The sequence below is a fragment of the Desmodus rotundus genome, chromosome 11 (genome assembly GCF_022682495.2).
Source record: "Desmodus rotundus isolate HL8 chromosome 11, HLdesRot8A.1, whole genome shotgun sequence".
NCBI lineage: Eukaryota > Metazoa > Chordata > Mammalia > Chiroptera > Phyllostomidae > Desmodus > Desmodus rotundus.
Genome location: NC_071397.1, coordinates 98,190,771 through 98,327,521, shown reverse-complemented (window position 1 = coordinate 98,327,521; position 136,751 = coordinate 98,190,771). Strand labels below are relative to the sequence as shown.

Below are 136,751 nucleotides of genomic sequence, written 5' to 3'. Positions count from 1 at the left end.
ACATTGCACACTACGAATCTCCTTCCTTCCTCTCATATCTGTTCCTCCTGAACCTCGGTTTTTATTGCCCCGTTTTCCAAGTGCTCGCCATTAACCTCCCCCACTCTCCGACAGCACAGTCGGTCTCCTCTCAGTGCACCCCACACGTCCCAGGTGGGTTCCCACTCCTCCTTCCCGAGAGCCTCCACACCTGGGGCCCGCAGCCCCCCTGCGCCCGCGTGGCCCGCTGCCCTCTGGACCTGCTGCCCACCTGCCACCCTTGACGCTCCCTTTTCTCTCTTACCGAACATCCCCAGTGCCTCTTCCCTGTGCTGAATCCCGCCTCCTAAATCCTGAGTCCTCCTCGGTCTTGGTTTCCACCCTCACTGTGAAGAAGCAAGGCTTCCAGTGTCATCCTGAGAAAGGGCACACCTTTGTCCTTCTAGAATCTCTACTGTAACATCAGGAGCTGGAACCTGCCAACTACCTGTCCCTGGCCCTGTGCCACCTGGCTTCCTGAAGTCTCTGCCAGGGGGCAGCAGCGGCCAGAGAGAAAGGCAGGCGCAGAGGGAGCCCCTCCTTCCCTACAATCTGAAGAAGTCTGGCCATGAACCACAGGGTCAGAGGCTCCTGGTCCCCCGCTCAGTGGCACGGGCACAGTTCCAAGAGTGGCAGTGACAGCAGAGGTGCCTTGTCCCCTTCTTGGCAGGAGCAGTGGCCTCTTCCGGCTCCAGGTAAGCACCTCCTCCCATTCTAGCGTGCCTTTCTGCCTTTGCCACAATGGTTTTGTAAACAAGTGTCTGTATCCCGTTGCCTCTGCTTGAAATACTTACAGTGGCTTCTGTTTTGCTGATAAAACACAGATAAATATTGTACTTGAAACCATGAGAAGACCCCACCCAGGAAATAAATGCCCAAATACGGGAATAGATGGTCTATTAAGCGATGTGACCAGGGTCAACACATTGATGGCGTTCTCGGCAGAGAGAAGTGAGGCGCTGTGACAGTGTCTGTCCATCGCCTGTCACGGCAAAACAGTTCCTAAAACTGCACTACAGGTACCCAACGTAAGTGCCTCTCGAGAGCCAGACTTTGGGAGGCCAAGGGACTGTTGAATTTGATCACTGCAGCGGAAATTAGGACCTCAGCAGCTTTGGGCTAGGCTGGTAGCTTCTGCCGCAGCTGGAGAAATTATAAAACAAAATTTGGGCTTTCAATACTAAGTTGAGTCACTGCCAGAGGAGTTGAGAGCCCCCTATAAAGGTCCTACAAGACATTCTGAGGTTTGTGGAGGCCAGACTGAAGGAAAAGCAGACTCCAAATCGGACCCTCTGGGTTGTGGGATTACATCATAGGTTGATGTCACAGCTCAGCCATATCTCTTCATGAAAGTCACACAGTGGGGGAGGAGCGGACCATGGGAACTGGAACAGAGACAGTGGTGGATGCCAATGCACCTGACAACCCTGAACCTCTCAGATGCACAGAGACAACAGACAGGCTGACTTGGGGTAAAAACTGACCTTGTCCGGGCAGCTGCAGGCCTAGGACGCAGCTGCTCGTCGGGACTGACAGTCAGTGAGGAACTTTGCTGTTCCGATCGTCCTGCGTGGCTACTTTCAGGCTCTGAGTGAGCGTGTGGGGCCACCACGGAGCGTGCCCGGTTTAGCGTGTGACCTTTTCCTGGTCCGCACTCATGGAAGCATGTGGCGATGCACTGTTTATGTTGCTGTTGTGTTTGTGTGTTCTGTAGAGCCAAGGCCCAAAAGATTTAGGAACAATCTGAATCCCAAAACCCCAGGTTTTTACAGGACATTTTGTTTTTATATTTGATGTGCCCATGTTTAGACATTTCAGTGACTCACTTATTGAATATTAAGAAAACACTGAATTTGCAATAATTAAATCGCAATATAAATGTAATTCATTTCATCATGTTACATAATGTCCGCAGGTTCGGTAATCACAATACCAGCCAAGTTCAATGAGAGCAAACAGGGCTGGGAACAAAGCAAGCTGACTCCTGGGCAGCCCATCCTGCAGGCCAGTGGGGATGGGTGGGCCTGCTGGAGTGTGACTGCCCAGCTGGCTCATCGGCTGCGTGTATGTCCCAGGGGGACGAGGCTTCCTGGAGCAGCAGGACCAACGGGAGACAAGTACACGGAAAAGGACATTTAGGCTCACATGATTGTGGAGGTTGAGAAGTCCCACCATCCCACCATCTCCTGTCCGCCAGCTTGAGACCCACGAAAGCCAGTGGCGTCATTCCATCCGAGTCGGAAGGCCCAAGAACCAAGGGAGCCAATGGGGTAGCGCTTGTCCAACGGCAGGAGAAGACAGATGTCCCAGCTCAACAGGCAGGCAGGACAGGAGGAGGGCAGGCCAGGAATAACCCTCCCTTCCTCTGCTTTCTGTCCTCTTCGGCCCTCAGCGGACAGGAGAATGCCCACCCGCACATGGAGAGCACTCGACCTCCCTGAGACCACTCACCTCCCTCGGAAACACCCTCACAGACACGCCCAGAACTAGTGTTACTAGGGGCACCCCAGGGCCCGGGCAAACTGACACCAGAAGTGACCCCCAAAGAGGGGGAGTCCCTGAGTCAGCTGGGTAGAAGCCAGTGCCCTGAGCTCCCCCTAAGCCCAATGCCAACATTTGAAACAAAACATCAAATTTTCTTCATTTCTCTCCCGTAAGCCCCCATGACCAAGACGATGTGTATAAAACGCCGGCCTGGCCTGGCGCCAAGACTCAAACCGGCCTGCAGGCATTCCAGATCTGCGCTCAAGGCCATGAGCACCGAGGACTCGGGCACGGGGCGCCCCAGGGACCCTGCTGAAGCTCTGGGATCGAAAGCGCCTTGGCAAAGACATCCTTTCCAAAGTGGTCTGACTCCGTGTCATCAGACAGATGGGGCACGGGCTGTGACTGGCCCTGCACCGTGGGTGCCGCCCCTCTGACATCTGAGTGCTGCCCGGGGCCAGGTGTGGGCGGGGCCTTCTCTGGTCAGCGTGACTGGCTGGTCATGGCAGCTTCACCCAGGCCTCGGGATGGATCTGGGCTTGGTTGTCACGGAGGGGAGAGGACGGAACCAGGTACTGACAGTGCAGAGTGGACAGTGAGCCTGGACTCACGAAGGCACAGCTGAGTCCTGCTGGCTGAGTGGGGACAAGTCTCCCCGGAAGCTGACACTTAGCTACCATTTGAGGAATTGGCAGGATTTTCCGCCAGGTGGGCGGATAGCGGAGAGTGTGCTGCGTGCAGGGCTGGGCCCCACCCCACGTGGTTGAGGAGGTGGGGGTGCAGGAGCTGGGAAGGCAGGGACAGCCGCCAGGGCACATGGCCTGGACTGTGGGGAGAGACCCACGGGCAGCAGGAGGCGTGGAGCCGCCGCATGCTGGGGGCCATGAGAGGAGAGGGGGACATGAGAGAGCGACGGAGAGAGAGAAAGATGGCTGATTAGACATGGGGCCTGAGGTTAAAGAAGGAATTTAAGAAAAGTGGAGCGATGAGAATTACCCCAGAACAATCTTACAGAAAACCAACCAACCAGAAATTAAGCCCGAATGCCCAGCAGCCTGGAGACTTCTCACACGGGGACACGGGCCCAGCGGGGGGCTGTGGTTCCTGGGGCCTGGAGCACGCACACTGACGTTTGTCCACAAGTAACCAGGAGTCATGAAAACAGGCGTGAGTACATTAGAAGTACTCTTTCAGAAAACAACGAGAAAAGACATTTTAGAAATGGTTTCATCGAAATTGGCTAAAAGAGCAATAGAGTTAACATTGAGACTGGGGGCAAGTTCTAGTTTTCTCCTTCATCATTTTGGCATTTCCCCAATTTTCTGTAATGTGTGTTTTTAAGTACATATATAATACATATATTTGTTACGCATATTTGATACATACAAGAGTACATATGTGATACACAGGTCATGGGTAACCCATCCCTGGTCCACCCCATCACGCCTAAAGCGACAGCTATTCCAGATTTCGTCTATCCTACGTCCTTGTTTTTAACTTCTCTCTCCCCGCCCCGCCCGTCTCTCTCTTTCTCTCTCTCACAGATGTATATGCATCTCTACTTTTTTCATCTCTGTTTTATATTTCCTTTTCTGTCCTCTTTCTTTTCCTTTTTTTTTTTTTTTTGCTTTTACTTTGGGTTTATTCTGTGGCTGTTTTTCTAGTTCTCCCTCCCAAGCAGCCAGAAGTAGAAATCCTCCAGTGTATCATTTACTGATTTTCAGAAACAAATAATGCACTTAAAAGATTTGGTTTTCATTTAATATTTCTATTATTTGCAAACCTTATTGTCCCATTATAATTCACCACTTGGGGTTTTAACTCTCTGAAACATTATTTTTCAGGTTATTCACTTTGTCACTTATATGTAGTTGCATTTACACATAATTCTATTTTTAACCATATTTGATCCATCACTATAGCAAGTAACAAAATGTACTTTCCTGACCCAGATAAAATAACACGTAGTCACTAATCAAGGCAGTTTGCAGCCGAGGAAAGACTGTACAAGTTCCTAGTTGTGAAACCAAATGAACCATAGTAACTTAGCACATATTTATCGGAAAAAAAACAAGGAGTGTGCACTTCGGGGCTCTTTGGTGAATGAAGAGCCGTGTTCTTCTGACGTGTTAGAAACAATGTGGGTCCATTCAACCTAATAATCCCCAAGAATCAGAACGTAATCAGATTAACTGCGCTACTTGTATTTATTCATTCAAACCAGATGATGATAATAAAAACCTGGTAACAATTACTTGAAAATGGGGCTTAGAATAACATTTCTTTCTTCTTTTCTTCCTCCTCCTCCTCCTCCTCCCCCCTCCTCCTCCTCCCCCTCCTCCTCCTCCTCTTCTTCTTCTTCTTCTTCTCCTCCTTCTCCTTCTTCCTTCTTCCTTCTTCTTCCTTCTTCTTCCTTCTTCTTCTCCTTTCTTCTTTCTTCTTTCTTCTTCTTCTCCTCCTTCTTCTTCCTTTTTTTTTTTTTTGGCATACTTTTAAAAAACAACGTTCTAGTAGTTGGAACAGGAAGGGACTCTCACTCAGCTCTGTTGTAACCCAACCCTGCCAGTGAGGCCGGACAGGACAAGAGCGTTCCTCACTAACATGAGAAATTACACAAAGTAAGCCCTGGCCAACAAAGGTTTAAGTGGCCAGCGTTGACTAAGCAATCTGGTAAACATTCTGACACTGAATCTGGGGGTAAAGCCCCAGCGAGGTCCCGCAGGGCAGCCCACGGCTGCGAGAGTGAGCCGCGGTCAGCACAGGATCGGAGCGCGCAGCTACCCGATCAAAGGAAGAGAAATGCACAGGAAGAAATAGAAATTCCGCTTGACCTTCAGACCTTCGGTGAACCCCGACTCCGTGGAGCCCTTTGGGGACCAACCAAAGTCAATACAACCTACCTGTGGCTCTCACACCATCCAAGGTTTGAGCTTTTGCTCTTCTTGGAGAAGGATATTGCAAACGAAACATCTGGAATAAATAGGTCATTTCCTATTTACTCAGATCCTGGGCCAGCTAGAGGGGACAGAGCAGGGCCAGGGCTTCAAATCGTAGAACCGACTAGAGATGCTCGTTGGAGACTCTGGCGGGACCCAGCCCGGAGTGGCTACGCGGGATTCGCCGTACACAAGTCATGGAGCCTCTGCTTTAGAACTCCCACACTCACCGCTGCCTGTCGGTCTTGCTTTTGAAAGGCCTTCGCCCATCGCACAGCACAAGACAAAACAGTATCGACTTCTGCTATCGTAGCAGAAGAGAAAACACTGAACAAGTGTCACAGTTCCCTTAAAATAATGACGCAGACACTCTCCTCCAACTCAGCGCCTGACACAGAGAACGCGCTTAGCAAACCCTAGCCCAGAAGGAGGAGTGTCACAGGGGTCTGGTCTAGCCTGGGGGCCGAGCAGGATGGCCGCAGAGACCTGCGGAGTAACCACGCGGGAGTCAGACGTGTGAGGCCCGCCTGGCTCTGCCTGCCCCTGGCGGCTGTCCTGCCGTGTGCGCAGAATCCCCCTCTGAGCACTGAGTGCCGTGGTGATTGACAGAACATATTTGTCTTCATTGTGACGAAATACACGTAATGTGTCCTGCCTTCACCACCCGCACACTCAGTGGTGTTCAGTATTTATTACAGTCACACTGTTACTACACGGCCACCACACCCTCTGTCTCCAGAATGGCTCACCTTCCCACACGGACACTCGGGCCCCATTAAACACAGCCTCCCCGTTGCCCTCCCCTAGCCCCGGACACCCGCAGTCTCGTCCACACACCCTGAGTGGTGCTCCAGCTTCGAACAGCAGCAACCGTGTCAGGAGCAGCAGGCCCACGGGGACCACAGTGGGAAAGGCAACATCTTCCAGAACGTCCAGGAGGGCGGCTCTTCAGTTGTCCTTCCCAGACCCCAGGACAGTAGTTCTCCATGCCCTTGGTTTGGTCATAACTTCTTCACCTTCTCCTGCCCCTCCGATGCCAGCCGCAGCTGGCCGTGGTCGGCAGTGGTCGGCAGTGGTCGCGGGGGTTGGAGGGGAGTGGGGAACCCCGTGCCTGTAGAATTGCAGACTGCTTCAGGTTCTGCATTGGGATTTACATTGCCATTTGAAGGTCTGACCATAATTTTGTAAAGAATGTGATAAAGTAGGAAGAAAACTGTCTCATCATTTCTAATTTTTCAGTATGCTTTAAGAAGCTGTGTTATTTTGGACATAACCATTTTTATTTGTTTAACCTTCCAAGGGCATAAACAATTCTGTGACTATTTCTGCCCAAGGCACAGCTTCGTGGCTTGTGGGGTGGCCAGGCTGTGGCAGCAGTGGCAGCAGCCACAGGCTAGTGTGGAGTCACAGCCACGGCAATGCTACCAGCCTCTCGCCCCCTCTGTCTGCAGCTCCCCCCGCAACAGGCCAACTTTTCCCACGTGGACTCAGCAAATCGACATTCTCTCTTCCTGCCCCTCCCCCTGGGATTGAGCCGGAGGGATTGGGTTTCTGGAATCACTTGGATTCTGGAGGGTCTGCGTGGTTTACTTTAAAGTGACCCAGCCACAGCCGCAGCGTCCTTCAGGCACGAGTTAGTCCCCCACATCTGTCTCTTGTCTGCGACTGTTAACCTTGGTGCTAATCTAACCTTGACCCGAGAACTCACATCAGTCGTGTCGAACAGCTTGTAAACTTTATTGGAAACTCATGGGCACTTTGCCCTTGGCCCGGCTGCTTGTGTTTGTTCCTTTTGAGTGCGTCACGGACTGTTACAGCCTCCCCTTCCTCCAGCGGACTAGAATGGCTGTTTTTAGGCGCTGAAGTCACCCCCACGGGCCATCTCCAACGCTCCACTTGTAGGCATCTCTGTCTTACCCGCCCCCCCCCACCCCCCGGACATGCCTGGCAGCCCTTGCTCTCTGGCTGAAGCACTTCCCCACACTTCCTGGGTTTTGAACTTGTCTTGTTCCCAGGCCCCTAGCCACAGCAACTTCTTGAAATCTTAATTTTTTTTTCCAGCCAGTTGTGTACAAGAGACTCAAATCCAGGTGCCTGGGGTTTGTGTGGGTCGGTCCCACGGGCTCTGGTGGCAGAGAGGCCAGGGGCCGCCTCAGCCACTGAAATCATCAACATTTTGAAGACACTTGGCCAACAATTCCAATTTGGACTGAGTTTTCAAAGATCAGGCCACAAAAGACCAAGGGATTTAAGAGCCCTTTTCACGGGAACAACTCGAGACAGTATAAAGAACATTAACAACCAGGCCTGGGACACCGGAACAGATACAAACCATGCCTGGCACAGCTATAGAGAGCTCTGCACCTTCCGGCGGCACGGTGGGTGGCCTGCGAGCACCCCATTTGGTGGTGCCCCTGCCCCCAGCCACGGCAGCACAACCCGCATCAGGCTGCACCCTCCACACGGGAAAGCCATTGGCTCTCCCCACGCTCACCGCACAAGGAATCTCTGGAGCTGCCCCGGGGTCATCTGCTCAGGAAACACTCAGCGATTTAGAGTCCACCCCCCAGGCCACGGGGGGTGGGGTGGGGAAGGGGGGGTGGCCCTCCTATGGACATCACAGCCACAAGGGCAACAAGCCAGGTCCTCTCACTCCCAGGCACTCAGATTTGTTCTGGAGGGTCAACCGTCCCACTAGGCAGAACACAGGCAGCTGGCTGACCCCTAGTACCCATCCTCACCTGCATCCTCAGTCACGGAACCCCCATTTCCTCTTCTCCCTAGGTGCACTGGCCCGTGAGACACAGCTCCCCCGCGCAGCTTCCAGGAAGTGTCTGTCCCTAAGGCAGCGGTTTTTAGCCAGGGCACCGCAAGAATCTTTAAAACACGCCACGCCTGACTATCGAGTCCTTAGACTGTCAAATTAAAAAATGACAGCAGCCAACACAACAATAGCCATCAGGTGTGAGTGAGTCAAAATTATACCCATTTTGTTTGTCAGATTGGCAAAAGACAATGTATTTTTTTGGTGTGCTGCAGAATTTTAGTAATTAGTTCATGTGTGCTGTGGAGTGAAAAAGATTGAGAATCACTGGTATTATTACTTATTTATTAATTGCACTATTTCCCACACAAACAGCTGTAAACCCACATTTGCCCCAGCCTGCATTTACTGCGGTAATTCCTAGCTGGCACAGGAGTTCACCTTCCAGAATCACCAACAAGAACCAAAACCAAGAGTGAACCAGGATGAAATGTCCCTGGAACACAGAGGGCAGACCCTTCTTCCCTAGAAAGGTCAGAACCCCCCGGCCTCCCAATGGGACTCGTGTTTTATTCCACCACTTACTTACCTGTAAACGTGGTTGGGGCACAGTTCTGCCGGGAGTCTCCGTGTTTCAAAACCAAGCCCCCTCCAGGTTTACATGGAAATCCTTTTGCCAGCCTGGATACCTGCAGACACAAAGGCATTGCCTTCCCGAGAGGGCATAAAACGGCTACTCTAGGGAACCTGTTCAGGGGCCTCTTTGACAGCTGTATGTAAGATCTACCGGATCTTTAAAACACCCCCCTAACTGCTACCCACCAGCAGCTCCCACCAGACAGGGTGCGTGGATGGAAGTCAGCCAGGGCTTCTGGAGACTTAACGGAGAGAACACAAAATAAAACAAGGCTCATCTACCATTCTTTAGGGTTGGTGCTGACTTGGGGGTGGGCACGTGTGAGGACAAGGATGACGAGGATGACGGGGAAGGGCCTCATCCCAGAATGTGACAGAGGTGACCGGCCAAGTCACTCACTCGAGGGGAACTTCAGAGACTTCCGTGTGGGACTCTTGGAAAGACTGCCCGTATGTTGCCGTGTATGCTGCACACCCGTGTTTCTGGCCCACACTTTCAGGGGAAAAAATCTTTCACTTTAATTTTTTAACGCAATTTTTAATTTATGTATATAAAACTGATGATCATATTCCCGGCTATCATTTTGCATACGGATTGTGTCATTGCTTTCTAGAGTTACACTTTTAAGGCATAAGCATAAATAAAAGAATTTAAAACATTTATATAGACCCAGAATTAGTACTACCCCTGTGTAATGTGCATCCTTATATTTTCCCTCAAAATTTTGGGCAAAAAAGTGCGCATTACACACAGCAACATATGGTAGATAATTTTGGAGGCTGGAAACACTTTATAAGGATATTGGTGTCTGCACCGAGAAGAGATTTTGGTTGCTAAGAAATGACTGTCTGCTCCCAGCAGGCAGATGGCCCATCAGCTGCAAAGCCGAGCTCACAGCCTGGATTTTGCAGGGATACACCACCACCCCCCCCCCGCCCCGCCCCCAGCTGTAGAACTGTGCCCAGAGAAGCATTGGGTTGCTTTGGGCTCCAGACCCAAGTTATTCGCCACTGGACAAAAGTGACAGGAAAGAAGGAGGAAGGTGCTCGCTGTGACTCAGTGAGTCTAGACAAGCCGGGGCGCCCCCCTCCTCCAGGCCCTTGAGCCAGTGAAACAGGAACAGTCTCCTGTTCTCAACAGAGATTAATTTGGGAGAAAAGGATGCGCAGTCTAGCATCCAAGAAAAACGTTCCCAAGTGTGCAGGCTGCCACCTTCTGGCAGAACCCATGAGTTGCACACTGCCATCACAGCGGGTGGTGTTGAGTGTTCCCTGTATCTAAGCCCCTTTGTCACACATATTGCCTCACTAATTCTCCCAGAACGCCTGTGAGACAGGTCCTATTGTAACCCCATTGGCCAATGGGGAAACTGAGTCACAGAGCAGTTACAAAGCTTCCTGGAAGCCCCATGGCCGGGAAGTGGTGGGCATGCCACCCGAGTCGCTCTGATGGAAGAGGCAGGCGAAGGGGAGAAGGCCCGGTGGGCCCTGCATTCAGAGAGAGTGGGTCCACCTAGGGCCACCCACAGACAAGATTTGCCCTCAGCAAACCGTGAGGGAATGTGCCTGGATGAGCGTTTCCCTCCACCTCTCTGCCCACGGCGAGAAGAGCTCCTCTGCCTCCTGGCTTTTCCCTTCGTTCCCTGCCAGGTGCTCGCAGCTCACGAGATCGACACCTCCCTGGGGCTGGGCTGCTTTCATAGCAGTAACGTAGCAGTAACGAGTGCACATTTGCTCATCCCTTCACCCAAGGGCTGGGCGGGGTTTTGTCTGGACTGCGGCCTCACACCCCTTTATCCAGGGGGGTGCAAATTTAAACAGTTTCTGTTCAGGGGCTGGCCTGTCATATTAGAACACCCCGACTGGCATTCGTGGTGGTCCTCAGGGGTGCCAGGGGTGGCCCTGTGCCTGTGCGTGGCCACTGCAGCCTTGTGGGGGCCCACCCGTGTGGCGGCCGAGGTTGGAGCCCAGTCCCCGGTGAACAGAGCTGGGGGAAGGGGGGACGGGCAAGCTACCACTCAGGTCACTCGCATCCCTACCCCGCTGCTGTTTGTTCCATTTAACACTCAGCGGGAAGCACTCCTCCCTCCCTAGGTGCTTCTCCTGCCTGCCAGGGACAGACCACCTCAGCCAGGCGTTATCTGCCCATCCCAGGTCCCTATCTCCACCTGCCCGCCTGCCTCTTTGCAGCCACCACCCACAGTGCCCAGACGGTGTTCTGTGTGCACCAGATGCCACTCAGCCACGGGGCACTGGGTTTGTCTTCTGTCCTAACCTTTGCGGTCAGCTCTGTCAGATGTCCCTGCTGCCCTTCCTGAGGTGCCCTGGGCCCGTCTTGCCCCCACAGATTCCAGGGCACTCAGCACTGGAGAAAGGGGCCTCTGGCCTTACCTGCCAACACGCCTCCAGGCTCCTCTGAGGACCTGTGTCTGGAGTCACCTGCAGGGCTTACACACCCGCCACACCCCTGCCCTCCCAAACTCACGCCCAACCACTGCCCAGGACACACCGGGGCATGGGTGGAAACGGCTCCACATGTGTGGCTTCCTGCCTCCCGTGTCTGTCTCTCAGGGATCCGAAGGCCAGAACCTCATGGAGAAGGAGCAGTGGGCAGCTGTGTTGACTCAACAAATATTCGCCGAGTCCCTGCTCCTTTCAAGCAGTGCTAGGCTCCGGGACACAGAGGTGGGCAGTCCCTAACTCCAAACAGCTACAGTCATAGGGGACAGCCTCACAAAGGGACAGCAGCAGGCAGGGGCCCTGGGGCCCCCCACACTGGCCCTCAGCCTGGCATGCTCCTTACACCGGGCAAGTTGACAGGGTGCAGGGGGCCGACAGGAAGTGAGGAGAGGCAAGAGTGGGGAGGCCAATGGTAAGGGGGCCCCGATGCCCCCGCCTCCTAGTGTGCCCTGAGCACACACAGGGGGCAGGGGCAGCCTGTGGCGGCCGGGCCATCTTGCTGTCTTTGGGGAAATCAAGAGCACGAGGTCTGTGGGCCACAGGGCACAGCCAGGAGGCAGCCATCAGGTCCTCCACTCTCTGCCACCGAAACACAGGCAGGGTCCCTGCTCCTGCGTGTCACTGTGAGGTGCCCCAGGCTGAGCGTGGCGAGGGCACATGCCCAGCAGAAGCAAGCAGGGGCCTGGGCGGTGACTGCTGCCACTCCGCGGCAGTCAGCAGCAGCACCGGCGAACGCAGGGCAGCCTCTGGTGTTGCCGTTAACCAGTCCCCTGGCTTGAGGTGCCTGAGACTGACCAGGTCCCAGAGCCACTCTCCCCAGACAGGCCCCTCCCCTCCATCCTCGCCCACCTAGGATGCCTGGGTTTTCTAGGACCCACCCAGGGACCTCGCTGGCGTCACTGCCTCCCTGGGCAGGCTCACTGCTGCTGTGAAACCACCTGATTCCTGGGAAACGATCCCGTGGGCCCAGGCCACAGTGGCTGATAGGAGACAAGGAAGTGCCACCAGGCAGAAAACACCCTGCCCACCCCCCTGTGTCAGCCCTAGGAGGACTGCTGACAGCAAGGGCGGGTCCCTCCATGCACACACAGGAGGGACAGATAAACAGATGCACAGGGCACAAGGGGCCCTTTTGTTTCTGGGACCCTCATCTCTGGGCACAGAGAGCTGGCCTCCAGCCCTGCGGTTTGGTACCAAGCCTGCCCCGCTCTCTGGGAGGCTGCTCCCCCAAGACCCTGCTGGGCCAGAGGGTGAGCACTGGCAGTGAGTGTGGGTGGGGGGGAGGGGACAGAGACAACCTCCCCACAGGGACCCTCAGCGCACTCAGTGCCACCCTGGGAGGTAACAGAACAGCGTTTCAGTGTCCACCTCTGGTTCCTGAGACAGAACTCCCAACACCTGTGGGTGACAGGGGTGCCTTTTGTTGTAATGGGGTGACTCTGGTGGGCTTCTCCATGGCTCCTGGTAAGACCACGGGAAAGACCAAGTCATGATTGGAAAGTTGGAATTTCCCACCCCACGCCCCTCCTCTTGAGAAGTGGGAGGGGCTGGGAGCAGAGTTGGTCACCAACCAGGCCCATGTCGGGAGCCTCCAGGAGACTCCCAAGGGTCCAGGGCTCAGGGGAACTCCCAGGTCAGTGTGAGCATCCATGCCAGGAGGGTGACGCACCCCAACGCCACAGGGAAAGAGGCTCCCGTGCATGGGATGCTGCAGACCTCGCCCCAGGCACCCCTCCAACTGGCCTGTTGGCCACCTGCATCCTTTGTCGTGTCCTCTAACAAACTGGTCCACAGAGGCCTTACCTGAGGCCTGGGAGCTGCTCTAGCAAATGACCGAATACAAGGCGGGGGGGGGGGGGGGGGGGGTCATGGGAACCCTGACGTGCAGCCAAACCGGGCAGAATTGTGGGAACCTGGAGACCACCTATCACTTGTGATTGGCATCTGGCGAGGGGGGGGGGGGGGCAGCCTCCTGGGACGGAGGCCTTGGGATGGATGCTCTCCCAGGTAGACAGCGGCAGAACCAAGTTACAGCACAGGAGAGAACCGCTTGCTTGCGGGGGAGGGGGGGACCCACACACCTGTCAACCACAAGTGTCAGAAGGGTTGTGTGAGTGGAAAAGGAGACACATGGGACAGGACACGGGGTTTTTCTGACACTACGAGCCCCAGATGTGCCACCTCCCTAGCAGGAGTCCTCTGCCTGGGAGGCAGCCCTGGGTGGGGTGGTCCTGCTTTTAACACATCGTGGGGGGAAAAGCTGGGACCCTCCCCTTCCCCACCTCCCCAGTGGCCAGGCCAGGCCAGGCCAGACTCACGCCCCACTGCTCCCTTTTTTCTGTGGAGAAAGCAACAGCCCCAGTTCTGGCAGGAGCTGCCTGCCCTCCGCCCCCCAACATCGGAACACCGTCCTTGCCCTGCATCGCTCCCTTTCCCTTCTCTCGTCCCTGCCTCAGGTGCATGTGGAGGCAGCCGGAACACCCTAGGCAGCCATTGCAAAAGGGAGAAGCAACCAAGGACTGTGGTCAAGGCCAGCTAGGAAAGGGCTGGTGCCACCATCCTGAGCTTCCAGGATGACGGCCAGGTGCCTCGCCGAGCATGCTGCTCATTACCCAGGGTGACCCCTGCCAGACCTGCGAGCTACCCTCTATCTACTGTTAGACGAGATAAACCAAAGCTCAAGAGGCCAGTCCCACGCCAGCTATCACACCCGAGGCCCTGGGGCTAAGCGGCCCTGGAGGAGACGCGAATGCACGAGGGTGGGGCTTCCACTAACGTTTTATTCGGGGACACGGAGATTTTAATCTCACCTGATTTTCATGTGTCATGTAACTTTTTTTTCCCCAGCCCTTTGAAAATGTAAAGCCTGTTCTGAGCTTGCAGACCGGACCAGAGGTGATGGGGGACCCCAGGACAGGTGACAGTCTATTTTCCTTAAGCAATTTTTTATAAGATTTTATTTATTTTAAGACAGAGGGCAAGGGAGGGAGAAGAGAGAGAAACATCAATGTGTGGTTGCTTATTGTGTGCCCCCTACTGGGGACCTGGCCCGAAACCCAAGCATGTGTCCTGACTGGGAATCGAACCAGTGACCCTTTGGTTCAGAGGCCAGTGCTCAATCCACTGAGCTACACAAGCCAGGGCCAGATGATGGTCTTGAAGCTCAGGCATGAGTTTAAAGCCAGCCCACACCCACGGGCACCACAACAGGGGGAAGGGCGCTCAGTGACTTCTGTCCTCCTGGCGGCCCTTCAGTTCCCCATCTTGGACTGACAGCATTCCCCAGACTGGGAAGCAGTTAAGGGGAGAGACGGGGGACCATGGGCCTTAGAAACAGCCCCCCGCCCCCGCCCGTGCCATGACTGATGGCCTGAAACAGGCCTTCAGGACCACCTCCTTGCACGGATGAACGAACGAGAGAGCGAGTGGACTTTCTGCACTGTGTTTTCTATGAACCCAGGAGCAGATGGGACGGGCCCCTCAGCCAGACACAGCCATGGTCCCTTTCCCTGTGCCTCAATGCCGCCTGGCCCCTCCAGGAAGCCGGGACTGGACTTTCACCGCTGGTTCACTTCCCAGAGCTGCCGTGACCAAGCACCATGGACTGGGGGGCTGACACAGCAGAGCTTTCCTGCCTCGCTGCTCTGCAGGCCAGAGGTCCGAGACCTGTCCCAGCTGCCAGCGGGGACGGCGCGGTCCAGACGCAAGCAACCGCAACCTCACAGAGCAGCTGGGCGGCCAGACCGGCCACCACTCGGCGACTCTGCACTCCCAAGTGGAAAGAGCAGGCACACCCAGGTAATAATTTATCTTTTATTGAAATCGTTGAATACTTTATATTACAGTAAATTTGATTGAAAAAAATGAGGAAAGAAATCAATTTTAAAAAATACTCATGTTGAAATCAAATAAGCCAGCCAAACTGAGTACAAACCAATGAATTCTGTCAGGTGGTTTGCTTTTCAGTATGTGACTACCACTGAGTCTATGTACAATTCTAGAATAAGAGAAAAGTCATCCATTAAACACTTCAAGAAAGGAGCCAACGGGGGTGGGGAGACACCACGGTGCTGCCCCGACCTCGGCCGCCCCACAGCTGGGGTCCAAGGGCCACCCCAGGGGCGCGATTCCAGCCCATCAGCGTTCATGCAATTTCCGTAAGTCACGCACTGTGCAAATTAAGGCTTTGTATAGGTCAGATGGTTGATAAACACTTTTTTCTTAAAAAAATAAGCACAGTCACGGTGGTATTGTGAGAACCTGAAGAGGTGAGATCTATAAAGTCATCTGCTCCGACGTCTCAACTCCCCTCTCTCACACACACACAGTCGGTCTTTGGGTGGGTTGTCTGAACTCAGCAGCCGGCGAGAGACATGCTGAGCGCGGAGCTCTGTGCACCTAGGACCCTAGATGTCATGCAAAAAGCTGCAGCCGTCACTGGAGGCAGGGAGCGGGCGAACCCTCTGAAGCCCAGGCACTCGGGGACCCCCATACGGGCGTGTGTGTGCACGCATGTGTGTGCCCGCAGGAAACAGAAAGCCAAGAGGAAGAGAGACAAGATGGAGTATTCTAACTGAAAGGCTACATCATTGACCAGTTCGGAGTCGCGTATGAGACCACCCCGCCCTGACAGCTCCCGTGGACAGCGGTCGAACCGGCGCGGCCGCGGCTGGCAGAGGGAAACTGTTGGGTGGTGGTGTTCTGTTTTTTTTTTTTTTTTTCCTTTTTCACAAACCTGAGTAATTGTCAAAGTCAATAAATAGGAGGAGAGAAGTAAATGCTAAAATATAATGGCCAAATACCCTATAGGGCCTAAAGCAGCAAGGGTTTTTCTCAAATAGAGCCCTCTGTCCCCAGATGCGCCCGGCCCGGCGCGGGTTATGAAGCGCAAGGCAGCCACGCTTTCACAAGAGGACTTGGGGCAAAACCCGGGCCCAGCACCGCCCTTTGGCAACGGGAGTGATGCCTCATTCCATGATGTGGCCCCCCACGGGTGAGCGGTGCCGGACCTCCTCACCCTCTCCCCCATCACAGAAATCCTTCCCTTTCCAAACAGTTTTCGTTAAAGGCAAAAATGACAGAAGCATCATCAAGGTGAAGTCTTATTTGGTTGGAGGTGCCTGGTGGGGCCGCCACCCCACGGCCCCTGGAGGCACCGGGAGCTCAGATGTTCAAGAGATCCTCATCGCTGTCATCGTGGAAGGAAGCCAGGCTGCCGGCATTCCCCGGCGGTGCCGAGGCCCTGGGTGGAGCCCTCCTCCCCTGCTCACCGCCCACCAGCCCCACCCTGTTGTCCCGGAGCACCTTCCTCTGCGGGGCTCTTGCTGGGTGGGCACTTTCCGCCCCGGCCCCTCTGCCCGAGTGAACGCGCACCTCTGGGATGGTCAGGACCTCATCCTCACTGTCCTGGTCGTCCCCGTGCAGGGAGGTGAGGGCCTCAGCTTTCACGGACTTGGTGGTGATGTGGCCGTTCTCCTGCCCTTCCTTCCCGGGTCTGGGGGCGGGTGCCTGGACCTCTTCCATCAGCCACTCAGTTTCATTCTCATCCACCTCCTCCTCCTTGTTGACCTGCAGGGACAAAGCAGAGCTCATGGAGCCCACCTGAGACCCCGCTCTGCTCCTCTGCTCCCCTCCTTCCACCACCCGCCCGAGTCGGGACCCTCCTTTCCCTGCCCATGCAGCCACCATGGTCCCAGTGCCCCACCAGGGAGAGGAAGGCGAGGGCTGGAGCTACCAGCTCCTGCTAAGGCCCAACCAGGCGGACAGTGTCCCAGGGGCAGGGAGCGAGCCAGCAAGTCCGGGCTCCTCCCACAAGAGCCAGGTGCCCGGGGTGGGGGCGTTGGTCAGGAAGGGGAGCCACAGGGACAGGTCTAACTGGGAAGGTTTCTAGAAAGCAGTCTTGCAGTGCACGTGGGAGCCCTGAGTGTGTTTACTCTCTCTGGCCCAAATAATGCCTCTTCCCTGGAAATTTACCTGAAGGAAATCGTCCAAATGCCAAAGGCACAACAACTGACATCACATATACTTTTTGAGAATAGCCAAAAAAGTAGGAGCAACCTAACTAGGAAACGCTCTAAGGAAATCAGCTGTACCCCCGATGAGAGAAACTTGAAGGGGAAAAAAAAAAAAAGACAAACGTGTTTAGGTTAAAAGCAACTGGTGATGTTTTCTCCCTTTTCTAGTTCAAAGTGCCAGTGGTGACGTTTTATCCACAGCTTGATGGGGGGGGAGGGAGGCAGGAAGTTACCTTCGAGTATTTGTAGGACACGTTTGCACTCCGTCTACAGCAGTTGGTTAGTTTACTCATCACCACCTCCCTGTAAGAGACCAGTTACTCCAGGCGGAGCCAGCAGGGCAGGCGCCCCCCAGGCCAGCTGCTCCCAGCTCTAGCGAGGAGCCTGCAACCCCCCACCCCCCAGCACACCCCGCTACAGATGGGTGCACTAAACCCAGGACGGCAGGGTGAGAAGCCAGTTCAGTGGCAAGAACACTCTGGAATCAGACAGAAGTGGATTCAAATCCTGCCCCACCTCTTAGAGGTTTTGCAAAGCCTAGAACAAGTTACGGGATAGTGAGTAGTGCTTTGGCTTTTTCACGTATGAATGTGACGAGACCGCAGCTTCCTGAACCCCGAGACCACAGGAGCCAGGTGATGAAGCCCAGGCTGGCTCACACCCAGACCCCCTGCTCTCCTCTGGCTCATGTGGCAGATAAGAGAGGGCAGGGAGCCCGGAGCTGGCCTACTCCTCTGCCCCGGGCCAGGATGACCACGCACGGGGCTCTGAGCACCACGCCTCAGTCACGTGTGACATGAAAATTCACTGGAAAGTCACACGCCATGAGTGAGGAGCCCCTGCACCCAGTGGAGGGGAGCCAAGAGGATGGTGCCATACCTGGCACACAGTAGGTGCCTAATAAGTGATCACTTTATTGAAGAAGGGAAAGGGAAGGAAAGAGTAGATCGGAAGGAAGTCTGCTTATGGTGAGTGTTTAGCTTTCTGTCCATCTTTGGACATTCAGAGACAGCTGTCCTGAAAACAGGCCAGCCAGGCAAGAGCCAGTGTCACCGTGTGGTATGAGCGGCGGAACCTGATTTGAACACCTGAGACAGGTTCCACGCTCTGGTCCAAAGGGACACCTCGTCTCAGAGATGCAGACGTTCACACAACACAACGGGACACCACTTCCACAGCTGTAACCTCGGGCTCGGGTTGCTGCTGGGCCCCCCATAAAACTGAACCCAAGATGGGATTTTGAACCCCCGCCTTGCGGCCCACCCCCATCCCTCTCCTCACCGTCTTTCCTTCTTGTAGAGCAGCAGGGTCAGCAGACAGCCCGTGAGGGCCACCAGCAGCAGGCTGAGCACGGCCCCGACGGCCTGGCTCCGCTCCGAGAGCCCCTTGTGCGCCTGTGTGTCCTCACCAGCGTCGCTGTCGAAGCCCGCCCTGGAAGGAAGGAAGCCAGGTCACTCGGGCTTTGCTGCCACTGTGAAGTCCCCAGCCATCCCCAACTCGGGGCGTGGCTCTGACTATGCAAATGCCACACCATGACCGAGACCCACCAGACGCAGAGGCCAGTGGGGGGCCGCTCTGATAGGAGGGCGGGCAGCAGTGTCAGCAACCTGGCTGGAAGACCCTGCCTCGAGCTCGCGGACCATTACCAAGGAAATGAGAAAGCCAGCTGAGGGACACAGATACAAAGACATGCTGGCCACACGTGTTTCCCGGACCCCAGCCCTCTGTGCTGGGAATGGAGAGGGATCACAACCCCCTTAAGGCCTCCCCCTCCCAACACGCCCCACTGGGACACAGCTTCCACGTCTCCCAGCCTGGGGAGCGTCCGCAGGACACTGCCGCTCGGCCTGCTAAGCTGCCACGGTCCCCACCGCTCACGTGTGAGAAGAGCAATGCGATTCCCTGGCATTGAACAGTTAGGAAAATGACTGATGGAGAACAAGAAACGGTCCCTTGAGTTAAGTGATGTTTCCCACATAATAAATTGTACTGGGACACAAATAAAAGATTTGCTGGGAGCAAAGCCCTGCCCCCACCCTGGGGCCACCGAAGGGACACACTTGACGGGAGGAAGACAGGAGAAAAGAAAGAGGCACTCCAAGCCGGGAGTGGCAGGGGTGGTGGTACGCGTGGACCAAGGACACGCTGTGGACGATGACTGACACTGGGTGCTCGCTGTGCGGGGTTTACCTCCATCTCTGCTCTGGGTTTTGCTCGTGTCTGAGTGTGTTCCACAGTAAAACACTGGGCAGCAGACACACACAGAGAGGAGGTGGGGGTACGGTTGGTAAGTGTCCATCCAAAGAGGAAAGTGACCGACAGCGAGCCCCGCCAACGCCGGGACACGGCACTCACCCCAGAGGACACACAGCAGAGGTGTACCAGGAGAAAAGGTACTGGCAGTCGGCAGTCTCGTGGCTGAACTCGGGGATCCCGTCCTCCACCAAAGGGTCACAGTGGAAGAAGATGGTGGAAGAGACGGTTTTGGTCTTGTCTTTTCCACACTTGGAGGACGAGGTGAAGACCACGTCCAGGTCACCATCTGCCAGGAAGGAAGGTGACACAGCCACAGTGGCGCTACCACCTCTGTTCCAACCCAGGCTGAGTCTGTCTCTTCCCAGGCTCTGAGAATTCTGTGTGGACTTTAAGTCAGGTGTAAAGGCCCCGCATCAAACACCGCCTGGGCACTCTTCTTCACAGGCCACTGGACACGCACTGTGGAGCCCCTGCCTTACGTCAGTGTGCAAGGAAAACTTGAACCCTGCCCTGAAAGAAGTCTGGCTTTCGTCCTCGGCTAATAATACGGTTTGGAGGGACAGCTGGCCACAAGGTACAAGTGTACCTGGAGACTGAGATCAACCAAGTGAGCAACCAGCCAACCAGCCAGCTAACCAGTCAATCAACCAGCCAGCTAATCAACCAACTGTCAGCCAATCAACCAACCAACCAGCCAGCCAGCCAATCAACCAACTATCAGCCAATCAACCAGCCAGCCAGTCAACTAATCAGCTAGCTAATCAACCAGCCAATCAACCAACCATCAGCTAATCAACCAACCAACCACCAGCCAATCAACCGTCAGCCAATCAACCATCTGTCAGCCAATCAACCAATCAACCAACCAACCAGCCAGCCAATCAACCAACTAGCGATCAACCCAACCAAAACAGCCAACCCACCAACCCTACCCAGTGGAGCCCCCATAAAAGCCCCGGCACCCAAGGGCAGGGAGCTGCCCTGGCCAGTGACCCTCGGTGCCTGGTACCACACTTGGATCCCCCAGGGAGAGAACAGAGAGCGTGGCTCCCTCCTGAACCTGTCCCACGAGCCTCTTCCCTGGGCTGGTCTTAATCGCTACCCTTCCCCTGGAATAAACAAACTGTAACTGCTCTCAGGGAGTCCTCCAAGTCCTTCTAGTGAATCACGGAACCTGAGGGTGGGGATGGGAGCCCCGCACACTGGCAGCGGTGTCAGGAGTGAGGGGGCCTTGGTGGATTCAGCCCCTTCCACACGCTGCAGGCGGCTCAGTGTCCCCAGTCAGCCACAGCCGAGGGCCAGGGAGTCGGGCGTGTGAGAAGAGCTGTGCCGGGAGGGGAGCCCTGGGGCCCAGGCCGCCCAATCCGTCCGGACAGGGGGCACGTAGAGCAAGAATCAGACCAGGGCTTTTGCTTTAAACTGCATCTGAGATTTCAACGAAGGGGGCTACTTCATGGACATTTTAAAGACCTTTTTTTGAGGACGTTAAATATGGAACGACAGACAATGAGAAGAAGCAATTACCTTGAATGTAGTATTTGGTTTTATCGGAAGTCCCAACTTTCCTACTGAAGTGCTGATCGTTGGGTTTAATCTGGCAAATGTTGGCCCCGGTGCAAGCCGGGTTTTGGGAGTTTGTGATGGAAGAAAGCTGGATTTCGTACAGGTACTTGTCCCCGTTGGCTCTAATGTCCCCAGAGGCACTGAACAGCCTGAAGAGACAGGAGAGATGGCAGTGACTCTGGCAGTCCTCTAAGCAAGCCGTCTGCTACAGCCCCCAAGTCCTGGGAGCGAGTGCGGGGCCACAGGGCGCACCCGTTCTCCCAGCCTGGGCGGCATATCCGTGAGCCTGCGGACACTCCGGCAAGTGCCAGCCTCTGTCCCCGCTGTCTCACAAGCAAGGAGCCTTCCCTGAACTGTCCAGCAGCCCACACACTTCACCCGGCCCCAGGCACGCCGGTCCCCTCGGCCACCCAACCCCAAGAACTGCCCCAGTGACAGTGCCAAGAAACTGATCAGTTTTGCAGAAGCTGATGAGCCTGCAGACGCCCAATCAAGAGCAGTTTCAGGAGGTTTTGGCTTCGACCCCTGGGCTTATCACAATGTGAGAGGGAGGGGTAACTTTATTTTTACACTCAAGAGAATTCACCATCTTTGGTGTTAAAACTCAACTGCCGAGCAATGCTTTTCCTCGGTTGAAGCAAAACTAGAAACGGTAACTAAGGCACACAGCCTGTTCCTCCCAGCTCCCCGCCAGGGCGAGACCCGAGCTGCCGGCTGAAGTGGAACCCACTGCAGGGCTCCAAGGAAAACGCTTCGCGTACTTAAAATAGATGTCTCCGAGGTTGGCGCTCTTGCCGTTGACAGGGTTGGTGACGGTCCCATTCACCATCTGCACCTCCTGCGGCTTCACGGCGCAGGCGGCCCGCGAGTCCCAGCTGAAGTAGTACGTGCAGCTGTCCCTGTCAAACCTGGAAGGAGACGCAGGGCACGGTCACGGCCAGCGGACGCGGCTGTGCGAGGCTTCGCCAGGCGACTGCCGCACTGTTCCTGAGGCTGCTCCCTGGCTTTCGGGGCTCCAGCCAACCATCCACAGGGGCTTCCCTTCCCTGCCCTCCCTGTGAAGGGCTGGGATGCCTATTCATTCCCTTTCCTCCCTCAGCAAGGCGAAGACACAGGTGAGAGTTTAACGCAACTTTTTAAACTTGGAAACTGTGCGACATCTAAAAGCTAGAAAAAAATGTGCTCCTATATTTTTGAATTTTTATTTGACAAGCGTTTTCGTCTCACAAATTGAGGAAGCCCGTGGACAATTCCTGGGTGCTCCTCCCTTTTTCCAGCCCAGCTCTAGAAGGAATCCAGCCTTTCACAAAGAGGGGCCCACATGCTCCACCTGGTGGCCAAACTCACCCTCACACCAGATGCAGAACTGCCTGGAACATTCTAGTAGATGCCAAGAGCACCCCAGGTGCCAGCTCCACCTGCCCACCATGGGTCCCAGACAGGCCACTCAAACACTAGCCTTGGCCACCCCTATCAGTGCCCTTTTGGTTCCACAACTTTCAAACACAGAGGCCAGTTAAATGCTGCTTTACATGGCTATGTTAGTCTGGAAACAGGGGTTCCTCCGGGGAGCAGCCCTGCCCCGCCCCACCCCCACCCAGAAGTCTCAGCGCCTGCCCCTCCCTGTCCTGACCACCAACACCCTCTCCCTGCTTCCCCGTCACCCTTCTTGGCCCCCTCACCTCTTGAAGGCAGGCCTGCCCACCGTCTGGGCACAGGTCAGCTCTATGACACTGGATGCAGTCTTGTTTTTACCGCACGGGTCACCTTTAGAATACGTCACAATGATCTTGTCATCTGGAACACAAACAGTTGAAGGGACGTTACCTCCAGTGTGTTATAAAAACCTTCAACGTCAGAAGTCAGCCAGGGCAGCAGAGATGTTTGGCTCTGAAAACGTATCACCCAGGCCACCCGCAGCTGGCAGAGCAGGACACCCTGGCTCAAATCCAACCTCCTGTCCCCCAGTTTCATGGCCCGAGTCACAGCCTCCCAAGCCTCAGTATCCGCACGTGTGTGACCAGGATGCTGCCCAGACCTGCAGGCCGCCGAGGCGCCCGGAAAGTGCCGGCACAATGAGTGCGCGGAGCGGGACCTCAGCAGCAGCCCTCTCCACCGTACGTTCTGCACAATTCCTGTGTCATTCCAGGTGCCTTCCTGACACCCCCCCTCACGGGGGCCTCCCTGTGGCAGGGCAGGTGCTCGACCTCCGCCCTACAGAGAGAGGAGCCAGGGATAGCACGACTGGTTTTCTTGGGACTTCCGGCTGCACAGTGAGCTCTTTCTGCTCCTGAAAATAACCCAGTCACAGAAATGGCTGAGACGCCGCCCCTGCAGGGTCTAAGAGAAAAGTGGGAAGCACTTTTACCCCTGTGCTGGGGCCGAGCTGCTGCAAGTGGCTGCTGGGGTTGTCCTGCAGGTGGCCTGCGACCCCGGCTCTGTGGACAGGTAGTGGCTCTGGGGCCCAGGGCAGGGTCCTCAGGACACACCCCCAGCTGACTCTCCCACACGCATGCCAGAGGCAGAGGGTATGGAGAAGACAGTATAGGCAGCGGTTCCAGCTTCCCCAGGGCTCTCCAGGAGCCCTGGCCACCTGGTACTAAACCGTATGGCAGGGCCAGTGACGCCCAGGCCCTCAGCCCCACCCAAATCCAAAGCCGCCCCTGCTGAACTTGTTTTAAACACTGGGCTTCTGTGCAAATTCCGTTCACGATCCACTGCCTTAAAGAGAAAATCTTAAATGGCTGGAGTACCAAACAAGTGTCAGCCTTAATGCAGATGCCCCCGGATGGACATCCACTCCGCCCCCAAAGCCTCAGCTGCCCAACCTGTGAAGGGGACCCCACCCCTGCCCTGTGAAGCTGTGAGGGTCACACACACTTAAAGCACTGCTTTCAATACAGGTTGGGTCCTGGGACAGAGAGACCGTCTCTGCACACCCACACCCCTAAATGAACGGGGGTGGGTCGCTGAGGGTGTCCTTAGAGGGTGTGCCAGGCACCAGGAGATTACTGTGAGCTCCACCTTCCATGAAGCCATCAACAGCCTCGTCTCCCTCAGGGACCCGTGGGAGGTGCAGGAGACTGTCCACTAGCCACACACAAGCACGAGGTTGCAGGGAAAGCTGCCCTCTGCCCGAGCCCTGTGAGCAGCCGACACAGCAGCAGTAACTGAAACTCCCTGGGGGGCTGGATCATGGGCAGAGTGGTCCAGGACCCCTGCCTGTGGGGCAACTCTCCCGCAACCTGCAGAGTCCGGCATGATTCTCCTCGAGAGGGGCAACGGCGCCCTCAGAACCGCCCTTCTCCGGGTCAACTGCTGCGAGCCTAGTCCCACACCTATGGTTTGATGGGGACAGCTCGAGGGCCCCAGTGCAGTCTGGCAGGCAAAGGGGAGCGTGTCCTCCTTACTGGTCCCCCGACCCTCCCCAGCTGTCCCTGAACTGCGAAAGCCCTGCCTGCCTGCTTTACATGACGTGAGGTGGAAACTCGCACTCAACACCAACTACGAGACAGGAATTTTCTGTGAATGCTGTTAAAGAGCTTCACTATTATTCCCCAAACTATGTAACTGGCTCTCCCAAACACACACTTGCACACGCACCTGCACACTCAGCCACTCGACCCTCTGCTGGAGCAGGAATTCAGGGGGGCCTGCACTCCCTGCCTTCCTCCTGGACCCCCGCGCCCGGATCTGGCCTCTCAGCCCTTAAAGCTCCAGGGGCAGCCGCGCAGCCTGGGGCACCGTCATGGGAACAGTCCCTGGAGGCTTCACCCCAGGGTGAAGTCCGTGCGGCCCGTCCGGGTCACTCGAGAACACCTCAGCCCCCACTCAGACGCAGCAGCGCCTGCAGCTGGTCATGCGCCCAGGGCCCGGGCCTCACCTTCGACGTCCAGCTTCTGCGTGTGGACCAGCCCCAGCACCTGCACGTCGCCCGACTCGCTCTTCCTGCAGACGCTGGCTCTGTCGGAGCAGTCCAGCGGCCCCTTGTACACTCTCTGGCACAAGTTGATGTAGTACCTGCAGGGTGACACAGAGCACAAGGACCGGGGCTCAGCCTCGGCCCTGACCCCTCCGAGCAGTAGCTCTTCCCGTCCCCTCAGAAAAAGCCGCCATCCTGACAACCTAGGAGCCCGCAGCCCGTCTGGAAGCAGCACGCAAGCGGCTTTTCAAGTGCAGACAGCACAGTGCGTCCCCTCCTGAAGAAGGGGCAGGGCGCGCCCACCCGGCACCCGGGGTGAACCCTGAGATGGGAAGGGCTTTGAGTTGGGACAGGAAGTGGCTCAAATCCTGGTGCACCGTTCACCTGAAAGGTGACGAGCCCTCCAAGTCCATGCCCCCCTGAGGCGAACACTTAAGGATTAAGAGCGCCTGGCAGAGAGCAGCACCCTACACCTGGAGCCGTTGGCACAAATAAGGAACCTCGGGCAGAACCCAAGGGCTGAAGGGCTGAGAAAGTGAACTCACATCCAGGAGCTCATCACGGATGCCCCCCCCGCCAACACGAGTCAGAGTGAACCTCGCTGGGCCGGGCCTCTGCCTTCCAACCCACACCTGACACCCCCGGGCCGCTGCCGGGGGCACAGGAGCACCCAGGCCACCTGGGCTTCAGATTTACAAGGCCATCCTGCCGGAGGGCCTGGAGGGGCCCAGTGCGCGTCCCTGACTGCACTCCCGGAGAGCAGGCCTCTGCTGGCAAGTGGGGAAGGTACTCACGAGGCCCCTTGGTGGACGAAGAACCAGGACCCGGTGAGAGAGGACAGCAGCCGTAGGTCGTAGGTTTTGTGCTTCTGGATGAACTTGCACTCCATCTTCTTCGGAGGGCAGACAACTTTCGTTTTCCACTCAAATGTCACCTCGCACCCCCGAGTTTCGCTGAACACCTGGGGCCGGCCAATGTCAGCATCCTCGTCACACTTAAAGACGATGGCAGATGTCCGGTGGCTGTTCGCTGGGGGGCAGCGGGGGACAGTCAGACACACGCAGCCCATGTCCCCCACCGTGCTCCACCTCCACCCTGGCCGCCCCACGCTGTGCCAGCCGGGCCTCACTGTTTCACGCCCATAAACAGACCCAGACCGGGCATCTCTTTCTGTCCCTCCCAACACCCCGCAGCACTAGCTCAACTCCCCAAGGACAGGCACTTGAATGTGATTAACACACCAGAGACTTTAAAAAAATAAGAAAAGCCAAGTTAACAGTGAGAGCCTCGCAATGACCGGAAAACGTCTGAATGCAACGGACCCGGAGAAGAGAGTCCTTCCACCACAAGCCTCAGAACGAAACTACAGCGAGTTCAACACTTGTGACTCCTCACTACGTATCGTTCTGTTTCCTGACCGGGTACGGGAATTAAATACTTTCTAACGCCTTTATCCCATCTTGCTTTCCTTGGGAATTCACATCGGTTCACGTCACACACATTAGTGGGATTCTCTCACGTCACTGGGGTGTGAACACCGCAGGAATAGGGACGCCAAGCCTGGTCACCGTGACGCCCCTGGCCCAGGCCTGCCATGGAGCAGAAAGGCGGTGGAGGAGCCCTCCGCCATTCCTGACATTCATGCGCCACCCTGCAGGCCCGTGATAAGCAGTCACCTGCCGAGGCAGGGGTCTGAGCCACCAGGGAAGAGAACCCCGAGGCAGGGGTCTGAGCCACCAGGGAAGAGAACCGATGGGTACACAGGGCTCTCGAGCTAGCGAGTGCGCCCAGCTGACTGCCCCACCCGTGCCCACTAACCCCACTGTGGTCTGCCCGTGTGGCTACGCAACACCACCCCACGGACAATTAAACACGTCCCTTCACTATGGAAAACAGCCCAGACGAGCGGGAAAGTTACATGTCACAGAGTCACTGCCACTAGCTCAGAGAGCCACAAAGGTCTGAGCTTACCCCGAGGGCGTGCCACCAGCTGCACCCCCCGTGCCGGACGCAGCTCTGCTACTTACACTGTCGGCAAAACCCCCACTCGTGGTCGCGGTCGTAGTCCGCGGTCGTCGCGCACCACAGCCTCACCCTGTTCTCCACCACACACTGGTCGTAGCTCTTCCCGTTGAAGATGAAGGGGAACACGCAGGGGTCACCCTCCTCGGTTTCTGGAAAGAGGACACGGGCATGACCCACGCTGCCCTGTCGAGAACCTCCTACCGCAAGGGTCCCCCCAGAGCACCTTCAGGACCAGCAGGCCTGCTCCACAGAGACCAGAGCGAGTTTCCAGGCCTAAGCCCTCACTCCCGGGGCCATCGGGACTAACGTCCCTGTGGTCCCAGTCCATGGTCTCGGCACAGACGGGGCCTGCAGCTTCGCTCCTCGGTTTCCCCCGCTGCCAGGTCAAATGTCACGTTAACTGCCAATCACTGCCAAGTGTTACCTGGAGGGCAACTGTCTCCGTTGGCGTAACTTAAAATGACGGCTTCGTCCTGGTGCCTGTAATCCAGTCTCATTGATGCCAGCCGTCCGAAAGACACCCCCTTGCTCCCGGAGAGCAGGCAGACGCCGCCGTCCTTGCAGCCCCCTTCGTCCAGGCCCGCGGCTGCCGTGCACACCCCCACGCTGTAGGTGCGCGAGTCTCGAGTCACCTGGACAGACGACACCACGTGTGCTGGTGAATGAGTCTCCAGGCGGAGGGTCGCCATGGTGTATGCGGGAAAGCAGGGCTGCGCCTGCGAGCTGTGAGTCAGGGCGCACCTCCTCCAGTGCTGGCCTCGTGCCGCTCTCTGGACCCCTCCCTCCAGCCACCGAAAGGAGCCACACCTCCCTCCACCCCAGGCCCCACCCCTCCCGTGGCAGCACACACAGAGCCATCCTCTGCAGCTGGGCCTGGGGCAGGAGCAGCTGTGAGGCCTCAGGCTTCTCACTCGCCCCCTTCCTGAAGCCCCGTCCCCACCTGAAACCTGGGTGTGGGGAGGACTGACGTAATGAGCACAGCTCGGGTGCTCCATGATTAACTGCACACCTTGCCTCGCTCGCCAGCCCTGCCCTCGCAGGCTCACACCTGCTGCACACCTGTCGGCAGGGCCCATGACAGGCAAGGTCTCTGTCACAGCACGCAGGGCACGCAGTTGCGAGCTCACTGCTCACCAGCTGCCAACCCCGGCCGAAGGCCACGGCCACAGAACTCGGTCACGTCCAGGTCGCAGGCCCAGAGGCCTAGGATTCCCTCAACCACCAGCAACCCGAGGGGGCCCGTCTCGTCGACACAACCAACAGTCCAGGACACGCAGGCTGGGAGCGAGACGGGCCCCGAGCCCCCTCCACCGTTGCTGCTGTGGTTGGCAAAATAGCTGCTCTTCCTCTTACACCAGGCTGAACCCCAAGGGGACTAACTCCAGGTGGCCTCTGCTGGCTGCAGGAGGCTGGCTTTGCCCTCTGGGGGCGTGGTCACCAGTGCATCCTGAGCCACCCCCTGGTCCTCACCTGTGATACGAAGGGTCCCCAGGCGACCTCACAGGGTCACTTAATCCTCACCCAGCCCTAAGGAACTAAAATCTCTGAACCAGGAGGTGCACCTCAACCATCAGCTATGGCGGGTTAGCCACCCCCCCAGGACCCTCCAGGCTGACCCCCTGTGAAGTACACCACCCTCCAGGCACTGCCTCAGTGGCCACTCGGCCTTCAGGGGTCACCGATGTCCCATTAGCTAAAACACAGCGGACATCGGAAAGCCCAGGCCGCTGTCCCCCCCCGCCCCGAGGTCCCCAGGCCGGGCGGCAGGACTACCTTGAAGGTGCTTTTGGAGAGGCTGGACAGGTTGAAGCTGTAGTAGAGCTGCTCGTCCGTCAGGGAGCAGCCATCGGTCTTCACCTCGTCTGGGCAGACAAGTGGGGTCTCCCACTCGAACACAAAGTCGCACTCGCTGGTCCTGAGCAGCTCGGGGGTCCCCTGTGTGGGAGACGAGAATGGCCTTGGCACCCCGCGTGGGTCAGACATGGCACCCTCCCCCACTCGCCAACCCCGCAAGCAGTGCAGACACAGGCCGGCGGGGCTGGGTCCCTGCCTGTCCCAGGAGAAGGGTCCTGGCTGCAGCCACAGGCCACCAGGTACATGGGTGACCTCCCGAAGAAAGGGGGCGATCTTTAAACATCGTGACAGAGAAGTGTGTGAAGCTGCGACCCTGCTGTTGCGAAGGAGGGCAGCAAGTGCTCCGACACGCTCACGAGCGGCACCCCCACGCCACCACTGCCAGACACGGAGATGTTTACAACAAGGGCGAGACGCCCGCAGCCAGACCTCGCCCAGGCAGGGCAGCTGAAGTCCACACGCGAATTTCCTCCTCAGCCACAGCCAGAGCCACAGCCTCAGCCAGAGCCACAGCCTCAGACACAGCCACAGTCTCAGCCACAGACACAGCCTCAGCCACAACCTCAGCCACAGATACAGCCACAGCCTCAGCCACAGACACAGCCTCAGCCACAGACACAGCCACACCCTCAGCCACAGCCACAGCCTCAGCCACAACCTCAGCCACAGACACAGACGCGGCCATAGCTGAGGCAATCAGTCGGGAATTCTATTTTCGTCACTGCTGAGAATCTTTTTTCCTAGAAACTCAAGTGGAAAAAGTGTTTCCACTAAAGATAAAACCCACCAGAGAAGAACATAGCTTTAAAATCTTTCTAAAACTGGAATAAGCATTCAGTGCAAGAGCCCTTGTCTCTAAAATACGCAAGCACCGATCTGTCTCAAGGAGCTGCCACCGCCGCCACGCAGACAATGAGCAAAATTCAGTGTGCGCCCCGCTGTCTCCCTCCTGGTGAGGACGGCCTGGTGCTCCTCGGGAGACACCCCCACCCCCACGCAGGCACACGCAGGCAGAGCCAAACGGGGCTGGCTGCACACAGCTCCCCTCCCTCTGCAGCACCATCGCCCATCCCCGGCAGCTGGATGCAGGGCCGCACCCAATGGCCCTGAGGTGCTTTGGGCATCTCTGTGGGAAGGCCTACTCCCCCACCCAACTCCTGCTGTCCCTCCCTGCCAGGCCTGCCAGGTCTCCTCCCACCCCGTCCAGCACACTGGCCCCTGACAAGCCCCCTGCAGGCCCAGACCTCAGAGCCTCACCTTGCCGAAGGTGCAGGACACGTTAGCGGACTGGGGCCCCCTGCCTGCTACCTGAGCCCCTAGGGCAAGGGAACCAGGCTCTACCGGGGTGAGCCGAAGCGTGGTTATGGTTGTTTGTGTGGAAATAATACAATAACCAAGAAATAACAGGATAAGCTGTTTCATGCACTCACAACTGTAAAGGGGTTTTTTTATCCGCCCCTGTCTGTGTGTAGTCACATCACACACCCACACCCACGCACGAGCCCTGTCACCTAGCACAGTAACACCCCTGCAGCAACACACACAACAGTCACAGCAGGCGGGACACACAGCCCACCAGCAGCCTCAGTCCGTCCCGTCCAAGGGTGGGAAATGCTCCGGGCTTCAGGGATCTCAGGAGCACAGCTCAGGGGGTGCAGGGCCAGGCACCCAGAGCGGAGCCCTCAGCCAGAGCAGCAGGTGGGGGCACAGGCCCGTCCCCCAGCTGTCCTGAGTCACAGAGAAAGGGGGCCGCTGTCTCCTGGCTCATCTCTCATTCACTCAGGGGGTCAAGAGGAAGCGCACACGAAGACTCTAGAACGAGATGCACGTGGGACAGAAGCCGACGGCCTCCTTGAGGTCCCGTGTACGACTCTGTTGGACCTGTTTGATCCCGGGGCTCTCCTTTCACTTGCCAACTTCTGAATCTGAGGTCATTACAGCTGCCAGCAGGCCGTCAACGTCCCAGTAAGAATCAACCACCAACGTCACAGGTAAAAAAAACAGTTACGATGGCTTCCCGCAGTGGTAGGCCAAGTTGAACACCAGCCCCACGCTCAGGTCATGTGTGTTTTTAAGTTTAGTGGCCCCCCTGTGCAAACCCCGCCCTGTTAACTCAGGGTGGGCTTGCTCGCTGCCCACGTCATTCAGCAGTTGTCCTCTGCAAGGACAGCGCCCTCGGGTCTAGGGCGGCTCCGCAGGCTCCAGCACGGGCTCGCTAACGCCTGCTGCAGCTCCCAGCTGTGCACACGCGGCACACTTACCATGCTCACGCCCCTCTTGCAGTGGAAAGCGATCAGCGAGGTGTAGTTGAAGTGTTTGTCCGCTAGGCAAGGGGTACTGCTTTCGAAATTCAAGTAAACTTCATTCGCTACGGGATTGAGGATCGGAGGGCCCGCGACTCGGCCAATATCCTAGACGAAGAAAAACGCACACACCGTTTCAGGAAGTTCATCGTTCCTCAGGTTAACACAAAACTGCAAAAACACACCTTGTCCGTCTTAAAAATAGTAGCATCTAAGGAAACTGGTGTAAGAGCAACCCGCGTGGCAGGTCCTGACGTTCAGACGCTGCACAGAAAATCCAGAGCTCTGGGGTAATCAGTTATACAACCTGCGGTTGGTAACAGCGGCTCTCTTTCTGCCCACGGGGAGGCCAGAGGTGCCAGGCTGCAGCACTTCTCTCTGCAGTCACACCGAGAATGCCGCCTGCTCTCCTGTGGCCTGACGGCGGGAGGCAGGACCCCGCGTGCGCCCCGCGCTGACCGTCTCCCTCCACCTTCCAGGGGGGCAAGGCCTGCTCCCCGTCCCCTCTCACAGCTCAGCCCAGGTTTCGGGGGAGCAGGGGGTGCGGGGGGGTGGTGCACACAGGACAGAGAGGCAAGCAGCCGGGGCCAGCACACGCGTGTGCACTGAGTGCGAGCGTGTGACACTCTTCAGGGCGTGTTCAGGCCACGACGCTGCAGCGGCCACTCCGATCGGAGACTCTGCTGGTTATTAAAATCTGAAAAAGGGTTGCCAGGCAATGAAACCCAGTAGACAGAGCCGCTCAGACGGTGGCCCGCATCCTGGGCCCCAGCCTGCACTACCGGGTAGCTGGACACGGAAGTGCTTCCTACTGAGCCCAGGCCTGTCCAGGCCCGTCGTCTCCTGCGTGGCTGTGGCCCCATAGTCACCTCATGGCCCACTTCCCTGCCCACTCCTGACAGTGCCCGGTTAGTGTCCATCTTTTGAAAGGACATCTACATACCTCAGGACAGGGCTCACAAAACACACCACCTTTGAGATACACTGCAAGGAATAAAACCGGCCAAGGATTTGACAAAACATGAATGTAACTCATGAAGACCATTTGTGAACACCCGAATCTCCACTGATAAATGCTAGTATACAAACCACGGCTTTCAGGGCCGAGTATTTAGCTGTTAGCAAGGCGCTCGGGCCCTTAACTCTCACCCGTTCACTGAAGAAAGTGCCTGCATTTCACAAGCCTTTTAATGACACAAGATGTGCATTTCAAGGAAATCAGGCTCTGCCAATGATTTCTTGTACTCACATACAAATTTCTCCATCGGGGTCCACCTTGAGCCCGCTAATGCAACGCAGGAGTCTCCCCACACACGTGTGTTCACGTGCTCTCCCACAGCACACAGACCCCCTGGCCACCCCTGTCAGCTGACAGCTTCCACCCCCTTCCCCGTGGTCTCAGAACATCCCAGTCCCAGGCCCCTTGTCCACTCGTTCTGCCTGAGTCACTCCCCGGTGAAAGCAAGAAACACAACGTGCAGGCTCATTGCTAAAAATCTTGCAAACAGGGTTTCCACCCTCAGACGTCCCTCACTTACTATGGGGGCTCCGTCCACGGGCACCTTGCACACAGCGGCCCCGGCGGGACACGGCACCCCGTGCATGGGGTTCAGCGGCTGGCAGATGTTGATGTAGAAGTCGGGGTTGGTGTCGGTGGAATCGTCCTCGCTCTCATCGTACGCCTCGTACCCCCCCGTGCGGTGGATGAGGGGAGACAAGTCGATGATGGAGCTGCCGTTCTTCACAGAGCACTCCGGCTGTCAAAGAGGAGACACCTCGTGGAGTCCGCAGGGGACATTCCTAATCACCACGACCCACGAGAACGTCAAAGCTGAGCAACCACCACAGAAAAAAGGACAAAGGGTGGACTCATGTCCCCGAATGCTCAGGTACATGACACTGAACGCTCGGATCCGATGACCACCATCAGGAGTGGGTGAGACACTGGGCATCTGCGGGGGCGGGGGGGGGGGGCGCCTAGTGACCCGCAGTAAACCCGGAGTTGACACCCAGGCATTTCTCAGATGCTGCGTGGGCCCAGCCCCCCACTCACCTCCTGCTCGCAGGCCAGGGGCGTGTGCCAGGAGAAGAAGAGCGTGCACGTCTGCTTGTCCAGGGAGATGAGCATGGGCCTGTTGGTGGGCCCGGCCTCAGGCCGGCACACAAAGTTGATGACGCTCTTGTACCTCAGGCCGGATTTGGAAGGACAAAGGGACCCTTCCTCGTACACCAGCCTCAAGACCTGGTCCACGTAGGTGAGCCTCTTGCTTGCCCTGCCCACACTGATCCTGGTCTGCCCGAAGCAGGCCCCTGTGCCGGGAGGGGGTGGAAGGAAGAGACACACGACCGTGGATTCCAGTGACTGGTTCTCTAGAACTTCCCACAAACCCACAGCTGACACTCGTAACTCTGAGGGTCCAACGCAGTCTGACAGGCGCTGTGCGTCTGCTCCTTCATCCCGTGGCCATGCACCCCCCCTTCCCCCATGAGCTGCCCGCCGCTAGAGGGACGGCGTGCGATCTCGGTGTCACCTCGGCACTCTGGCTACAGGGACACAGAGACGACCTCGGGGACGAGAGACAGGCGGCAGGAGGCCGCACACTCACCCACGCCGGGGGCGCAGTTCTCATTCTCCCCGCAGATGCTGATGTAGACGAGCCCCTTCTCGCTGTAAGCGGCTGTGTGTCCGGTGCTGCCACTTAGAGAGTTCAGATCGAACAGGTGTCCTGCAAGGGGACGGGACCCGGTGATGCCAGGGGGCTGAGACGTGGGGGACCCATCACCAGCATTCACATCTGGGGATCACACCAGCTGACGGAATATCTGACTTCTCACCACGAGACCCTGGACCACTTGTGGACACAGCCCTAGAAAAATGCTCCTGACCAGCCGGCCTGTGTCGCAAGGCCCCCAGTGCCCCGACTGGTGAAACGGCCCATCTTTCCCCAGAGACAGCAGCTCATCGCACCCTGCTGCTCCTGGAGTTGGGCCCCAGCAGCCACAGGGGTTCTGGGGGACACAGGAGGGCCCAGGGCCGCTCCGTCAGCCTGCAAACTGCCACCTGCATCGCTCAGGTCCCCAGCACAGAGGCTCCGTGGAGGTGCCCCTGGCTGACCTGGCAGATACCAGGGAGGCTGGCTGTAACCAGCTCTGGGAGCCCAGGGCTGGTGTGACAGCGCCTGTGGACCCAGGAGTCCCAGGGAGCACGCTCTCAGGGAGACGACTAGTCTCTCCAAGGAGCGCGTCGAGGCAGCAGAGAGGACAGGTCCCAGAGAAGAGGCTGAACGCACTCACAGGCCAGACGCTGCTGCCCAGCTGCACTCTGGGCCCCACCCGTGCAGGGCTCGTGGCGGGCAGGGTCCCTCCCCCCAGGGACAGTGTCGGTGACGGGCGGCGTCTCACCTGTGGCAGGGTTGGTGACCTGGCAGTCACCATGCACGTTGCTCCTCACAGGGCAGGCGGCTACGGTGGGCCAGGCGAAGGTGTACTCGCAGCTCTCCACCGCGCTGACGAGCATGGGCCGGGAGTTCTAGGGCCAAGGACAGAGGTCGCTGGCGGGCCGTGCGGGGTGCTCGCCATCAGTGCCCTGCCTCAGACGGGGCCAGCACACCCCAAGGACGAGATATCCCCAAGGACGAGACTTCTGTCCCGACATCTCAGAAAGGGGGCAGGTTTGGAAAAAGCAAGGGATCGGGATTTGCGCCTGAGACACCGCCGGGGGCTCCACACACAGAGGGACTGAGATGCACCCAGAGCAGGAACTCCACCTAGGGGACCGAGAAGGCCCCACAAACTCTGCCGCTCTCCCAGTCCCCAAAATGTCTGTGCCATCTGCCCTGGAGAAAGAACTGGTCCTGTTTCATCATGGATTAAGACCCCAGTGTTCCCAATCTGCCCAGCACAGAGCAAGGGGAAGGGGGCCCACGGCCTCAAACCACGCAGAGGATGAAAACCACTCTCTGTAGGCAAAAGACAGACCTACAGAGTAGAGCCACACCAGCTGTGGGCGGGGCCGCATAAACCCCACAAACACAGGACAAGTTTCATCTGCAGGACTCAAGAGGCTGTGGATGGCACCATGGTCCCTGCAGGTGGCGCCTGGTCCCACGTGTGCCACTGACCCCTGTCCTGGCCACCAGCACTAAGGTTTGGGGCGGTCGGCTCCTGCATTGTAGAAGGGCCACCCACCCATGTCACTCTCAATAAACACAGCAGGCCCACACCTGTTTGCATGTCACATCCGCCTAGCTCCCGTCCTGCTGAGAATCATGTGCCACCATGATTATTTCTGCCCACCCCACCCCACCTCCTCAGGCTGGAAAAGGTTACAATGTTCCCAGCAGAGGCTTCAGCAGGGATTTTTCCTAGACCCCACCAAGGGCCGGTCATTAAGCCCTGAAATAAATCCTCCTCCCACTCCTTGGACAGTTGCCGCACAGGACAGGGCTGGGAGCCGAGTGGACAAGGACACTCAAGAGGGCTACTGTGAGTCACAAATGAGCAGATGAGTGATAACAATCTGAAAGAAAAATGAACCAAAATCTGCTGTTACAGACAAAACAAAAAGGCCCGCCATTAATCCTGCGAACCCCTCCACCGCACCAGCCGAGACTTGCTCCGTGTATCTCCCACGCTTCTCGTCCGCCACAGGCCTGCTTACGTCCACTCAGCAGTCACACCCACTGGGGAGGCCACGCTGGTCCAGCTACACACAGAGCCCCTCACAGTCCCCTGTCACAGTCCCTCCACGGGTCGGTCAGCTCCTTCCTTCTCTACCATGAGCCCCTCAGCTCCACGACAGAATCAAAGGTCTATCCAGACCCCAGGGGCCCACCAGTCCCGGCTAAGCCTCTGCAGAAGAGAGGAACCTCCGCTGCCTCTCCCATCCAGAGGGCTGGCCCTGGTCCCCGAGCATCCCTAATCCCCACTCCTCCCACCACACAGCTGGACAGAGCGGGCGCTCTGCCCTGACACGGACAGGGCTGGTCCAGCTTGACCCTGTTCCCAAGCAAGCTGCAACCCTCCTCTTACACAGAGCACCTGGGTTCTCCTTACTACCCTGTGCAGATGCCACCGTGGTGAACAGCAGTCCTAAGAAACCTTCAACCACGGAGCTGCCCAGACCGACCGTCTGGGCCAGGAATCACAGGGCCCGGAGACAGGGTCAGCCTGGCCACCACGCACTGGCCGTGCCCGCCCGGAACCTGGCCCCTCCTCTCTGACCTGCACACCGGCCGGGCAGGAAAGGCAGGGCACACTGCTCCGCCGTGAGGACCAAGGGCACAGTGTCAAGCGTCGCTTTTCTGCACAGTCTTTGGGGAGCTGAGTCTGCACAGTCTTTGGGGAGCTGAGTCAAACCCGAACCAGAACCAACAGATTCTGCAGTCACAGTGGAAGCACCAGGTCCAGCGTGCCAGGAGCTGGAGCAGAAAGGTGCTCCGGGACTCCAGGGCCAACGCGACACTGCCCTCTCACCCACTGGCACCCTGCGGCCCCTGAGTCCCTCGACTCACATCCCAAGGGAAGAGGCCGGGCTCACTGACCCTTCGATCCCGACTGTCCCTGCAGCTGCAGCCCCGGGGCTGAGGAGGCTGTGTCACTTACGACTTGGCTCTCACTGCAGGTGAAGCGGATGGTGGTCGACTTTTTCCTAATCCGGTCCGGACACGAGCTGCCGTCGACATACTTCAGTACGATGACGCCGTCGATCCACTGAGGGCCATCACTCACCCTGCCCAGGCTCACGGGCTTGGAGCCAGTCTGCAGACACGCGGCCGCTTCCGGAGGGCACGGCTCTGCCACGGGAGACACGGTGAGTTGCCTTCGGCCGCCTTCCAGTCTAGAATTTACCTCTGTCTGGCAGGGGATGTCGGGCACACTGCATATTTGATTCCAGCAGCTCCTCTGAAACACGCTTCTTTTACATCGATCAGATGACAGTGACGCCATGGGTTCCCACGCACCCAAACACCATGTGACCAGAGATGGATGGGGACAGGCAGGGGATGCGGGAGAATCCGAGGTGTACCAGGCCGAATTACTTCTGAACCCAAGAGCAATGGAGCTAAAATACTCAGATGAAGCCCGAGAGGCACTTTAAATGTCCTACATTCACGTGCTTTAACCAAGAAGGCCCCACGAACTCTGCCGCTTTCCCAGTCCCCAAAATGTCTGTGCCATCTGCCCTGGAGAAAGAACTGGTCCTGCTTCACCGTGGATTAAGACCCCAGTGTCCCCAATCTGCCCAGCACAGAGCAAGGGGACCCACAGCCTCAAACCACGCAGAGGATAAAAACCACTCTCTGTAGGCGAAAGACAGACCTACAGAGTAGAGCCACACCAGCTGTGGGCGGGGCCGCATAAACCCCACAAACACAGGACAAGTTTCATCTGCAGGACTCAAGAGGCTGTGGATAGCACCATGGTCCCTGCAGGTGGCGCCTGGTCCCACGTGTGCCACTGACCCCTGTCCTGGCCACCAGCACTAAGGTCTGGGGTGGTTGGCTCCTGCATTGTAAAAGGGCCACCCACCCATGTCACTCTCAATAAAAACAGCAGGCCCACACCTGTTTGCATGTCACATCCGCCTAGCTCCCGTCCTGCTGAGAATCATGTGCCCCCATGATTATTTCTGCCCACCCCCACCCCTACCTCTGCAGGCTGGAAAAGGTTACAATGTTCCCAGCAGAGCCTTCAGCACAGACTTATCCTGGACTCCACCAGGGGTCGGTAGTTAAGCCCCTGAAATAAGTCCTCCTGCTGCTCCTCAGCCAAACCAGTCCCTTTTCACAGAGAGGAATGCACCTTCAAAAAAGCCCGCACCAGCTCATTTCCCCGTAAACACCACAAGCTGCCAGCCCACCGAGAGTCCTCTCACCCGAGCCCGGCTGCGGAGCCAGAGACTTGCAAACGTTGATGAGGTAGTGCTCGGTGGCCCCTGTGCTGGTGACTGCTTCCCAGTTGTCACTGTAGCGTGACAGGGACGAGAGGTCGAAGCTGTTGCCGGCCGCGTCCCTGCGGGGAGCAGAGCGCTGTGGTCAGGTCCCACTGTACCCTCACTGAGAACCTGGCACACCGCCTGCCAGGGCTCGGGGTGTGGGTGCCCAACACCCTGGGAATCGGACCTGCCCCAGGGACGGGGCTTTAGACAGGAGCACCCCCACGCGCAGCCGGGACCAGTGACAACCCAACTCCGTGCAACTCCAAGACTGTGTTCAGAGGGTGGGGGGAGGTGAGGCAGGTATGGCAGGGGCGGGGGGTAAAGGGTGATAGACGGAGACTTGGGGTGTTGAACACACAGCACAGGGTACCAATCACCTGTTGTCAATTTGTGCACCTGAAACCTATATAATTATTAACCGGTGCCACCCAATAAATTCAATAAAGAAGAAAAAAATACTTAGTGCAACAAAATTATATATTAACCAAAAACTCCAAACATGAAGCCTGAAAGTTAGTGTCTGCCACACTCAGACCAGTGAGAAGACCGAGGGGGCAGCTCAGACACCGGGGCGCCCCCAGCACCGACCACTCTTGGGGCGGGCCACCTGCTGTCAAAACCTGAGGCCACCAACGGTCATTCAAATTAGAACAGGCTGGTGGTGACCCTTCTACTCAGCTAACAGTGTTCTTACTACATGAGTCCCCACGCAGACAGTTATGAGACCCACCCCGGCCCCAGGCACAGCCCTGCTGGTGAGCAAGGGTGGCACTCGGTCCCCATAGAGGGACAGGCCACGTGAGGACAGAGGACAAATTGTAGACACCACTTCATCAGGTCCGAGCACATCAGGAGAGAATAAAAAGCATTCGTTCATTCATTCAAAGAATACAATGGGGGAGTCCTAGGAAACAAAACAAATGAAAATCTTCACAAGTTTACAGAAGTTACAGTGAAGAAAAGCCCATACACAGGATAAACTTGTTTGGGGTACAGTGTGTCAGATGTCAGTCAGAGCTGGGGAGAAGCAGCCAGGGGAGGCGGCCATCAAGTTGGGGGAGGAGGAGAAAGCAGCAGAGTGGTCAGAGAAGGCCTCGCTGGGAAGGCGGCCTCTGCGTAAACTCGGAAGGATGAGGAACAGCCAGCCTTTCAGAGGCCCAGGAAAGAAGACCCGGGCAGCGGGAGTGGCAAGAGCAAAGGGCCTGTGGCAGCAGGGCGAGTGTGGTACATCCAGAAAAGCCAGGAGCCCCATGCGGCTGGCACAGAGCACAGGAGGGAGACAAGGAGCTGGGGGCAAGGTAAGAGGTGATACAACGTAACAGAACCTAGGTTTCTTAGCTCGCTGTAAGCTCACAGCTTACAGCTCCACACAAGGCAGGAAAATCACTACTGTGAAGGGTCTCAGCAACACAGCGGCCTGGCCGGCATCTGCTTGAACAGAAGCATTCTAACCACTGCACTGGACACGTCCGGGGCGGCAGTGGGGAAGCAGGGGGCCAACTCAGAGGTGACGCAGGTACGAGACGAAGACAGCCTGAACCGGGGTAGGGCACTGTTTCTGGAATAGAGAATTCTAGATACTTGGAAGGTTGATGGACCACAAACGGGGCGTGAGAGAGAAAGAAGCAAAGGATGAGCTGGCATTAAGCAGTAGGTCATCTGTGAGAGATGTGGGTGATGGCAGAATCAGACCCTGAGGACTTCAGGTAACACAGTATCTGACAGTAATGTGCTTAAAATGGTTAGAGACCTAAAAGAAGAAACTGAAACTGTAATAAAAGAACATACTTTGGGGGTTGGGGTCGGGGGGAGAAGTAATGGATTAGAAAGAGTACCAAATGCAGTTATTGAGAGCCTGAACTCAGAACTCAGAATTTTAAAAAAGTCACGAAAAATTTTAAAAGGCAGCAAATAGCCAAACCAGCAAATTAAAATCAACTGATAAGAGAATCAGCAAACTGGAAAATAGGTCTAAGGAAATAGAATATAGTACAGAAAGAGATGAGAAAGATATTGAAAGATATGTGGGCAGAATGGGGAGGTGTGAGATACAGTTAATAGAAGTTCTGAGGGAAAGAGCAGAACTGGTTAGAGGCAACATTCAAAGACACCGTAGCTGCAAGTTTTCCAAACTCAGTAACAGATAAGCATCTTTAGCTTTATGAAGTGCCAAGTTCCAAGAATGTAAGTAGTAATTAATCCCCATCTAAACAAATCATACTGAGACTGCAGAACACAGAAAAACATATACAGAAAAGATAGCTTATCTACAAAGGAATGAAAACAACTGGTCCGGAGCAGGCTCTTAAGCAACGGTATGCACGGGAGGGCAACAGAGGCCTTCCAAGTGCTGACCAAGCCCACACAGGAGCCCTTCACCCGGAACCCTGGACTCAGCTGGACTGGAGGGGAGGAGTAAGCCTCCTCGAAGCAACCCCGAGAGTGAAACCCACTGACTCTGCTAGGGCTGCCAGGCAGCACTGCCGGGGGTGCGGGGTGTTTCCCAGGACCCGCCAGCTGTGGTCACAGAACCGACACCTGGTTCCCTCACTGTCCCAGGTGACGCTGATCTGCTGTCGGCACAAGCTCTTTGTCCCACCAGGGACCAGCGGCAAATAGCGTGCAAGCGAGCACTGTGAGCAGCACTCACACTGAACCAAAAAGGACTTGGAGAAGAAGGAAAACTAAGAACGATAGGGTAAGATGCAAAAAGGAATGGTGAGTCAAAGAGAAGTGGTAAGTTTCTCTGCTTTAAATAAAAATGAATAGACACAGTCAAGTAAGCAACGGCGATTTTTAAAACTGGCACAATGACTTCCCGGAGAGGCACGAAAACAGGCTTGAACTCTCACACGAGGCACTAGCCTGAGGAGGCGCGGCAAGGGCGTCGACACCACTGTGCTACTGGAGAAGCGGGTAGAGCGCTGGATTAGCTTTGGGTTTTCGTTAAATCAAGAACACATGTTTAGTCCTGGCTGGTGCGGCTCAGTGGATTGAGTGCTGGTCTGAGAACCAAAGAGTTGCTGGATTGATTCCCCAGTCAGGGCACATGCCTGGGTTGCAGGCCAGGTCCCCAGTAGGGGGCGTGCGAGAGACAACCGTACTTTGATGCTTCTCTCTCCCTCTTTTTCTCCCTCCCTCCCCTCTCTCTAAGCAAACAAACAAAAACGTTTAAGGCAATCATTAAAAAATAATGAATTATAATTCAGTGAACGGACAATAGGGTTTTTAAAAAGAAAACTGAAAAATTATAATTAGTATCCTTAGAGATAGTTGTAAAAACTTATTAGAAATTTTAAATAAATATTTCCAAAAGACGGCAGAAAAAGTTCAGAAAATATTCCAGAATGGAATAAAAACACAAAGAAGACCAGCAACAAACTTTCCCCAGCCATTCAGGGTACTTGTAGAAAAGGGGGTAATGCCTTCAAAAGAGAGAGGACATTATGTTGGACCTATAATCCTACCCCCCAGCCAATCAGCCTTGAGAGCAAAGGAAGGGCACCGTCCAGCACCATGCGGGTTACCCCCCACACAACCCTTCTCAAGTCTGTGAGGACGCACTGCACTCGAACGAAGCGAAAGGGGACACACGAGCCCGGGGGCGGTGCGCCTGTCTGAGCCGAGCGACCCCAGAGTGAGCACGGATCAGACACCAGGGACCCGAGCTGGGAGCCAGGGGCCTCTTGGCGAGGCGTGACTTCCCGGGCACAGCGTCGTGGGGGCACAGCGTCATGGGAGCCCAGCGATCTCAGGTACAATGGGAGAACAAGGCGTTCTGTCACCAACAAAGGGGAAACGCTACAAAATGCCCAAAGGAAAAAGCTACCAAGGCAGCCACGTTCCAAGTGTGAAGCCACCTCAAGGGCACCTGATTCTTTGGAACAACTTAGGAAACAGAAGGAAGGGGATCTTTTGACCTCAACAGCCTGCTAGCGTCCTTCCAAAGGAGCAGGCCAAGGGACACAGGACGATGCCATTTCTCCACAGGTCCAGTCACACCATGTGGTTTTGTAGTAAATGCTGTCGGTGAGCTTCTAATCCTTCAGATCACCCCGTGAATAAGGCAGGGAAGACATCCAGAGTTACCAGGCACAACACAAACATTCTAACCCTGACAGCGGTTCGCAGCAGTAGGGAGGGGCGGCGGGGATGCAGAGCGGGCGGGGAAGTGGAGAGAGCCTTCTTCACCCATGCACCCCCGGACCAGATGTGCCTGAGGGACGAGCAGAGGCCAGGCGATGTCCTGGTCACTCTACTCCGCATACAGCTGTGACTCGTACGAGGTTTGTTTCGACCGCCATCGCGTCCCATGAACTTCAATGCAAAATAGCCCCAGACTCGGGTGAAGGGTTTGGGGGTTAAGCTGCCCCAGCTCCTCCGTTTCCTGTTAAGGAACTCAGGAATGGAGAAGTCTCCTGGCGAATCTGATCCCGTGCTCCAGACCACGAGCCTCCCAAGCACTGTCCTCCCAAGCTTCCCACTGCCCAGAAAGCACGAACGCAGGCAGCCACTTACTTGAGCGAGCACTCGGTCACGTCGAAAGGCGGGCAGGCGTACTGCGTTCGCCACTCGAACAGGTAGGAGCAATCGGACGTCTCCCTGAGAAATACAGGCTGGGGGGGAGGGTCAAGAGGGACACACATGTGAATTGGGGGCTCCTTCTTCAGTTTACACTGTGATCTTCAGAGTAAAAACACTAAGGGATCATTACGTTCCCCGAAACCTACACAAACCATTCCCGGTCTCCACGGTCTCTGGAAACAACGTGTTTAAACTAAGTCCAGCAAGACCGGCGGCGAGAGCAGAGTCGCTCTGGGAAGATGGGAGCGGCGAGGGGCAGCGGTCCCCACGGCCGCAGACATGCCCAGGCTCCGAGCGCTCACCTTCTGGGTGCTGTGGTCGCAGTAGAAGAAGATGGTGGTCGAGCGCCGGTACACCTTGTGGCAAGTGTCTCCCCCCGTGTAGTTCATTTTCAGCAGTCCGTTCTCGTAAGTCAGCTTCTGAGTGAGGAGACCTGGTGGAGAAGCAGCTGATTAAACCAGGATCCGTTCAGGAAGTCCCCAGGATGCCACCCTCACCATGACAGACATGTGTTGCATTGCACACCGCAAATAAAACCCCAAATAAACAGGTGACCGAGTAGGCCTGGCCTACCGGCACTGTGTCCCCTGCTTTCTGTCACGTCACCACAGGACGAGCAAATCCAGGCTTGTTGCCCAGGCGGGGACATTACGGACAAACTACAGGATAGATGACACACAGACCCTCCTCAGCTCGGCCGGCAAAGAGCATCACTGCGGCTACATGGCCCCTGAGGGCCGCCCCCAGTGACAGCAGCTACGTCGACTTCTTTTTTAAAGGCTCTTCAACGGACCATCGCTTGCCCGGCTGCTGAGACAGCATGGCACCTACAGCCCGACCCGTGAGTTTGAGCCAAATCCTTTCTGAAACGGGTCCCCTCTGGCTCAATTCTAGAAAGCGCTACCTCGGAGCACCCGCTGCTGGCTAGCCCTGCGCGTCCTGAGGCTGCAACGAGGAAAAGGAATCGAACCTTAGACCCCGTAACCGGCACGGCTGAATAAGAGGGAAACAGAGTCTAACAGTGTTGGGCAGCACGCATCCCAGCTAAGACAGCGACAACCAGACACACGTTCAGGAGCTGCCCGCGTCGAGGAAGACACCCTCACTCCTGTCACACCTCCGACGCCTAACCCCACCAATCGGCCAGGAGCACAGGAGAATGCCCACGGTACCTGCCACTCTCTGGAATCCCAGGGGCCCCCGCTTTTCCTGACACGAAGAGACCGCCTTGGACCTGTCACCGGTCGGGCAGACGTTCGAGGACAGCTTCCCGCACACCCGGATGTAGTAGGTGTACTCCCCGGCGTTCACGACGGTGTCGTTCAGGGCAAGCGGCTTCAGGTCGTACAGGTTGCCGTGCCTCGGGTCCTGCACCTCGCAGTTGTCCCCTGCGAGAAGACGCAGGTGGAGGGTGGTCACAATTACACACTCGTTCACTTTCAAGAAGAACTTACACCACTTTTCATCAGACACGGGCTACTTTAAAACAGGCATCAAAGCCTGTTTCCATGTTACCTCACTTTGTTTATGTACATCCATAGTACAAACTTTCTAGAAAAGCCTACAGCCCAGAGGAAGATCTGCTTTGATGCAACAGAACAATAGCCCAGGCCAATGTGTCCAATGTGAGGAGGTACAGGAGGGAAACACGCCTGGTACAGTGGGCGGTGCAGTGCAGGAAAATAACTCGGGGATAAAACAGTTATCCTTCCATGTCTAATCGCTACACTGTATCTGAAACTAATATGATACTGCATGGCAACTGTAACTGAAAAGAAAATTCCCTAGATAAAAGTAAAAAAGAAAAGAAAAAGAAAGAAGTCGTCCATCCCCTGCTGAGCATTTCTGATCATGCGCGTGGCCCGCAGTGCAGCACCTGGGCCCTGTCGGGGGGGGGGGGGGGGGGGGGGGCGGCCCTGCGCCTCACCTTCAGCTCTGATGACCGGGCAGGCTTCCACCGTCCTCCAGACGAACACGTACTCACACTCATCCAGCAGCTGAAACGTCGGCGATCCCTGTAACCAGAACCAACAGCTTACTTTTTTCCCATTTGTTAAAAAAAAAAGTCGTTTAACCCCCATGAGGAAACTATACCGCACTGTGAACCACTAAGACCTGGGGGAAAAGAGCGCATTCCAGCCACACGCATGAGAACACGGGCAAGTTTTAAATTGGACGGGAGACTCAGAGCTCAGAGGGGCTCGGGAACGGAAAGGCCACACACGCACCGACGTCTGCGCACACTCGAGTGTTATCCTGGTGGAAAAGCGCTGGTTCCTGCACTTGTCCCCATTGACATAGACGAGGCTCAGGGACCCATTGGCCGCAGCCTGAGGACTGATCTGCACCACGCCCAGGTTCCAGCTGTTGCTCTCTGTCACCAGGCAGGATCCCACTGCACTGCCTGAAAGAGCGGGCCGGGAAGTTCGTTCGGGGTGGGGGATGGGAGGGAAGGCTGATGGAACGCGAGTCCAAAGCTCCAAACTCACCGTGGCACCCAGGGATGTACGGGAGGGGGGTGCACACACTCAGGTAGAAAGTCCCCTTTTTTCCATCCACCGACGTGTCCACAGCGACCCAAGGCTTCCTGACTTTGCTTAGGCCACTCAGGTCGTACTCGTTCCCGGCCAGGTCTGGAACACACGGGACCAGCCGGCACCTGTCAGCTGGGGGGCACAGCCCTTCACCCCCACTGAGGGCCGAGGCCGCCCAACCGGACACCCGTAACTGAGAATGAGGCAGTCCACAGGAACGCACACCCACTGGACCCTCAAAGCCGCTGCTGACGTGAAGCACCATCGATGTGGGGGCAGGGGCCACCCCAGAGGCTGAGGGGTCCTGGAGCCACCTTTCAGGGTCCACCTCATGCAGCTTTATCCTCTTTTTATTTCTTCTCCCTCAGTAAGAAGCTCTGACAAGTGTATTTGATTTCTTCCCCTAAGTTTTCTTCTCTGTTCTAAGCAGTTTCTGATCCCGAAATATAGCTTAAAATGACTACTTATCCCAGAATCTCTTCAAGAGAAACATTCCAAATCCAGGCATCACCCAAAGAAAAAGTGTAGCAAATGACACGCTGCCTGTGAAATAACTGATCTCACACACAATCACTCATGTGCATGCGCACACATTCACACATGCTCACATGCACACACGCCAACACCCACGCGTACCTGCAGGCACACACTCGTGCATGCACAAACATGCATACCCGTGCGCCCGCAGGTGTGCTCACTCACGTGCACACACTAGCAGGTGTGCACACAGAGGCACATCCACACATGCACATGCACACACCCCCACACACTCACATGCACACACCTTTGACGGGCCCCTCAGTGCCCAGCCCCGAGCCTCACCCGTAACCTGGCAATCCACCGGAGACGGCACGCAGGCCAGCGCCGTTTCAAACTCAAAGAAGGTGTTCCGGATCCCCCGGCCGGAGTCGATGTCCTGGTGCAGGAACCTGGGGGCTCCTGGGTAGATGTCGTCATTGCAGATGAAGCGGATGATGAAAGCGTCGCTAGACCCTGAGGAACAGCGTCGTCACAGGTGGCCCCAGGACAGCGCTTCTGCTGGGGACAAGCCTCAAGCCACCTCTGAAACAAGGCTGTCACAGCGCCAGCTGCGTTTCAAGGGACTTGATCTGAACCAGGGCGGCCACTCCCGTCGTAGCAGAGACCCACGTACAGGCAGGGCTCTACAGGGAGCCTAATGCCCTGGCATTCTTACACAGGGTGGGGCGAGAGAAGGTTTACAGTCTTGAGTATGAGAAACGGAGTTCTTTCTTGTGTTATTATTAGTTATTGTGCTATTCTGCATATGAACGGCTGTAAGCCTACTTTTGCCCCACCCTGTATTCCAGAAAATATACAAGTGCAACATCTGTTTATCAGTGAAAGCATCAGAAAACAATGTAACACTCCTGTATGGGTTTAATCAGCAGTATTACTAGGTTCCTGCTACCCACAGGATGAGACACGGAGCTTACATCCCACCCACTGGCCCCGATCGTGAGCCAACACCACAGCCTGAGACAGGCAGGATGGGCATGACAAATTCCAAGGGCGGCGGGGATGGCGTGTGACAGTTTGAAAGGCAGCGGCCAGGCTCCCTGAAGAGGTGACATCTGAGCAAACGCTGGAAGAAGGTGAAGAAATGAACCACGTGGCCATCTTGAGGGAAGAGCTTTGAGGGCAGAGGGAACAGCAAGAACCGAAGCTCAGGAAGGGAGGGTGGGCAAGAACCAGCAGGTCAGAGGACTGAGCAAGGGGCAGGGGGGAGAGACCCCCCCAAGAGAGAAGCAGCAGGTGCCCGATGCCACTGCAAGAGCACTGCCCTCCACTCTGGGTGCGTGTGCTCAGTGCAGAGAACGTCCCTCAGGCTGCTGTGTGGAGCAGAGACAAAATGGGGGCAAGCAGCGGGGTGGGTGAGGGTGCAAGAGTGAAGGACCCCACAAACACGTGACTTCCCACAGGGCTAGAGGGTGTGCAGTGTGTAGGACCCCGTGAACATGTGACTTCCCGTGATATCTGCAGAGGAAACTGGAGCCAAGAGCGGTTAAGGGAGGAGCCTAAGGTAACACAGCCGGAGTGCGGGTTACATGAATGAGCCCAGCCCCGGAGCGCTGGGGCCTGTCCGCAAACCCAGCAGAGAGCAAGTGTTCGCAGTTGTAGCCACACGGCCACAGCGGTGACCCTGTAACACACAGAGAACTAGCCTCCAAGTTGCAACACAAGAAAGCAAGCACATGTCAGTGCCTGAACCGGTTCCTTTTAAAGCAGAGTCTGAAACTGGAGAGCAAAGCCATTACAGAAAGAGTGGAGCCGGGGTTTTCTCGGGTGTCGAGGTGACCAAAAGCTGAAGACCTTTCCACCTGTAAAGCAAAGGGCCACCACCGCCCGGCCCTACTCCAGAGACCTTCTTAACCCTCCCCTAATGACAAATGGCACCCAACGGGCCTGATTCCTTTTCTGAAGGACAGCCCTTCAAAGAGCTGACAGCAACCCCAGACCCACGTTCTCTGTCCCTAAACAGACTCCCCAGCCCTCAGCCACCCTTCCCGGGAGTCACAAAATGACCCCTCTGCTGTCTGCCCTAACATTTCTCTTCCTCGTGTGCTGGGTTTTCCGTATGTATGAGCCTGAGTTGTGACACATGAAGTTAACCAATGACTACAGACTGTCACAAGTCCTAGGGAGCAGGGCCATCACCCACTCCCCTCTGGACACCAGCTTCCCCGTCCTTAGTTCACCACTGAGTGGCGGGAAGAGGACAGATTAAAAGCCACGTGGGTGTGGATTCAAACATCAGCCCTGCTGCTTACTAACTAACGTGCAACCCTGGGCAGACCACTGCACCTCGGGGACTCTGTGGCCTCGCCTGCAAAAGAGAAATGTGCTCACTGGCCGAGTCAGGATTAGAATCCAGATTAGAATCCAAAGACCCGGACCCTAACCCTGATGCTGCCACCAGTGAGCTCCTGGCTCTGTCCAGGGCACAGGGCCGTCGCAGGTCTTCATCACCTGTCAAGTGAGGGGACGGGAGCACTGATGAGGGTGGCAAGGCCCAGGGCTGGGTGAGAACCAAGCAGCAACGTGCTCCTGGCATCCCAACACAGGAAGCCCTGGGACAGCACCCTCCACCCAGGTCTCTGACCAGATCTTGTGCCTTATCACACCAAGTCCCTGCTGTTCAGCACAGTTGCAAAAAAGAGCAAAACTGCATGTGAAGATACAGTGGAGACTGAGTGGGAGGAGAAGAGGGAAAAAAGTAACTTTTTAACTGACACACACCACTTCTTCAGTACCTGAGAGAACCAAGGTAGAAAGACAGAGACAACATCCATGTCAGAGGGACGACTGACAAAGGACACCTGGGAGGAGGGAGCGAGCGGGCGTCAGTGGTTGGCAACCTCTCTAGGTACAGGATCAGGCGTGTGGGACCTGGGCGAACGCCAGGACACATCGTGGGGAGCACATGTGCCCAGAGGCAGGAGGACTCTGAGACCCTGCTGGGGCACTGACATCACACTCAGAAAGAGTGCCGGTCACAGAATGGCCAGGACACTTGTCAGCCACAAGGCTAAACGGTTCTGGGCTCACCTTTGGCATCCGAGTGCAGCCCTTCGTAGGTCAGGGTTATGAAGCCCTCCGTGGACAGCTGCAGGCTCTTCTCCATCCCCACCAGCCTCTCTGGCTTCAGGTCCTTGAGGTCGGCTGTCTGGGTGGACGCCTCGCAGCCAGAAGCTGGCTTTCCTTTCAGGGTCCCGCAGACCGACATGGTGCCACACACATTGAACTGCAGGCCAGGGGGCAACACAGACACGCAGACTCAGGCTGCAGAGCTCGCTGCAGACGAGAGCCCCCAGCCCCGGCCCCACCGGGCGGGCTGAAGGGCTGTCGTTCGCTGCTCCAGCCCCCTGCCCCCACGTTTGGGCAGTGAGGCCCCGCAGTCAGTCCGAAAGGCCGAGAGCAGAGCGCACAGGGCACGGCCCACCTACTGCCTCCGAGGCTCGGTACACGTTTACGTACACATCCATCCTCACGCCTCCCCACGCAGAGACACATTTCCGACCATAAAGCACCATGGATGACAAAGGGCAGACGTGAGCCAGAATTTTCCAGTAGTTTAAGTTAGAGGAAGCACACATATCTGAAATCGTGTTAATTAGGAGTATGATGTGATACCCCTTTACCTCTTGAAGATGTTACCATTTCACTTAAACTTGGTTACAGTCACTATAGCTACAAAGATGGAGTAGAGCAGGCTCCAACTTGGCGTGAAGACAGAAAGGCCTCTACGTGCTGAGCGTGCATGGACAGTGTATACAGAAAAGGTTTTGACACTGTCACAGACCACCCCCGACTGTAAGAAAGTGTTCTATAGGGATTGTTTTTAGCATGTTCCCTACAGGGTTCAAGTAGGTTCCCGTGTGCCTCTCACACTCTTTTAACAGGCAGCTACACACACCCTCACCCATTGTGATCAAGTTAGAGCCCACCCGGCACACACCAAACTCCAGAGTGGGGATCGGGGGTACAGGGCGGGGAGCCATGACCCCGGGTGGTGCCGAGCCACGCAGCTCACCCAGGCGTCTTCCTGGGCCGTGCAGTGAGCTGCGTGCTCGCTTCTGCGTGGCGTGTGCCTGCAGAGTTCCCCTCTGCATCAAATCCTCATAGAACATTCTCATGCCAACTTTGTTTTCAATGCAGACTTTGCTACAAGAATTTAAACAAACCAAAGTAAAGGTTTGTTGGGGTTTTTTTTTAAGCTTTCTCCCTTTCGAGTGGTGCTCAGTTGATGCACAATGGAATTAACGTGGAGATCTTCCACCTCGCTGCCCCAGACTTGCTGTCAGGGCTGTCTATGAAGGCAGCGCTGTCAGAAGATTCTAGAACCTAGCCACTCAGCTGTTTCCCTTTTACAGAGCAATGTAATTACCACTTCCTCTTGACTGGTGCTGCAGGGCTCTTTCCATCCCACTGCTGGCCCCACCCCCGGGAGCCTTTCTAGCAAGCTCCCAGGGGACGCTGGCGCAGCAGGCGCAGCAACTCGAGGACTAACTTATCTTCTGAAGAGTGACTCCCTCGCGCCTGCACGGTGCCGGGATCGGGGTGATGGCGTTACCTCATTTCCCCTGAAATGTGGACCCTCGTCTCCTGGGTGACACCTGCCTCCCCAGTCCCCGGCGGCAAGCGGCTTCAACACACTCTGTCCCCATTGCAAAGCCAACGGGAATTCATCACAAACATCTTACCAGGAATGTCTTCCCGATGCCGGAGACCACGTAGCCCTCAGAACTGTTCAGCGGGTTCAGGTCAAACACGTACCCGCTGTTGGGGTCCCGGATGGCACAGGCCTGTGTGAACCGGGCGGAAGAGACACCGTCAGGCCCGGCCCCCGAGGGCACAGCACACACAAAGCACATCGGCCCGTGCTTCTCCCCCGACTCCGACCGGTGAGAAGAGCGTCCCGTGCTCATGCCGCAGCCCTGCCCAGGAGCCCCCGAGTCTGTCCCAGCACGGGGCTCAGGCAGGAAACACATCTGGAAGCTCCTAGACTGCTGCTGACCTCTGAAGGAAAGGTCAGGAACAATGAGAGACCCATAAATGACTTTTAAAATCAAATTAAGAAAGTCATTTAAGTGTGCTGTTATCTGCCCTGGCTGGTGTGGCTCAGTGGATTGAGCGTGGGCCTCAAGGGGTCCACCAAGCACCAAGGGGTCACCAATTCAATTCCCAGTCAGGGGTTGCAGGCCAGGTCCCCAGTAGGGGGCACATGAGAAGCAACCACACATTGATGTTTCTCTTCCTCTCTTTCTCCTTCCTTTCTCCTCTCTCTAAAGATGAGTAAATAAAATCTTTTGAAAAAGTGTTCTGTTTTCTGTCTCAGGTATGCACTTAAAGGCAATGGGAAGGATAATGAGGTACCTCACCACCCTTTCCCCTAATCTAGGAGGCATGGTTGAGCCCCACCCCCTCACCCCACGTCTGCGTTCTGCCCCACTGAGCACAGGTAGGGAAAGGAACAGCAGCCACACCCCAGAAAGCACCGACCAAGGATGGGGTGCAGCCTCCTATCCTCCCTGGGTACCCACCCTGTGCTGGGGACCTCGTTCAGGTGAGCCTAGGTTTGGGGTTAAAGGGTCTACCTCCTAGCAAGACTAAAGCAAGGAGGGAGGGAGACAGGTCCCATTATAAAGGAAAACTTCTAGGGCTATGAAAACAGGAGGCGCCCTTGGGAGGTCAGAGAACCACCACAGAGCAGTTGCTCGGCTCTGTAGTACAGGGTTTGCCGAGGGCAAGTGCCAAGGCCACGGTGCCCAGACCACAGCGAGCACACAGACGAGGCAGAGAAGATGGTAGGAGACTGGCTGGAATGAGTGTTAAATCCTTGAGGATCCCAGTGACATAGGCGGGCTGTGCCCCACACACGGTGTCCCGGTGACATAGGCAGGCTGTGCCCCACACACGGTGTCCTGGTGACACAGGCGGGCTGTGTCCCACATATGGTGTCCCGGTGACACAGGCGGGCTGTGTCCCACATACGGTGTCCCATTGACACAGGTGGGCTGTGTCCTACAGGTCAGAGGTCCCCAACCCCTGGGCTACAGACTGGGCCACAGCCTGTCAGGAACCGGGCCACAAGCGAAGCTTGCCTGAGCTCTGCCTCCTGTCTCCTCCCCTCCCAGCCTTGCCCCTTGACACCTGAACTCTGAGCTCCTCCTCCTGTGCGCCCCCTAAATACCAATCTTCCACAAAACCGGTCCCTGGTGCCAAAAGGGTGGGGACCGCTGCTATAGGTGACGGGCACTGAAACATTTTAGGTGCTGGAGTGATGATTAGCCACTCAGATGCCTGCAGTGACAGAGAACCCCAGAGCCCACGGGGTTGCCGGTGCCACAGCAAAGGGGAGGTGGGAAGAAGGAAAAAGAAGGGACCTACAAGTAACCCGGGAGCCCAGGGTGGGAGAGGAACGAAGGACGACTCCTGGGAACCTGCTGTCAACGTGGAGGAAACGGTGATGCGGGTCACAGATCCGGAGTAAGGAGGACAGGGTGCGTGCAGAGCCGGAGGCGCGGCAGGGGGGCGGGGGGGCGGGGGGGAGTCGGGGCAGCTCAGGCCTCAGGACGGCACACGTACCTCGTCTGTGTCCGTCGTGATCTGGATCGGACAGGCGGCCTCTGTGTTCCACAGGAAAGTGACCACACACTCCCACACCAGAGAGAATATCGGGTGGGTATTCTGAAAAGGGAGCGTCCAGAACAACACTCAATCTAGGAAAGCGCAACCCCATCTAACCAAAAGAATGCCAGCCCGTCACTCGAAAACGGCCGAAAGCTCCTGATGCTTCATTACGTGTCGACCGACAGGCTTGGTGCTTAATGAGCTTTCTCTAATTGCAGCCCGTGCCCTCGTTGCTCCTGCTGTGCAGTTACCCTCCCTCAGGCTCGGAGGCTAGGAAACGCTCCTGAGGCCACGCCAGCAGCCAGTGGTGGAGCTGGGACACAAACCCAAGCCCGAGTCCAAGTCCGTGCCCGTGAGAGCCGCTCCCCACCGCGTGTGGGACGCCATGAGCCAGGACGAAAGACTACAGAGCATTATGATTTCGTGTGTGTGAGCTCACGGACAGGCAGCACTGACCAGGGGGGGCCCCCAAGGAGAATCCTGGTGCTGCCAGCGGGCTGTTTCTGGATGGCGGGGGTTTGGTTCCACAAGCATGCCGGTTTGTGAAAATGCATCCAGCTGTTAGTACCTTACAATCTGTGCGTTTCTCTGGGTGTGTTTCAATACAAAGTCCCCAAACATGTGCCACACTACCTTATGGGACAGCACCCCCTCACCACGCATGGTAGGGCCCCGAGCGGCTATGTTTACTGAACAACAAGCGCTACTGAGAGTCCCATGAGCATTTCTCAGCTGGCTGACAAGGACCCCTTGCACCAGCTTCTACGATCGCCCAGTATCTGTGCACAGGTGAGAAAACCAAGGCGCAGGCTCCAGGCGAAGGAAATGAGAGTCACGTCACCCCAAGTCCACACCTTGCCCACAAACCGCCCTCTGACCTGGGAACGCCCCACCCTCTCAGCCTCAGCGTCTCCCACAGTAAAATAAAGACAAGTCCGTCCCGTCTCTGCCTCATGGAGTGGTTGTGGGAAGGCTCTGAGCTTCCACCGTGAGGGTTCTGTGACTTGTCCAAGTCTCTGTGGGCACGACCTTCTTCACCCGCTGAGTACTTCCTGAGCCCACAACACGTACCGGGCTCCGTGCAGGACATGCAGTGACAGTGTGAAATGCTTCCCCAACTAAAAACACTGTACGCACAAGGGGTCACGGGACTTGCTGGAATAGCCGCACGTCACCATGGCGACAAGAAACCAGACCAGACTGGACAGGGAGGTGGTGAGCTCCAGAGACTGAGGGGAGACGGGGAGCCCCAGCTCGGCTGACAGGTGTGTGCGTCAGTCTCGGCTCTGCAGCCCTGCCTGGCACAACTGGGGGCTGTGCTGGGCCCGTGGGGAATTCTGTCCCTTATCAGAGACCTCCTTGAACTCTAAAAAATTATCTTAGAAAAACATCACGTGGGGGCAGAGGAGAGAACGTGGGGTCCGCGGGACGGCTGGAATGTAAGTGTCAAAGTCCACCAGACTTATGAGAAGAGAGAACACATTCTGCTACTTCACTTCAATGAAGCTGGAAGAAGCTGTAACACACCCTTAAAAAGTGGACTTTTAAACAACTTATTAAATAATAAACATGGGTTCCAATATCTCCACCCTGCATTTATCTGACAGTTCGGCAATCACCTGGAGAACACACAACCCAGACACAAATGTGAAACTCCAGGGCGGAGAGCAATCTGGTCTGAGATGGTAAAGTTCTGGAAGCGGAGGCCGGCGTGGGTGCACACCTCTGTGCAAACATTTATGCCACTGAACGGCACACCCAGAAAACGGGCACCCGGTGAACTTTACGTTACGTATTTCTTGGCATATTTTTTTAAAGCAATTGGGGCTGCAAAGAATGACCCCGAAGCATTCATACTTGGGAGTTTTCTCTTCCGTTCCAGAGCCCAGAGTGAGTGAAGGACTCACAGCCCCAAGCGATCTCCGCCACCTTCCCACTTCCCGGCCTGAACTTCCTAGTCCTGCTTTGGGAATGAAGTACATGTCCTTCCCTGTTGGGCCTGATGTGAACCGAGCCTCAGAGCTTCCTGTGGGGATGGAAGGCGTGCTAAGGCCTCTCTGCTGCTGCCGTGACCCTCGGTCACTGACTCGCAAGAACTAACAGGTAGGATGGGCCATGCAACTCGGAGAGAAACCTAAGTCTGCAGACACCCTACAGTGAGTGTCACCCACCAACAGCCAGAGAACGGGCTTCAACTTCAGACAGCACAGGCGCAAAGCCCTACTATGCACTCCCCGCCTCCTCCCGTTTCCATCACATGCTGACCGAAGCAGAATGAAGAGCAAGCGAGCTCTACCCACCCCCGACTGGTTCGGCTCCGCTCAGAGACACACCCCAGTTCTGGTCACAGAGTCCCGGGAAGAGCCCCGGCCTCGGACGAGCAGCACCTTACCAGGCTGCCCCTGGAGCAGATGAGGTGGATCCTGGTGGTGTAGGTGGTCTGCTGGCCGTCACTGGTGGTACAGGCCGAGCCGTTCACGTATTCCAGCAGGAGGCTGCCGCTCTCCTCCACCGAGGGGCCCGTCTTGGCCACTCCCAAGTTACTGACGGAGACCACTTCGGAGAATGAGCCCTGCAAACAGACATGCCCGTCAGGGTCCCCAACTTCATCGCTAGCACGGAAGACCTTTGTTCCTCGCCACAGTCCGTGGTCTAGGAAGTCGCCGCGGTCACTGCGTTAGTGTACACAGAACATGGGTTCTCACACATAGGAAACGTGTGCCTCTATGAGCATAGGTCTCGCCCAAATAGGAGCCCAAACCCTCAACACAACTCCCACTGGTAGGTTCTCTTGCCCTTGCTTCACAGCAGGAAGACAAGGGACGGCCCTGTCCAAGGCCGTCCCTCTAACGAGCATCAGAGGCGTGGCTCAAACCCCGTCCACGCTGCCTGGAACCAGCAGCGCCGGCCCCGCACTGCCCACCCCCTCGCGTCCTATCCTCTGGTCCTCTGGGCAGGAAAGAGACCAGGGCACAGAGCATGCTCTTGTTCTACCCCAGTGGGGGACGTGCCCGTCGGGCCCTGGTGCCCACGTGCCAAATGCCTGTGGAAGAGCTAAGGGCACTGGTTTGGGGCAACCAATGTGAGCGAGCAGACGAATCCGCATGCATCCGTGACTCCCGAGCGCAGTCAGCCCTCCAGCAGACTGAGGCCCTGCCCCCCACAGTGTGCGCAAATGGCACGCAAACACGCCATGGGGCCCGTGCTCCACCACGGCACACCGGACACCCCAAGCTGCCAGGGCACAGGCCAGGGCGTTTCCGACACGCTGCTGTCACCGAAGCACACGTCCACCTTGGAGACTCACCGTGCAAAAGCACAAGGAAACATACAAAGTGCTGGCGGTGACCACACCTGCCCAACAGCGAAGGCGGCCTGGTGCCCAGGCGAGGCAGATGCATGGATCAGCGACTCTCCCTGCTCAGCCAGGAGCAAGGGTGTTTGGAAGCAGAGAGCATTCTTTACAGATGCCCGCTGGTCACTCAAAGGCACTTTTGATTCGGGCCAGCCAGACACCGCCGGGAGCTTCCTTTGCCCCCCCCACTGTGAGCAGAAGCCATCAACGCCCAGGCTTGTTCGGGGCTGAAACCTGAGCAAGGACTCATGCACAATCGCACCCACACGCGTCCCACTCCTACCCAGAGGCCCCCGCTGCAGCGGCCAGCCCCACTTTGGGATCTGGGAGCCCCGAAATGACCACACCCTCCCGCTGAGGCAGGTACAGGGGAGAAGCCGACGGCCAGGTGGGCAGACTCACTTGATTGTTTTCATACTTCATCTGGCAAGCGGAAGCGTATCGGTCGCAGCCGGGCACCGGGCTCAGGGGCCGGCACACGTTGATGTAGTATTTCCTCCACGTGCTGTGCTCGCCCGCGCTGTCCAGGGCGTACCAGTTTCCCTCGTGGCCGCCCTCGGATTTCGCTAGCCTGCGATTTCAGAGCAAAGTGAATGTTTCTGAAACCCACGGATTTCATCCTGACAATTCCAAGTAGTCAGAGGAACACAGAACAAAACACGCCCTCCCAGTCAATTAGAGGCTGGCTCACCACGACGCGAGACGCCCACGCGCATGCCTGCCTTTCGCTGAATTCGGGGTGCAGCACAGCTTGCGCCGCCCCCACGCTCCCCGTACTGACTGTCACTGATTTAAATGACGCAGCTGAAACTGAGGCTTCGTGACAAAAACCAGTTCGTACCACAAAGGCTACCAGACCCCTGCGAGAACTCGTTCTGCACACCCCAGAGCTGCCTGGACTCCCTATCAGCGCTCAGTCCTGTGCTGTGCGTCGGCAAGGCCTAGACGACCTCTGCACTCCCCGGACCCAGGGCAGGCTGATGCCACCTCACCTGGAGAGATCGTACTGCTCCATGGTGGGGGCGTCGATCACCACACACTCCAGGGGCTCCTCCGGGCAGGCGTAGCTGGTGTACCACCGGAAGTTGTAGGCAGAGTTCTCCTCCTCCTTCCCCATGTGACAGCAGAAACGAGGGTGGAGGGCAGAGAGAGAGAGAGGAGTATTACGCACAGCCGGCATTAAGAAAAACCCATGACTAGGACGTTTTCTATAAACAAACACTGTAGGAAACAAAGTTTGCTGTGCCCACCTCATTTTTATTAAAAGGAAGAGCATCCAGTAAAAGTGAAGACAGAAGTCCAGCCTGTGTTAAGTGGGAATGAGGCAGGGTGCTCGTGTGCTAGATTGGCACTCAAGTCCAGCGGGCTGGCGGGCTATCGCCAGGAGTGGAGCCCACTAAATAAACAGCTCGGAAAGCGAACACTGGCCCTGGGTCCGAGCAAATCTAAAAGGATTAAGTAAAATCTCAAGAGGCAACAAAGTGGCCAGGAAACCAGACTAAAAATAGCTCTGCTTCTAAGTAAACGGCCACAGCAGGCAGGCCAGCGTGTGAGTCTAGGGGGGCCAACTTGATGGCTTGCCCCCAGGGACACCCCAGCTCCTAACACGTCTCACTCCGGAGACCTCGCCAGCCCTGTCGTACCACTTCCCTCTCCCCCTGCCTTGGTGAGACTGTCGGCCTCTCCCTAGCGCCATGCACAGGCGCGCGCGCGCACACACGCACACGGGCACACCCACACAGCACATTCCTACCTGATACTCAGGGACACCCACGCCGGCGTCTCGGTCACAAAGGAAGGTGATCAGCGTCGCTCTCGGAGTGTGCTTGTCATTATTATAGGGCGTGCCGTCTTTGTAGTTCAGCTGGATCATCCCATCGTAGTATGAAAGCTTAGCATTACTCTGCCCCAAGTTCCAAGCCTTGTTATCACTAAAACAAGCAAATGCCTCTCAGAGAAGATACCAAGACCAGATACCGCCCTGCAATGCTGTGACCCTGGAGGAGGGGCTCGATGTGCAGGGTGGGGCTGCGGACCACCCTGACTCTGCATCAGGATCTGTCGGCCCTGTGAGGGTGAGGGGGCCACCCGGCCCCCACTCGGGAGCCCAAACCCACAGCTGGTGGGAGGGACAACTCACTTCATCTGAACTAGTGAATGAAGGCACATGATTTAACGATCTAACACCTGAGAAGAGGCTGCTACACAGCTGTGAGGCCTTTTGTAAGCCCGTCCCTCTTTTGCAAGGGTGTGGCTGCACCTTCTGTGGGAAATTAAACTCCTAGCATCCTCTGGTGAGCAGGCTGCATCTTCCCAGTGCCCGAGGGCTCACTGTGAAGCCCTGACGTTTGCAGAGAACAGGCCTGATCCTGACTGAGACACCTGCTGCCCGAGACACCTAAGGAGAAACCGTAACCGCACGCGGTGGCTTGCCTCTTCGACACCTGGCAGGCCCCCGAGCCCGGCTGACAGGACCCCAGAGACAGCGGGGCACACACGTTTATGTAGAAGTCATACTTCTCGGTCTCAACCTTGTAGCCGTCCTTCTTCGTGAGGGGGGACAGATCAAAAGAAAACCCTGCGGAAGAGCAAAAACAGTCCACGATGGAAGGCCAGTCGGACCACAGTCAGGAAGGACGGCCCCATGCACAGTTCCTGCCATGTCCCCGGGAGACGCATTCATTACCCTGTGACCCTGTCACCCTAACAACCCTACGCGGAGCCTGTAACCGCCGGTCAGTCAAGTCAGCAGTGTGTCTGAAGTGGGGTGAGCCCCACGCAATGACCTTCGCAAAGGGTCTCCCTGAGGTCGGTTTATTGGCCAGAGACTCATGAGAAAAGCCCTTTCAAACGTGACTCATTCCCCCGTAAGCCCCAGGGCGTGCACTTAGCAAACCTACTGCAGCCAGGAATTTAGGGCACATTTGTCATTATCACAAGCCTCAAACGTCAGATTTTCCAATTTTGGGTCAAACCATGGTAATATCATTTTAAAACAGGTTAGTTCTAAAACACTCATAGAAAGTATTTTTTCAAAAAGCCTAATAAGCAGGCCCTGGCTGGTGTGGCTCAGTGGGTTTGAGTGTGACCCCATAAACCAAAAGGTCACAGGTTCAATTCCGGGTCAGGGCACATACACGGCTTACGGGTTTGGTCCCCGGTCCCGGCACATGCAAGAGGCAACTGATCGATGTTTCTCTCTCACATGAATGTTTCTCTCCTGCTCTCCTTCCCTCCCTCTCTCTCTACAATCAGTGAGCACGTCCTTGGACGACGATGAAATGCACTACGCAGGCCCAGGTGACACACACCTGCCTGGGCGTCCAAGACGGTGCAGTTGTCGCCCTCAGTGCGGGACAGCACGCAGGCGGCGGCCGTGTGCCACTCAAACTCATAGAAGCAGCCATCCTCTCGGGCAGCTCTCAGCGCTGGGGCGCTTTCTAGATCTCCTGTCAAGGGCAGGAAACAACCATCACAACCGTTCCCACCAACTCCCCGCTTCTACACATCGTCCCACGGATGCTGTGTGAGTCCCAGCACACGGTGAGTTACACCTACAGAGAGCAGAGAGAGGGGCGCTGCCCGGGGCTGGGCAAGGGGGATGGTGAGTTCGTGTTTAATGGGGACAGTGTCTCTCTGGGAAGATGGAAAGTTCTAGAGATGGAGGGTGCTGATGGTGCACAACACTGGGGGAGACTAGGGGGACAGGTGCAGGGAATAAGAAGCATAACTGGTAGGTACAAAATAGACAGGGGGAGGTCAAAACTAATATAGGAAATGGAGAAGCCGAAGAACTTCTATGCAAGACCCACGGACATGAACTAAGGGGGCAGGAGGGACTGCTGGAAGGAAGCAGGGTACCGGGTGGAGGGAATAAAGGGGGGAAAACTGGGACAACTGTAATAATATAATCAATAGAATACATTTTAAAAAATAAATGCTTACCTGGTTTGCACACAAGTGTTATATTAGTTTGTATTCTCTTGTTATCACCACAAACATCACCATCAGAATAAGAGAGTTGAATGTTTCCTTTCTGTTTTGTGGGAGAGGAAATAAATTTGCCCAGACTTTTAATTTCGTTCTTAACTGGAAAAAAGAAAAGGGAAAAAACAGAAGGCAAGATTAAAAATGATCACACAAAGAGACACCAAAAACCCGCCAAGACCCAGCAGGCGAGCCGTGTGTGGCCCCTTGCTCGGCCGGCCCGCCGGGCCCAGATGGTCGGTGAGATTTTTTCTTGAGTAACAAGTTTGGCCGGGTGGTGGCAGCCACCTCCAAGCTTCACAGCAAAGTGCGAGAAAGAAACCACCACCCCCAGCCCACAGGAGGCAGAACGGGCAAGCAGGCCTGTCCTCCCATCCCGTGAAGCAACACTGCTCCCCGTTCTGGGGGCCTCAGCTCCCCCAAGATGCAGGGCTTGGAAAAGCACAGACAAAAGGCCAGAGTGTGTCCCAAGAACACAGCAGAAAGTAACTAAACCGATTCGGAGAGCCAAGAAGGGGACCGCTCAATTCTTGGTTCGGCTGCCTTTCACTGTGAAGTTCTGAAACCTCGTGCCACGTCCTTCTTAAATGAAGGCATGGCCGTGCCTGGGCCTGCTCAGACAGACACAACACTGATTCTGAATAGTGGGGTCATTCCCGAAACCCACCCGTGTTTATGCCTCATTCCATGCTGGTGAGGAATCTGAATTACTCCCCCTGCCTGTCATTTTCAACATGTGTCTTAAGTGGCAGCTAACGGGCTACATGCAAACATCAAACTGAGCCGTCTCTGCAGGACAACGCCTGACCCACACGACCACAGAAGGGACCTGAGGGGACAGTGCTCGCAGACAAAGGATACAATATTAGGTTCCCATCGCCTTAACTTTTGAACAACTCCAGAGAATATAAAGCTTTTAAAATACCAGTGCCAGTTCTACCCAAGTCCTAGCAATGTCATTCCTAACCAAGCATTTTCCAAGAGTGTTCTCCGTCCCCATCATGGTGCCCACCCCCCTTGGAAGGCTGTGGCCACCTCCAGCCCCGCCTCGGTCTCCATCCCAGGCTGCACCGGTACGACCGGCAGTGGAGTCGTGGCTTTCTCTGCCCTCCCTTATCTGCTGAAGGCAGCAGGCGAGGCTGAGCTGAACCACAAGGAGACTGTCCGCTGCCCCAGGCCAGGCTCGGGCTCGGGGCGGCACTTACCCACGGAGCAGGCGGCCGCGTCCTCGGGGCAGCCCCTTGCCCCGCCTTCCCGCAGCAGTCTGTGGCAGATGTTGATGAAGAAATGCTTCCTCTCGGTTCCCTTCTGGCTGCCATCCACGGCTTCCCAATTCTGTTCCACTTCTGTTAAAAAAAAAAAAAAAACCTCCTTTAGCTGAAGGCAGTGACAGCGTCTGGGTGAGTCACACCATAAAGGACGAGTGAGTGGAAGGGAAAGGCCCGAAGCTTTCTCCAAGGCTGCCACGGTTCTGGACCGGACAGGTGATGGGCACGGCCCCTCCCCGAAAGGCTCAGGCCTCTCATTTAATGGGACAGAAATAAGCCACCCCCACACCTCCTCCAAAGAGCACATGTAGCAGGAAGGACAGACAACAGTGAAATTCTCCCAAGGCCCAAAGTATGAAATCAGAGACCAAATAGCAAGTGCAGACACCAGCCGGGCCGTCGGGGACACACCCTCCATCAGCCCACCAAGGCGGCCAGTGCGGCTACCAGAAGCCGGCCACCTCGCCCACACAGCAGGCCAGTGTGAGGCCGGCTCAGCGCCACCAAAGACGCATGGAGGTGTGTGGCCCCTGAACTCCAGCAGCCCATTTGCCATTCACATCCGAACAGAAACAGGTCGAAACTCCACCGCAGGCAGAGGGGGCATCTGCCAAGGGCTGGGGGCAGCACACCAAAGCAAAGGGTCGTCCTGAAAGGCAGACTAGCCCCTAAACAGAGGCCGAGGGAGTGAACTAAAGCTGTTTGAAGAACGGCCCAGGGCCCTGACTGGTGCAGCGCGGCTGACTGGTGTCATCCCACAAAGCGAAAGGTCGCTGGTTCGGCTCCTAGTCAGGGCACAGGCCTGGGTTGCGGGTGCCGTCCGCAGTCGGGGAGCGTGCTAGAGGCAACTGACCAATCTTCCTCTCTCACACTGGTGTTTCTCTCCCTCTCTTTCGCCCTCCTTCCCCCCTCTCTAAAAATAAATAAATAAAAGCTTCAAAAAAAAAAAGGGGGCACAAACGTGAGCACACCCCTCTCACAGACTGGAGGCTGGGTGTCGACGGTGCCGCTACAATCACACTGGCGGAATGCCACCCAGTGTCACCAACCTGGAGGGACACACAAGGCCCGTGCAGGCAAACAGGGCATGCGTGGCTCTGAGGGTCTAGGTTAGGGCGGGGTGGGCGGCATGGCTGCAGCACAGGGGTCGCCCCAGCGAGAGGAGGAGGGTTTCAGCTCTCTGCACAGTGTCAGGAGAGCCACGGGGTGGGGACCAGTGCCAGGCTGGTGGGGGGAGGTCGCCTGAAGGGATGAGTGCACCCTCGCCTCCCCCACAGGCCCCAGGCTGGGTCTGGCCCTGAAGCGTTTTATAAAAAAGGCTGGAGAGTGGGATCTGATGCCCCCACCCGGTTTACTGAAGAACAACTGAGGCCTGGGGACCATAGGCAGCCTGCTCAAAGGACACAGCCGGACACGGCCACACCAGGCTCCACCCAGTCCCTGATAGGGGTGCGTGCTCTTCCCACCCTGCGGAAAACCAGTCTCTCTGGGAGCACACAGAACTAGCCGGGCGCCGCTCTCAGCCGCTGAACGGGTGCCGAAGTGCAAAGCACAAAGAGCGTCAATCTCCATGGTCCCCGGTTCAAGGGCCAGCTCTCCGGCACTCCCCCAAGGAGGGCTCCCCTCTCAGCATCATACATTCCAAACCAGACGGGACTCAAGAGCACGAGTTCCTGTCACAGCCGGTAACTGCCACTTCAGCCAACTCATTCTCTCTGCTGCAGGTATTATCTCCGCTTCACAGACGCAGCGGGCTTCTACACAGACTGAATGCCAGGGCTGCCAAAGAGATAAACCTAGGAACTTCCCAAACTAGATTCAGTTATCGCTGTGGAAGCCCTGTTCTCATCGGTCAGTCTGCTCTGCCCCCTGCTAAGCTGTATGGCCTGTGGGCAGGGGCCCCGAGCGTCAGGTTTGCTATGGGTCTGCAGCACGGGGTCCGTGCCTACACATAACAGATGCTCAGCAGGCGCCCGTGCGGCAAATGAACACGCCGGCCTTGCGCGGCCTCTGCGACAAACCCCACTGCACCCTGACACCACGCTGCATGGCACCCCGGGGGCTCCCACGCCCATCCTCCCCTTGGGCTCACCAAAGACTCGGGCGCTGGACAGGGAATGCTGATCCCGGTGTGCAGACGGGGGAAAAGCGGCAGAGACGTAGGAGGGAAGCATGCAGTCCAAGGCACAAGCCAACCCAGTTCACCAACCCACACACCAAGCCCTTCGCCCTCTGAGCTGACAAGCCCCATGTTCAGTGGGAATCCTGCCTACTTCCAATTTAAAGTGTTTTCATTTCAGATGCCATTGACCTGTAACACTGTATCTGTTTTAGGCGTACAACATAATGACTCACTACATGTACATACTGCAAAATGATCACAATAAACTTAGTTAACATCCATTACCACGGGGAGTGGGAGGCGGTGATGGGAACTTGTAACATCTACTCACTTAGTAACAAGAGTTCAATTTAAAAACAAGAAACAGCGTCCATGACAAGGCACCAGGCCTGGCACACAGGAGGCAGTGGTAAGGTTAGCGCGAAGCACCCCGCATAGCATAGCAAACAGTGATGCCGACCTCATATTCAGATATTCTGCCTCCTGATTCAGTGTCCTTTTTATTTGTTTTCTTTTCAGAGAGACGGGAAGGGAGGGAGAAAGAGAGAGAGAGAAACATCTCACCGGTAGCCTCTCACACACACCCCAACCAGGGCCTGAACCCACACCCCAGGCACGTGCCCTGACCGGGGACCCCTGGGACCCAGGCATGTCGCTCTGCGAGACGGGAGGGAAAGGCCATGCCACAAGGGGCTGACAAAGGAAACAGTAACCGCGCTTCCAAACGTATCGGGCAGGAGGAAAGAAAACATTCCCACAAACACACACGCATGAGACAGACCGCGCATGGCAGCCATACCTGAGTGCCGGGCCAGAGCGGACAGGTCGTACCGCTTCTTCCCGTCGGTGACGCTGCACAGGAGGTCCTCCTTCTCTTTGACACATGCATACTTCGTGTCCCACGTGAAGAAGTAGGTGCAGTCTACCTCCCCAGTGAACACCGGGGACCCTCTCCCGCCGTTACCTGTGGGAGGAATTCGCAAAGGAAAAATAAGACTGTCGTGCGACCAAACCCCAGCACACAGGATGCCCAGGCCAACCCCGCAGCTACGCAAACGCCTGTCCCAGCTGCCTGGGATCAGAGGCCAGAGATTAGAGTGGCTTCTGCTGAGTTTCAGATCATCCTAATCCCTCAAAGGCAGGCCAGGGTCCCTTTCCTCTGGGCAGCCGGTCTCAGTGAGACTTCAGGCTGTCTGCGACACCTTCAGTGGGGACGAGACACGAGAGCTAATGAGGACTGTGGTCAGACCAGAGAGTCACCGGAAGGGAGGCAGAGGCCAGAGCTCAAGTCCCGGGAGGGCCACTGGCTTAATGATGTCAGTGTGAGCAGGACAAGTTCCCTGGGCTAACCCTGAAAACAAAGTGAGAGAGCGCTCATTTCCACCGCCGCTGCCCACTGAGGCGCGCCGAGGTCCACGCCACCTCGCCCGGTCACAGGCACGCCAGCAGGAGGCGCCAGCGCCCTTCATTCCTGGGGTCTCAATCAGGGCCGGGGTCTCAGCCTGGCCCACCGCCTCGAGGGGGCCCCACAGGGCTCCCAACTGTGAGCCCCCACAGGTCAGCTCTACTCGGAAAGCCAGCTCTTCCTGGGTCACTCCCCGGGTCCATGCAGCCTGGGATTCAGAGAGCTTAGAGACTTTCCCCCTTACTGGAAATCCTCTCTCCTCGCCTCCAGGCGGGTGGCCATAGGACACAGCTCCCCCCGCCCATACCCATGGTTTAACAATTCTCCCTGGACCTCCCAGGATCGCCTCTCTTGAGGTTTCATGCCCTGAAGTGCACAATGTTCTCCAGGAAAGAGAAACAGTATTTTGTACCGAAGGCAAATAATGTTTCCACTGCAATCTCTATTAAGCATATAAACGCCGTAGTTATAATACCCAGTACTGAGCACGGGCTGAGCCAGGCACTGGGCGGGTACCCTCGTGCTGTGTGGGGGCTGGGTACAGAAACAGGCTGATTTAAGTGCTTTGTAAAAACTGGCATATTTAAACCTAAAACCCTATGGCACAGTTACAATTTCAGCCCCATTTAGTAGATGTCGGGTGGCTAAATAATTTGCCTATGGTTTCATAGCTAGAAAGCAGAGGCGCCCAGAATCAAATCCAGATGGTCTGGCCCCGGAGCCAGGCCCCTCGGCACAAGGCAATACTTCCCTACACCACTGCGGGTGCTGCTGCTTTTTCCAAAGTACCCCACGCCGTCCTCTTCAAGAAGCACTGCTCCCAGGTTCCTTCCTGACAACCCAGCACTGCAGCCCCCACCCCAGGTGCGCCGGGACCCCTGCCGCCTCCGCAGTGAAGGAGCGTGAGGCTTGCTTGCCCCTTTCCCACCCACATGGTTCAGAGAGTTGACTCCTACTGGCATCTTCTCTCTCTTTGGGAAACATCTCTGTTTCTGCACGCTCGAAGCCTTTGCTGTGTTTGTCTTTCACCAGATGAGCTGGCAAACGATTACATAAGACTACAGAGGCTTCCAGCACCCACCCCTACCTCGGAGCTGGCTCTGCAACGGAAACTTACTCATGCTGTGTGGGAGCGCTGACGCTGTCACCAGTGGGGCGCATCTTCTCTGTCTTCGTACTTAATCCCCCAAAGCAACTGTAGGGAGCTCGTAAACCAGCACTCCCCTCTACCAGACCACACTGCTTTGTTTGAAGCACGGGGGGCTTTGCCTTCAGGACCCCTACTCTGGGGGCTGACGGTGTCCATCCTTGGGCAGGGCTGAGGTGAGCTTTTTGGCATCTCTCTGTCAATCATACAGTTCCCAAAGCGCCGGCCTAGCTCTCCTGACTCCACAGCCCACTCCCCACACGTCACAGTGACGGAGAAGTGGGTTCTCCCGGGGGCACCGGGGAGCTCTCCGGCTGAGTAGCGGCAGCACCCACTCCTTCATCCTCTGTGGCGCAGACAGCGCTACCTACTCACCACACGGGTTCCACTGTCCCTCTAGGCTCACAGCCAAGCTGCATTTCCAGCCTCCCTGCCGGGGAGGTTGGCCCACGCCGCTTAGCTCTGGCCCGTGAAAAGGAACTGCTGCTCCCCTTCTGCAAAGTCCCTGGGGGCCAAGCCTACAGGCAGCAGCAACCAGTGACCACCTGAGTGACCACCTGGAGCAGAGCCCCACCTCCGGCGCCTACAACAGCCTAAACAGAACTGAAGAAAATAATAAACCTTTAATGGAACGAGCCACTTAAATCTGTGGGTTTCTCACTAGCCTATCATAGTAAGTTACTCTTCCCCCAAAAATGTTCTAATGCCCTTATTTGAGACAATAAAAGACATCACATTACGTAAAACTAGAGGTTAAGTTATTGAAACAAATGGTTAAAAATATGTCGTGGCTAAAAGAATAAATGCATATACATTGTGTCCTGTAATACATGACCCATAGACTCATAAGCACAAATGATTCCTGGAGACCCAAGTTCAACTATAAACCACGTTATGCCCATAGCTAATTAACACCGGTCACTGGCAAAAACTTATTACATTTACCCAAAAAGACAGAAGGCACCACAGGATCTCCTCTAAAAGCAAAAGAAGTAACTTCACAGCCTGTACAGCCTGCTCCGAGGTCTGACGTGTCCGTCACAGCGAGGAGGACCCTTAAATATCTGGCCGTCCAGGTCCGGCCGCAAGCAGGCTCAGAACCCCCACCAATGCGACATTTCTCCGTCAGGTCTCCTGTCCCCATCATGATGAAAGCAGCCCGACGAAGCTCCAAGTTGGTGGCATTAGCCCATCGTTGTTAATTTTGTCAAATCGGAGTTGGGGTGGAACATTACGTCCCATTGGTGACATGTGGTTTATATGGAGCAAATTTGGGAAAACGTCAATCACTTAATCTGAGTGGCAGGGATAGAAATTTGCATTGTGATGTTCTTTCTACTGGAATGTATGAAAACTTTTGTAATGAAAAATAAAAGGAAAAAATGGCCTTCCGTGTTTCCTGAAGCCTGTGGACCGGACAGAAGGCTGCGCCTCTTCCTCACGAGCCCCTGGCTCTGCGCCCTCTCAACGTCCTCCTCGACTGCGGGGGTCTTTCTGGGGGTCAGCCATCTACAGTCCCAGTGTGCCCAAATGACATCGGTGCACTCACACAGACCTCAGCCAAGTCATCTGTAAAGCTCCCAGAACAGAGCAGGGCCGAGGGGTGACAAGCATGGAGGTACGGTGGATTCACAGGCGTCCCCCCACAGCAGAGTGGCCAGCCAGCAGGCAGGCCAGGGGACGGCAGGACTGGAAGGGGCAGGCGGGCGGGCAGGCCTGAAAGCCTGGGGACACAGGTAAGCAGCTGGCGCCTGTCCCAGGGAGGGGACACAGGGTAGCAGGGGTGCACTTCAGAGAGGGTCTCCTAGAAACCTGGAGGAGGTAAGGGCAATGGAAAACAGACTCTCGGGAGGGCAGGGGAACCCTGGGACCAGATGGGAGACGCACCCAAAGGCCACGGCCACATCAGAGCCATGTTGCCAGCCTGGCGACAGGCCCGGGGACTTCACACTCGTTTCTCTCGCGTTTCTAGGTAATGCCAGCACCTTCACAGGACACACGAGCCTTTCACAAGGGGGCCCCACTCCCCTGTGGAAGGTCCCCTTTAGCTATGTTCTAAATACCTACCCTGGATCTGCTCACGGATCGCAGGCACTAACACAACATGTGTGGAATGAGTCCACTGAGACCATGCAAGTCACAAAAGGGCTCCAGCCACGGGCTCCAGAGCCAGCCTGCAGTGCACGGTGGGGTCAGGAGGTGCTGGGCCACCACTGAGCGGCGGGAACCGAGGGCAGAGGAGACAGCAGGAGATGGGCGTTGGGGCTAAAGGCCGGTCTATCTCCTCTCCAGGTGGCTGGTTAGAGCTCGGCCCAGCTCACAAGCTCTCTGACCTCCTTCCACCCACAGACACGCACTCCTGGAGCCCAGGCCGCACACACACAGCCGCCTCCCCCAGGCCCTGCAGGGACCTGTGTCGGAACCTGCCCGGGAACAAAGGGTCAAAGTCCTGCCACAGGCACATGCCGAACAGACAGCACGCAGGGCAGGAAGACCCTGCAGGTAGGCAGCACTGTGTAGGGATGGCGGGACGCTTGGGGTCACAGCTTGGAGGTCCACAGACAGGACGGCTCCCTGACGATGACAGATGCCATCCCCTCCCCGCAGATGCAAACCAGGTCTAAGACCTCCAACAGGGAGGGCGGCATGGCTTTTTGAAACGCCAGGGCCATCGTGACTTCAAGGAAGCATCTCCTAGTCACTCAGAAAAACCAAAACCCAGCCCCCACCACCAGGCCACCACCTTCGAGATCCATCGTGAAACTTCATTTGTAAAAGCAAAGCGGTGTCTGTAGCCGCCCCAAGCGGCAGGGTAGACCCACCGTGCTGGATCTGCACACACTTCGGTGTGAGCCACAACTCAAGGCAGAAACTCTGTCCCGCGCAGGCCCGGGGCTGGGCCCGCTCCCAAAACAAACAGAGCGGGGAGGAAAATGGAAACAGGATGTGTGTGTCGCTGGCTGGGCACCCCCACCTCATCTGGGGACTGGCGGTGGCCACGCCCAAAGCAGACTGCGTGACTGCCCCATTCAGCACTGCACTCCCAAGAACCCCCGCGCCCACCACCAGGGTGCCGATGAGCCCGGGGCGCACTCACCCGCAGTCTCGTTGCACTCGAAGCTGATGACGCTCATGCGCTGAAAGCCCGAGCTGCACTCGTCACCTCCCAGGTAGGTCAAGGTGAGGTCTCCGTCGGAGTACCTAGGTTTTTGTGAGACACGTACGCGCGTGTTGGGCAGAACCAAGGCAGGAACGTGCATTTTTAAACGTTTCTACATTGAGCCCTTTGCACGCCATCGGCAAATCGTTACTGACACAGAGCAGCAGGCTCTTGCCAGCTGGGGAAAACGTCTACAGGAAATGAGCTGCAAATGTACGGGCTGAACGTCCTCTTACTTCAAAGTACGAATGGGCTGCGAGAAAGCGCTGAAGGTCGCGCTGTGAGCAGGAAGGCTCCTCTGCTCTCCTTTCTGGACTTTGTACAACCGAAATAAAAGGCCAAGAAGCGCACAGCAGCTGCCGTACACCAGGTCCTACCGGAGCGACGCTGGAGAACCCTTATTTTCAGAGGACTACTTTCGCAACGCATTGTGACGATTACCACCCGTGAAGGGTCACGAGAACCGCAGTGACTGTGTGTTCTCCATTGTTTAAAACTTCCAAGTGATGCTGACGGCATTTCAGATGCTCGAGAAAGCACCCAAGAAAAATGAAAGCTCGGAAAGATAAATTTTAAAATACAAAAGCCTCGTCAACTATAAGCTAATTAATTAAATGACTCCCCTACAGTATGGTTCCTTCCAAACAACGGGTCGTAAAGCAGACAGATTTAACAGGAGCAATCTGTCCTCTAGCCAGGAAAAACATCCCGCTGTTTGGTGACAGAAGGCCCCATGCCTGGCCCGGAGGGACGCCGGCCTCACTGACCGCTGGGCCTCAGGGACAACGGAGGAGGAAGAGGACGAGGGAAGTCGGTTACATTTTACAAGGATAGACACATGCACTTGGAAAGCACAGAAAGGCTGTTTACACACCGAAGAGTTTGATTCTGGAATTTTCCGGCCACTCTGACTTGAGTAAGATCAGGCTTTTTCGCTTGGCAGACCGAGGCCTGTCTCCCACCGCAGATCCTGGGGTTGGCTTCGGTGTCCCCACAGACGTTCAAATAGAACATGTATTCCTTCCCGTCTGCAGAATAGTAATGGCCTGAGGGGAAGCGGACAGAGAGAAGGGGCTCTGTTACACTCGTAAGTGTTAAGAAAGGGTCCACACGACTTCATTCAACCTGAACTTCTCTCTGAACCGCCTGCCCCGGGTGTGGCTCACCCCGGTCCTGCCGCAGTGGCTGGAGGTCAATGGTGATGTCGTGCTGCTCACTGCTCAGAGAGCAGCTGCCACTTTCCAAGTAGTCCCTGTGGCAGGCGTACTCGGTGACCCACTCCACCTCGTAACGGCAGCTGGACTTGGCTGTGAGCTTGGGAATGGTGCCCTGTCAGGGACGGTTGAAAAGGCACAAAGTTAAATTTTGAAAACGCAGCTCAAATGCAGGTGCTCCAAGCTTCTGAAAAGCTTACGAGTAAGCTGGTGGGTTTTTACATTCCTCTGCTCCTGTGTTTGAATCCTAATAGCCCTTCAGATATTTCGATTATTCGACTCGGATCACTCGCTGCTGTTCCCGCCCTGAACTCAACGTCACCTGGCCACCACGACCTCGACCTCGGCAAGCAGCCATGACATGTGAAGGGCGGGCAGGCCATTCACGCCTCTCCATCAGAAGTGCTGTGGAGCCAGCCGGATGGCCCCCAAGGCTGGGTGGGAACTGCTGTGCATGTGAGCATCTAGGAAGATGGTTCTTAACCCCTTTCCTAAGACTGTGGAAGGGGTGCTGGGCTCACCTCACCTGTAAGCTGCTCCCGCCCTGGGGGCAGCACAGCCTCAACCACCCCACTGGACTCTGACAGCGGGCCGCCTCCATGGGAGCCTTTGGTGCGAACAGGATGCCGAAGCTATGAGGTCACTGCTCCCTGCAGGGCAGTGTCGCCTTTAACCGCCGCTGGGAGAAACGCACCGCTGCTCCCAGCGTCACACAGAGCTGTGCTGCTCCTAAGCACCGCCACCCTGCACATGTTTACCCCGTGCCTGCCACGGGCCAGGCCCAAGTCCTCAGCGCTGGGTTTGCAAACACAGGCTGCGTGATAAATAAGCTGTGAAGCTGCGAGCCTGGCTCCGTCTGTCTGACTCAAAACCAGGCTGCAGCCACTCGGCCCAGGACAGGCAGGCGTCTGGTGACGGGGCGCAGAGTACCCAGCGAGAGGAGCCGGACACAAAGGCCACATAGTGCGTGGCCCACGCCTACAAGATGCCCAGGAAAGGCAAGTCCTCAGAGACAGAGCGCCGGCCCGCTGCTGCCAGGGCAGGGCACGGACAGGGAGGGGCAACCGCACGGGGGTGGGGGAGGGTCCTGTGCAGGGGGGGGCAGGGGCAGGGAGGCGGGGAGCTCGAACCCTATGTGGTGACAACAGCTGGCCAAGTCTGTTAATACACTAATAACCGTTAAATTGCACTTAAGCCAGGTGAACTTTAATTTATAAATTCAATAAAGCCTTTTTTTTTAAAGATTCACATGACGACGTAAATGTTTACAAAAATCCCAGCCCCTAAAAGTATCCGATGAGCCGGCGTAAATGCTTAAATAACCCTTCAAGAACTGAGGTGTCACGTGTAACTCCGTCCTGCCCAGGGAGCAGATAAGCTGGACAGGGGCCTTCACTGAGAGCCAACCGGCCCCGGTGCCAATGCCACCAAGCACCCCGCACCCCGGGGAGACGACAGCGGGAGGCATGGGTTGGAGGCGCCCGTCCACTCCCCCATGAGCCTGGAAGACCGCCCTCACTAAATGCAGAAGAAACGACACAGGCACACGCTGCCGGCTGAGATCGTCTAGTTGGGCTGACAAGGCCTCCACGCACCACCCGGCAGACGGAAGGCACAAATCCCTTTTCCTCAACATCCCAGCCGGGGACGTGGCGTGGCCAGTCAGGTCCTCAGGGAGCTGCCACCACAGGCCCTGGGTGTCCCAGGACACGAAATGGAAAGCTGGCCGGGACTAAACGTCTGTCCCCGTGACCCAGCACACAAAACAGGCCAGGGGCCAGCCTGAAACCAGAGCAAATGCCACACTTGTTCGGGGGGAGGGGCAGTATGGCTCCCCAGCGAAAGAAGTCCACTCCTAGTTCATTCTATCAGGAGAGGAGAAATCAATTAGAGGAAAGCCCTGCCCTTCCTCTCCGGGGATGTCTCCCTGCCGCCGGCACCCACATCTGCTCTGACACTTAGCCACCGATGCGTGCAGCACCCCCGGGCCCAGGCCAAGCACAACCCAGGCTGCCCCAGAAGGACGTCACAGCTGCGTCCAACTGTGTCAACGGCCAGAGGGCAGGGCAACCGCACTGCTGGCAGGCGGGAGGGGCAGGCGGGCAGGCAGGGGTGAAGCCTCCCCTGGGAGCCTGCGGGAGCCCTCTTTCTGGCCATGGTCCTCCTCTACCTCGACCCCCAACGGCCGCCGCAGGCCTGCACGGTGTCTGCAGGGTCCACGTGCCATCTGCCCGCTGCGTCTCCTCACCGTGTTTCTGTGAGCTCACCAGCTACTTTTACCTGGCTTTCTCCTCAAACAATAGCCGTGAAATGGGGGCTTGGGGTAGTGCAGAGGGTTTTTCCAACAGCCATCCACATCAGCCTTAACTGCGAACATTCTGAAAATCTGTCCGTGAGCCACTTGGAACCATCTCCCAAGACACCAGAGCAAAGCCCCAGCCCACACTGACATCCAGAGGCCCCTCCTGGGGGCTGAGGAGAAGCGAAGAGCAAGCTGTTCTCCGGGAGCCTGCGGTGCGCTGCACCCCACCCAGGACCCCAGGCCAGAACCCTGCCCCAGCCCCAGCTCCTGCTCCTGCTCATAGGCACCACACGCAGCTGGGAAGTCATGGAAGCCACTCACCTCTCGGCGCTCTGACGGGCAGACAAACGTAATGGTCACTGCCGGACTGTGACCCTCACAGAAGTCTGGCTTCCCTGCCTCTTCTTTCACGTAAGTCAGGACAAGCCTGGATGGCACATGGAGAGAACAGAGCGTTACAAAAGTATCAATGGCATTCAAATGTATCTGGTGCCCTGAGCATTCACCTGGAAACACGGGAACAGAAGGAAGATTAAAATGTAAAAGAAGCCACCACACAGGACAACTTCATTTCCCTTCCATTCGAAAAAAGCAATCATTTAAAAGTAAACTCCAATAAGTGCTATTTTCTTTAAAAAATAAATAGAACGGTCAATGTGTAAATGTAAATACTAAGAAAAGCTGTTTGAGTAAAACAAAAAAACATATTATAAATACTCTCACAAAACGAAACAAACACAGCTGAGCAGGTCACAGGCTGCACAGCCACTTCCTCTCCAAACGACGACTTCTGAGTGCAAGCCAACCATCTCCGCTTAACCTGGAGGCAGCGCAGCGTGCGGGCAGCAGGAGGGTGTGCGGGCCTCCCCGCGGGGTGGGCCAGGGCTCCTGGCGGGCCGCCACGGCACAGCCGAAGACGGGCGGCCTGCCTTTCCTCTGAAGACGAGCTCGGCTTTCGTCAATGCCCACATTTTAAAAAGATCTCCCCGTGTGAAATATTGCCCATTTGTCACTTAGGACCGTGGTATGGGCTGGATTAGGTCTCCTGCCCCACCCCCAAATTCCTGTTGAAGCCGTAACTGCAGCACCTCAGCACGTGACACTGTTTGGTGATAAGGCCTTCAAAGAGGTCACAGGGGAGACCCTAATCGGGTATGGCCGGGGTCCTTGTAAGAGAAGGAGATTAGGACGCTCGCTCGGGCAAGAGGAAGAACACGTGAGGACTTGGGGAGAAGACAGCCGTCGACAAGCCAAGGTCCACAGCCTCAGGAGAACCAGCCCCGCTGACGGCTCGGACGCCTGGCCCCCAGAACAGAGAGCCAATTGCTGTCCAAGCATCTCCCTGCCAAGTCAGGCACCACGGCAGAAGAGCGTCTGTGTGAGGAACCAAGTGCCCTGCCCCAAAAGTTGGGGGCCGTAGAGCCCCACCAGGAAGCAGGCTCTGCACCATGGAAGGAAGCCAGCAAACGGCCCTTCCTGTCTCTCACCCTCCAGGATGCTGCCTATAAACAACAGATAAACACAGACACAGAATCAAGTTCACGGGCGGCCCGCCTGGGCCAGCATGTCAGGACACGCCTTCAGGGGGCTGTCACTCGAGGTACTACACGTGTGGCTGGACCCAGACACACATCCTCCCGGCTCTGAGAGACCAGTGATGCAAAAGGCAATGAGCCAGCCAAGGTGACTCACAGTGATGACTAGTGAATCTGCAAACGCGTGGGGAGCCATCCTTTCGCAAGCATCACTTTGCAACACCCCGGAGAGCCTGCTGAGGACGACAAAAACGCCCACCGCGCACTGACCTGTCCTTGCTCACCAACTTCAGGCCCTCCCTGGGCCGGCCGACGTCAAAGGCCTGGCCCCCGCGCACCAGGCAGGCGGCGGTGCCCAAAGGGCAGGCACGCAGCTGCGGACTGGAGTCCCGTAGTGAGTCTGTAAAACATTTCACAGGCCGGTCACTGATTACGCACCAGCAGTGGTAATCACACACAACTTTAGGCCCAGGGTCCCTTTAAGAAAATGATCGAATTTTTCAGTCTCCATAAGTAACATAAGGTTGAAGTTCGGAGAGGAAAAAGAGGTAGGACCACATTCCATTCTGAGACCTCGGACAGTCAGTGACCTGTCTGAATGTTGTGAAATGAGTGAAGCTCCCCCACCCGCAGGGCTGCGGGCCGGGGTGGGGAGAAGGAATGCAAGGCGCCCGCGCGGCACCTGGTACCCGAGAGGCACCCTATAAACAGGGGTTATTATGTTCGCTGAAGTTAGGAATGTCCCCACCTCCTCCCAGAGACACGCTAACTCCGGCACCATCCGCTTCCCACCTACACACGGACTAGAAAACGCAGGCACTCCACAGGTTTGTGCGAAGGTGAGCAGGCTCGAGACAGAACCCACAAATGGTTCTGGGTTCAAACCTGAGATCCACCACTGACTTCTACCACAGCATGGGTCTAAGCACACGACTCTTCACTGCCATGTGCCCCCCACAGGTCCGGGGGTGGGATTAAGGAGAAGAACATACTGGATGTGCCTAGAGACTGCTGGCCACCAAGGCGCGAGTCCCCCCAGCTCTGCGCCCTGCGCTACCTCGATAGTCATCCTTATACAGCACGGGGTTCCCTTGTCTGTGCATCTTCCACAGGACCACAAGCTCGAAAAGAGCAGGCACTTCCCTTGGTCAAGTGACTTGGTGCCGAAATGAGTGCCCAGCACTTCACAGGGTTCAGAATGAGTGAGTAAACGTCACCGTACTTGGGCCGTAATTAAAGCCTTATCATCTAGGGAGGGGGCGGGGGGGGGGGGGGGGGGAGGAGGGGTATCGTGTCTTCCCCAGTTTGCTGTGAGGAGCCACCACGTGATGAAAAAGAGATGCTTTAGGACTCAAGCCTGTATGACGAAATCGTGCCCCTGGGCGGTGTTAGCCGGCAGGGGGTATCTGCTGGGCTGTGGGCTCCTCGCCCCCAGTGACGCATAGGGGACACGCTGCTTGGGTCCCTGGAGACAAAAAGTGAGGCCAGTGCCGCCCCCCCCCCCCCCCCCCCCGCCCCGTGTGCCTAGTTAAGACGGCGGGAAAGCTACTGCTGTCCAAGGGGCCGCACTTTCGAACCCAGCCTCTCGGAGCCTGAGGCCTGCAGCATGTCCCAACAAAGGCTGGGGCGCCTCCTGTATGAGTCCAAGTCCCTGACAATTCAACTCGAATGGCCAGTAAACCGGAAAGAAAATGACTCCATAAGAATGCATCCAGTGAAGCAAACCATCCTCGAAAAGATAAAAAGCAAAACACAAAAAAAGAAAACCAGGAATCCAAATGTTTTCTAAACTAAAATGGCGTATTATTTCAGAATTCGATAATCTCCACGACTCTTCAACTTTGTAACAGAACTTGAGTTACAGACCCATTGAAGACAGAGACTTGTCTGTCTACGTGTTTCTAAAAGAATGGTCCAAGCTGTCCCTGGAGACCCGGACCCACGAAATCTGAAACAGTCGCTGGTCACTCCTGGTGAGCCACGCGTGCGGGATCTTCACTTTCTAGAACTATCTGGGAATGATAAGCAAAGTGGTACATACTGTATGTGTACAACTTGAAGAATAATTGCACCCTAGCACGCATGTACCTACTACCCAGCAATACCCTCACGTATTGACTTTATTTTTTACAATTTTTTCCAAACTTTTCTAAGGCCGAAGTCCTAGGAACTGCATGAGAAATAAGAATGTAAGGAAACCAGAAAACAACGATTTCTTAGTTCACAACAAGCAAAGCTTGCTTGTGGCGCCATCGCTGCCGGCAGAGCAGCAGGCCCAGCCCGGCCTCCAGGGCTGACCACATGCAGCCCTCGGACAAACAGTGAGCTGGCTCCCTTCTAGGAGTCGCGGGCAGACAGGTGGGGGCTCGCTGAGGCTTCTCACGGCCCTTCCAGATGAAGGCCACATACAGCCCCCCAGGAGTTTAGCAGAGACATCCAAGCTTCCCACCCGAGTGCTGGCACCTTCAGAGAAGGCCAGGCATAGTGTCATCCCAGGGCAAAATACGCGTCATGGCCAAGTGTCCAAAGGGCTCTGGGCAACACTCTCTCCCTGGTCCCCAGCCTGCAGCTCAGAGCCGAGGGACTCGGTACACAGAGCCAGGGTGACACCCCGGGCTCCCTCAACCTCCCAGGAACTCTAACCCGCTTCCGCTCCAGCGTCCTCAGCAGCCCGCACACCGAATCTATCCACTCTCCCCCGACCTTACTGGAAGTAAGAGTTACTTGAGAATCTTGAAACCCAAAGTGTCCGGCAGAGAGAACACACTGCAGGGACCAACAGTTCGGAGGGAATTTGCAAGGGCTCAGAATTTCCTTGGGGGCCAAGGGGAGGGCTGGGCACTGAGAGCATCTGTTGGGGCAAAAGCTTTCTCAGAGGGCCTCGCAGTGCCACGGCTACCCAAGTAGGCGAACGGAGGCAAAGGGCAAAACCATGGCAGCTTCTTGAGAAACCCTCCACCACCCCACACGCAGGTGCCCGCCCACCGGGACTCAGACCTATGTCTCTGCACACGTTGATGAACAGAGAAGACTCCGGGTCCGAGTCATCCACCAGGTAGGCACCGCTGATCTTAATCAGTGGATTTAAGTCATGCTTCTTGAGCTCTCCATCCAGGGCATAGCACGGCACCTAGGAGGGAGAGAGAAAAGTCAGTCTTCAACCCCTTCTCCGGGCTAGCGGCTCAGCTAAGCCTGCAACAGACCTCACGTAACACTGGTGTCCACCCCTAGGGTCACTTGGTTACCCCCCTGTCCAAACCACATAACCTATGGCCTGCAATGGTCACTTTAAACTGGTCCCTGCTTCCAATGACAAGCCCCCTACCTAGCTGCAGCCCAGGTCCCCATGAACACCAGATCAATCCTTCTAAAATCACATCAGGTCACATCACTCTCTGTCCAAACCCACTCTGAAAACAAAATCCCCTCCCACCTGGTGGGCCACTGCACACAGCCTCCCGTCCTCCAGACGCAGCTCCACCCAGGGAACGCCATACTCCCTCTACCTGCAACACGCTTCCCAGGTATCCATACGGCTCTCTCCCAACCGAGTTCAGGTCGTGGACGGACCACCACCTGCTCAGGGAGGCCCTTCCTGACACGCTGATCTAACGTAGCACACTCCCCGCCTCCTGTGCCCGCCCCACCGTCTTTTCCTTCCCAGCACCAATTGTGCTGCCAGGCGCTGCCACAGCCTGGCTTGTCCACTTCCTCCTCAGTGTACACTCCCTGAGGACAGGGACTCTGTCTCTGCTGTGGCCCTAAAAAAGGCTTAGGGCCATGCCCACAACCCACCATCTGTTCAGTAACACAGGAAAACCAATTCCTCCTCCGGGCATCTCATCCACCCTCACTGGATTCTGATTTATGGCCACTCTCTCGTCTCTATGAACTAATGGCCCCTTATTTTTAAAATGTCAAGGAACCCATGAGAGTTGGCAAGATCCTGTGTTTTAACAGTTGCACCTACTTCTGAAGGCAAAGTGACCAAAAAGGCCCTGGGCACCCAGATACCACCCCCTACTCTCGTGTCTTTATTGGAAACACCCCTGCAAGTCTCATTTCCAAAACAATGCACTGACCTCATTTTAATCGCCTGTGCAAAGAATACACTAAAAACTCATAGTCTCTGCAACCATTCAGAGTAGTTTCTTTCATCATTTTCCTAAAATTTGGTCTTTTTGATTGAGGCTATTCACATGCAGGTCCATTTGCAAAGGTTAAGTGCTTACTATTTAGCTTTCAATTTCTCCTTAGAAAGACCATCGGACCTGCAGGAACACTCTGGCCTGCTAACCTCGCCCCGCCCGTTTTCCGAGACTCATGGAGAGCTAAAGGAGTAACCCGGCAGCGTGCATCTCTGCACAGTCTCAGGGGCAAAAGGAGTAACCCGACAGCGTGCATCTCTGCACAGTCTCAGGGGCATGTGACCTCAACGCAACGAGATGCTTAAAGCAAAGTCTGCCACGGCCCGTGATGCCGATCAGAGATCCCGCCGAAAACCGGGGAGGCTGGCACATATGGTCCTGGGAGGGACGACAGACAGGGCAGTGAGGTCTGAGGGCCGCAGGCCAAGCCTCAGGCTCCACCCCACAGAGGGGTGCCCCCACAACGCTGAAAAGAAGTCATGTAAGCTAAAATAAAGGCATCCCTGCAGACTGTGCCTGTGTCCCAACAAAAGAAACCACAGCGTGCATAACACTGTAAACTAGAAGCTTGTCGTTCCCCAGAAGATAATACGGAAACACAAACTAGAGAGAGGTTCGAGCTGACAGGTTAGACTTGGAGACAAGGTACCTCTGCAGCTACAAAATGAAAGCCTAGGACGAAAAGGGAGCAGCTGGCCCGCAGCTGCAGGGAAAGAAAAATGGGGCCACGTTTGGAAGAACTTGTAGTCCTGAACTAGCTCAAGTCCACAAGAGGCTCGAGGGATTCCAGCGAGCACGGTGCTCAGACCCCCCCCCCCCCCCTGCTCACGGCAGCCAGCCACCTCTGGCCGGCGCCCCGTCCAGGAAGGAATTACAGACACGCCCAGAACTGCGCCCACAGAACTGGAGAGCGCGTCGGAAAGCAGCCCAGGCTCCTGTGGGAAGTCCTCCCACTTCCTGCTCCGTGGAGCAGAGCAAAGGAGACGTTCATGAGAGCGGGAACGCAGCGGCTGGGCCGGGGCTGGCTGCCAGCTGCACGCTCCGTGCGCTGAGTCGGCCTTGTGAATGCCGCCTGTTCGTCGTGTTTATGCAACCCTGGGACGTGTTGGCTTCTCTGGGTTTCCAGGAGGGCTCTGGGAGGGGACGTATGTCCACAGTGTGTTAAAGAAACAATCTAAAGACACCCTTTGAGAATCCACTGAACAGGCCTCCGAGCGGCAGTTTGCAAAGGCACGGCCTGGAAGGGCTATGACTGTTGACTGTCAAAGCGTCCCAGAGCTGACAAAGTCATACCAACAAAAGAAACAGGGAGACAAAAGAAATAAGGGGCGGACATCACAAGGACACCAACCCTAAACCAAGCCTGGATTTTATTTAAGAGAAATACTGCTTTACAAGTACATAAAACGCTTCACGTATCTTCTGAAGTTACACCAGAGCCTTCAAGGTGTAATCAAATCCTGCTGAAGACAGAGAAGAGGGAGTGTGCTTTATTAGGATCTGCTAACAGTGACAGTAAGGCCACATGCTCTTTGACCTTTCCATCTCGGGCACCCGCACCCAAGGCAGAAAGTTCCTCAGCCCGTGAGCAGGCACATGCCCTCCATACCTTTGGTCCCTGGGATCCAGACGGCAAGAAGCCTTTTAAAACGTAACAAAATGCACACTGCTTAGCTCACCACAGGCCGGCACTAGATGGAAACGGAAGGGAAAAGCCCCCCCTGCCAGCCAGACCCAGAGACGACCAGAGAACAAGTGGCAACATTTCTAGTGCATCATTAGATCGGCGTCTAAGGAATATTAAATGTCCCTGTTTTGAGAAAAAACATAGTTCTACCACTCCCCTCCACCCCAAAAGACCATTTTAGTACAGGGCACACTTCTCCTAAACGGGGCCAGGGAGTAAATATTTTAGGCTTTATAAGGCACGTCAGTCTCTGCTGTGTATTCTTCTCGGTCTACTTACAAACCTATAAAAATGTAAAGACCGTTCTCAGTTCTCAGGCTGTGCAAACACAGGCCCGGGCAGGAACTGGCCCACAGGCTGCCGTTTGTGACTTGTGACCTCCAACATGAAGCAAAAAAAAAAACAGCCCAAAAAACAGACGGCTATTTCTTCCTTTCTTTAATTTGGAAAGCCGTCTTTCCTGAGGCGATGGGAGAGGCAACTGTCAACTCAGCAAAGCAAGGGACGGGGACAGCCTGTTGTTGAAGCAGGAACGGGGGGTAGCGCTGTCAGGCTGGACCGCCGGGGCCACCAAGGGACAACGAAGGGCCTCGAGAGGACTGAGGCCCCCCAGAGGAGCAGCAAGCCACCCCTGCAGCTCTGAGAGGCTTTTCCTGCCCCTAACCGGATGTTGGCAGTTCAGCCTTCATTGAAAACGTAAAGTTTAATTTCACGCCATCTACCCCCTAAAGACCGGGGTCTTCCCTTGTGGCCTCACTTCTCACTTCTTCCCCTCTGCGTGCGCACTGAGCATTCCTCCCGCTCCCTGCTGGAGACGCCATGCTGCCTCCTCCCCTCGCCCAGCGGCCTGTCCCGTTTCTCACAGGTTTGCCGGATGTGAAACCCCTAGGACCGTTCACTATGCATCATTTCCTCCTGTTTCACTTTTTAAAAATTAATGGATCTCTTTTTGCCCTTCCTAAATGACGCTGTAGCAGACCACCCGAGGGAACAACTCCCATTTGTCAGTTCCCAGCTCCTGAGACTTTGAACTCTAACCTTCGGAACAGAAAACTAACAGTGAAAAGAGAGGTAACAACCCACAAAGCCTGCCGTCCACGTGAGCACAGGAAAGCAGGCGGGAGGCCCGGGTGGTGCCGGGGGTGGGGGAGAGTCGGATGGGGGAGTGCTGACCGCTCTCCTCCAGCACCAGGGGAGCCCCGTGGCACAGCCAGCCTCGGGAGCTCCAGCCCAGGGAACAGGATACTTCATAGATCGCCGAGAATGACTTGACCGCACACCACAGAGAGAATGGAAGGAGCGATAATAGTCATCCAGTCTCTGAGGGGCGCTGGCAAAGAACCGGCGGGCTCAGGCCACTCGGCCTGGCCTCACCGTCCAGAAGCCACCCCAAAGCTGTGGAGATGGCACCGGCAGGCAGAGGGAGTACACTGAACCCCCATTCCACCGTGCCACTTAAGTTGCTGAGCTGCACAGGACCAGGAACCAAGAACTAATGTGGCTTCTGTGGGTGGGCCATGCTATTTCAATCACACCCTGCACTATTTCAAATGCCCTGGCCTAAAATAAGAACCGCACAGAACAATTTTAACAATTAAATCACATGATATCTCTGCTCAAATGGAGCTTGAAAACCAAAAAAGGTTTCCACCCCAATATTTCAAGTCTTCGGGGTCCCAGAATGCACTGCACAAGCATGTAACCTTGAAGTGCCCTTGTTACCTCTTTATTAGCTTTGAACACGTCTTTCCTGCAGGCTGCAGTGGTCCTCCACTCGAAGTAGTGCACACAGTCTGCTGCGGTTACAAATTCAGGAGTTCCCTATCAAAAATAAATTGGAAGTTACCCTACTGCATATTGTCAAGTTTCCTTTTTTAAAGTTAGAGACAGTAGATGAAAATTTTAAAAGTAGCAACAAGGGGGTGGCTGGGAGAACGCAACCGTTTAGCTCGACAGAGTCATCATGAAGTTCCCCAACCCAAAAGTTCTGAGACAAAAGCTTCACGAAATCATGCTGGAATTTTGGAATGATCAGGCCAAAACTGTTCTACTGCCCCAACTATGCAAGTACAGTAAACTCATGGGAAGTAACCCTCCGAGTCCCATCCTCTCCAACGCCAAATGTTCTCTTAAGCAAATGCCAACAAAATCAAAGCCAGAAAATGTGACCTCACGCTTCCTGTAAGCGAGGGAGGAGGCCCACCCAAGCCCAACTGAGTTCCTACACCAGCCTGGCTGCAGGCGCCCCTCCCCTCCCCCACGCTGCAACCGGGGGCTGACTCCAAACTGAAGCACAGCTCGGCTGGGCGGTTCCTGAATTTACACTCCCATGTGCAAATCTGGAGTTCTCCACAATTCTGGTTCGTTTATGGCAAACTCAGAATTCTTGAAGGAGATCGGGTAAAATTAAAACAGCATCTAGCTTATTCCCTAATACACACTTCCATATCTCACCGCACTGCAAACAAACTTTTCCCCAAGGTTTCAACGTGGACGACGCAGTGCAAATGAAAGGCTGGTCCAAACTTAACGACGTAAGTTCCGTCAAGTTCCTGAGGTGAGACATTGTGGGCCTGAGGACCCGACAGCCACAGCAAATTCTACAACAGTGTGTTAAAGCAATCTGGTGGCCACAGGAGTTTCACTCCCCTGGTTTTTCTAAATACTTGGGTTCTTACTCTGATTAGACAACACTCGCCGGTTCTGTGGACAAACCGCTTTTCATAAAAGCTGGCCATTAGTTACCGCACGTCCTTTGTGAATACCAAAGATTAAAATCTAAAAGTCACATGCACTACGCAGAGAGCATGACCAAACCACACTTTCAACAATTATGCCCCCTTTCAACACAGCAGGACCCCAAAAGGTTGGGAACCCCATCACCCACTGGCAAACTCTTCTCCCAGACCAGCAGCTTTCGACCTTTTCCATTTCACGGCACACAGAAATTAATCACTAGAACTCTGCAGCACACCAAACATGTATTTTTTTGCCAATCTGACCCAAAAAATAGGGATAATTTTGATTCATTCACACCAGACGGCTATTGTTCAGTTGGCTGTTATTTTTTCATCTGAGAGGGGAAGAGAGGTCAGTGCCCCTAAGTATCGAGGTTCTGCATGTTTTAACAATTCTCACGGCACACTGGCTGAAAGCTGGCATCCCAGACAGATGTCTGTCTCTCCAACGTAAACGAGGAAAGAAAAATACTTTTTAAAAAATAAATATACTGCCCGAAAAACTACCGTACTAAAATGCTGAGAAAGGGGCCTTTAGAAAGAAAATAAAATTATGCCTGCAATCAACATTAAAGAGTGCTTTGAGTTGAAACACATTACTCACTTTGATTGATAGTTTTATACAGGATGTGGATCAAGTTTCACTTAAAAGTGGTAAATTCAGACTAACGATTTTTTACTCACTGGTTCTTAATGGCGATGGGGATTTGGTTGGGGCCTTTGTTTGTCTGTTTGTGTTTTCAATTTTCTTCACTTACTCTTCCTGGAATACCGCTAAAGCTGGACCTCCCGAAGGGCAAACGTTTCAACAAGAGGAGTATCACAGAGTGACTGTGCGGACTCACCAAGGTTTTCCCGCACAGGAAGGTGATGCTACTCTGGATTTTGTGCTTTGGGCTTGGCTTCGAATCACAGTCCACTGTTGTGTTGAATTCCAGAAGAGTTCTGGTTGCACTTTTCAAAAGGGAGTCACCTATTTGGAAAGGAAAGTACGTGAACAAGCTATAAAATATTCATAACCATAAAGCTATTTTCCAGCATAAACAAATTAAATGTGGTGTTATAATTCAACCGAAAGCTTATAAACTTACAAACTATTCCTTCCCAAGAATTCTGCCTCTCAGGAATGGCATCCCACCCACCCAGCTTTTCAAGCCCCAAACACAGTACAGAGTCCTATCTTCCATCTGCCACACTGAATACAGTTCAAAGTTCTATTGGTTCTACCTCCATTTCAAATCCATCCATATCGCTCCATGTCTGTTACTATGGTGACCACTATCACTTCACCCGAGCACTCTGGTGCTCGCCTGGGTGGTCCCCTTAACTCCACCCCCATCTGATCCCCAAATATCCCCCACTCCATCCATCTTGCACCAGTGTGATCACCAAGGTTATCGGGTTGGCCAAAAAGTTTGTGTGTTTTTTTTCTGTAAAGTAAAAGACACACTTTTCATTTTCACCAATAACTTTATTGATTTGGATATTTTGAGTATGTCGGCTGTCTCCTGAGTGGTAGAACGTTGATTGTTCTCAATTAATGTCTCAATTTGATCACCATCAACTTCAACCGGTCTACCCAACCTGTGGAGCATCGTCCAGTGAGAAATCTCCAGCACAAAACTTCACAAACCACTTTTGACACGTTCGATCGGTCACCGCACCTTCTTTACACACTGCGCAAATCTTTTTGTGTGTTGTTATCTTTCTTGAAATAATGAAGCCTAAATGCCAAAAATGTTGCATATTTCCTTCCATCTTCAATATTAAAATGGCTGCACAAAAATTCCCCAATTTTGGTAAGTTTTTTTTAAACGCACGCTGATATGACAGCTGTCACAACACAATCTAACAAAATTGTTTCAAATGAAGTTAAAGACAACTAAGCACTACTAGAGCCATCTTATGGAAAAACCAAATGAACTGTTTGGCCAACCCAACATGTGAGTATATTTAGAACCTATGACTCAGCTACTGAAGTTCTTCAATAACTTCCCATCGTGTGTTTTATAAAACCAAAATTTTTTAGAATGGCCCACAGGTAGGATGATCATGTCTCAATTTGCCTGTGACATTATTGTAATAATCGAGAATAAAAGGTGTATATAATATTGACAGGACGGTAGTTAGCACAGGAACTGACAAATGCACTAGAATAGAGACCAAGAGACTAGAACAGAGAAGACAATTGTGCAAATGAAATGTTACTATGTGACGCAAGTAATAGATCAGTGGGCGGAGAAGAGGGTGTTCAATAAATGGAACTGGAAACAAAATGGCAATCCATATGGAAAAAAAGATAAAACTGGATTATTACCTACTACCATATCCAAAAATCAATTCTAAATGAGTTAAAGATGTAAACGTCAAAAAAACAAGCTTTAAAACTCATAATAAAAAATACAGTTAGTTATCTTTCGGCCTTCATGTAAGAAAATATCTAATACTCAATACCATTAACCACAAAAAAATTGACAAATTTGAGTTACTAAATTTAAAAACATATATTCATCAAAAATAGCTTAAAGAAAACAGTAACAAGTTATAAACTGGGAGATACACAGAGCTGGCAAAGAATACATATACTCACACACAAAGAACAAAAAATATATAATTCTTGGAAATAAAACAGATGACCTCTGACAGAGAACACAAAAAGATGAGATTTTAAATGTTTTTAAGAACTCACACTTAGTCAAAATATGGTGAATTTTAATACCAACAGCAAAGAGAAAATTCTAAAGCTTCTAGACAGAAAAAATAGGTCATATGAATGGATTACTGAATATAAAGTAGACACGCCATAATCAAACAGAAGGAAACATATGTCAATAACTATAAAAAAGGGATGCTCAACATCACTAGTGAACACGGAATTACAAATTGAGCCCACACGACATACCAATGACAGCAATTCCGTTCACAAATATTCAATACCAAGCATTGGAGGAGAGACAGCCCAAGAGTTCTCCCGTGTTTCTGGTGGAAGCGTAAACCGGTACAACCACTACCTTAAGTCAGCACGGCATTACGCCCTACAGTTGAATATCCATGCACCCTATGACCTAGCTACTCAAATCTCAGGCATACACACACGAGGAAACCATGCAGCACATGTGTAACAGAACACAAGTGAAAGAACAGCTCGTGTATTTCACACTAGCCATAATCCAGAAACAACCCAAATGCCCATCAACAGAAGAGGACGTTAACTTTGGCAGATCCACACGATACCGTATACGAGTTAGAAGAATGAACCCCAGTGAAAGATAACAACAGAGCTGATTTTCAGCAGCATAATACTGTTGTTACCATATAAGTCCAACAAAATTTAAAAACATCAATCACATACACCTACACCCACACATAGGGGGGAGTGGGGGGGGGAAGGAAGGGGAGGGATAAAATCTTGAAACGTAGAGGTATCTAATGGTTACTTCCAGTGAAAGGGGAAGGGGAACACAGTGGTTATTTAAAACAACTAATTAAAAAGAAAAAGGTTAGTCCAAGGATTAATGATGAGCGCATATCACGAACTCAGGAGTATAATTGGCCCAATTTAATATGATGGCTGACGTCTTTTAAAAAAAAAAAAAAAGGAAAAAGAGAGGAGTGAAAATTAAGATGCCAACTGGAGAGGCAGTGACGGGTTTTAGAGCTGTCCCACGTCATCAAGCAGACTGTTCAGTGGTTCTTTGTCCTGCCTGCTTACGCACAAGGGTCTGCCGGAAATTCCCGAGAAACGCTAGAAAATCGTTTTCCAGCTAAAAGGACATTGAAATCCTGCGGAGGCTCCGGCACCGAGGACAGCGCCAGTGGACAGCGCCCGAGGCCCCGCCCACAGTGGGAGTGTCTGGGGCCGGGAGATGGGGCGGGGCTTCGGTGCGCCCCCGCATCCCCCACTCTCCAGGAGACTGGGAGGGCGAGCCAGTGGGAAGCTGCGCGCTATGGACACAAGAGGGCGCTGACGGGCCGCCCCCCCATCTTGAAGACCCTCCCCCACACCTCCTATCCCCCCATACCGCAGCCCGTTCCGGCCCTGTGCCCAGAGCTCCTGGGGTCTCCTCATAACTGCTGGGTCCACCCTGAAAAGGAAAGGAGAAGGCCCTGGTCTCAGGCCGAGAGGGATCCGGCCAAGCTCTGCCGCCGCAGCGCGGGGCACTGGCATCCCTCATCATCAGGCCCCATCGGCATCGCGCCCGCCCGTCCATCTCATCTTTCTCCTCTGCCCGCTCCGCCTGGCAGCCGACACCGGCTGCCTACCAGGGCACTCAGGGAGAGGCCACTGCGAACCGCGGCACACAACCGCGGCACACAACCGCGGCAACCGGCCAGTCTGGCCATCCTCCCCGGACCAGAGCCGGGCGAGGACTGCGGGGCGGCGGCCAGCACGCCAGGCCCACGGCCAGCTCCCGAGGACGGCGCCAAATGGGCTGGGCCGCGCTCGCCGGGCCCGCCAGACCGCGCCGGGTCCTCCAGACCGCGCGCCGGGCCCGCCAGACCACGCTCTCCAGGCCGGGTCCGCCAGACCAGACCGCACTGGCGGGGCCCCACCAGACCAGACCGCGCCGGGTCCTCCAGGCCGCGCTCTCCAGGTCGGGTCCTACAGACCAGGCTGCGCACACCAGGCCGGCCAGACCACGGTCTCCAGGCCGAGGCCGCCAGACCAGGCCGCGCTCGCCCAGGCCCGCCCGGCCGCACCGAGTCCTCCAGACCGCGATCTCCAGGCCGGGTCCACCAGACCGCGCTGGGTCCTCCAGACCGCGCGCTGGGCCCGCCAGACCGCGCGCTGGGTCCGCCAGACCGCGCGCTGGGCCCGCCGGACCGCGCCAGGCTCGCCAGACCGCGCGCGCCAGGTCCACCCGACCGCGCTCTCCAGGCCGGGTCCGCCAGACCCGGCGGCGCCCGCTGGGCCCGCCAGACCAGGCCGCGCTCGCCGGGCCCGCCAGATCGCGCCGGGTCCTCCAGAGCGCGCCGCGCCGCGCGCGCCCGGTCCTCCAGACCGCGGTCTCCAGGCCGAGTGCTCCAAACCAGGCCACGAGCTCCCGGCCCACCAGACGGCGCTCTCCAGGCCGGGTCAGCCAGACCAGGTCGAGCTCTACAGGCCAGGCCGCGCCGGGTCCTACAGACCCTGCGTACCGGGCCCGCCAGGCCGCGCTCTCCAGGGCCCACCAGGCCTCGCCGTGTCCTCCAGACCGCGCTCTCCAGGTCCGCTCCGCCAGACCAGGCAGAGCTCGCCCGGTCTCATCAGAACAGGCCTCATTGGCAGGGCCCCACGAGACTAGACCACGCCGGGTCCTCCAGGCCTCGCTCTCCAGGCAGGGTCCTCCAGCCCAGGCTGCGCGCACCGAGCCCGCCAGACCGCGGTCTCCAGGCCGAGCCCGCCAGGCCAGGCCGCGTTCGCCTGGGCCCGCCAGACCCAACCGTGCTTGCAGGGTCCGCCAGACCATGGCAGGTCCGCCAGACGGCGGTCTCCAGGCCGGGCCCTCCAGACCGCGCGGGGTCCGCCAGACCACGCGCTGGGTCCGCCAGACAGCGCTCTCCAGGCCGGGCCCTCCAGGTCGCACTCACCCGGGCCCGCCAGACCAGGCCGCGCTCGCCAGGACCCGCCAGACCAGGCCACGCCCTACCAGCCAGGCCACGCCAGGTCCTCCAGACCCTGCGCACCCGGGGGCCCGCCAGGCCACGCTCGCCCGTACCCGCCAGGCCAGGCCACGCTCTACCAGCCAGGCCTCGCCGGGTCCTCCAGACCCTGCGCGCCAGGCCCGCCAGGCCACGCTCGCCCGTACCCGCCAGGCCAGGCCACGCTCTCCAGGCCAGGCCACGCCGGGTCGTCCAGACCCTGCGCGCCAGGCCGCGCTCTCCAGAGCCCACCAGACCAGGCCGCGCTCCAGGCCTGCCAGGCCTCACCTGCAACCCTCGGCGTCCCCGGCCGAGCCCAGCCGAGCTCGCCACTCGGCCTCGCTGAGGCTGCAAGGCCTGGGGATCCCCACTTCGCGGGCGACCACAGGGCCCGCTGCGCGGCCACTGGGCCCCGCCAACACATCCGTCAGAGCCTGCCAGGCAGGCAGGCAGGCCTCTCCGTGCTAGTGACCGTGTGCTTGAGCAAGGCTTCTCTCAGTGCCCACTCGCCCGTCTTTATTGTGTCGTGTCCTTCAAGGTGGACTATGTCACATGCTGTGTCACCAAATTGAGACAGAATCCTCTCTACCCAGGTGTTCCCTCCAAGCTACTGCCTCATTTTTCTGCTCTTTGTATCAACACTCTTTAAAAAAAGAGATTTCTATTCTTGCTACCACCGATTACCCCCCTCAAATATCCCCCCCTCCCCTGCACTGGCTTTCCCCCCCAAGAGCCACAAGACTCACTCCCTACTTCAGCGCCAAGTCTTCGCTTAAATGCCGCTTTCTCAGCAACAGGTCCCCGAGTAAGACCCCCGAACACTCCCCTGAGACCGCCAGCCCTCGGAACTCTCCTCCCTCCCTTTTTTACAGCATCCATCACATTGGAATCCACCACTCAGCCACTGCTGTTTTGTGTGTGAGCTCCATGAAAAGGGGGCTTTTGTCTGTTTCAGTGATTGACCCATTCGAGTATTTGTTATAAATAAATGAATATTAAGTGTTGGTTGTTTTAAAATACTTTATTCATCTATCTTTTAAGATGTGAATTGACCAAGTAAATCAGAATAAAGTACAATTTCCTGAAACATCCCCATGGCTGGGTTGTTCCGGCCCTACTGCTTGTCATAATTAACGCTACAAAAAAGACTGTACAAAAATCTATGGATGGTACTAATTCCACTCTTGGTAAGATTTACAAAAGCAGGATACAGAAACATCTTTTAAAACTTGGCATCCTGCCAGACTCCTGGGAGAGACCATACATGGGACAAAAATGTAAGTTATATCTAAAACTCAGCCAGATATCTTAAAATGTCCAACAGAGTTACACGGTTTTTAAGAAAAAAGAACAAAGGGCTTAAGAGGAAAAGACAACATTTTCACATCTGAATAGTCAGAGACACGAACTTCAATCCAGGGATCAGCCTGGATGCTGGCTGTAGATTTCTGCGAATGCACACAGGAGTCACACAACGTCAGTGCCACCTGAGGTCAGGGCCGGGCTCGTGAGTAAAGGAAGGCACTGGGCACAGCCACTACCATCGGATGGGTTCCCTGTGTCCCGCCCAGGTCACCAAGAGGAAGGCAGCCCGGCTTTGGTGGTGAGTAACCTCAACGAACACTTCCCTAGTGGGCGCATTACATCAGTTACATGGGCTGGTAACAGGCTTTCTGAAGTGGGTACATAGAGCTTTTAACCCTCAGACTAGTAAAGTGGAAACCACAGTACTAATATTCAGGATGTTAGGAGGACGGTGAACGTTTTCGGTATTTTCACACACTCGTGGTGTTGACCATTACAACTCCCGATTCAAAGGTTCTAACTTGAGCAATTGATTCAGACTGACAGTGTCAGAGTAAGAGAATTCCAAGTTCACCACGTCTATGTTTAAAGTATTACATTTTTAAGAATTATTATTAGTGCTTCAGTTTTAATTGTCGGATCACACATCTGAAGTAGTTTAAAAAGAAATCAAACATAAGACATACAGGTCATTTTAAAATGTGGGGACGGCGATTCGCCTAGGCTGTAAAAGGGACCAACTGTCCCTTCCGGGCCCCATAGAAATGACTGCTAGACCCGCTAGATTTACATATGTCACAGCATCACTTGCCTAAGGAAGAACTAGTGTTTAACTTTTTTCATCAAAAGTCATGTAATACTATTTACGCCGAAGTTGAGGTCTTCACATTCATTTCCAAGGATAAAAGCTGCCCCGTGGGCACTACGAAACTGACATCAGCAGTGATCTTCCCGAAAGGCTGTGGACAACCTCCTACGGCAGCACTCGAACGTGCCTGCTTCTGGGCTCCTTGCCAACCTGCGTGACGCAACCACTTAAACTTCTGCCAGTCTGGCGGGCAACACCGAGATTTCACTCTTGCTTTGGGCTGCATGTACACCTGGCTTGCTCACCAGGTTGCGCTGACCATCGGGGTCTCCTCTGGGAACTGCCTGCTCTAGACTTTGCCACGTTTCTCCCAGGTTGTTTGTCTTATCTTCTACTGAGAGGAAATTTCACCTCCCCCAGATTATATTTCTATTTTCCTCGTTTTTTTTCCTAATGTTCTGTTGCCTTTTTACTTTTGATTTTAACTGATGTGTCAGGTATGATATGAAGGAGAGGACTAATGCTGTTTGCTAACAGGAAAATACCTAAATTACACCCAAAATGTTGATTACACTAATTAAGTGCTTGTATACATAGTTGGGTCTGTCACCACACTAGTTCTCCCATTCCTGTGATTTAGTGGGAGCTCTGGTACTTGTGGCTGTTCTCAAAATTCACATTTCTTCCCCTTGTGGCACATTCATAAGAGGTCGTTCCCCAGGCGTTCAGCTTTCCTGCCACAGTTCCCGTCCTCGCTCTGCCACCGTCTGGCATGTCTCTGTGACATGCCAACACCACAGCCCAGAGCAAGGGCAGAGTCTCTGGGGCTGGCCTGCCGGCGTTCGCAGCCGCACCACCAATGGCGAGCGGCGTGGCCCAGTGTCTTCATCTATAAAATAGGGAAATGATAAGATTATACTTTCAGGGATCATTTCTATAGTTTGTTATAAAATGGGGAAATGAATGACCTACTTCAAAACATTGGTGAACAAATTAAATGAGATTATTTTACTTGAAACATAACACCTTGCACAGCAGTACACGAGAAATTTAGTTACTATTTAGTTACAACAGCAAATGTAGTTTATTGTATGACACAAAGTAGCAAAATCAGATCTAAATCAAAGTCACCTCTGCTGAGGTTAGTGTCACCTTTACACGCTCCTCCTAGTTTGCTTTCCTGGCTAAGGACAGGGCGGTGAGGGCCAGTGCTGGGAAGTTCGCCGCATCCAGCTGACCGTCTCTCCCTTTAGGAGTTTGAAGGTCTGGGGAAAGCATGTCACATGTGCCTGGGAGTAAAATGAGACTGGACTCTGCTGGTTTGTATCAACGCCGACCTTTTCACTCATCCGGTTACCTGCAGCCTCTCTCCTTTAACCAAGCTCTGCTATTCCATCAGGCCCAGCTTCCTAAAATCACATTTTATCAGATTACCTCCCCCATGACCATCGAGGAGAATCTAAAATAAACCCACTACCTACCCAGCATATGTCCCCTCTCCTGCCAGGCTTCAGTCATTCTCAAATGTTGTCCAACCATGCCAGCCTCACAAATCACCCTCCTGTGACCTGTCTGCATCTGGTGTCCCTCTGTGTCAATTATGCGCTACCGGACAACCACAAACTAGAAGACACACTTTCATTAGCCAAAACAACGACACGGCTTGTTGCAAAGCTCTTTTACACTGTGTTAGGAATTTCTTTTCAAAATGACAAGCACAGTGACCATAGTACACTGCCCCTCCCAACACCAAAAACCCATCTAGCATCCTCTTCGGACCACCGGGGTCCCACCCCATTCCCAGTCCCACACTGTCCCCGCTTCACGACTGCCCCCCACTGTGACCACACCCATCAGGCTGCCCTGGTGGACATCCACGCCACCAATTCCAGGGATGATGACATCAGCTGCTTTTTAGTCTGCCCCGTGTATCTGCACTTCGGCACCCGCCCCTTTCCCACTCCATGAAACCTGGAGGGGCCGACGGGCATCCCCTTGGGCGCAGCATCCTCACCAGGGGACAGGGACCCTGATGCAGAAGGAGGGCACATGGGGAGATAAAATCAGCCCCAGGGAAGAAAGCTTCACAGTTTTTTCTCTAGGACTGCCCGTCCTTAGGCGTACTTAATTTTTAGTGTAACCCTAAAACTAATGGCCACTTTTGACCCCCATGCAAAAACGGACTGCGTGAGAATCAAGAGGCCACAGAAGAAAGCGGAACATTCCCAAGGGAAAGGGCTGGCTCCCAGAAGAAATGGGGTGGAAGGGGGAGAAAAGGGAAGAAGACAGGGCTTAAGGAAAAGCATGAGAAAGGCAGAGCCATATAGGAAACATCCTTCTGGGTCACCGAGCACGAATGTGCGTAACTCTTCATGGCGGCTGACTGCGCAGCATCCACTAGGTCAGCGACTGTCACCCTTCCGCACCCCACGGCACACAGAAACTGACTACTGACACTCTGAGGCTCACCACAAAATATATTTTTTGCCGATCTGATGAAAAAAATAGGTACAATTATGATTCATTCATACCGACAGCTACTGTTACGATAGCTAATGTCATTTTTTTATTTGACAATTTAAGGCAGGGGTGTCAAACTCATTTTTACCAGGGGCCACATCAGCCTCACGGTGGCCTTCAAAGGGCCGAATGTAATTTTAGGGCTGTGTAAATGTAACTGCTCCTTAATAGTTAAGTGAGACCTTGGCGCTGCCGCCAGGTAGAAACAACGAGCGGGGCTGGATAAAACAAGGTGGAGGGCTGGACTCGGCCCACGGGCCTTGTGTTTGCCACCTGTGGTTTAAGGGAAAAGAGGTCTGTGCCCCTGACTCAGCAGTCAGGTGTTGTATGTCTTCAAAATTCTTGCGGCACACCGGTTGAAACTCGCTGCCCTAGATGGAAGTAACCTAACTTGATGTCACAGTGGACATTTCAATTGTTGCTTCTTCTAACTCTGACAAAACATAAAATGTACATCGTTTACTCTAAGCATACGTCACTGCGCAGATAGCTACATACACAGAGTCATTTTTGCAGAAACGGGGCGTGCACAGGCATAACGTAAAGGCAGGCGTACTTACCCACGGAGCGGAAGCTGTTTGTCTTCAGGTCGTGCGCACAAACCGCGCTGGATGCCCCGCACTGGGGCACACTCACGTTTCCACAGACACTGATTGTGTAAAGCATGTGGTTTTTGGTATCAACAGCTTCCCATGTGTAACTAAAAAGGAAGAAAAACCATTTGTCACTGTCAGTGACCTGCCAATAATTAAACTTCTCTCCAGTTTAACATTCAAGCCACATTTGCTTAAAACTCCCACAATCCCATCAACCAGAAATACTCGAGTCAACTACGGGGAGGCTGACGAGGGGCCGGAGCAGAAACCACTAAGTACCGCTTTGCTCTGCTTCCCTCCGCCCGGAAGCCACCTCAAGACTCGACGATCATCAAAATTCTTCAAATTCTCCTGTTCACTTAAGAATACCAACCCAGGTAAGTAAGTGCTCAAGAATCACGTTGCTATAAGACCGTAACCATTCCCATCACACTGGAATGCTGAAAAGCCGAAGAGTGTTTTTTACTTTATTTTACTTAAAAACTAATTGCGGCGTGAAAGACAGTTCTACTTCTGGCTGTTTACTTCTTACAGCCACAGCTCGGCTCGGACCCACAAGACGAAGCTGTGCAGCGAGTCCACGACCTGATTCAGAAGCAGACCTCAGGCTGACCGACTGTGACAAGCAGCTGACAAGCATTGGTCGTGCATCCCAACGCACTGCGTGTTCAAACCTCTGTCTGGCAAAGTACCTACTGAGCAATAGTTAATGAAGCCATCTACCTCCTTGGAACAAAGGAAGAGGGAGATAACTCCCAACTGCTCAGGCCCCGCCTACTCAGGAGTTGTGGAGGCCTGGGGAGGAGGCTGGGGGCCATCCCTCAGGGGTGTCAGGTTTTCTACCCACCGAGGGCAGCTGGAGGAGAAGGTGCAGTCCACTCCCCGCAGCTGCCCTCCCCCCAGGCACCAGGGCAAGGCCTGAGCAGAAAACAGCAGGCAACACACCCTCTGGCCTAGAAATCTCCCCAGGTGTCCACGCACAATGGAGGCACCCCACAGGGGGGCTGGCGGCAGGCAAGGCACCCGGCATCCTCCTGAACGTAAGGGGATGGGTCACACCCGCCCGCCGAGAAGCCACAGGACAGAAGCACACATAAGCATTCAGGCAGGTGGCAGCCAAGGTCTCCGGGAAGTTCAGATGGCCCTGAACTGCTGGAACCCTGAAAAACAGGTTGGTGTGCTTGGGAAGGGCCTACCCTGGGGGGACAGCAGCTCAAAGCAGGTTCCACTGAACTCCCTCCGGCACCCCTGGCACCTCGGAGCTGCCTCTTCAAGTTGGGAGGGTTAGACGCACAGGAAACCCACCAGGCAAGAGAGAGTCGTCAACAAAGGCCTGTCCCCTTTGACCCTCACTAACCTTTTTCTTTGGCTTCACAAATGTCCTTAAGTATTTACTGCAGAGGCACTGAGTACAGCAATGATCAAAACAGACCAAAAAAAAAAAAAAAGTCGCCACCCTCCCGGTGTATGTTCCAGGGGAGAACAGAAAGTACACAAGAAAACAAAATACATAGGAGAATCCCACCTACTAGCACGGGCTGCCGGAACACAGACAAAACAGCCTCCTCACTGGAGAGAAAGGACTGAGTGGCACCTTCTGAGAGGATGTTTACCCTGCGGCTTGAATGACAAAAAGGAGCAACCCAGGGGGGAGATGAGGTGGGGAGAATCTTCCAGCAGAGGGACTGGCCACAGCAAGTCGGCCCCCCCCCCCCCCTCGGAAGTGAACTCAGCAGGTGGATGGGAAACAGGAGGATGGTAGAAGGTGAGGTGGAGGAGTTCCCCGGGGCTGCAGAGTAAAGGAAGCAGTTCTGATTTTGTACCTGAAGCAAAGGCAGGCCCCTCAAAGAGAAGGCATTGTGGACCTTTCCCTAAACTTTTAAGCTCATGTTTTTATTTGCAGAGTATTAGTGAAACCTGTCTATTAATTATGGTTAATCACAGAAACTGCGAACTTCTTTCCTCAAGAGCTGTAAGTTCTTCCAGGACCCTAGACATCAAATGTGACACCTTAGCAGGGGCCCCACGAAGGTGTTTCACAATCTTAATATGCAAGAGAGGTACACAAAGGTATCCTTCTAGAATGAGTTGACGGGTAGGAATCAACTCTAAAGAAATTCACACAGTAAGTACATGAAATACTATGGTCTTCTTAAAAAACATTAATCCACTGTTCTCTTTGTAGAGGTGATATTTAAATAAGGGAGATGTAAACTGTGTGTGTTTGGGGAGCAGAAAAGAGAAGAAAAAGAGAAACATGGGGGACACTGTCCTGCTTCTCTGAAAATCAGGGTCCCTAGAACGAAAAGCGTTGGCTGCATTCAATCACGTTTCTTTTCTCTATGCGCATTTCACATCTGCTTTCTCCCGCTTTATCCAAACGGCAAATGGTCCCGGGAGTAGGAAGGGAGGTTGCCCTGGGTGGGTGAGACCTGGAGTGCTGGCTCTTCTCAGGGGTGGACTGACCCACGCACCACAGGGTGGCCCCTCCAGCCTGGCATCTCCCGTGCCACCCCCCACACCCCCCCTCCCCCGCAGTACTTGGGTGAAGTCCTCAGTCCTATCACGTGAAAAGGAAAGGACAGCAATGGCATGTTCCTAAGCTCCCTACCAAGGCATCTGCAGGCCATCAATACTTGAAGCATTCGGAATCCAACGGACTTAAGTCTGTTTTGAAACAAAAAGCATGCCTAGCGCCTTGTATCACTAGGAGCTCAGGGATAATCACTGGGTTGAAATAATTTATCTGAAAGCTCATGAAGCATTTTCCAAAAACTGTTGTGTATTCTGGTATGCGCACTCGATGGATTAAATTATTATCTAGATATGCTTCTGCTGGTAGTAGATGTTTTTTTAAAGACTATTTCATAATAAACTTGGAAGTCATCTAAATATCTGATAGCACTGTTTAAGAAAATTACGTGTTTGGAACTAGATGATTCTAGACTCCTTGCCAGATTAAAGGCCACGGTGCCAGAATGTCCTAGGCTGAAATCATTCTTTAAATTTAGGCTAGCGCTTAAAAGCATCACGATCGTATTATAGAACCAGAGAAGAGTCTCAGAAACAATAAAATTATTATAGACTAAATAAAATTTAATGATATCTTTCAGGAAGAATAAACGTTTGTCCAAAAGCTTATCTTTTAGAAAACTCTCTACCTGATATGAATGTGCAGGGCCAAAATGAGGGAACCCAAGAGTAAGACTCACTTAGTAACCAAGTGAGACCACTCAGCTGAGATTCACAGAAAACTAAAGCTGTTTGGGCTTACACAAGTAAAGACAAGGGGAAAAAAAACAGCAAAAAAATGAGACCAACATATTAGATCAAAGAGAAAACTACACTGTATTATTAAATTTTAAATTTTTGGCAAGAAACAAACCTCTGGAAGAAGATATGTGCAAGCTGTGTGGAAATGTAGTCTTTACTCACACACACACTCTCACACACACACACACACACGCATGGTTGAAACATATTCGCTACACAAGCAGATCCTGCAGCAAGATAGGATAAAAGCCCCCTGAGCCTCTCCCTGAAACTCTAACATCCATGTCAGGGTCAAGTCTTCTAAGAGTCACTGGGGCTCCAGGCTATCCTTCATGCATGTGAGGGGCACACGGGGAGGGAGAGAGGTGGAGCAGCAAGGGCCACAAAGGCCCAAGGACGCAGACAGTCGAGGGGAAATGGCACACAGAAGCCCTGTCCACTGCCCCAGCCTCGAGAGAGGCAGGTAACACCTTCGAAGGAGGCGGCCGGTCCCCAGTCAGAATTGCTCTTCTGGACCCAAAATGATCTGTGCAAGAACCCCAGCTTTGAAAACCAGCAGAAGCCAGCAGAGCCCTTGCTACTCTACTCCTCACTTTCCAGAGTGTAAAACGCAGTTAGCCAGTGTCGCCTTCCCACCCTCAAAAAACCCTAATCCATTTCAAAGCACACCTGAAAATGCCCCCCGCCCCTGCGCGCGCACACACACACACACACAGAGTCCTCTGGGCCACGCTCACTCCCGCCCACCCCCATCTGAATCCGAATCCGCAGCTCTGACACCAACCCGCCAGCCTCTCCCACCACGCAAGGCCAGACCTCCTCAGGGCCCCCACTGTGCTGCATGGCCACTCAGGACAGAAAGACCCCCCCCCTGCCCCGGCCCCAGAGAGTTCTGGGCAGGCACGGAACACTGGCTGACAGTGGGAGAAGGAAGCCTGGCCATGGACAGGACTGCGAACACACTGCAGCACCTCTCCACGGGCTGGCACCTTCTCAGCAGAGCCATCAAGCACCAGCGGCTCAACTCCCAAGCACCCCCCCACCCCGCTCCCGCTTTGGAGCCCCAGTCCGCAGCTCAGAAGGGCCAAGCCCCTTGCCCGCTGTCACACAGCTGGGCAATGATAAGGCCAGGAATTAGCCCAGCCGTCTCAGCCCCAGGGGCAAATGCTTAACTGCAACGGTAAACTGTGTCACTGACTTTCGTTGCTTAAAAGTTTCTTTAACTTTTCAGAAAACATGTAGTTTTGATGACAACACCGAACCTGGCAAGATAGTCCACAAAACTTTAGAGTTTCAATCTTGGGACAATAAACGCCACCGAAACAACGGCTTCAGTATTATACAAAGGTTTTGGAGAGAGGGCGTCCATCTGAGGGTGGCCCGAGTCGGCGCTGAGAAACTTCGGGAGGTCCAGGCTGCGCGTGTCACACCGATCGGCAGGTGACACAGCGTCCCCAGCTCAAGTTCTTCCCCAGTGCCAAACTTCTGCGGCCCTTTCCGCCTCCCCGCCCGGCCCGTCCAGCTGGGCTCTGTCTTTCGCACAGTTCGGGTTACCAAACACCAGGGCAGACCTTCTGCCATCTCTCTTCCCTCACCCAACTGGTTTCCAAGGAAAGGCTATCAACTCCCTTCCCAGCAGCTGCACTGGCCTCACTTTGCAGCCAAGCTGGCGAGGACTCCACCAAGAAGAAACACATCTACACTGTTCTCATCCCAGATTCACTCTCCTTGAACATGACTACTTAGCTCACAGAGAACTGCCCTTTACCAGCCCAACAGGAAGAGTCCAAGAGTATCAGTAACTCAGAAAACAATCAAACCATCAGATCCAGTGTGGCAGGGAAGAGGGGGATGGTTATAGAAGTCACACCCAAGGCAAATCACTTTACGAGATCTCTGATTTTTAAGTGGCCTGTGTGGCAGAAACACACCCGGGACACGGCCCATTAATTTCACCGTGTATGCTGAGCTCCCAGGCTGAGTCCTTCCCTGGAAGAAAGCTGAAGCCTGTCTGCCCCGACTGGGACCCCACGGCCTCTGCGAAGCCGCCGTGGGCTGCGGCACTCAGCCCGAATCTGCTCCGTGGCACAGAGGCTCCATTTTAACCTCATTTGGTTTAAATTTCATAATATCCTGAAAGGCGCTGGCAGACCACCAGTCAGAAGGCAGCGCACAACTAGCACACTGTCAACCGACCCAGAGACAGGACGGCGGTCAGCTCTCCTGGGGCTGCTGCTCCAGCAAACGCCACATTTGGAACCCGTCCCGGGCGGGACCGAACCAGCCCAGGGGCAGCACAGAAGTCGCAATCCCGGCTGGCGCCGCCCCAGCTCGGAAAGCTACCCAAGAGAAACGGAGAGCCACCTCCACGGGAGGAGGTGTGTCTGCCCCAGAGAGAGAGAAAATTCAAAAGAAAAAGCCAGAGAGGTACAACTGGACATTTCTTAAGCATATGACATTGGTGTCTTACTGTGACGCCTCTCAAGTTTTCACAAATGTCATCACTGAGTACTTGTGAAACTACCATACCTTGTAAAATACAATGGGGGGTTCTTTCATTTTAAAACCAGCTAACATCCAAAATAAAGTATATAAAATTCAATTATGAAACGTATGGTATACCCACCCCTTTCAAGAAAAATATGCTGGAAACCTGGATTCCTTCCCGGCCACACGGGCTCTTGCTCTGCCCCTTGCCTCGGGGGAGGGAGGGCAGGGGGGTGGGGGGTGAGAGGAGGGGTGCACAAAAGCCGTCAGGTTTTGAAATACGTTAGTCCCTGATTCCTTGGGGAGTCTCAGGGTCACGTAGCTGTTAAACATCTTATGAACGGCCTACAATTACTGGTACATAAAGCAGAATGGAGGTATGATGGACTCAATAGTAAAATTAATAAGCATGCGTAAATCTGTAATTTGACTTCCTTAAAAAAAAAAAAAATGAACACCACAAACACAGCATGTCGCTGGCCAGAGGACTGGTTTTCCGAATCTAGAGGGAGCAGAAAATCTGCAATTTGGGGGACGAGGGAATGCAAACTCTCTCCAATCTGAACATCAAAAAAAGACTTTCCTGCTTTGGCCCGCCTCCAAGCCCTCAAACAGAACACTCAGGAAGTCGTTTGGCTCACTACCGTCCCTTATCAGGATCAGAGAGCTTGTCAGCTCATATATCCAGCCCGATACCCTTCAAAAATCTTAGCCTCTTCAACCAAAAAGGGGAAGGGGGGGAGGGGCAGGGGAAAAGGAGGGAGCAGAGGGAGGTGGAGTTTCCAAAACGGGCATCTGCGGCAGAAGCCCCCCACCCCGCCCCCGCCTGCCCCTGCTGCCAACGACTCCAGCGGCTGAGACTGCAAGGACCTGGTTTGTTGTGATGATCGCACCCCTGATCTGAAGGTTGGGGTCACCACGTTTGACACTGCCTAGCCAAAGCTCATACAGGAAGTACTTCACTTCCTATTCTAACAAACCCACAAAGCTGTGGAAAAGATATGGGACCTGCAAAAGAAAAAGAAAGAAAACAAAAAAAAAAAGGTGAGAAGTGCCCGACAGTCTCTGTGCTTCCCTGGTGGCCCGACAGGGTCTGGAAGCAGGAAGCCAGTTAGCGAGAAGGGTCACCACCAGAACCTGGGCCCCGGGGGGTGGGCAACGGGCACTGGCAAAGCCTTTAGAAGCAGCATGAGAGTGACTAACGGAGCCATGTGAGACAGGGGGACGTGCGTGTCACCCAGGAAGGGCAAGGCAACGGAGAGACAAGCCCACAGACCCAGCCACACCCCGACCAGCTGTGTGAGTCACCCGTCACTTCTCTGAGCCCCAGTATCCTACAAAACTGAGTCACCCCAAAAGGTCACTGCCAGGGAGGTCGAGACCGGGAACGTAGAGCGTCTGAGAGACTATGATCGAAGGCTTCATCCGGATCCACAGAAGGATTCAGACTGCTAAAAATTAAGTTTACAAAAAAAAGGGACTTGTTCTGGGGCCTCCTAAAGGAATGTCCCGTGACACTGGCAAGGAGCGGGAGCAAAAGGGAGGGACAGGACCTTGTCCTGGGGCCAGCTCCACAGAGCTGATGGAGCTCAACACAGGCGGGGGAGCAGTGAGGCTCAGCACACCCCCCCCCCCCCCCCCGGCCCAGCTGCCTGGGCATTCAGGACACACACCTCCCCCCCCACACACACCACTGCAACCTGGGGTTCAGGACAGACGCGCGCGTGCGCGCACACACACACACACACACACACCCATACACCTACCCACCCACCCAGCCGCCTCCTGGGATCACTCAGTCACTCAGGACAGGACAGTCACTCTGTAACTCCCCAGAGCCTGTCCCAGCCGCCACCAGAACAGAGACCTGCTGGACCTAAAACTGCTGGCAGGGGGGGAGGGGGGAAGGTCAGCGTCGCTCTGCCTCAGGGGCTCTTGCTGCAGGGGGAGGTGCAGAGCCAACAGCGGACTTCAAAGCACATAGTCCAGTGCCCCTCCAGGACAAAAAGCTCCCGAGAAGCCTGGCCTGCCCTCCCTCCCGCCACCTATGCGCTTCCGCAGTTCCAGCACCAAGCCAGGACGCCCACCCCAAACCCTGCTCTGTGAGGGTGTTTTAAAAATCAGTGTAATTATCTGGATGTTCTCATACTTTGTCCCTCCTATGCATAAGGAAGGGTTGGGTTCTAGGCTGAACCTCATTAATTACACGATGTCTAAATCCAACTGCCTTGAAAGTCGACCCAGCCTTAACGCTCAGCCTGGGTGCCGGCGTCACCAACAACCCCTCCCAGATGCAGTCCTTCCTTCGGAGCCCGACCTACCAGGAGCCAGGAGGGAAGGTCGGCCTTCCTAGCTCCTGGGCAGTCAGCTTAGCTGGGTGGTCTGTGATGCTGACTCGGCCACCCCTGAAGGGGCTAGCTCTTCACTGGGGCGAGAAGGTGACCTATGGAATGTCCCTGCTTTGCAGATGCTGGGGTCAAAGGTCCAACTGGCCCCTGGGGTTCAGCAACACCTGATACCCAGCTGGGAAAAGACACACACAGGCACCCCTGGGTGCTGAGCCAGGCACCCCCGTAGAAGAGCATTATCTCACCCAATCCTGAAAGATTTTGAGAACAGGAGGAGTATTTGTTGAGCAAATGAACTACACGCCCCGCACATTCAGAGAATGGTCTGCAAACATTGTTGCTCACTAGCTTAAATGTAACTTGTGGAGAAAAAGCAGCCGTGCACTAAATTGCTACCCTTAGGGGAGATCTGGCAGCCCTAGTTCACCGAGGAATCTGAACCAGAAACTTCCATGTTTCCATCTACGGACGCGTTCGCCTTCCCCCCAGTCACTGGGCCCCCAGCCCTGCATCCTCCCAGCCCTGGTTTCCTGTCGTTCCACCCCTCCTCCACTCACCCCTCCCTGGAGCTGCTTTTCTCTCCAGGGAACTCTCCCACGCGTACAGCACTCCCCCTGACCCTGCGTCCCCATCCCCCCCCCACCCTGCATCCCAGCGCAGCGACCACCCCCTTCTCTGATCCCAGTCACAGCAAACTCCCCCGGAAGGGTGGCCCAGGCCTGCTGTCTCCACGTCCTGTCCTGCCACCCTCCCTCAAACCCAACCCCGCTTTCAACCCATGAAACGTGAGTCGTCGTCACAGAAGACCTCCGCAAACAAGCTGCAGGTCAGTTCTGGGTCTCTGTGGTGCGGAATGCTCAGTGTGATACGCCCGACCACCTTCTTCCTCCAGGGCATCACAGTCTCCCGCTCGTCCCAGGCAGCCCCTCGTGAGCCTCCACTGGTTTCCGTCGCCCCCCGGAGATCGCACCCAGGGGTCTGCAGCCATGCAGTGCTGGCTCCCACACGCTGTCCCCAACGCCCACCTGCCCACCCGACCCCCCCACCAGGATGTCTAGGAGGCTTTTCGACAGCAACGTGGCCAGGCCAAACCCCTTCTCTTCGCCTCCACACTGTTCCCGCAGCCCTTCCCACTCTGAAAATGGCACTCCGTTCTTTCCACTACACCAAGCAAGTCTCTCCTTTCTCTCCTCACACCCCAAGACTGACCATCAGCAAAGTGTGCCAGCCTCACCTCCAAAACACCTGGAATCGGACCGCTCTCCACCACGCCCAAAGCTATGCTACGGTCCAGCCCACCGTGATTTCCCACACGATCTGCCAAAGACCCCTGCTGCCCCCACCCTGTCTCTCCCCTCCTCGGCTCCAAGTCCTCTAGGCTCCCTCCACCCTCAGAACAGGAGCCAGCACCACAGCGATGGCCTTCAGGGACCAGTCGGGCTCCTTCAGTCCTCCTCCGAGTCTCTCACACCCCTCCAGCCCCAGCGGCCCCTCTGCCATTTCCCAAGCGTGTCAGTGATGCTCCCTGCCAGAGGACCCTTCCCCACTTAGAGGCATCGTCCACTCCCTCACGCCCTTCACAGTCCCTGCTGAAACACCACCTTCCAGAAAGGCCTGGGGACCGTGCACCCCATGCAGAGCTGCCCCGCCCCCTCAGAAGGTCAACCAAAGCCATAAACTCTGCTGCCTCCTCCAGGGGCCACCTCTAAAGAGATAGAAGAGCGAGCCTGCTGGTTTCTCACTTTGTTTGTGATAACTCTTCCACAGCAGATGGCAGGGGGCGGAGCCGCAGAGGGGCCAAGGGCGACTCAGTGAGCAAGCACCCTTGTCACTTCTAGGAACCCACGTCTCCGGCACTTCCACGCTGGTGGTTTGGGTTTCTGTTTAAAGGCCAGGGGTGAGCAGCAGGGGCTGCAGGGGGGTGGGGTGGGGGTTGCTGTTTTCAGTAGGAAACAGTGTTTGGAATGCCTGAGTGGTTTAGAATAGAATGTCCAACCAGGTTAGAGATAACGTACAAATGGCAACAAATGAATTTTATACACAATCGAACTCCAGCGGTCGCCACTCCTGACCGAGCTCTCCACATGCGTACACGCCTCACACAGAGAGTGGGTGGGTACCAGGCTCTGCTTGAAAGGCAGCTCTTACACTTCCCTCCCAGGCCACCCACGGGCAACCGAATTTCCAAAGCCACTTTCCACGGTTCCCACGTTCCTTGATCTGTCCCTGCTCCCTCTGTGTGCCAGAACAAAACGGAGAAGACTCACAATCTCTACCTCTTCCAACTCTCCTAGCCCCAATGAACAGAAAGACAGTATGTGTAGGAATCTGCTTCCTGGCCTGGGGAAGGGGCTCCCCTCCGCCCCAACCCCACTCACGCTGCCCCAGGGGGCGTGAAAGCACAAAATGAGAAGGAAAATCCCACCAGAGGTTGCTAGCTAAGCTGAAGGGCAAGCTTCACAGGGACTGGAAGGCCCAGGATTCCCCCCAGCATGGAGGGCACAGAGGCTGAACACACACCCTCAAAAGTGGTCAGTGGGCGAGAAGCTCTGGGCACCTCCAGCCCCAGGGCCTGCAGCACGTGGCTGCTGTGCAGTGCAGCGGACTTCACGAAGCGTTCTCAGCCGTCCCGTCGGGTCGCATTCTCAGTCCCTGTTCCCACGTGGTGAGGACTGGGAGGGCGGAAGCCCCTTCTGACCACTGAGGCCCAAGCAGAAGTCGGCTGGGACTTCTTGACTCCGACAGAATTGCAGCAGCCACAACAGGAAGGAGGACAAGCCAAGAAAACTGCAGGAAAGGGCCCCAGGCCGCCCGACATATGGCACCTGGCACGCGCCCAAATCCCACACCTCCTATCCTCAAGCTCCTCCTTGTTTAAGGGAATTTGAGCTGGGCTTTCTGCTACTCACAACTGCAGGAATCCTGGAGGACACATACCTCGAAACCACAGAACTCTGGATGCAAAATGAAGCCTGAGAATCACACAGTCCCGTGGTCTTAGAACTTTTTTAAGTGATGGAAACGTCGCTTTCTCCAAAGGGCTCTTATGTGGAGCACCAATGTATAAAACAGGTAAACAAGAAACGCTCTCTGGTTGAGGCAGGAGCCCTAAGGCACGGATGGGAACCCAGGGGTACAGGCTAACAAGCTCAAAGTATCTCTGATCTAACACAGCAGCCCCCACTTACAAAGAAAAAATGGTCTCTGCCACCCTCACCATTCAGTGAACGCTGAAGCTGGGCCAGCCACCCAACAGCGCTCCAGCTCTCCTACCCACCCAATGCGACTGTGCACAGAAGGAAACGAAGACCTCAGAGGACCACCAACTTGCCTGAGGCCCCACAACTAGTGAAGGGAAGAGTCCCCTTCAAACCCAGGACAGCAACTTCCTGAGTCAGGGCCCCTCTCTCTGGAGGAGGGAACTGAGGTCCAGAGGAAAAGAAGTGAGCTGCACAGCCAGCCCCCGCAGCTGGCGCCCCACTCCAGCTGCGGCCAGAGCACACTGCGCCTTGCCAATGGCCATTGAGAGGCGCCCAGCAGCTGTCTCCTGGCAGGAACAGGCTGGGGTCATCATGGGGAGGGCGGAAAAGCACCTAGGACTCGAAAGCCAGCCACAGAGTCACCAGCCAGAGGAATGCCCGTCCACCCCCCGCCGGCCTCCCCAAAAACAACGTGGAGCCAAGCTCCTGCAACTGCTTCCATGTGACTCCACACAGCTGCTGCACACGGACAGGGAGCGCATGTCCAGGAGGAGTGGCCACGGGGCACCAGCACCCCGAAACGCCAGACCACAGATGCCAACACAGAACCTGGGCCCCAGGGGAGAGGACATCACCGCATTGCCGAGGGACGTCCACGAAGAAAGAAGCACAGTGGTGAATATACATCCCCTGGAGACCTCGTGACACCAAAAATAAAGACGCAACAGAGAGGCTGAAGAGCTGATGGACAGATCCCAAGTAGGCAACACAAACCGAGCAGGACAAAGAATAAGTTATGAAAGGCTGGGCGGCACAGTAAGTGAAACTGGAAACTCTGACCCAAAGACAGAACGTTTTTTCCAAGCACACAGAACGCTCTCAACTTGACCAGGTGCTAGGCCACAGGGGAAACGTCAACAATTCTACCACAACTACAGACCACAATGGGGGGAAAATCCATTTACCTGGCGGAACACGCTCTAAAAAATTAGTGAGCCCAGGAAGCTGAAGTAGTTAGAACTTCTGGGTCCAAGAAGGAAACACTTAGAATTGAAGGATTAAAAAACCGTGTATCAAAACCCAGGCGTGGTGTGGTCCTCAGAACAAAGAAACACACAGCTTTAAATTCATCTTAAACTAGAAAAAGAGACAAGACACAGACGTCAGTAACAGAGAGCAGAAGTTAATAAAACCAAAAGGAAATGGGGATAGAGATGGTGAACCAAACAAAATGCTGGTTCTTTTGTAAAGATTACAAAGGTAAACAAATCTTCAGTACACGTGATTAGGAAGGGAAAAATCCATAAATAAAGATCAGGAATTTTTTCAATGTACCTACAGATAGGAATAAATATTTTCAAAAGTATAAAAGCATGCTACATATTTATATGTGAATACATAATTACAATTAAAATTTTCTAGGAAAACACGGACAACAAAAATTGGCTCAAGAAAAGGGAGACAACCTGAACGGCTAAAGCAGATAAAACTGAAACTATAATCCAAACTCCCCCGCCACTGCGCTCTACACCTCCATGATACCACGCTGGAGAGCTCTCCCAACATCTAAGGAAGAGAAAATGTCGATCCCATCCTAAAACTGCTCCACAGCCTATAAAATACAAAAATCTACCCAGCTCTTCCCACAAAGCAAACATATGCTTGATACTAAAGTCAGCCAAGAACAGCACAGCAAAGAAAATTACCACCCAATCGCCCTTAAAAACAGCTGTGAGCACCCTACAGAAAATATCAGTACACAGAACTGGATGTAGTAACGAAAAAAATTTCACCCTTTCCCTGCATCATACAGAAAAATTAACTCAAAAAATTGATCCTAGGGCTAAGGGCTAAACAGAAAGTTACAATGATAAAACTTCTAGAAATAATCATAGCAGAAAAATCCATTCCACTGTGGAGTCCAGCCGTGGTTCTCAGCTGGAGGTGATTTTGTTGCCCAGCCCAGGAGGCCTTTGAAACTGTGAAGCCATTTTTGTTTGTTACAACTGAAGGGGGGGGGGCGGGGGATGCTCCAGGCACCTAGTGGGCACAAGCCAGGGATGCTGCTTGACATCCCACCCTGTACACTGGGCCGCCACCACAGCAAAGAATCACGCAGCCCAAGTGTCAACAGTACTGAGGCTAGAAACCTTGGGATTCGCAAACATTTCTTTGGCTACAAAAAGCACAAACCATTAAAAAAACATCAAGTGGAATTCATCAAAATTTACATATTTTTTTTTCAAAGAATATATTAAGAAAATGGAAAGGGGCAAGCCAAAGATGGGGGGGGGGAATACTCATTACATATACCTAAGGAAGGACGTGAACCCAGAATACATGAAGAATTCTTAAAATTCAGTAGATGACCCCCCCAGAAATTGTAAAGGATGCGGGGCAAAACATTGTTGTTAACAGACACTACAAAAGACACCTGAACAGTCAATAAATACACCTCATGAACGATGTTCGGCACCATCAGGCATCACTATAAATATAAGAAAAAAATACTCAACGTATGAGTCGGCGGGGATATGAAAATTAAAACCACACAGAGACACCACGGCAAGCCCCTAAAAAAGGCTACAATTACGAAGACTGATAGCATCAAGTGTTGGTAGACGTGGGACACATGGATCCCTCAGAGACTGCGGGTGGAATGCAAAATCGACAACCACTCCTGAGCACAGTTTGATGGCTCCCATAAAGTTAACCCCTCCCTTGCTTCCTTCCTCCCCCCGCCCAAGCAAAAACAAAGGCAGGCGCATGTCCACACAAAATCTGGTACACAAATATTCACAACAGCTTTATTCATAACAGCCAAAAGCAAGTAACATGTAGATCACTCTTGGATCAAAAACAAAATCAAAACTAAGATGACATTATTTAAAGTTACCAAAAACGAGGGAGGAGGGTGTTCGTGGCGGCTCCTTCCCTGGCAAGAGCAGTCAAGGCCAAGGACAACTCCATCTTCTGAGATCCCAGTGTGGCTTTCCATTGGAGGTGTGTCCATTCGGGCTCTGGCCCCTCCCAGTTCTCCCCTCAGCTTCAGAAATGGTTAAGAACACCTTGGAGAGTAAAGGAAGCCTGTGTAGCCTTGCCGGGACTAAGGGTGAGGAGACACTGAGCATAAACTCAGGCCTCTGTCCCTCACTGGTCATGAGTCAGCTGTGAGGAAAACACAAAGGACCCATGAGCATCCCCAATCTGAGCTACCTCCACCTTGCCACACACCACTCAGGACCAGTGGGGGAGTTAGCCAGAAGTCTCCCGTCCTGGGACAAGGAAAAGGAAGAACAGAACAGTACCTGCAAAGGAATGAGCTGCTTTCTGCCGCTCGTCCCAGTCCTGGGACCCTGTAGAATTCTCTCTGCCCTGCACAATTCGGTTTTATATGCCAAGATCAAAATAAAGATGAGAACCTCCGAATTATTTTTCTCAGCCCCAGCTCTTAACGATTCCTCTCTGAAACGCTGATAAAATATGTGAAGCCCAATCAGGAATTCGCTGCCTGGGATCTTGTCAGGAGGTCGTTCTAAGAATTAATGCATGTGCTCTAATGTATCCATAATTAACAACCTTGGACTTCTACACACTTATTGTTGCAAGAAATGTACACACACAAATGGATGTGATCCAAGTTTAACATGTGGCCCAAATTAAGCATATAAGCATTGTTCCTGAAGAAAAAAATTGCAGGGGGGGAAAAAAAATCTAGAGACAGCAACTAAACCAACCTCAACTCCCAGCTGGCTTCATTATCCTCTTGTCCTCAATGTAATAAAAAGTTCCAAGATTTATACCCCAACAATTTGGGGGAGGGGGGACTCTAGGGGGGGGAAACTTGCTCTGAACAAATTTTAAAGTACTTAACTACTTACATCGAGCCAGCCCAATGCATTGTTTCATAACTAGTACAAACTGTTAAGCCTCACTCATTAAGAACGTTAACACCTAAACAAAGGGTGGAAGCTACCCTTCTGTGTGTGAGAGACAGTGTTTTAGAAAGTGCAAATCCCCCAGCAGCGAGTAATGCGGAGCACTGTGGTCGCTTGGGGTGACTCTGCATGGCCTGGCCTTGGCCCCTGCGGCTCTCCTCTCCCTCTCCCTGGTCCAGGGGCACTCACTGACATTCCTCACCAGCACAACGTGGCTTCAGCCTCCAGACCTCTGTAACGTGCCAGTCCCACGACCGGTCACGCTGGCCTCAGGAAACACGTTCTTTCCACTGGCACACCGCCTCCCGAGAAATAGCTGAGTGGTTAAGAATCACCCGCTTCTTCCACGCACAGCGCTCACCTGGCACAGGCCTCGTGACGCCTAGGAGATAGTAGAACTGAGTTGCTCCAGAGAACAAGTGCTTTAAATAAGTGCCACGTGGAGCAGATACACTTTGGGAAACTTGCCTGTGTCTGCCTTGCTTTTCCGTGCAGAGCTAGCGGCGGCCTGTGCTCTCCACGGGCATGAGTGTGGTTCAAGCCTCTGCTGAAACAGTTCCTCCCAGCAACTGCCGTTTGCCAGGCACCGCACCCCTGCCCAGCACCTTTACGCCAGGTGTGGTTAAGGCCGCCGCTCACCCCGAAGGTTTGCCCCCATCCGGGGCCCTGCAAGGTGCAAGTGCCCCTGCAGCAGAGCCGGACTTCCCTGCTGCTGGTCCTAAGGGATTGCAAAGGAAAAGCCCCTCTAGGATTCTAGAGGCAAGGCTGGGCCCCCAGAACTCCAGCTCCGTATTTGGGAAGCAATGAGGATTTATTGTTTGGACTCTAGTTAAAGCTGGGTGGTACCTGGGCACCCCAAACCTGCAGCCTGGATGAGGGGTTTCTGCGGACCGCCCTGGGCACCAAAATGCAATGACTGAGACGATGTCAACGGAAAATGACCAACGGACAAGCATCTGGCGTGTGCCCCGTGTCCACCGGAAGCTGCCGCCATAGATAAAGCAGCAGGAACAAATGGTAACGCTTGTGAAGCTGACTTTTCCTACTCCAGCTGGAGACGGGGGGTGAGCTGTTTACATTTCAGCCAAATGGACCCCCAGGAACGGATTGAGGAGGCAGTTGAACACATCCTGCTTTGGTGGTATTTCATAGAACTTTTCATACTGGATTTAAAAACAGAATGATCAGCTCATATCCCCATTCTTCAAATGTGTGCTCAAGTTAAGGAATTTTTAGCCAGTTTATCTCGAAAAATACAGATTTTTGACACACACATACACCCCCCCCAAAAAAAAATGTTTGAACAGGTATTTAGGCCAAGCTATCCATTTAAAACAGGAACAAATAGGAAGAACCTCACTTAGCAGGTACCAGGTTGAAAGCAGAGATTAACACGGCTCTGGAAAAGCCTCTGTGTGAAGCCACAGAGCAGTAACAGACAAGGGGGAAACGTGTGCAAGTCCTCCGAACTGACTGGGGGATTTGCTGTCCTAAGAACAAGTAAACACACCAACCTGAAAGACATCTTCAGGCCGCAGAGGCCACATTTATCATACTGGGCATATCACCCTTCAGAGTACTCCAGCACGTGCTACGTTATGCCCATCTATGACAATAGGGAGAAGTATTTAAAGATACAAAGGCCCCTTCCTACTAAACCCAGAGTCTGGTTCCTCCTGGAGATGAGGTTAATGAGGAATGCAGCAGGTTCAGGCCGCTGCGTGGCTACACTAAAGCAACAGTAAGCCCCCCTCCCCCACACAAGCCACACAGTATGGGTCTGCCCTGGAGGTCAACTTCAACCTTAACTATTAACAAATAAACTCCAATTTGCTAACGAGAGCAAGACCTGAACATCCCCAGCCCAACTGGGTGAATTTCTTAATGATAAGGTTGGCCACAGCGGCCATTATTCCGAAAGGTCTCACCACGTTGGAGGCTGCCGCCCGACCCTGTACAAACTGCAGTCCTTAGCAACTACGCCTCTCAGGGCAGCTGACGGGCCCACAAACGAAGTGCAGTAAAGTCTCCCTCCCGCAGGCCTCCCCCTACGAAACGGGAAAAGAAAGAGTATGGGTCTCCCCAAAGAGTTTCTTCTGTGAGCTCAGGCTTACGCTCTTTAGCGTAATCATTTCTTCAAGTTCTGAAGGGGGGGAGGTGCTAATAAAACCACCTCTGATACAAGGGAAGAATAAAGATCCCTTTAAGCTCACCGCAAACTCCAAGTTTAGCTCAAAGTGGGCACAACTTCACTTTTTTCTGAGACGTAATTTGCTCGTGCCAGGAGGGACTGTATGCACACTGTTCACTAGCCTTATTGAACTTTCCATCCTGCTTCCTTTATACCAAAGTTTTTTTTTTCAAAAAAAAAAAAAGCTTAATTTTCCACTATCCTAAATAGTCCAGAGGTTGGGAAGAAAATTCTCGGCACAGGCAGTTCCCCAGCCCCAGGATGCCTCGCCTTCGCAGAAAACGAAAAGCTCTGGATGGGACCAGCGACTACACAATCATGGTTCCCAGAGCAAGACTCGACTAGAATAATCCACACGAGACAATGACATCATGTGAGCAACTAGACAGGAAGTTGGGCTCAGAGAAGCCAAGGGTGAAGTCTTGAAAGCCAACACAGAATGACCACCCCAAATTCCTCCAACTAAAAAAACATCACTTTCTGTGGAAATGCTACTTAAAGAAATAATGGAAAACCCATCCGGAGGAACTCAATCAGTAAATGAAACCAAAACCCCAACTCCAAGGCCATCTGTGCGGGTGAGCCTTCTCACACTCAGGGGCCTCGGCAAGCCTCGCTAGTGGAACTTGGAGGAAACGTGGAGTGGGAACAAAGCAAAGCTGTAGTTCCTGCGTCCTCCAACTTTCGCAGGCGCGCCGCTGCGAGAGGGCAAGCGCTGGGCGTGAGGGTTTCCGCAGCGTGTCACCCCGCACGGGTCGCGCGGCAGCCGCCGCTGGCACACAAAGCAACCCAGGACTTAGTGACAGCCACAAGTGGCCAGGCAGCAGCCCCCCGGCCAGCGCCAGGACGCCGCGCGCCCCGCGCCCCCCCCCCCCGCGCCCCCGCCCGTGCGCGCGCGTCCCCTCCTTCGGTGTCTCCCTTCACCACCACGCGGGCAACTTTCCATCCGGGGCGGGGGGCAACCCAAGCTTGGACTAGAAGGGACTCCGGGACCCCAGTCCTTTCCCCCAAGCGCCCCCGCCCCCCACCCAGCTCCTCTGTGCGCCGGGGACACCGCGAGCGAACCCTGCGCCCGGGCGGGCCACCCACCTGCACAGCTCGGGAAACTCGGCGCCCTGGGCCCTCGCGGCCCCCGGGGCGCAGACGAGCAGCAGCAGCTGCAGCAAGAACAGGGAGCGCAGCGGGCGACCGGCAGGCGCGGGCCCCAGGTGGGCGCTACGGCCGGCGGTGGCCCCCATCGCCCCGGGCCCGGGCTGAGCGGCGGGCGCGGGACTAGCGGCGCGCGGCTGCCGGGGGCCGCGCCCGGGACATGGTCGCGCCGCCAGGGTGGAGGCGGAGCAGAGCGCGAGACGAGCGGGAGCGGAGTGAGAGCCCGAGGGGCGCGCGGCTCGGCTGGGCTCGGCGGCGGCTGCAGCGGCGGCCCCGGAACAGCATCACGTGACCACCGCCCGGCACCGCCCCCTCCCCCGCCCCGCTCACGTGACTCCCTTGTTCAGGTGATCCCCGCCCGCCGGGCTCCGCCCAGGCGCGGTCACGTGAGCGCCCCACGCGCGGGGTAGGAAGCCACGCGGCAGGGTGCGCGGGCGCAGGTGCCGCTGACTACCCGGCTTAGGGACCTGCCTCGGCCTCAGTTTCTCCGAGTTGCTATGCGGGCGCTTCCCAACTTGGAATAACCATTTCCCTACTTCACAAGCGGGGAGGGGACTTAAGAGGCCTCAAGTGCCCAACCAGGTGGCACAGCACAGCTGTTACTTCGGATCCTGCCGGTCCCTCCCCGAGCCCTGCGGGGCTTCCCAACCTTTGCCCGGCAGCGCCTCTCCCAACCTCCCGTGGGAATATTATTTCCTGGGTGTCTGCTTCATAGGAAGAGGAAGGAGGCACAAATATAGGAGTATGAGCTATAAAAGAAGCAAAAGTGTAGCTATCACGCAAGTGCCGCTCAACAAGTCTTTATTAATTCCTCTGTTCGCGTGTGGGGTTGATCAAAAAGTCCGTTTAGGTTTTTTTCGTAAAATGAAAGACATGTTTTTCATTTTCACCAATAACTTGATTGATTTGGGTATTTTGAGTATGTCGGCTATCTCCCGCCATTGGCTTCTAGTGGGTAGAGGCCAGGGCTTCTGCTAAATGTCTTCCAATGCATAAGACAGCCTTGCAGCAAAGGATACCAAGAAACTTTGCAGACCACTTCTGACACATTTGATCAGTCACGCCACAAACCTTTTTTGTGTTTCAGTTGCGTTTTTTTACCTTTCTTGAAAAAATTAAGCATAATATGCTAAAAATATTGCATATCCTCTTCCATCTTCAATGTCAAAAATGACTGCACCAAAATTCACCAGTTTTGGTGGGGGGTTTTTAATGCGCACTGATACAATAGCTGTCACAACACAATCTAACAAACTTGTTTCGAATGAAGTTAAAAGAAACAGCTAAAGCACTACTAGAGCCATGGTCCGGAAAAAAACTAAAACTTTGTGGCCCACCCAAAATTTCGTGATTCCACACCATGTGAGGCCTCTGAGCCAGGCACAGTGAAGGTAGAAAGCCTTGCACTCAATTTCCCTTCTCTTACAGCAAGTAAAATGTACAGAATAATCACAATGGTAACAGGTCATCTTTTTTTTCATGCTTGCTCCCTACCAGACACTGCTAACAAGTAACAATCTTGAATCCAGAAATCTATGAGATGGGAACCTTGTTACAGATGAAGGTGGGAGGCAGGGAACGGAATGTTAAGTAACATCCAAAGGCACTTTGAGTTGTGGCAAAGCTGGGATTCAAACATATACAAACGATCATGATTCAATAATAGTTAACATTCATTGAGCAGGTAATTATGAGCCATGTAACATACTGGTACTCTTATTTAGCTCATTTAATCCTCAGGCAATCCTGTACGAGAGGTATCTTCATTGCACCATTTTACAAATAAGGAAACAAATGCACAAAGAGATTAAATGACTTTCAGGTCATGAAGCTAGTAAGTGAAAAAGCCAGGGTTTGAGCCCATGCAGACAGTCCCAGCGCCTGTGGCTTAGCGACTATGCCATGGTGCCCAAGAGTAACACAACCCAAGAAAGGAAAGTGTAGGGCTCACAAGCAGGGCTCAGATGGCCGACGGGGGGCATGAAGAAAGGATTCATCCAGGTAGGAAAATTTTCCTCTACCCTTCTAGGTTCTTTGGCTGGTCTAATTAAATTGACATAAAACAGATTAATAGGAGAAAAACAATTTTAACTTTGTCCATATTGGAGGCCGAGGAAATATGAGACCCCAAGTTCAGACAGTTGAAGCTCACATGCCATCCTGAGCTAAGAAATGGGATGGTGCCTGAGGCCTCCGAGGAGAGGAGGGTAAGTCACCAGACCCAAGAAGGCAGGAGCTGGATAAGCAGATATTTGCCTGAGCTGCAGGTATGTCTTTCAGATTAAAAAGTTATCTCTGCTAATAGCTCTTTCTGTAAGCCAGGCCCCCTGTCTAAACTCTTTTAGACAGTCCTTATCTTTTAGAGATAAAGGTTTTTCTTGAGTCCACTGGGTCTTAATGGCCTTCAGCTCGAAAAAGCAGAGGTGCCAAAGGAGCACATGTTCACGTGGCATGTTCTGCACCCCTTCAGGCTCATATTTCTCAATTCCAATGTTACAGTCGATGCAGGTAAAGACCCACAGTGGATTCTCAAACCGCCAGGCGGAAAATTATTGCAAACTGGAATATTCACTTTGTCTCAAGGTATTTTTTGAGAAAAATAAAGAGAAAATATGCATTGATCTTTACAGTGGACAGGCATGGGAGACCCACCTTAATCAAGGGATTTAAATTAATATCACCAATATTGTAAAACAAACAAACAAAGACTTTCTGCTTCCTAGAGTGATACAATGAATAATGCTGCTGAAGGATAACATTTGAAAGAGTACAATCATGACGTAGAATGCAGATGTGAAATGAACGTGTGTCAAAGGTATTATTTAACTCGTTAATTAAGGTAAGACCCAGTAACACGTTACTCTAAAGAGAATCCAACATGTACTTCGGGACATCTATTACATAGAAGACCCATCAACACCAGTAGGTCAAAAGTCAACTGTGTGTCTAATGGATGCCATTTGCGTTTCTAAAGAGAAGAATCACAGGCAATGCATCAGTAGTCCAAATGCTACATAGTTGTAAAACAGCTCAAAGACGGTGAAAGGCACAAAGCTGTGCAAAGTGGGGTAACCCAGAGGCTGCACCAGACAAGGCCCAGCTCTCCATTGAAGTTACCCAATATATTTGGTCCACTTCAAAGTCTTTCACAATTCTGCCTATAGTACAAAATATCACTTATGTGGTGTTCTTGCCAACACAGAACCGAAATCTGACCGGAGTGAAACAACCAAACCCAGATTTGTAGAATATTCTATAAGAAACCTGAACTGGACAATTCAAAAACGTCGATGCTCTGAAAGACACCCCCTCCCCAAAGGAAATGCAGGGGCGCCAGTCCAGATCAGGGCAGCGAACAACAGGCTGAGGGCCATCTCCGCCCAGGCGGCTGTTTTGTAAGTAAAGTGTCAGCAGGACACAGCCACGCCCGTGTGCACAGGCTTCATCTTTGTGGCCGTTTTTGTCTAGGAGAGCTGCTCTGAGTGGCAACAGAGCCCGCGTGGCGTAAAGTATTTCAACATCTGGCCTCTGCAGCATGAGTGTGCAACCTCTCCTCTAGCTCAGCGGTTTGCAACGTGGGGGCCTCGGACCAGCAGCTTGGGCAGCACCTGCAGCTTGTGAGAAATGCCAATTCCCGTTCTCCACCCTGACCCGCTGACTCTGAGCCCCCAGGAGGTGCTTGCACACCAAGGTCTGAGAAACACTGTCTTGAATTAAAGGAGAATAAGACAAGGCAACAAAATGCAATGCAAAAAGGGAGAGATAAGGGACACTTGGGGACAACTGGCAAAACTTGGATAACAACTGTGCGTTAAAAACTCTAAAGGCAGATGGTATAGGGAAGACGTCTCCTGTGTTTCATTTAAATTTTGCAGCAAACCTTCAAGAACACAGAGACTCAGAGATGTTAGCCCAAGCCCTCAGGTTATGGCTTAATAGGGACCAGAGTCCATTTTAATATCAGTGTGGAACGATTTCACCGGGGTCATTTCCTGCAGGATCTTAAATGGTTACTTAAGAAACTTAGATTGCCTTGGGTATAAAGTGGGGACCAATAACAGCTGACAAAATAATACTTATTAAAGACTGACTGTGTGTCAGAAACCATTCTGCATGCATCATGCACTCAGGGTAGCTCACCTAGGAGATGGGTGCCTTTACTGTCCTTGTTTAGAAGATGAGGAAGTCACCCCAATGCATTCAATGAGAAATTCAGGCATCAAGAAATCAGATGCCTTGCCCTGCTCGTGTGACTGAGGAAAGGCAGAATTTGATGTGAACTGTGTGAGCTGGTACAAAAGCTCCTCATTTCAACTCATATCCTTCCTCCTCATTGAGAGATTTGGAGCCTGAGACAGGGATGGTCACAGTTAGTCATCTGGTGGCAGTAGAGACCAGAAGCTGCTTTAATAAAAGTATCAAAATTAAGGTAACAAAAGAGACAGCAGAAAGCCATTTATCTTTCCCCAAGAACTGGTCAACACCTGGCCACGAGTAGCATTCAGGTCTTGTGACTTCTAGGGCACCTGGGTACCTTGTGACTGGTGAGAACCGGAGGGGGGTGGAGGGGGAGGTATGAGCAGATGTGATTGGCCACCTTCCTGCGTGCACCCCCTTCTCTGCTGGCAAAGCCCACCTCCCAACGAAGAGGCTACAGGTGTGAGGCCCTTGCATTTCAGCCGTTCTTACCACCGGAGGGAGGGCGGATGACCCAATCCTGACTGTGGAAATCGATGAGGAGTCTCCTGGGACCCTCTGCGAAATGTTTTCCTCTCTAATAAAAAGTCACGCCGAGAAGGAACCACCCCTCCCTCGCCCGGCGTGCGTGATTGTAGTGCTGTCTACACAGGGGCCCTGGCCTCCACCGTAGCTCCTAGAGCTCGGCGGGAAGGCACGCCAATGCCACATGAGAAAGGCAGAGACGTCAGGATCTTCAGTGACATTGCCAACCATGTCACCAAAACCCTAGAACTGGCCAGTAGTGTCTGATCGTTGGCTTTGTGGCACAATAAATAAATGTGCTGAAGACTTGTGTGCTAGTTAATAATTTATTTCCTCTCAGCTCCAAATGTACCCTTCCATATGTGCTCTGAGATCAAGGAAGGAATTCTTTTAAGTAGTTCTCCTTTAACGTGAGCATAACATTAAGCTTTCTGAGTGGAACACACTGTGGAAGGGCCTTGGGGCGGGGAGGCGGTGCAGGGAAGGGGAGAGGCTCTCCCGCTGCGTCCAGCACAGCCACATCACCAGCTGCAGGTCACCTGCTCCCCACCCGGATGCCAGAGGGTGACCTATTGCAACTGTAGACCAGCCCCACCTGGCCACTCCGGAGAATGTCTCCGCCATTCGAGAAGGTGAATCTCACCTTCTCCAAAGAGATCGGAACCCCTTCCAAGCTCACCTCTCCTGGGGTGCTCTCCCTCAGCCCCAGGCTACCACACAGAGTTTCCTTAGAGTTAGTAATTCTTTATATCCAATGTTCCTTGTCCTCTCTCCTGATTGGAGTCAGACTGCTACACCACGTGTAGGGGGCTTTTGTGTTAACTTATGGCCAAAAGGATACCCGCGGGCCCAATGCAACACTCAGCAACCCGCTAGGCAGGACAGAGGGCATCAGTGATACAGTGTCTAGGTGGGAACAGAGAGAGGGAGCGGAAGAGGAGAAGTGAATTGGAGCAGCAAGTTTCTAAGCGTCTTCTGTGCAATAGCAAGTCCGAGGAGGAGGTGACCCGCAGGCGACTGGCAGTACAACCCTGAACATGGACAAGAAAGGAGAACTGGAGGTCATTAGAGAGAGGCACTGGCACGGCGGGGGAGCTGGTGACAGGAGGGGCAATAAGACGGCAGCAAAGCGAATGAAGTCGCCCAGGGAGAGAACAAAAAGGGAAGAGATTCTTGGTGCAATTAGCGATCTCTGGGAGTGTCATAAATTACGCTCAACTTTAGTGACTTCGAGTAACAATCATCGTTTATTAACTCTCACAAGTTGCCGTGGCTCAAAAATGCAGACGGAGCCCAGAAGGGATAGCTCATTTCTGCTCCGTGACTTGTGACCCTCAGCTGGAGGATTCAAGGGTCCTGGGCTGCAGCCATCTGAGTGCTCACCCACTCCCACGTCTGACGGTTGGCGTTGGCTGTCAGCTGGGACCGTAGCTGGGACCGTAGCTGGGACGCCTGCATGTGTGGCCTCGCCATGTGGCCTGTGCGCCTTCAGACATGGTGGCGGGGCTCCAAGACAAGCAGAGAAGGAGAGAGAGAGAGATGAGGAGAGAGATGCACTCAGCTTGGAAGTCACGCGACTCAGGTCTTGGTGTCCCCAGCAGGGTAGTCGCCAGCCCCTGCCCAGAAGGGGACGAGCCCTGGGCCCCAGCTCTCAGTGGGAGAGCATCAGTCACATCAAAAGAAGAGAATATGGAATGGGAAAAATATCACGGTGTGGCCATCTTTAAGAAAAGCAATTTGCCACCCTTGAGAGCAACAAATTTGTGGGAAACAAGCCAGAAAAGGACCAAAGACGCAGAAAGAGAACCAGGGGACTTGCAGGGGACAAGCTGGAAGAGAAAGGTCTTGCAGAGCCCCATTGGAGAGCTGTGTGGAGCTCGGCTGCAGGAAGCACATGAAAATGGATGGTGGCTGCTGGCTCGTGGGCAGTTCCAGCAAGACGACCAATTTTAGGTTGGGGTCCAAAAGAAAAGGCCTCAGATTAACTAGAGACTTCCATTACTTATGTTCTGCAAGGGAGCAAGACAAGCTCCTATGAGTGAGAAGACAGGAGACAGACGGTGCCCTTTTAGACAAACCATTTTCCGGCCTCAGATCCGTGCCACATGGTGGCTCGGTCAGAGAGGAGTCGAGGAGCTCGTGACTAAGGACAAACCACTAGACCTAGGTCTGCAGGAGCCCGCGGGACGCGGTTCTCTCCCCAGCCTGCGACTGGAATGAGTAACTCGTTGAACCGCTGTCTCTCCCTTCTCTACAAAGGGCGTAATTCCAAGAGAACTCGGTGAAGTGAATTCCGCAAGCAGAATGAGTATGTATGTTTTAATTAATACCATACTTGGCACGGGGGTACAAAGAAGGCACGGTCCTGCCTCATGGGACTCACAGATTTAAGAAGAAAGATGAGTAAATAAATGGGTTCATACTCTGGGTGATAAGTAGGTAAGTATTGGGTTGGCCCAAAAGTCTGTTTATTTTTTTTCTATAAAATAAAAGACACATTTTTCACTTTCACCAGTAACTTTATTGATTCGGATATTTTGAGGACGTTGGCTGTCTCCTGCAATTGGTTTCTAATGGGTAGAGGCCAGGGGTGCTGCTAAACATCTTCCAATGCATAAGACAGCCCCACAGCAAAGGATTATTTGGCCAAAATGTCAACAGTACCAAGAAACTTCGCAAACCACTTTTGGCACATTCAATCAGTCACGGCACCTTCTCCACACACGGCACAAATCTTTTTGTGTGTTTCAGTTGCGTTTTTACCTTTCTTGAAATAATAAAGCATAATGTGCTAAAAATGCTGTGTATTTTCTCCCATCTTCACTATTAAAATGGCTGCACAAAAATTCACCAGTTTTGGTAAGTGTTTTTAAATGCACGCTGATATGACAGCTGTCCCAATAAAAATCTAACCAAATTGTTTCGAATAAAGTTCAAGACAACTGAGCACTCCTAGAGCCATCGTACAGAAAAAAGTAAACAAACTTTTTAGCCAACCCAATAGTTACACACCTACAGGGGCAGGGAGGTGGGGGGCGAGGTACAGGAGACAGAATTTCCTCTAAGTCTAACTCACTCCGGATGAATCAGACCGATTCCCAAAGGAGATAACTGGGGCTGATGCAGCCAGAGCACAGGGGGAAGTGAAGGCTTGGGGCGGGGGGGGGCGGGGTGTGGGTAGAGCTAGAGAGGAAGGCACGCGCAGGTTTTGAGAAACTTTGTGCCTTGCTTACAAGCAGGGAAACTCTGAGGATGTTTAGCTGAGTAGCCACAAGATCTGATTGTCGCTTTACGCACATCACACCGACCGCGTTCTGAAGGACAGGTGTGGCGGACATGGGTGGGATCACCCGAGGCAGGGAGGCTGGTTGGAAGACTGTGACACACAACCCGGGTGTTATGGGCTGAATTGTGTCTCCTCCAAAAGAAGTTCAAGTCCCAACCCCCAGCAACCCAGAACGTGACCTTATCTACAAACAGAGTCGATGTGGACGTAACGGTTAAGATGAGGTCATTTTGGACCATGGTGGGCCCCTAATCCAATATGACAGGTGTCTTTTGTCATCAAACAAAATTCAACTGAGCACATTTGAAAGTTCTAACTGGCTTTATTCAGCAATCCCTGAACCGGCCAGCATCCCATCTGGCATATACAAAGGACTCCCAGGAGTTGAACAAAATGAAAGGCTTTTCCGGGCAAGAGCAAGTGGGACGAGGCAGCCATACTGGTCTACACCGGGCCGGTTGCAGCAAGGCCAACCTCCTTTAGGGAGTCAGGGGTCTGTCACTAGTGCGCACCAGGGAATTCCAGGTTGACTGGTTTGAGGTCCCATTCCCGGGAGAGGTGGAAACTATACTGGTTAAGTATTAAGTCTCAGTTCAGTGATGCGTGGCTTTGCCTACGTGACTCCATTTTGGGCCTGCGGTCTCTCTGTCAACACCTCATAAAAAGAACATCCTGTGGAGTGGCCGACACGCACACAGGTGGAACGGTGCGCGAAGATGGGGCCAGTGCTGCCCCTGCCGAGGAACCACCAGAAGCTAAAGAGAGGCCCTGGAACAGACCCTCCCTCTAGCATTCAGAGTAAGCGTTCAGAGCAGCACGGCCCTGCAACACCGTGCTGTAGGACTCCCGGCCTCTGGAACTGTGAGAACGAAGATTTCAGTCACTCTAAGCGACCCAGGTTATGCTATGTTGTTACAGCGGCCCCAGGAAACTGATGGACCAGGTGAGGTGGCGGTAGCCATGGAGGTCAGCAAGAAGTGCTCATCAGAATCCCGGGCTCACAGTAGAGGAATGAGGGCCACCCATGAGTTTCTGGCAGGAGGACCACTACGTGGCGACGCTGACCACTGGAAATGAGTAGAGCCACCTAGAACGCAAGCTCTGGGACCGTTTTGCTCAGGGCTGGCTCCCAGTGCCTGATACGGTGACAGCTCGGGGCCAAGAACAGATATTTACCACATGGGAGGGAAAGACCAAATCAAATTGAGAAATGAGGAAGAGTGGTGTTTTTATACAATGCACACACGGGTATGTTTGGCATTTCCTCCTTCCCTTGCCAAGTTTTTAAAATTCCATATAAATATATTTTTTGCATAGCCCATTTTCAATGGTCTCAATACTCTAGCTTTTTTTTATCCCATTCCACCCATCCCTCCTCTCCCTCTTTCCTTATTCTAAGGTGCATATTTTCTAAACCACGCAATTGAAGCCCAAGGTCCCTTAAAGAAAATGTACTTACAGATACCACCACAGTGCTTGGCACATAGTAAGTGCTCAATAAACCCACCTATTGTGATTGTTATCAGAATAATGAACTTGTACTACTCTGAAAAATCTGGACATGCTTTGATTTTTCCCCTTCTTGTCACTTCATTTGATTTCTTACGTGCCTCCTTCTCTGACCTCTGTTTCACCGCTAACCCTTCACTCGGACCTAATGTGGGAAGATGTGTATTATCGCAGCTTCACAAATTACCCCAGAACTTGATGGCTTCAGACAGCAATGAGCGGGTGCCGTCTCCTGCATGTTGCGTAGATCAGCGGGGCAGTTCCGGCCCAGGGTCTCTCCTAAGGTTGCATTCAAGCATGAGCCCAGGTGGCCATCCTCTGAAGCGGTGACTGGGGCTGGATCTGCTTGCAAGGTGCTCGCTTACGTGGCCAGCAAGCTGGTGCAGCTGATGGTGGGAGGTCTCGGTTCCGCTCCGTGGGGTCTTCTCCACAGGGCTGTGTGGGTCTCTTCACAGCGCGGTGACTGCCCTTCCCCCAGAGCGAGTGATTCAGGAAACCAAGGTGGAATCACCATGCCTCCCATGACAGAGCTTTAGAGTCACACGCCATCGTGCCAGCCAAATTCTATCAGTCACACAGACGAACCCTTACGTAAGGTGGGGGGAACCACGCAAGAGCGTGAACTCCAGCAGGTGAGGGTGACTGGGGCCTACTGGGGCCTACATGAAGTCAGAGAGGAGGTGGGCAGGGGTGTTGAAGACGTAGTAAAGGAATAACGCGTACTATAGGCATGCCTTTTTTTGGTAAACACTATTTGATTTCACTATTTTTTCCTTCATTTTAAAAAGGAACTTTCTGTGAACAGAACTCATCAAAGGAACATGAATCACCATTCCTTCTAGGGGAACTTACGGTTTTGAAAATCTTTAATTTCATCCCACTGGTTATGGAAAAGTTTAAATTCTACTCCAGCTGGTATTTGTCTAACTTTTAAAATGGCATGTCAAACTTACTCTTGTGAACTGTGAAGTACCCTTGTAGTTTTCTCATGCCCTGACCCACTCCCCTATGTACAGCCGCGCCTGAACCCACTGTCCCCAAGAAACCACCCCCTGTGGCTTCTGTCGCCACAGGCAGACTTCCTTTGGCAGGCCAGTGTCACTTTTGCTGGGTGTAAAGCTGCATCGGGACACGTCACACAAAATGCAAACCTATCCCGTGAAATCCTCCCCATGGAGCTGGTAGCAGAGAGCTGTGGGCGTCCGAGTTAGACGCCCATCTCTGCGTCTGTTCTAGGACTCGGGAGATGCCATTTAACCTCAACCACACTTTCTTGTACAATAAGGGCCAACCAACTTGCTATGAAGGACTAGAGCATAATTATTTTAACTTTGTGGACCACACAGACTCTGTCATAACTATTCAACTCCACTATTGTAGCCAGAAAGCAGCTGTAAATATAGATAAGCAAATGAGCGTGGCTGTGTTCCAGCAAAACTTTATTTATGAAACAGGCAGCCAGCCAGACTTGGTACACTGGCTATAGTCTGCCAACCCTTGATCTAGAAAATGGAAACGTATAGAGGACATTGTGGCAGAGCCCTCTATACGGACTCCTCCTCTCCTCTACATCCCAGCTGATTGGTCTAAGCCTCTCAAAGATGTCTGTGCATCCCGAGCCACATTAGTTCAGAAAAGAACATGCCTAAGCCATTCTGTGCCAATGAGACCTTACTGCAGGCTTCTGGGAAGCCAGCACCCTTGCCCTGAAGAAAACGTTGCCACACAAAGCTGGCCCAGGCACGGACAAGACAGCCGAGAGGCCAGTGACCGCGCTAGCGCCTGTGCCTCCAGGTTTAACAAACAATTTGACAACGTGGATGGTAGAGAAAAACCTTTCTCTAGACTTCTTTTCATGTGAGCTAAAAAAAAACCCTTCCAGCTTCCCTTTATTAACTCCGAATTGGGTCATCTCTTATTTCAGCTCAAGGCATTCTAAGTGAAACCCCCCTTCAGACAGTAGTTATGAAATCTAAATGGGATAATGTCACTGTGGCTTGCAAATTATAAAGCATACCTGAAACTAATATAAAATAACATTGAAAGTCAACTGTAACTAAAAAATAAATTAACAAGCTCTACCAATAATATTTCAGTATTATCAATATTGAAGTAACCACCAAAAACCTCTCCCCCAAGTCATCATTGGGCCTGTCACATTTGAAAGGACACAGCCAGCCCCATTTGCTATTGTGGCCCCATTTGCCGAGCAGGCCTATGACCTTGTTAAACATGACTGACATATTACTCTCCGGAGTTTGGATCCTCGGGACTGGAAATTACTGGAAGCAAGAACAGACCATGACTACCTGCTCCCCACAGCCACAGGCAAAAGGTAACATTGGAACAAACTGTAGCTTATGCAAAACCACTGGAAACCTCCTATGTTGTAACCCACCTCCCCAACAGCCTCCCTCACCCTTTTATAATCCAGTCATAATCCAATCAAAGATCAAAGCCCCCACCCCTGGGTGCTGGTTGGTATCTCCCCACCTAGCCCTTTCCCTCTCCTGGGAAAGTAAAATAAAAACTTTACTCCCTGCACTTTCTTCTCTCTGTGACTTATTCACAGCCCATGTTGCCGACACCCTAACACCACTGGCTGTACACACAGGTCTTTGATATTCCAATGAAAATAAAAACCCTTTATTTCTCTTCAATATTTTTTTTTAAATCTCAAACTACATTCCTTTTAGCTTGAGATTCCCAACCCACATTAGAAAAAACTTGAAGGAAGCCAACAGTAATTATTAGCCTGTCAAAGTGATACACGGCGTGTCTTACAAAGCACTTCCTTTCGTCCTGCCTCCCTCCCTTCTCTCCTTCCTTTCTTTATTTTCTGGAAAAGAGCAACGCAGGAGCTCCAGTTTGAGGGGTGTGGTCCTGGAGACAAAAATCAGTCTTCTTTGAGCAAACAACTTCTGCCCTTGAGTAAAGAACTCCATATAGAATCCTCGTAAGTAGTATTCTCTAGCATAGAAAAGGTATAAAAGCCGGGGAAATGTATACATAGGGACGTGTGGTTACTTAAAGCAGAAAGTGCTGAGTACCTTATAAAGTTGAAACACTCCTGCTCCCTCACTCTTCTCTCCCCCACCCCCACCCCCCGGGGGAGGTTCAGCAGAAATGGCAGTATTTTTTTTCTCTATTTCTTTTTTATCTTTCCATGATGACCCAGTTTCGTGATTTGAAATTTGAAACAAAGAAACAAATTAACCCAATAGGCATTTCATAACTTGTATTGCTTGCAACTATGTCGTAGGTACAGTATACCAGAGACTAGTAATAAATTAATAAATAGTCTTTCTCATTTATCACATACCTACCATGTGCCAAGTATTGTACTGTACTGGGTCACTGACAATCATTAACCTTCCCAGCAGCCCTGGAAGGCATTACCGGCCTCAGTTGTACATGTGAGCAAATTGAGGTTCACAAGAGGTTAAAGCAACTTGCCTAGCACTGCAGAACAGGAAGTGGGGGGCCTGGAGTCGGAGAGGTCTGCGAGATCTCCAAGGAGGTTCGGGGCGAATGACTCAGTTGGGAAGCTCTAAGAAAAGTGTGAGCCTGCCAGAAGCTTAAAAAAGTCTGAGCCTTCTAGTGGTGCTGCTGGCTGAGACCGACTCCAGGGGTGGGACCTGCCGCGCTGGGCTGGAGGACTCCAGGGATGGGCACATGGGGCCTGCACGCAGAAAGGGAGGACAAGCTGCCCAGCGGTGCCCCTGGTGAGCTGGACCTGGCCCCCGCGCGCCTGGAGGTGCCCCCACTGCACGCTGCTCCCAAACCCTGGAGGTTCTGTAGCAGGCTCCAGTTCACACGTCTGATCGATGATGGAACTGGGACTCCAGCTGAAGTTGCACTTTCGCATCCAATTCCCTTCTTTTTTCCTGTAAACAGACTGTCTCTCCTTTAAGCCCAGCACGAACCTCTCCCTCTCCACAAATCCCTCTCGCCCCAGTGGCCTCCCGCTCTGATGCCAAGGATTTGCTCTATTCTGACTTGTATCGTTAGTTAACCTTCCATCTTTGTGCAACTCTTTTGGTAAACTCAAAGAGAGAGGCTACATTGTATAGGTGTTTTGTGCCCACATAATATTATTTTTTATGTCCCCCCACAGGATCTAGTGCAGCACCAAGCATGTAACGACACTCACCTGTTGGATGTCAAATCGACCTGGCAAGAGAGATGGACCTGTGACACGAATCTAGACATGTGAGCCTTTTCCCAAAGGCCTTTGAATGACAGAGGTGTTTGTAGGATGCATTGTGGTTTTGTGGTTAAGCACCTGGACTTCCGAAAAGGCATCCTGGGTTCGAAACCCCACTCATCTACGTTTTGCCTGGGCCACCTGGATGATTTACTTAATCCCCCTCAACTTTAATTTCCTAATCTGTGAGATATGAACAATAAGGAACAGCTGTGCAGTGCCTAGCACGTGCCATGAACCCACAGCAGGCGCCTGACCCGCGTGAAGTGCTCGAAAGCAGCATAGGTGTGGCCGCAGTTTTTAAGCATCAGTGACCAAACCACCTGTTGGATGCACCTAAAAAGCAGATTTATTAGCAGACATTCAACTCTGCCGCTCTCCTGATGCTCTGGGGGATGTATTTTCAATCCCTTTCTTGGGGCTGTAGGTTTTAAACTAAACAGCACCAACTGAGTGTCCCCTGTGTGCAGCATCCAGTCCCTCAGTGGTGTCCAGCAGGGACCCAGGAGCCATTTACAGGTCAGTATATTAGCAGTTCTCAAAGTGTGGTCTGAGGAACCCCCTCAGGGGCCCTGATGGCCTTTCAAGGTGTGGGGGCAGTCAAAGCTCGTTTCATGGGGACGCTGAGGCACGCTTTGCCTCTCCCACCCTCTCCCAAGTCCCCCGCGGTGTTTTCCAGAGGCTGCCTGAGGTGCGAGGATGTCGTCACTCTCACTTAAGGCGTGAAGGTTTCTGCGTCTATTCAATTCCTCAATTTCCATTTTGAATGTGGTAAATGCCAATAGATAGAACTCACAATGAAAGGGGGGAAAAAGAAACCACTTTGGGGTCTCAATAATTTTTAAGAGTGAGAAGGAATCCCGAGACCAGGAGGTTTAGGAACCCCAGATCTAGATGCTGCTGTGCCTAGTTTCCAAGACATCGCCTCTCTGACCTTCATCCGTAAGCCACCTCACAGTATCCATTAGATTGTTATAAAGCCCCAGACAGAGGTGTGGACACCCCCGACTTTAGAAAACATTGTCCCAGTGGGTCTGTTTAAATAGGCCCAGCCGGCCACGGCTATAGTTGCGAAACAAGCCAAAGCCATTCTTCCCTGCTCCGGGCCCACGGACACTCTCGTGGAAGAACCATCTTCCTTTTAGGTGAAGGAGCATGCCCACAGTCACAGGCTGCGACACCTGAAAATGGTCCCTGCAAACCGGCTGTTCTAACTGTCCCTTTGCTGCAAACATGATTGTCCACCTTGAACGCGACGCTTGGCTCCATGCAATGCTAGGGTTTGTGAAATCGCTACACCAAGCGTTCTGCCCATGCTTTTCTGTGTCCCAAGAGTGTGCTGTAGGGTTTCGGTCACGGCTGAAAGAAAAGGCTGGGGGGGCTGGACTAATTGCATATGGATTACTGCCCCAGGGTTTCCTGTCCCTCAGTGCAGATGGAGCTATGGTTCCCCAAGCAGAGGCACACTTGCCACCAAAGAGACAAGACATCTCAGCAGGAGGCACACAAGCTCCAGGGTGTGTCTCCCATTGACCTTGGCCTCCCTTCAGCAAACCTTCCCTTTCAGGTCCAAGGAGGAGACAGCTTGCAGGGGCTCTGCCAAGGCCGAGCAGATACCATTTTCCCAAACGCAGGAAGGCTGGAGTGTGCGGGCTTTAGGCTACAGAGAGAAAGCAGACCCTTTTCAAGAGGAACAGCAAATGTGCATTCCCCTTTAATTACACAGCTTCCTTAACTGTCTAATCACTTGCAAACAGGTCCCTTCCTGGAGGCATTCCCTCAGGAGATGACTATTCTGGAGATAAACTAGATCTTGAGAGTGTTTACAAAAGACATCTGCTTTCTTTGGCTGGTTGTTACCATTAATCAAAATTTATGTGCAATGGCGAGTCTTTGGCAGAGCAAGAACAGAATCAGGATGACCCCGCAAGGCTGGGAAAGGTTCATGGGCTGAAAGAGCAATTGTGAATTCCACAAACATGCAGAACCTTGTCTCCCAGGGCCCCTGGCACATGAGATAAGGCCCCTGATGTGGAGGCTCGCTCAGCACAGCAGGGTCCACCCATACAGGACACATCACCCCAGCTCTCCTCGCTTTGTCTCTGTGACCACCCTCAGGCCAGGCCACCATCAGCTTCAGTCTCCTGATTGGACTTCCTCCATCCTTTGCTGCTCCCTGGGAGCCCTGGGAAGTTTAAGAATGTCCAGAAGGCTCTAGAAGCAGATTTCAAAGCCCTTGCCAGTGAATTTCCCTCTCAGCTTTCCACTGCCACCTTCGAGTCCTGTGTGCCCAGGGCCTCCCTTCCAAACCCTGGGCCCTGAGTCACCCACTTCGCACCAGGAACAAGTTTGCAAATGCTTGGCTGCCAGGCTCAGATGGAAGGCTCAGAGGCAGATGCACAGAGCTGGGGTGTAGCTCCCAGAGCCGAGGGACCTACAGCTGAGGATGCAGAGAGGAAGGGGAGGCCTGGACTCTGACCGGGATAGAGAGACCAGCCTCCCACCTGTGGCCCATCAAGTAGCTGGTTTCAGTTAACTCACACCTGTGCCTCCAGGCTACCCACTCCTTTGTCCGAGGGCAGGGCACTCCCAAGTCCCCTAGAACGGAGGACAGGTACGTGTGGGGGAGCATGCAGAGGGTAGGGGCTGGGTGGCACGAGGGAGACCTCACCTTTGGCAGAGGCTGCCTTGGGTGGAACTCGTTTTTAACCCCCCACAGGGCCTGCCATACTTCCCAGGACTGTAGCACCTGCCTTCAGGATGGGCACCACGCAGAAGCACATGGAGCCAGGGCCCGCCTCAAAGGCAAACCCCAGAGAGAGTGTTTGAGCCCACGGGGCGGCACCTGAGGAGTTGGGTGGCTCAGCTGGGATGCTCAGGCAGGTGGGCTTCGCAGGGGGGTGGAGCAGCAACGGAATGACCAAAATAGCTCAGGGTCCAGGGGTCCCGAATGGGTCTCTTCTGGTTGGGACAACGACCACCAAAGTTGGTCGAATGTGAGTGGCCTTGGGGTATAGCATACCTCCCTGCAGACCAGCAAAAACAGGAAGGCTCAGGACCACAAAGGGCCTCCTCCACCTCAGGACAGTGTGGGAGCCCCCCCCGGGAAGAAGAGGGGGGAGAGAGAGGTCAGAGAGAACTCTGAGTTCACCGAGCAGGTTCCCAAAAGATACCAAAAACTGGAAGGGCTGAGTCACGGCCAGAGTTCTCCATCAAAAGGAACCAAAAGTTGTCCGCCAAGTAGGTTTCAGTGTGAAGAAGTCCCACTTATGCACACCCAAGTTAGTACAAGGGATGGAGAAATCCGTGCCTTCTACCGGGTCACGGCCACGTCCTGCTAAACACTGCACTTGGCAATTACTCCAAGCTCTGGCCTCTGGCCCTTGGGACAGTGAACTGGTTCTTCCTCCCCCGTTCCTCCGCCCCTCCCTCAGCTTTTGTCCCACTGGTCTCCTTTGTGAACAGCACGCTTGCCAAGCTCGGTCCGGACTCAAGGCTTACGTGTATCCTTTCTTCTGCCAGGAGCTCTCTCCCTCCCGGCTGAGCCAGCTGGCTCCTCCTCAAGCTCAGTGAGGCCCTGCAACGGACAGAGGGAGCAACGTGGAGGTTCTCGCTGCATCTCAGCTCTGCCTGGGCGCTGCTTCCTCTCCTCCTTCACTTACAGCATTTCCCACTCCAGGGCCACCGGTGGTCATTACGGTGTGTGCCCACCCCCTGGACTGCGAGCTCCCTGGGGGCGGGGACTTTGCCTGTCCTGCTCACAGCACCTGTATTCAGGGGGTGTCTGCCAAATGCCTGTTGCACGAACAGATACACAGGCAGACAATTCAAAAAGCAGCTAATCAAGGACCCCTGAAAGCGCACTGGGAGTTCAAGGCTAGAAAGGACTAACTGCTCAGTGGATTTAGAGAAGGCTTCGCAGAAGAACAGCTCGGGAGAGAAAAACAGCTGAGGTCAAGAGATGGGAGTGGGCAAGGCACACATATATGAGGGGGGAAAATCCAGAGAGAACAGCATTTACCCCAGCTTAAGAATTCTTCCATATCATTAAAGGAAGTGGCGTCCATGATTCAGAGGAGGGAGGGGGTCGGGTAGAAGCAGAATGCTCTCAATTGGGAGAGGGCACGGGGAAAGCTTTGATAAGCTAGCCTTCGGCGCCCCTACTGGTGAAGCCCTAAAATAGACCACGGTGTCCAAACTGCAACCCCGTGCTTCCTGCAAGTTGCAGATTTGCTGGAGAAGACCCTGCAGAGAGGCAGGAGAAAGAATAACAAAATACGAGGAAATGGAGTGGATTATCTTTAGCCTGAAGAATGCTGAAGAGTAATGGTAACACAGGTGGTCTCTTCAAATAAGAAAATGTGCATTTACAGAGGCAATAAATGAAGCCAGTAATTTGCCTTACGAATTGTTCTCATAGCTCACCACCAACAAAATATCAACTGCCAGTTGAGTGAAAACAAATGATTGCAAATGCTGCTAAGATTCGGCATGTCCCTTTACAATTTTGTTTTAATTTTGAGAGTACGTTTATTAAGGCTGGGGACAGTGAAACAAGGAAGGGACTGGGATGGAAGAAGCAAAGGGAGAGAGCCAGGGTGGGGCTGCTTCAGCCCTCTAGATATGTTATAGGAAAGGAGTGAGCCAGGGCGGGGCTGCTGTGAGCTCACTGGCCAGTCAGAGAAAAGGGGGCCTGGAGACAGGTTCAGAGGGTTAGCCCAGGACAAGCTGCTGCTGCCCATTGCTCCCCTGGCTGAAAGTCCCACAGGGATCCTTAGCATTTAGGACAGGGATGTCAAACTCATTTTCACCAGGGGCCACATCAGTCTCACGATTGCCTTCAAGGGCCGAATGTAACTTTAGGACTGTGTAAATGTAACTGCTCCTTAACTAGGGGCAAGGAGCCCGGCACTGCCGCCAGGTAGAAACAAAATACTGGGCCGGATAAAACCAGGTGGAGGGCCAAATTCAGCCTCAGGGTCTTGTGTTTGCCACCTGTGACTCAGATCCCCTGAGAGGGAAGAAAGGCGTGGGTGTGCTCCCAGGCGGGAGAGCTCATTCTGGGGCTTTCACCTTGAGGGTTTTAAAGGCTGAGAGTGTAGGGGAGGTCTTCAGGGAGGGTCTCAATAGAACATTCATCAGCTTTGTGCTGATGCACCAAAATAAGATTTATTCCCTAACTTCATCTTGTCCTGGAGTGTGATTGGCACAAATGACCCTCGTTGGACTTTGCTATCTATCTCCCTGAGCAGGTGATTTAAGCTATTTACCCTCTGGTTGGGGAGGAAAAGTTCATTTACTCTTAAGTGTCCTTGGTTAGGGAGGGTAGGATTTTGCATTTACTGCTTGGCCATATAACTATCGGTCTCAGTTTCCCTATTCCACCAGTCCTGGCTTACTAGCTGTCTCATTCCCCCCTCATTCCCCCCTCACTGCCATCCCTGAGATCTTCCAGGGGCCATGAGGCAGGGAGGCCGGTCCGTCTCCAGCGACGGCTCCCTTGGCTCCGTGTTCTTACCTGAGGCTGGGCGCCTGCCGGGTGTGTCCAGTTCCGACACTATGGCTGCCTGAAATGCGGCTCTGTCCTCTGGGTCACGCTGCCCGTTGCCCTCTGGAACACTCGATGGCATCGGCTCCTGGTGAGCATGACGTCACTCGCGTGACCACTGTGTGTTGTGACACTCCTGGACTGACGGAAAGGCATCTGGGAATTTAATTATGCTGTGAGGGCTCGCGATCGGTATATGCACACATTTTCGAAATGTTTCAAAATAGCAAAATGCAAATGAGAAACTCCTAAGGACCATGTGATCCAAGACTAGGGCATGTTGCTTCAGATATCAGCTGCCCTAAAAGACCAGGCCCCTGCTTACAACTCGATTATAAAAAGACAAACAACCCAATATAAAAACTGGGCAAAGAATCTGATGAGCCATTTCTCCAGGGAAGATATACAAAGGGCCAATGGCACATGAAGAGGCGCTCGGGATCACAAGTCACTAGGGAAAGGCAAATCAAAACCGCAACAAGATACTATTTCCTACTGACTAGAATGGCTAAGATCAAAAAGTGAGGTAACGGGGGCTGCTGGCCAGGGTGTGGAGGAATCGGACCCTCACTCACTTCCCGATGGGAAGCACAACAGCACAGCCACTTTGGTAAATAGTCAGCCAGTTTCTCGAGTGACGGCCACGGCACCCAGCAGCCTCCCGCCTGGGCATGCGCCCAAGAGAAATGACAACGGATGTCCACGTGAAACCCATGTTGACAGCGGCATGACCACATGGCCGCATGGTGGCCACGACCCATGTTTTCACCAACTAATAAATGCTAAACAAAATGTGGTGTATTCACATAATGGAATGTTATTCAGCCATCAAGACAAGTGAAATGCTGACAGCTGCTACAACCTGGATGACCTTGAACCAGCATGAGAAGTGAAAGAAGCCAGATGCAGGAGACCATGCATTGTATAATCCCACTTACGTGAATGTCTGAGAAAGGGAGATCTACAGAGAAGAGAGACTAATGATTGTTGAGGATGGGCAGGGGAGTGGCGAGGGGCCGGGGGCTGCTCACTAAAGTGCATGGGATTTCTTTCTGAGGTGATGAAAATATTCTAAAACGGACTGTGGTGATAGTTGCACATATCTGTGAATATACTTAACATTTTTAAATAGGCAAATCGTGTGATATGGGAGTTATATCTCAGTAATAACATTGATAAAGACCAGGCACAGACACAATGAAGCACCCACCCATCCTGGGTAAAGCAAGGTACCCTTACCTTGTTGCAGGTGCAGCCCCAGGAGACTAATGAAATGCTGTGCACACAAGAACTGAATAGAATAGTTGATAAATAAACGATCGAGAAGGGAGCATTCCAGGGAGGGGGCGCATTGTATTTTTCCTGAGCACTGGGCGAGAAAAGAGGCAGAGGTACCGAGAGGAAGCTTTTGGGTCGGGTGGTGGGCAACACGGCCTAACAGGAAGGGTCGGGCCGTGCCGCAGAATAAGCCGTTACGGCCTATTCCTGATGAGGCTGAAAATCAAGTCCATCCAGTGAACTTTTCTCTGGCAAGCAGCCAGTGACGGAATCCAGCACCGGCTACCTCCAGCCGTCCGCCATTCCTCACTAGCTGCGGCAAGTGGACACGCAGCAGCATCGAAGAATCCACAACCTATTTAGAGAGGCAAAAATAACACGCCCCACCCTACCCCCAGCAAGTCGATAATAAAATCCAGCCTATTGTTGTCGTTCTTATTATTTTGGGAATGATGACATCTTCCTCTTCTCTTTCGACTCTTCTCCCCCCTCAATAATTGTGTGGTTGTGGCATTGTAAGGGAATTAAGAATTTATTTCATTTTGAGAATTCTATACTCCTGAGGGAGAGACCCCTTGCCTTACATGAAGAAATTGCGGCTAGAAACTCTAGAACAGGGTGGGGGGGGGTGTGATGGACAGGGGAGGTCCACGAGGAAGGTGCCACAATGCTTGTGACCTAGTTCACTTAAGAGAAAATGCTTTACTTACTAACGGAAGGGGAGGCTCCGTCCCTACTGTCGACAAGTGTGTGCTGCTAGTTGTGGGGGTGGCTTGGTCACTCCTTACCAGGCCTGTCGGGGCAGAAGGAGTCACACTTCCTCTCCTGCTCTTGGTCGAGAGACGGGAGGACCTCTGCCACCACTGCAGCACTTAGCAGCAGGGGTGTCCTTTACACGGGGCACAGCCGTGTCCCAGTTCTCAGTGCAGACCACAGCCTGATGGTTCGGCTCCCACCAACCAGGAAACCAGGCTCCTCCTCTTGCAGCCGGAAGAACGTTACACGTGGACCCCAGAATACCCTGGCTGGGTCTGTGGGGTGCGGGGCCCTGGTCCCCTGAGAAGGAAGCTCCCACCAGGTATCCTTGCATCGAGAGACGAGCTAACAAGAGAAGGATTCACCATACCAGCAGGCATAACTGACCCTGACCTTCAGGAGGGTCTGCCCTTCCGTGGTCGGGGAAAGGGAAGACTAGCTTTGCACTCTGGTGGCCCACAGAGGTGTCTCTTTGTCTTCCCCACCCAGTTCTGATGGTGACTAGACCTCACGCAACAGCCACAGCCTGAGAAGGACACAGTGACCAGGATTCCCAACCCTGGAGTGGAGCATCTGGTCGCCCTACCAGGTAAGCTGCCTACCAGCAGAGGTGCTGGCTGAGGGACAGGGGACTCTCAAATGGGTAGAAAAGGAGGGAGTGATGACTAGCATGTGGCCTCAAGACTACCTACAGCCAGGGAGGCCAGTCTTACTCTTGGTTTCCCCAGGAGAAGAGACTAACCAGACAAGGAGGAGGAGCGGTGTCCAGAGGAGCTGAACTCGCACGCAGCGCTTGCACAAAAACGTGATAATCGTCACAGGCAAGGCACTGATCTCCCCGGGTGCGGACAGTGCTGCCTGCCGAAAGCCCGCACCTGCGCTCTCTTCCAGCTGTGCAGCTCACCTGAAGGGAGCTGTCCCACCGGAGCAAACATCCCCATTCCAGGGGCAGTCTGCATCCAACAATTAGTCCCCACAGAGGCAAAGGCCCCGCCCCCTTACTGAATTAGGACACAGGTGTGTACCCTGGTAAATACTTAACAACTAGTTCTCCAGGAAGGAAAAAAACAATCCCAGGTTTGCAGTGTAGGGAGATTTCCAACTACCACCATGGCCAATTTCAAGATCAAGTTGACATCACAGAGCGAGGAGCTGGGAGGAGAGGCATGCAGTCATGCCCACGAGCCAGGAGGGACCACTCCAGTGCACCGCTGACATCTCCGAGAGGACCGCCACAATGCAGAGCTCCCAGAGGCCCGGCTGAAACTATATCCATGTTCAGCTTGTCCCTCCACCCAGCCCTGCTTCCTCGTGCCTTCCAGGTGTTGATCCGGAGACTCGCCCCAATGCACCTGCTGCAGCACCTGCTGCGTGCGACTCTCTGGCTCAGCCTGTTTCCCGGATGAGCTGCGTGTCCCTGGGAGTCTGTCCTTGGCTCTGCTTTCTTTTCTCTGGGCCACGTCCTGCCTCCCATACTTGGCCACCATCTCGGAGTCAGATGACACTACTCCCCTCTGGCCTTCAGAAAGTTCCAGAGTCCCATGGAAGCGAAACAGATCTCACTGTTGCTCAGCATGTACAAAACAAGCTCACGATGTTCTGACACCTGCCTTTTCTTCCATGTTCTTTCAGGCAATGATGTGTGATCTTCCCAGCAGATGACTCAGAATTCCCTTTGACGGTTCTTTCTGCCTCAACTCTCGACAAGTCTCGAGTTGTCTCTAAAAGCACATGCCTTTTCTCACAGTCCCTCTGTCTCCACCTTACCTAGGTCCACAGTACATCTTGCCTGCACGGTCCTAATGCCCCAAGCCCTCTCTGGTCCCCTTTTCTCCATCTTCCTGCCCTTACGCGTCCACGCCAGCAACATCCCAACTGGGCCTGACAATCCAATTGGAAACAAGAATTTCTGGGGCTACTCATTACTTTACTCTCTCCTGTTTAACATATGCCTTATAACATCCGTGCTAAATCCATAAATACTTATAACTCATGAAGAAAGTGCTTTCAGTGAAATGCATGCTGACTTTTTGTTTTTGTTGGTGGATTTTCAGTGGTGCATCATCAAACGAGGCGGGCAGACCACTGCTCGCCGCTGCCAGTCCAGGGCCGTCCACTGCACAGACCCTCATGTGTCTCTCCTGCGGTTGGTGGCCCCGGGGCTTGGACGCCCCCTCCCTCACGGGACCTTCCCAGTTCCCTGTGCTGTCATCAGCTCCTCTCCCTGTCCCACCCAGAGCTCCTCCTGCAACAAGACTTCTTTGGACTTGTAATGTCGGTATTTGTGTAAAATCTCCTTATCCTCGGGCATGTTTTTGGCTCACTGAGGACAGAGACCACATATATATTCCCCCCAGAGCCTAGCACGGCTCCTTGCATAGAGGACGACGAGGTTTGTTGAATGAACATTTTAAGTATCACACACCTCAAAGACTGACCTTAAGGACGTGTTGCACATTCAAATAATCTCTTTGCCACGGCGAGAGTGATGGTGGTTAACAAGACACTGCGTGGGATCAAAGACCATCCTCTTCCAGAAAAGCCCACACTCCCTAACAGCCCACTGCAACAAAAAGAATTCACCGAAGGATATTACCACAAGGTGGCAGGATGACATCGCTCTTTAACAACTATTTTCCAGCTTCAAATTCTCTTCCAAAATGTGACTTGCACACCCGTTAAGCTACATTACAACAGGTGACGTATTTCCGTATTTCCGGAAGAAAGTGGAGTTGGAGCAGATTTCCACTCCTGGGTCATCCCAGCCCTTTCTACTGAGCCCTGACCTTTGCAAAGGACATCATTATTAGGTGACCGGATGTGCCCTCTCTGAGCCCAGGCTGTGGGAGCTGTGGACCCAGCAGGCCTGGCCTCCTGCATGGAGACCGGGGGCCCGGCGTGGCTTCTCCGGGCACTGTCTGCTCAACAGCAGGCCCCTCCTCGCAGACCCCAGAGAACCAGGTGGAAGCTTCCCCTTGGAGAAGTGAACAAAGGGTGCCCCCTGCATGTCGCGGTACCCCTGAGCCCGCACGTTCAGTCGGGGCACCCACACGTGTGGCTCATCACTGGTGCTCTGCAGGGAGTCAGTCCTCGGTGTTAGACTTGAGAGTGCAGTGGAGGCATCTTTGGAATGTATTTTTTGGAGGAACGCATGAGGAGGAGCAGCAAGGGGCTCTGCCCGCACACTTCCTCACCAAAGCTGGACAGGGATTCCCAGGCGGGGCGTCTCTGGAGAGGGGAGGCTTCAGGGAGGGGAGTGTGATGGGGCCTGGGCCTGTGCCCCCTGGTCCTTTGGAATCCCCAGATCATTTGGGGGGAGATAAGATTGGAAGGACCAAGAGCCACATTTCCTGCCCCCAACGGCCTGGAGGCGGCGAGCGCCCAGTAGGAGCGCAGGCAGGGCCCCGCACTCTGGCAGGACACCATGCATGTCCTTCACTGCAGACTCACCAGGTTCCCGGCTCTGTTTTCAGTTCTGATTCACTTGATTTTCAC

The 136,751-nt window shown here is 54.0% G+C and overlaps 1 protein-coding gene and 1 pseudogene across 1 annotated transcript; one reads left to right on the top strand and one right to left on the bottom strand.

Annotated features, from left to right (window-relative positions):
* Positions 1-15,097: 15,097 nt before the first annotated feature.
* Positions 15,098-112,260, bottom strand: IGF2R (insulin like growth factor 2 receptor). The gene is made up of 48 exons (XM_053913616.2): positions 111,891-112,260; positions 93,329-93,468; positions 83,359-83,486; positions 81,498-81,596; positions 76,938-77,070; positions 74,211-74,340; positions 72,727-72,832; positions 70,056-70,218; positions 69,764-69,935; positions 68,827-68,930; positions 63,977-64,141; positions 60,993-61,133; positions 59,746-59,889; positions 59,112-59,249; positions 58,234-58,378; positions 57,554-57,731; positions 56,793-56,908; positions 56,203-56,371; positions 54,838-55,017; positions 52,401-52,502; positions 50,516-50,617; positions 48,861-49,056; positions 46,116-46,286; positions 45,249-45,392; positions 44,988-45,163; positions 44,687-44,774; positions 43,932-44,147; positions 43,062-43,192; positions 42,694-42,791; positions 38,113-38,249; positions 36,840-37,030; positions 34,638-34,764; positions 33,842-33,961; positions 33,289-33,545; positions 32,774-32,992; positions 31,194-31,343; positions 28,852-29,013; positions 27,503-27,710; positions 27,081-27,227; positions 25,848-26,082; positions 25,015-25,151; positions 22,814-22,928; positions 21,893-22,039; positions 21,093-21,280; positions 19,668-19,854; positions 18,594-18,743; positions 17,546-17,615; positions 15,098-16,866 (listed from the first exon to the last, which is right to left on the bottom strand). The coding sequence occupies exons 1-48, from the start codon at positions 112,037-112,039 to the stop codon at positions 16,462-16,464; spliced, it is 7,476 nt and encodes a 2,491-aa protein (XP_053769591.1). The 5' UTR covers positions 112,040-112,260; the 3' UTR covers positions 15,098-16,461.
* Positions 91,158-91,249, top strand: LOC128779580 (small nucleolar RNA U3; annotated as a pseudogene).
* Positions 112,261-136,751: the final 24,491 nt, after the last annotated feature.

Bases quoted from the DNA above. Each gene is read 5' to 3' on its own strand.
- IGF2R (XM_053913616.2), bottom strand. From the start codon at position 112,039: ATGGGGGCCACCGCCGGCCGTAGCGCCCACCTGGGGCCCGCGCCTGCC. The intron at 45,164-45,248 runs GTGAGTTTGGAG...CCGCTCTTTCAG, and splicing joins GTACATCCCTGGGTGCCACG to GCAGTGCAGTGGGATCCTGC. The intron at 22,929-25,014 runs GTGAGGCCCGGG...TTTGTGTTCCAG, and splicing joins GCAGAAGCTGGACGTCGAAG to ATGACAAGATCATTGTGACG.